General features: G+C 44.8%; 1 protein-coding gene across 1 annotated transcript; it reads left to right on the top strand.

The window, feature by feature from the left end:
- The first annotated feature begins 17,108 nt into the window (after positions 1 to 17,108).
- Positions 17,109 to 82,583, top strand: ST18 (ST18 C2H2C-type zinc finger transcription factor). The gene is made up of 18 exons (XM_022556834.2): positions 17,109 to 18,342; positions 24,726 to 25,523; positions 31,261 to 31,395; positions 32,062 to 32,152; positions 33,159 to 33,263; positions 35,234 to 35,427; positions 37,496 to 37,707; positions 49,519 to 49,764; positions 56,920 to 57,035; positions 62,139 to 62,201; positions 62,944 to 63,012; positions 66,712 to 66,774; positions 66,876 to 66,956; positions 67,856 to 68,077; positions 73,900 to 73,988; positions 77,110 to 77,213; positions 79,597 to 79,740; positions 82,135 to 82,583. The coding sequence occupies exons 1-18, from the start codon at positions 18,075 to 18,077 to the stop codon at positions 82,273 to 82,275; spliced, it is 3,141 nt and encodes a 1,046-aa protein (XP_022412542.2). The 5' UTR covers positions 17,109 to 18,074; the 3' UTR covers positions 82,276 to 82,583.
- The last annotated feature ends 61,596 nt before the right edge of the window (positions 82,584 to 144,179 follow it).

Genomic DNA, 144,179 nt, shown 5'->3' on the forward strand with positions numbered 1-144,179 from the left:
CCTTACCCTTCGGAGACTGATTTTACAGAGTGTGAGGTGTGTGTCCTTTCTGCCATCCACGTGAGGTCAAGGACAGGCATTTAGAACTGGGCCAGCAGTGGGCTCCTGTCGCTTCACAGTTGAGCTTAGAGACTGAATAGCTATGTGTTTTCCAGTTTGCATATATAAAATGATGATTGCATGGGGCAGGGTGCGCCCCATCTTAACTGTATATGTTTTACTTTACATCATAATGCCCGCATTATGATGTGAAACACCATGGGGCTTATATGTAAATATTCAGTGAAGTTTCTCAGAAAAAAATAAGAATAAGGAAATCGCTTTCTTTTCTTTACCTTTTCTTTCCATGTTCCAACGTTATCACAAGGATATCGGTGGCCTGTGTCAGCCAACGGTTCTAGGAATCTAAGGCGCAGACATCTCCAGAAATTAGACCTTTTCTAAAACCGTGACACATGGCACCCCTGTGGGCCACACATGAAGATTCACTTCACCATGGTTTTCAGATTTGCAGAGCTCGCCCACAGAGATAATATTTTTATCCATTTAGCTCTTCTTTTCTTGTAACACAAATGAGGAGGAAGAATATCTCCATCTATCTTTGTTGCTTCAGCACTTCTTCTGCCCCAGTGTAGGACCACGTACTGCAGTGGAGACAAAATTAGCGCATGGATGTAATAAACCAGGGAAGTATGTGATAACAACGCTGTGGGTGACACTGCAGCGGGACAGGTCCCCTCCCACTCGGAGATCACATGTCACTGGGAGCCACCCCGGCTGCTCCGAGCATCCCCTGGGCGCTTATTAGAAACGCAGGCTCCCAGGCCCACCCCAGACGGAGTGAACCTGCGTTCTAGCAAGATCTCTGAGCTGTTATCCTGCATATTAAAGTTCCAGAGGCACCCACAAGCTTAGACTTCACTCAGTACTTGGAAAAGCTCTTCTCTCCATTGTTAATTTTCATGGCGTGGGTTGGCAGGGAAAGGCAAGTGCCTGGGTTTCTTTGGAATTTTCTTGGTCTGTGAATTCTTGGGTTAATGTTAATGACTGTTTGCATTTTACTTGATGGAGAGAAGCAGAACACTGAACAAACAAAACGTTGACAGTAGTGTAGCAAAAAGCACAAGGCTTGGTCTTTTGAGAATCTTTGTTTTAACCTCTTGGACGTGTTTGAAATCAACCAAATCTTCCTTAAATATTTTCCACAGATCATTAGAAAGAGAATTCGTGTAAGGATGCGTTGAAACACCACTTTATATGCCTCTACAGTCATCTAGAGTGTGTTCTCAGGCGATGTCATTATTATGTTTCAAACAAAGTCCAGACTCTCCATCGGCTTCCATAGGTCACGTGACTGCCTTGTCACCTTGATGTGTTGATAACCAACGTGCTGAGGTTCCTTTCAACCCACCCAGGCACGTCACAGGTTAGGATGTGGTCATGATCTTCTCGCCCTAACGTGCTCTGGAGCATCTCTAGTGCAACGTGAAAGTATTGAATTCCATCTCTTGTTTCTCCTTCATCTTCCATGAAGGAACGATTAAGTTGAATCGCCAGGCAGAGCTCTTCATTTCTGCTCTTATCTCTTAGGTAAGCTATACCCACTTGAAGTCCCGTTTCAGTTGCCGTGTATGTTTGCAAACATAAGATTTCTGACAGCTGTCGTGTTTTTCCTGCTTGAAGTGTGAACTGAGATAAATGTGTCCCACAATGTTGATACATCAACTTCCTACAACCAAAGCGTGTGTGTGCGCTTTAGTTTTCAGTGTTTCCTCTCCATGGGTGACTTCTCGTAACTCTAACACAAACTTGGACTTTGACGGGTGCGTGTGGTGGCGAGAACATGGGTGAACAGCAGCCCTGGGTTCTGGGGGTCCGGTCAGACCAGCTGTGGGACCTTGGAGACATGTTCAGATGTCACGTCTTTGCCGCCTTCTTGACTAAGGAAACTGTTCCGTAGGGCGCTTTCAGTCTTGGCCTCTGGGTTCACCTAACTGCTCCCCCCATCTCCAAGCAGAGCTAAATTGACCTCTGGCTTTATTCAGACGTATCTTCTGATTCGTCTTTGCCACTGAAGCTCTCCTTTGCTACATTTTCACTTATTTCTTTTCCCCTTGTGTGATCCTTCTCCTTATTTATTTTATCCTCCTTGAAGGAGAAAGTCCTTTTTTCGAATCACCTCCACTTCCAAATGTTCTTCCAGTCTCACCACCAGACTGTTTTCTGCAGGAATTCCCAAGCCTAAAGCTACTTCTTATTTTATTTTATTATTTTACTATTTTATTTTATTTTATTTTATTTTATATGATGCTTTTTCCATCTCAACTCTGTTACAGTCTATTCCTGGCAAAATTCTTCCCTTCATCTAATCCCCTGTGGGATTTGTACTCATTTTTTAAGGCTAATGACTAATGTCATCTCTGCAATGAGCTGTCCCCATGACCTCCCAGGCTGACTAATACTTTTTTCCATTGTGTCTCCAAAGCATTTCTTTTCTTGTCTGTTTTAAAGCACTTATTACTTTGAATTGTAGCTATTTTATTACTCATCCATTCATCTGTCCACCCATCCAGAAGAAAGCAGATTCCCTGCCTTCAAGTTTAGAATTTGGTTGGGGAGACATCAAAAAAAAGAATAAACTATTTAAAAAACTTTAATTAATCATATAGAATTCTTTCTGATACACCATAAACTTTTTAAAGACAAGAAATCTATTTTATTCCCCATTGTATCCCTATCCCTAGTACTTATTTTACACTGTCTACCAATATTTGTTTTGAGAATAATATAGTTAGTAACTCACTGCCAAGGAATTTCTATTTAACATATTGATTCTCTTTATCTTTTTATAATGCCTGTAACCTCTTTCCTTCCAGTTCTTAGATTCTTCCCCTACGTCTGTCCCTTTAAAGTCTAGACTGTTTAGTCAACAAAGCTTCTACCGGCCCCTTGACTACAAACCATGCTACTCTTGCTATAATAATCATTTCTAATTTATTTTTCTACCATCAATACGTGTCTTCCTCTACAACATAAAAATGAGGTACTCTTAATTCTGTTAACTTCTCCCTTAGTTTCACTTGGTCATTTTCAGTCCAGAAAAGAAATCACAACTAGAACAGAAGGGCCTACTGCCCATTTCTGAGTTGCTTGTAGGAAGGAATCAGCCAGTGAGTCTGTGGACAGGAGACCGTGAGGCCACAGGTCAGCAGGTGAAGCCGCTGCTGCTGGACGTGTGAACATTTGGGAGAAACTGGGGGCCAGGACATCTGATCCTTAAAAGTCCTCACCGTGGTCCCTACCTGAGGTCGGGGGCGCATCCCCACCTGTGGGATCTTCTCGTGAGGTGAGGATGTTGTCCAGGGCTGGGGCACTAAAACTTGTAGGGAAATGACGGCACACGTGCGGGGGTGCCGCGGAGTAGACTCTGCTCTTCCCGGAGCCCCGTGAGAGCTGAGGGAGTTCAGACCCCTCTGCCCTCGAAGGGTCTGTGGAGATTGCTCCAGAGCCTCTGAGGGCCCATGTCCTTGGAGGTGGAGGCCGACACAGAGCCTGCCGTCTGTCCTGGGATCACGGGGCTCCGCGTTTATTGTACGGGAGGCTTATTGTACCGGAGCACAATGACATGAGCAGTGAATTCCGGCCAGGTTTTGACCTGCGTTGGGAGGGTGAGAACGTGCCCACCCAGGGAACTCCTACGGGCAGGAAACAGGCACTCGGTTAAACCAGATTTAACCAAGGCAGACTCTTCCAGCGGCCTGGTTCTGGGCCAGCCGGGGGTTTGGGTGGCAGGGAGACAAGGGGGAGGGACAGATGAGAACAGAGGGGGTCCCTTGAGTGTAGATGAAGGCCAGTTCCCTCCAGGACTTCAAACCCACTTCCTCAACAAGATGGCCCCATGTTTTTTTAAAAGCAATGAAAAATCATGTACCAATAGAAAGCCTGGACTCTGAGATCCCAGTGTCTTCCATTTTGTGCCTCAGTGAATTAAGCTTTGATGTCCAGTTTATTTCTACACCTAAAACAGATGCAGGACAATTTCTTGACAACACTGTAGACCAAGCCTGCACACAGGTTTCTAACTTCGTGATTCCTACTAACCATGGAAACATTTCGAAAACAATGACTTACAGGATAGCTCCCAGCCAGCATGCGTGTGGAGCGGTAAAACGGGGTCCCGAGCACTTCTGGGCCCAGAAGCACTGCTGGGCCACTGTCCACGTCGTCTCGAGGAGTGAACTCTGGCTCGGAAGCAGGTTCCTATCGCTTAGGTGTTCTCAGGGAAGCAGTCGTACAGTATTCTGAATGAGAATATGAATTTTTAAAAAAGGTTACATGATGGAATAGTAAACTACGAGGCAGGCACGGGCAAAGTAGTCACTCCGCCCTGCGCCCACCAGTGAATGGGAGTAAGGGCATCCCGTGAGTGGTCCAGGAGGACGGCCGCCTGCCGGGTCCGGAGGTGGCGGAACCATGTTGGGGCCGAGCCTGCCTGACTTGCTGAGGCCTGGGGATAGAGGTGGGCCAGGAGGGGGCGTCCTCAGGAGCTCTGATGGGAAGGATGGCACGGATACGCTTAAGGGGTGACTTACGGGAAGTGACGTGTGGATTTGCAGGCTTAATGTAGAAGGCTGAGAGCGTCTAGATCAGGAATAGCCCTTAAAAGCGAGTTCTTTCTGATTCAGTTGGATACTTGGCTGCCACAACACTGCACAGATTTGTGTGTGTACATACATATATATATACTTACACATACACATGTATAGCCAGATGACATTTGTATACACGTAATTTTAATAATATAGCAAAGGAGGTGATCCCTACTATTTCAGCACTCACTTGACTATTTTAACAGTTGATCCCCCTTTTAAATATTTCTCCGGCACGACAGCAAGTTCTGTGAAATGATTCATAATGTGTCTTGGTGAAGTCGAGAAGGATAAATGGAAGCCGTCCAAATATCAGACGACCAAAGACCTTGTGCATATCTGTAGGTTTCTAGTTTCTTTTAGTTCAGGGAACTGAGATTTATGGACCAAGTATCTGCATTCATGTAAATGTCAAGAGATAAAATCGGCATTTACGATAGTAGTCATAAAAGAGCCACATGGTCTTAAAGAGTCTTTTGTCATCGTCATGTTAAAAGCCAAAACATCGCCGTATTAGTTGATGAAGTTGTGTCTCTGTGTCTGTGTGTGTGCCTGGGCTGTTTTGTTTTCCCTCGGTGGGTGTACCTCTCCCTCATGTTGGCTGCTCTCAGTGTCTGTTTCTGCTGGTCTTTCTTTGACACTGTGCCCACGGCACACGAGGACATGCACACACACGCGCGCGCACACACACACACACACACACACTTAGTTTCCGCCCCTCCTCCCAGCCTCCCTGCCTCCGTTCACTGACTCTTCCGCCTAACACTCTCTCCCTCTCTCTCACTTTCCTTCTTTTCATATTATCTTTCCTTCTTCTGCAAATTTCTACTCTAAATATTTCTACTAGACCCCATGCACACACACTCAAAACTGAGAAAACCATTCTTTTGAACACTGAGAAATATCTATAGTAGAAACCACAACAGGAATGGCCAGAGAAAGAAATTAATGAATAATGAAAAAGGTCAACATTGATGAACTCTGTTCTAGGTGACAGAAATAATGTGGCTCTCCTTCTTACTACAAAAATAATCAAATGTAAAGACTACCTGACAAAAGTATTTGTACATAAATTTCATCTAAAGAAGTGGATTTGTTATATTTTAAAGAGAATGAAGCCACTATGTTAGTTTCTAATATGCAAAATATGGTTATAATTATCTATTGCATGTAAAACCATGTTATTCTTACATCAAATTTTTAAACATATGAAGCCTTACTCTGTGTCATTCTCAACAACCCTTCAGAGCCTGCTCCTTAGAAAGAGTTCACATCTGCACATCTTGGGAAAAAGAAAAAATAAATACATGTTCACAGTAGAGAGCAGAGGACACCTGTACTTTACTCATTACGGTGCTAAATAGCTGGTACTTTATGCTTCCTGGTCTTCATTTAAAGCTACCCAATGTACTCGGTTTTATTTCTGTGGCCCTGATGCGAGTGTTTCCGGGAGTGAATGACCCACGGTAAAAAAGAAGCTGCAAACCCCGTCACTAGTCCGTGATTTTTACTTTGTGAATAAATGAGATCGTGTTCATTTCCTAAGGATGTGTCTGTGCCACAAACATAAATAGGACCTTGGTATTTGATAGGTTTGGACCTGGTGCATAATAGTATCTTTTATAAGTTGCCCACGATAAACTTTTTTCCGCCTGAGTTGTCTGGCTGATTCACATGATCCTGAGTTTATTCACATGATCGTGAATGAAATATCAATTACCTTTATTACTTTGGTTCAAGAGTAACTCTTGGAGCAGACTTTTTCCGTGTGACTTTTACAGTCACTGTCACGTACTCTGTCTGATGTTGCCAATCAAAGATGAGGGTTGAGGGCTTCCCTGGTGGCGCAGTGGTTGAGAGTCCGCCTGCCGATGCAGGGGACACGGGTTCGTGCCCCGGTCCGGGAGGATCCCACATGCCGCGGAGCGGCTGGGCCCGTGAGCCATGGCCGCTGGGCCTGCGCGTCCGGAGCCTGTGCTCCGCAACGGGAGAGACCACAGCAGTGAGAAGCCCGCGTACCGCAAAACAAACAAACAAAAAAAAGATGAGGGTTGAAATGGCGTTTCTGAACTGAAATGGTTGCCTGTGCCTGGATCCTGGTCCAGCGTTCTAGTCAACAACCTCTGTAAAAGCTTAACCTTCTCGTTCTGATTACCAAATAATCAGATTATTCAAATTCACTTTGAATTCCAAGTTTTATGATGAAGTTAAGTGTGTCTTCTTTCCTTGGAAGTGTGCATGGAAGGTTTCTGGTCCTCGTCCAACTGTAGAAAGTGCTCGCACGGTGCCTACATGATTGTAACCAATGCTCCATGACCTCCAGGAAGGCCCTGAGTTACACACACACACATGCATAAAGTACAAATCAGTGTCATAAGGTATAAAGCCAGGGAGGATACATGTGGAACATCAGTCTCCTGCACATCTCCAAAGAAGATGAGGTGGGATGCTGATGAAATGGCAGGGTGAGTGAAGCATCTCATTCATGGGGGGGACGTGAAAATAACGTGAAGATACTGGCATTTAAGATTTCTCTTTCTTTCACGTTTGGGACTTACAACCCTTTCCCCAGGGACGAGCTGAGCTGGTTCCTCCACAGCAAGCGGGGGCGGGGCAGGGAACCTGGCAGCCGGCAGCCTGTCCATCCAGCCTAGGGAGCAAGAGCACCCCCAGCCCCTGCTGACAGCACCCAAGCCTCTTGCTTTTTTTTTTTAATCGAAGTAGAGTTAGTTTACAATGTCACTTGAGTTTTAGGTGTACAGCAAAGTGATTCCGTTATACATATATGGTTTTTTTCAGATTCTTTTCCCTTATAGGTTATTACAAGATATTGAGTATATTTCCCTGCGCTATACGGTAGGTCCTTGTTGGTTCTTTTTTTAATTTAACCATTTTTGCAAGCATATTGTGGTAATAGAATTTCTGCTGGTAGCTCAATTGCTACCTAAAATTATGTAAAATACTGCCAGGGAAATTAGACGGGATTACTTTAATTTCTTCTAAAACTAGGTATTTGTGAATACGCACAAAAATGAATGTATATGGTCTTATCATATACTAACATGTTACACAAAGATAAAGCACAGTATTTTTGTCCTCATTATCATGGAATTTCACCACTCTCATTATTTTATTTTATCTTAATTTTTGGATAGGAATACAAACTTTAAGTAAAAAAAAAATTTCAGATTATTGCCTAATTCATTAAAGTGAAAAGAGTAACTTGGAACTCAGTTCTACAAATGCATTTAACTTAAATTGTCAAGATGCTATTATTACTCAACCGCATTTAATTTTTTTAGCAGATGCAATCTATAGTAAAATACTTATCAGAGCAACTAAGATGATGCAATAATCATTTAGAGTTTTTTTTTTAAAGTAAGTCCATTTTAGTTATCTTCTCCTCAAATATGATTTTTTGTTAAGGCAAACATTCATGAACTGTGTGAATTTCATTTTTATATTTCTTCATGATCAAAATAAGATCATTGTTTAATTTTTCATAATACGTTTAGTTTTATAGTGCTATTTGACAAAGTTAATATAAAACCATATATATCTTATTGTTTTATATACTTTAGCACATATATTTGAAGTATTACTCAATAAATTAAAAAAAACAAACAGTGTGGCTTTAATGAAGCCAAATTTGCTAGCAAACAACAACACATCTCCTTTTGTGTTTAAATTCTTTGTGAATTCTTTTGGTATCCTGATTCTAAAATCCACATAATAACCACCTCTTACTGTCTTTACTTTCTAATTTTATCTTAATAGATCCAACTTCTCTTCTTTCGGGGAAATCCCTATGACCTACCATGTTATGTTTCTGAAGAGACCAATGAGCTATTTATGTATTGCATGGCTAAGCTGTGGCTATACATTAGTGAATCAATTAGTCAATCTATAGGCAATTACAAGGAACTTGGCAATTCCACATTATTTCACTGAGATGCATCCTTTTCCTTTGGGTATAAATTGGAGGACATTTATATCTTGTTAGACTGTATTCCAAATTTTGGTGTATTCATTTGTGTTTTAGTTGATGATTAAATATTGTTTCTTTTAAAATTTTGGTTCATGTGAGGATTGAACTGTCTTTAAAACTGACTGATCGTTCTGCCTTCTTGGAGAGCAGAGTTTGGGAATGACCAGTTGGTCATTTGGTCAATCCTTGTGTGGGCCAAGTAGGATTTCCTGAGTTATCTGCTCCTGTTAACTTAATTCCCCCTACCCCCCATACAAAAGCTGGTGTGGATCTGTGACCTTTTGTTCCGAGGGGGTGGGCAGCCACGTGGTCTGAACAGTCAATGGGTAGCTTTCTCACGACTCTCCTGGGGAGAGGCAATTGCATCCAAGTCATCTTTATACGCTTGCATCTGGGTGGAGTTCAACTTCCGGGCACAGTTACCAAGCGTGACACCAAGACCCAGGCTTTACAGATGCCCAGGAGATAAGAAATGAACAAGAAGCAGTCTCCGTTCCCTTGTAGATGGTTCCAGTTTCCTGGGAGAGACAACGACCATTCAGAGGGCTGTTTTATAATCATGGAAAATGCCAAACCCACAGTGGCGTAAAAAGGATGTGTTCTGACAGCGTTTCCAGAATGACATCCCAGAGGGAGGTGGCCAGTGGGGGTGTGAAAAGGTGGTGGGGCAGCAGGAGGTTTCAGGGAGTCTTCTTAGCTCCTTCCACTGTTACTCAGGATTCAGAGCAAGTTTTATTATTATTATTATTATTATTATTATTATTGCAATGTGGCTTTTAATGCCTCGACTATTTTATGAAAAAACTGTTGTGGATGTTATGCAATTAATTTATCACTCATAAAACTTAATCCCAATTAAATGAGGAAGAAGCATCTATTAGCTCTGGCCTTATGGGGAAAAAAAATTCTCCCCTCTTATAAACCTGATATTATCAAATAACCTTGCCAATGGAATCAGTGTTCCATGACAGCAAACCAACCATCAATAGATAGCAACGACTTAGTCGCTGAATTGATGACATGAGTCATAGGAGAAGCTTAATTATAGGTTTACTGCGGGGCGCACCGCTCAGCTCTGTAAACACGAGCGCAGGCACAAGTTTCTCCGATGCGGCTGGGAGAGCTGGGCGTGGATTCAGGGACCATCCTCCAAGAAAGAACAGTGTCTCAGAGTCTTGTCTGTGTAAGAGTAAATTTGTCACTTGCGGTGGCCTGTAACTCTTGGGAATCAGGAGGCCCGTATCCAATGAACAAGGGCTTAACTTTCCTGCAGCGGGTCTCATGATTTCGTAAAAGCTGGTCCAGTAGCCGCGAGAGGACAGGGTAGAGTGGGAAGCAGACTGCGGTACAGTTGCTGCGGAAGCCTAGGCCGTTCCTTCTGGGCGCTCTCTTCCATCCTTGGAAGGAGGCCCGCCCTCCTTGCCAAGCATCTCTGCTCCTCTAGGCGGCTTACCTGGCAGTGGAAGTGAGACCCTCGTCCCTAAGGGAGCTGAGCCTTGCTCACCATGACCTTCAGATTCTCTGGCTGCTGTGCATGCTGATTGGCTGTCAAGGCTAGGCCAGGAAGAACCAGGAGACGCCTCAGTGGTCACTCAAGGGCCAGATGTGTTCTCTGTTCCCCTAACGTAACAGCAGCCTTGCTGCTCCCAACGGCCAGGGTCTGTTACTCCCGCCAGGATGGTGACTCTCTCCCTGGCCTGCTGGTCTCCCAGCCCAAGAAACCCAAGTGACCAAGAGGCAGGCAGAGCTGCAAGTTTGATTGGACTCTTATGTGTCCCCTGGTGGAAGCACTCCCTTAGGGGACCGGGATCTTTAGACCCATGGAGGGTAGATTTGGGGTGAGGGATGTACAGATCCTTCAAGCTAGTCGTTGGGAGTCATGGTAAACCAAACCATTGCTAATTCCTGTTAGTTCTTGGGCCCATATATTCAGACTATGGAGGGCGTGGCATTACGTAATGATCATCAAGTGTGCATATTGGCCCCAAAGAAGGCACGCCCTCTTGGCAGGGTATCTCCTTCAAGCCAGCATCTCAGCTATGCCTTCGAGAGATTGTTCTATCGCTCCATCAGGACTGCAGTTCCCAGGATGTGCGATAAGTGATACCAACGGTGTATCCACGTATTCTCTTCCCATGGTCATCTTCCCAACTGGGTCTCTTGGTCCGTGAGATGTGTGAGAATTCTCGTTGATAGAACATTCAGATATCAGTACTGTCTGAGGCTCTGAAGACGGGCCAGGCAAATCCATACCCAGAATATGTGTTAATTCCAGTCAAGTTGAGTTGCTGCCCCTTCCACAGTGAAAAGTCCAGCGGCTGGTTGGCCTTCTCAAGAGATGGTGTCCTGTTGGGAGGTTGGCATTTATCTCTTCTGCTGACAGTTTGGACGATGGGCTGCGAGAGTAGCTAAAGCGGTCTTAGTGGGAGCCCTGCTATGGGGCCTGTACTGTCCCTCCGTCCCTGCCATGATGTCTCCTCCACTATCAACTCCAGCGTAGGAAAGTCGAAGGCAGAGGCTAGCTGACTTCTCCTGACCAGGACACTCTGTCTGGTTGGTGGTTGAATGCTTCTTCCCGGGTATGTGCTCTCTGGTGGGTGTCATCATGCAAGGAAAGACCTTCTCATCTCATACTAACTCTCACAGGTCCACCCTCAGGCGTCTTCCTTAGATCCCCTCGACCCTGATCTTCTAGGTAAACCATTCACGTCCTTGTCCCTGCTTGACGTCATGACTTAGTAGGTCCAATAGAAACCAGTTCCTAACGGTCAGCTCTGGCCTCCCGGTCAGGGATTCTATCTCTAGAATGTAGTAGTGTAGTTCTTTCCCGCAAATGACGTGGCCTTGCTCCAGAAACCTGTGTCTCTGTGTTGTGATCCTTCCATGAGATCTTGCCACAAACTCTGTGAGCGTCTTTTCCTTTGACCACAGATGCCTACAGACATACCATAGGCTCTACCAGGTTTTATGTCCAACCAGCGAGGCTGTCCTCAGTGCAGCCGGAACCTGCTCTGTAGCCCTGTCCAGGCTGGCCACCTTCCTTGTCACCCAAGCGTGGATCAGCGCAGTAGTCCCGAGTGTGGAGTATGTGGTCCCCAGAACCTAATCAGGCAATCTGGCATTGTGCTTCCTTCTCAGTGGCGGGAAGAGTAGATGCAATACTTTGTCCTTTATTATCACTGGGGACACCTGAAATGCCCTGGGCCACTGAGCCCTCAAAGTGTCACTGATATGATGTGGCCCTGAATCTTTGTCGGTTTATCTTCTACCCTCTGGAGCACAGATGTCTTCCCAGAGCTTCTAAAATACTTGCCACTTCTTATCTGTTCTCATCAACACGATGTCATCAACCTCATCTACCCACGTGATGATCTGTGGGACGCACGGATCACCCAGGCCCCTTCAGACTGTATTACGGCGGAGGGCAGCCAGGTTTGCACACACCTCAGCAGGACTGTGGATCTGCCCTCTTTTCTGTGTTACTGGAATGCTAACACTCCTGGTTTCGCTCTCTGGTGGAGATGGAAAAGGATGTAATTGCCATGTCGGTGACTGCAAAGCTCGTAGTTGAGTCTCTGTTAATCTGCAAAGCGAAGATCCCGTATTTCGGTCTAGCAACTGCCGTTAGAAGTATTATTTGCCTGGGTTTGTGGTTGCCCGCTGTTAACCCCCAGGATCAGTCTTACTAGAGTCTGCACTGGTGAATTTCAGGGAGAAATTGTAGGGACCACCGGCCATGCATCCTCTCAGTGTTAAGGGAGGCACTAATCATTGTCATTTCTTCTAGAATACGATGTTTGGGTTTGCGATTTTGATGATGGGAAGGAGAAGTTTTAAAAGATTCCACTTATAATTCTACTTTATTTGTCAACAAGTGAGTTATGTTTTTTTGCATTTACCTGGAGAGGAAAGAGCCTGAGCGCCTCTTCACTTGGGTATCAGTTCTTTTGCGATGTGCCTGCCATGTCTTTGCCCACTTTTTAAATTGATTGTCATTTTCTTATTTATTTGGAAGAATTCTTTCCCTTATTGGCCTTTTAATAACTGTTTTGAAGAGTGTAACACACCTATAGAAGCACGTACTTATCATAAGAGTAGAGCTCAATGAATCTTCACGACCTGAACAAGCTCATGTAAACAGATCAAGAAACAGAATATTGATAGAAAGCTCTCCTTACTGGCTGGTATCTTTTGATGAATAAAGGTTCTTAAGATTAAGGTGTTCTAATTTATCAGTCTTTTCATTTAAATTAGTGCTTTTTGTAAACTGCTTAAGTCTTTGCCAAGGTCATGAAGGTATATCCTCACATTTTTTTCTAGAACTTTTATTGTTTTCTAGTGCATGGTTTAAATCCATAATCCTTTGGGAATTGTTTGTTGTATATACCATCAAGTAGAATCAAGCCTTTTTTTTTTCAGATAAATATCCAATTGACCCAATGCCAGTCACTAAAGAAAGAACCATTTCCCCAATGACACCTTTGCCATAAATTGACCATATATGTGTGAGTCTATTTCTGGACCCAGTAGATGGAACATCTACTCTGTGCCTTTGCTCTATTTGTGTATGTTTGCACCGGAAACACCTATCTCAAGTACTAAGCATGGCTTATGATAAACTTTGACATCCAAGATGCTTTTTGCTATTCTTGGTTCTTTTCATTCCCATTCAAACTTTAGAGTTAACTTGTTAATTTCTAAAAAAAAAATTCTTCATGGGATTTTGTTTGGGATTGCATTAAATCTAGTAGATAAATTTGGGAAGAATTGAAATCTTGCAGTACTGAGTCTTTTATTCCATGAACATTTTTTATTTCTTCATTTATTAAGATCGTCTTTAATTTTCTCAAAACGTTATTTGTTTTGTATAAGTTTTACATGTCTTGTGTTAGATTTATTCCTCAGTATTTCATATTTCTATGCATCATACATGGTTTTATTTAAAATTTTTTTCTGATGTTTTTATCACTGGTTTATAGAAGTTCAAATCATTTTTAATAGTGACTTCAGTGAAGTTGCTTCCTTATTTTAATATTTTATCTGTAGATTCTTTGGGGTTTTCCTCAAATACAGTCATGTCTCTGAAAATAATAATAGTATAATTTTTTTCTTTTTCAGTCATCATACCTTTGTTTTTTCCTGCCAGTATTTTTAATTCAAATTCATACTTCCTGGTCCCTTCCCATGAGTCTGTGGTATTCTGCCTAATTAGAAGAAATCAGTAGGAATACCCACTATGAATTTTCCATGGAAATGTTGGAGCATGTAAATAGTTTCCTTGGACTCAGGGATTTATAACTTCCATTTGTTTTTCTGTTTTATTCTTTTGGGGGGATGTACCCAAAATGTATCTATTGCTGAACCTACATTTTTAAATTAATTTTTATTGGAGTATAGTTGATTTACAATGCTGTGTTAGTTTCTGCTGTACAGCAAAGTGATTCAGTTATACGTATGCATATATCCACTCTTTTTTAGATTCTATTCCCATATATGAACCTACATTTTTAATTGTGTTACATATCTTCTGGTAACTTGCATTGAGGATTTATTACTGTGGAAAGTGGAAAATAAGCTGGAAAATTTTTCTAGGGTCCAGTGTTCATTGTACAGATTTGGGGGGATTCAGAGTTCCCCACTTTATTGTACTCTCTCCCAAAACCTGAAAGGTCAGTGAATTTGACTTCTAAACAGACCTCCAGCAATGAGACTCCCATTAGCGTTATTGACTGTTGTTTTCCTCCATCACTTTTTGAATAAAATTTCAGCCGTATGTTGTCATCAAAGGGAGTACCGTTTCCAATTAGAATTCAAGTTTCTAAATGGAAGCGTTTTTCAAATAGGTAACCAAAAATTTCAGGTAAAACTATAGATCCTTTAAAGATGTTTTAATAAAATCAAAACTGCAGATATGAAATATGGCGCTGAAAGGTATTTGGCTCATTGGTAATGTCCCCTGGAGGACTCTGAATGTTTAAAGCAACAGTTTGATTGAATAGAACAATAAATGCAGGGCTGAGTGTGCTTTTTCCCTTTCTTTCTCATCTACTAGAAAAATATAGATAATAGAGCTCATTTATTTCCTTAACATTTCAGAGCTCCACAGATGGGAAAACACAACCCAGTGGAAATTATTTCTGGCAACCTTGAGAAGATATGTTAGCATTTTGTGGCATTTCTTTCAGTGACATGTAAAGCCTGGCTTTCCCTCATTGCAGTGTCACAGTGAAGTGTCACAATAAAGCCAAAATAGCGTGCCCTCAGGGAAAACGCGGGAAAGGGACCATTTTCCATGCACACACAAAGGGTAATATTTATTATAAAGCCTTCCATTTTAGCTCCAAATGCTGCCTGGGCCATAGCTACTTTGCAGTGGAGAAACGCACAGAAAGGGAGATTTCAAGCAAATGTTATGTATAAATCTAATGTGATTTATGTGAATACAAATACCGTGTTTAAAAGTAGAATGCTTTTATGGACACACAAGCTTGGAGAGTCTGTGCAGGTGACGCTCAGCCTGGTTTTGGTGGAGTCCAAGGTGCAGAGAGTCAGAACCAGGAGTCCGAACAGCCCTGTCTTGACCTATTTTTCTCACTCGCAGCACAGATGTCACCTTCTTTACCTACGACATGTGCTAACATGGGAATTATTATCCCCCTTTGTTGGCTAAGGAATTTAGTGTTCCAAAAGATTCAATTATTCATTACAGATGACACAGCCAATATTATTTAGGGAACTTCATACACAGTGTCAAATACAATAATTTATTTGAAGGTAAATTTGTTTTTTTGTTTCTTTTTTTTCATTTTTTTCCACAGCAGATTCTTATTAATCATCTATTTTATACATATTAGTGTATATATGTACTTTCGATAAAACCTCAACGTCCTTTTCGTCCTTCCTTCCACAAGTTATTATTTGGACCCAAATACTGAATTTGATTTTTATTATCATTAATGTCTTCTCGTCACGTTCGTTCTACTGCTCCCAACTGTGGACATGTTGGGGGGCAGGGCGGTGTCTTCGCCACGTTTTGCAGCATTTTTCTTTGCTGCAGCTCAGCACCATCTCCCGATCTAATGAGTGTCCCGAATCATCGGGAACCGCCCTGTGGTAGGCAGGTTCCTCCAGCTGGAGCGGTGGCTGGTTTATTCGGGTCCGACTCCACCCGGCTGTCAAAGGCAGATGGAAATTACCCAGGTTCCTTGTTCTGATTTGGCAACACGTAGGAGAGCATGAGCTTTGGGGACCAGCAGACCAGACTCAAATATCAGCCCCACCAGTTACGGGTCACGTGATTTGGGGAATTTTCCTTGTCTTTCTATGTAAACTTCGATAATAATATTAACAAGACGATATCTCTAAGGATCTTACCGGAAGTACACAGTCAGCCTCATCCATCACCCCAGCCACCAAAGGAAGGAATGGCGTTTGTCTGACCGACCAAGCCCACCAGCCCAGGTCTCTTTGATCAGTGTTTCCTGGTGCTGACGAAGCTTTGTTCGAATAAACTTTCTCAGCCCTTTTCCCAGTGCCCATGCTATGCTAACATGAGTGTTTAGAATCCACTTTCTTTCCCTGCTTTAATAGCTGAATGTCATTTGCCACGAGCCTCTCCTTTTCTATAAATCTTCTTGGTTCGGGATAATGGTTAGTGGCCTCACTTGTGTATCTTCTGAGCATCCTGGATGGAAACGCACTTGATTTAGAAGACTTTGGTTTAGGGGCCTTGAACTCTCTGCACATTCCTGGGAACTTTGCCCTCCTGCCCCTCCCCCTTCAGAGGTCTTCCCCCGGACAGAGTAGGCTCCTGCACAGGGGGGTCTGCTTCTCTGCACTTTGCTCCCCTGACACGGGACACGCGTGTTGTAGACTGTTCTCTTTGACAGGCCAGGCTCAGGCCGTGCAGGCCTGCACTTTCCAGTGTCCTCACAAAGGCATGTGCTCTCCTGCCCACCTGCTGAGATGCTCTTCCGCTCCATCGTCTGTGCGTGGTCACTTTATTATTTTTTTTTAAAGACTTTTTTGATGTGGACCATTTTTCAAAGTCTTTATTGAATTTGTTACAGTATTGCTTCTGTTTTATGTTTTGGTTTTTTGGCCGCGAGGCATGTGGGATCTTAGCTCCCCGACCAGGGATCGAACCCACACCCCCTGCATTGGAAGGCGAAGTCTTAACCACTCACCAGGGAAGTCTCCGTGGTCACTTTAAATTTGGGCTCATCAGAGAAATTTTGCCAAAGCACATTAGTTTATTTAGGAAACTCACTGTTCTCTTCTTTATTGGGATAATCTTCAGTTCTCAATGTTTAATCTTTTGTGAGAGATTTCTAACCCTCTTGGATTATCTCTCCTTCCAGAATCTCTTTCTTTCCCAGAAGGAAGAGTGCTTTTTTTTTCTTCTGAAGTTTTAAAACCTACTCCTCCAAATTCAAGAATTCATGTGTGATGCTAATTAAATAATTTTCACGAATGGGCCACCACTGGTGTTTCTCTGCATTGATGCTTCAAAACAATTTAAGGCCTTGTCTTAGTAATAATGCTGAATATTCAGTCTTCTTTTAGCGATGGAGTAATATCTCGTTACTCTGAGTCCAGATACTCTGCTCTGGATCTTTTTAAGTTTGCATTTTTCTTCAAAGAGTGTTTAATAAATATATGTCAGAGACTCACTGTTGGCTAAACCCTCTGGTCTTCTGGGTCTTGCCAAGAGAATGTTTGTCTTAACTTCAGCACATAGAGTAAGCTGCGTTAATGCCAAGTGAGCTATGTGTAGGAAATCTGTTTTGAAAGGGCCAGCCTCAGGAGGACTTCCAAATAAAACTGTACGAGAACAGGAGTAAGGATAAACTGTGGTCCATTTTTGTGAAATCCAATCTTATTTCTCCTCCTTTTATTTGTTTGTTCTATGTGCCAAATGGGTAAGAACCAAACGGCAGAGTGCCACGAGCATCTTTCCACTTTTTTCTGGGACTGGAGATGGGCAGATCAGATGTTCACAGCTTGTCCCCCCCTTAATGCCCTGTCTTTCAAGTCAGAGCCCGGGATATGGCATCTCAAGGTTGACATGCAACTGTGGCGGAGATAAGCAGTTTCAGTAGCAAACAACTATCCGAAAAGCCTTGTGATTTATCCATACTGGACACGTTTTCTTGTAGCTGGTGGTATATTTTTCACATTAGCTCTTTCTTGGGATTAACAAACCAGTGCAAATCTTGTTTCATCCCTCCCTGGGTATTTAGTGTAGTGCCAGGCAAAGTACAGATTAACGTATGCTTACTCAGGATTAAGGATGATTTTTTTTTTTTTTAGCTCTTCTGATCGGCAGTAAAGTAGAATCTACACAGTTCAGTGAATTCAACGGATGGGCTGTTTTCGTTAATGGCGACAACTAACCCCAAACCTTGGGTCCCAGGTTTCTCTGGTCGTGCTTGGTGATGGTCGAAGGGCAGACAGCCGTGAACTCTTTCATCATGTTCTTAACCCGTCTCCGTTACTGCAGTGCTGCGCATGACTGCTGCACGGCCAAGAAGAGGAGAGCCGGGGAGCAGGCTCTGGGGGTGCCGGTCAACAAGAGAAAGTCCCTGCTCATGAAGCCCCGACACTACAGCCCCAGCGCGGACCGCGAGGAGGGACAGGCTGAGCGGACGGCAGAGGCGTTGGGGCAGGACGGCGCCCCGGAGACCCACCATCACCCCGGCGCAGGTAGCGAGGTGGAGTGGCCCCAGCTTGAGTTCCTGCCTGCGCACAGACCCAGGCCCACCTCAGGGGGACGTGCCGTTTGTATGGTGGGAAAAGCAAATCCCAACGTGAGGGCAAAACCAGACATTGGTTTCCCTCAGCATCCACTAGTGAGGACCGGTTTTCCTTCCATAACAGTGGGGGGGTCTAAGCACAAGCCACAGAGCACAGAGCATCCTTGGCCCCAGGCACGGGTTTGGACTGTGCCTCTTTCCGAAGAAAATAAAAGCGACTAAGCCCCAAAGTTGAAGAGGACCTTAACTCCCTAATGGGGTGGATATCTAGTCCCTGAAAGATAAAACCCCTGCAAAGTAAGCTTTGAGACATTTCCGATAGGACGTATGAGACGCAGTCTCTATTTTGAAATTTTATTTTGTTAATTTTTTATTGAAGTACGGTTGATTTACAATATTATATTTGTTTCAGGTGTACAGCACAGTGATTCAGTATTTTTACAGATACACCATTAAAAGTTATGACACGATAATGGGTATAATTCCCCGTGCTGTACAGTATATCCTTGTTGCTTATCTGTTTTGCACGTAGTAGTTTGTGTCTCTTAACCCCCTGCCCCTAATTTTTTTTTGAAATTTTAGGATGTGCTTCTCTGCAGTTCGCGGTCACCCCCACTAGACCCTGGTTGTCCCAGTGCCTCCAGGACCTGGACCATCACAGAACACTTTGTGCATGAGGCTAAAATCGAAGGACATGCAAAATGTCTCAAAAGTTTATTTTAGAAAATACATGGAAATCTAAAGCTTGACCTTTTAGAAAATGAAACTAGATGTGTGTATGTTCTATTACATACACATTTTTTTCCGAATGTGAGTTTTTAAGGAATCAAAATATACAAAATAAGTTGTTACTTGAAAAGAAGTATAAATTATACAAACCGAAGGCAGCGAGCTTCTTAGATCATAAATATCTATTGCATATAGAATGGTAGTAATTGCAGTAGGTGTTAATAGAAAAGATATGAAAGCATATTGACTGAGTGAGCACAGATCTCAGATCACAATCGTCAGATCTCCAGTCATCTCGGCTTACAAGTAATTGGAGATTCTGTAGTTAAAACAGTTGTCTTCTGATTTGCTAGTGCTTGACTGAACTTTCTGGCTTTTGTGTATTTAACATATGGCGTAAAACCTCGTGGCTCATCTGTAAATTATAATCATCCTTGACCTTTTTGTTTGTTTCCTTGAGCTGGTCAGTTTTTTGTTGTAGTTGATTCACGAAAATTGTAGGTTGAATCTAGTACTAGGGAAAGTCCTTGAGTCAGTATGGTTATATAATTCATCTCGCTGACATTAATTTACCAAGTATTTAAGAAAATGGGCATCTTTTACACCAACACATTTTGCAGGCACCCTAAGGACCAAGACTGTACCTGCCCACCAGCTTCCCGCCTTCTTTTGTAGCTGAATGATCTTTGTAGATGCTTGATAGTAACCAGGAAAGTATACTGTCAAATATTCTCAGTTAAATATTCACTTAGAAGCACTGATAGACTTCTATCTGCAGCTTCACAAATGTTCACCCTTTAGTATTAGAGCCACTACTAATCATAATGAATATGCTAAAATTACAGCCGTAGCGGCTATTATTTTTGAATTCTTAATATATTCCAAGCACATAAATCATATCACCTAATCCACCCAACAGTGACGTGAGTGTGTATTATTATGGCCACAACTTTACAAATGAGACCATTGAGGACAAAGGGATTTAATGCTAAAGGTAACACAGCTTGTAGGTGTTGGAAAGAAGATAATTAGGAAACAATTGAAGGACAAGCAAAATAACTATTTCCCAGCTAACCGTGCTCCATAATCCAGCCCTTCCCATGCTCTGACCACCTTTGGAAGGCAAGTTGGGCAAAGTCCCTACGAGGTCAAATTACAAAGTCACATTTCCAGAAATGACAGGTCACAGATGCTTCTCTCCCTGGTCGAGAGCGGAAAAGTCTAAGTTGCTTTCAGCCCTCTGAGCAAGTGACCCCCAGCCCCCGGAAGGCAAGAGAGCTGAGTTTGCACCCAAGCCCAGCATAAGGGGTTTCATCTACCATCTCGGTCACTCCAGGCACCCCAAGGTCTTCATCTGACCAGGTGTGTGCCCAATTTTGTCTTAAGCAGGCGGTTCAGTTGATGAGAGAGGGTTAGGCTCACGAAGGCTGAGGTCATGAGCTTGAATCCCTTTAATGGCAAAATTGTGCCCCATGCCCTCCCCTGGCTGTCTTTCAAAGAGCTGCAGGTGGGCGTTAAGGACGATAGAAGAAAATTTGGACAAAACCATGCAGATGCACAGTTTTCACTGGGGCAAACAGAAGGTGACCTTGCAGAGCCCTCTCAGGAGGCAGGACGAACTCGTGTGTTCCCAGTGCAGACGAGGGAAAGAAGCAGGGTGAGCCAGTGTGTGGGATCCTCCCGGGTTGTGAGCACGTGATCGTGATTCCAGGAAACCCGTCACACCTGTGGAGGCTCTGGGAGCTGGGATGATACTTTGACTATGTTATCTCTCAACAGACAGCAAATAAAGGATAAGCCGCTCCCATTCTAAAACTCTGAAAGACAAATTCATCTTTTAGGGCTTTTATTCCCAGCAAAGTTGACATAGGAGGCGTGGAAAACTAATTTCCCCGTAAAAGTCACTTAGATAGTTACAGAAACAGAACTAAAATCTGAAATCCAGTTGTACTAAAGGAATCAGCCTCAAAACGTGATTTTCAGAGGACTTCTTTTGTTTAAGTTGTTTTGATGCAGAACAGTTGATACCTATGGAGAATCCGCTAGCAGGTAACTTCAGGATTACCAGACCCCTCAGAGGAGAGACTTTGGTTTAAAGCAAATCAACAGATGTGAGCTTTTACACATCAGGCCAAAAGGAAGTTTATTTATTTACTTTTTTGCTTTGTGAGGAAAGTATTGTCCTACTCCAGCCCCAGAAGTGCACCTGAGGAATTTCCTACCCCACGTTGTTGTGAGATGCACTTTGTTAGTTTTTGTTTGTTGTTGTGTTTGTCTTTATGTGTTTTTCTTTATACTTTAAGGTTTGTTGCTTTTCATTACAAGTTACCTGACAAGTGTATTCTGGTATTTTCCTATAAATTCACTCTTGAAAGTATGCAAATATGGGAAAATAGTAGGCACCTGGCCATGGGTCCGGATCTCAGCCCCCCCACTGGCTGGTTGTGTGAACTTGAGCAAGCCCTTGGCTCTTTAGAACCCTGGTTTCCCGCCTGTAACAGGGAGTTGAAAGTACTTTTCTTGTAGTTGTTGTGAGGATTAAATGAAAAGAATAACTGAACACCATGCCAGGAACATACCAGTTCATTGTCTTAGCATGTCACAGGGTCATCCAGTCATTGGGACATCAGATCGTCCTTGTTTTAAAGATGAGGACCCAGGACTCGGGAGACATCGGCCTGCCCGAGGCCATACAGGCAGGTGGTGCTGGGCCAACCACACGACCCCAGTCTCTGGACCTCAGACCCGGGAGGTCTCCCTCCACGCCGTGCGCGGACCCTCCCATCCCCAAGGCAGTTGGCGAGCATAGGAAGTGTAACGTGGGTGATGGTGAACTGGGCTGAGTCCTCTTTACACTTGGACTGTGACCTTCCACAGCGGGCGTGGTCACCACTTACTCTGAATGAAAAACGGGCCGCACCTTATCTAGGTGGAAGCTCCCATGTCTCCTCTGCCATTGCTGACTCTACCGTAGTAACAGGGAAGGGAGAAGCAGCCATCCTTCACCGCATACCTGTTGGGTGGCACCTGCTTTCCTGTGAGGGTGAGGCTCAGAAAGGGTGAGGAACCCATCGGAGTTGGCACAGAGACACACGCCAGGCCCAGAATCAAACGAGGTCCCTAACGCAGGGCTCTTTGGGTTATGTCAGTGGCAAAAGCACAAAACAGAGCACCGGACCACCCCGGAAAACAAAAACACACAAGCACAGAAAAAGTAGGCAGCCTGTTACAAAGCTCGGGGGAAGGGGCGCCCCGTCGCAGATATGTCTGCTCAAAAGCGAACTCAACTTCTCTCTTTATGACAATGACAGTGATGGCAGAGGGGGGTGGGCGCGTGGGAAGTTGGTCTGCAGGTTTGCAGAGCACCCCTGGAAACCCCACGGGCGACACACGAAGGCACCTCTACCAGCAGGGCTCCTCTCTTTCTGAAGAATAATTAATAAATATTTTCTTTTAGCATATAACCAACAGTTGAACCAAACAATTATGTAAACTGGAAATGACCCAAAACGCTCGCCTTGGCAGCAGCTCGGTGACACGCATCGTCGGGCACACGTGCATTGCTGTCACCCCCGCCTCTCTGGTGATCTGCACTTAATAGGAATATTTTAAACTATGTAGCTAAGCAACAGAGGTAATTGTTGCTTTCTAGAGCTTTTGTTAGCACTCTCACACAGCCCAAATATGCATAATTAGGTATAATGTCTATAAATCATTATTGTACACATGTGTGTAGTTAAGTGGAGTTGAGAGAATAGTTCAATGAATTGAGCATATTCACTGAAAATGCTTTTTATTTGTTTTCTGTAGTTCATAATATTCTAAAATTATCATAACCCTTTACACTTTCTCTTAACAGCCAACTGTGATATTGAGAAAAACTTCATTTGCATTTTAGACTATGTTTAATATATTATTTAAACCTGGAGTTCCTCTGATATGAATTCAGGAGAGGATACACCACAATTCAAATATTATGTGCTGGTTTCGCCAGCCTCTTTTCTAGGAAGTAAAATGTTAAATTTTTCAGTTTATGTTGAATAGATCCCAACAAAAGACTGCACTCTATAATCAGCATTATTTAAAGGGGCTAGTGTTGTGACTGAATTCTTCCCTTCATCCAAAAATGCTTTTAGTTACTATGGCAATATTTACTTGATCCGGGCAGTCCAGTGTTGATTTAGGGAGATAATTACCAGAAAGGAAGATGATGGAGATGCATTTTTGAGTGTCCTTGTCAGACACAATGTTTATAAAAAATTAAACGAGACCCAAAAAAGGCACATTGTCTTCTGCACAGACACCCTCTCCCGCAGCCCTTACACAGGACGGCTGTGCTTTTCTTTCCTCCCAAGATGTTTATTAAGGCAGAGTGCACTTCACCTGGTGTCTTTAACAGTCTTTAAGGGGGCTTATTATTTTGTGTTCCCATCCGCCACCCTGCCTTTAGAGACACAGAAATAGTCCTGCTTCTTCTTCTTTCTGTTTTGTCTCAGTGACTGCCAGGGACCACTGCCTGGTTATCTGGTGCATTTCACAGCCTGGCGATCTCTGGGCGCCGAGCTCCCTGGACCCCGCCATGTGCGCGGCCAGGGCTGGGGCACTGGCGAACCTGCACCTCAGGTGGTGTGTTTGCACCGGGACAGGCTTGGGGAGGGTGACTGTACATATAAATATATACACACACACAATCTGTCACCCCGACTGGGCCACTGCCAAGAGGGAAGGGGGTGACACGGACAGCTGCTCTAGGACAGTGGACACCCATGGACAGACTGGCGCTTGGGGGGTGGGCGCTCTTCTCAGACCCAGGCCTTCTTTACCATCAGGACTGAGAACAACTGGTTAACATTCAGCATCCTCCAACCGTCCCCACTCCTGACTCATCTCCTTTTTACACAAGTGCGTGCACGTACCAGGACAGAAACTGAGCTACTATTCAAGATATTATTCCATCATGTTCATTCTCCCACTTACTTGTGTTTCCCTCGTCATGGCATTTTCGTGTGACAGTTATGACAGTGATGAGGGAGTCTCGAGAACCTCAGGCTTCTTTTAGTTATCGTCTCGTGTAGATGTGTTGTGTATTTCAGCTAACATTCCATAAAATCTGAAAGTATGTTTGGGACTCTACGGAGGCAGAGAAAATCAACCTAATAAGCTTTGAAAATATATTGCCACGCTAGCAGAGAAATTCGATGAATACTTCCTTTTTATAATGTATAGTAGGACATATGCTTAATTTTCTTCCAGTTGACTGAGATTTGCAAATATAAGAGGTACAGTAACACGAATTTCACATTGAGGACTCTGTGATGGTTGAGTATTTATTTCAGTAACTAGACGAGCTTAGCTCTGACATGCTGAAAATTAGAATAGCTCGTCTCTTTAAAGGCAATTCTCAGAATATTAAGGTCTGAGTTTTGTTTTGTTTTGTCAAGAGGGTATGTATTTTTCTACCCAGTGTTTATATAATTGATGGAGTCCACATAGTCACACATTGCATGTATTATATATGTATATGTCTATCTATTTATCTATCACTGTAATTTCCTTAAAATACTTTTTGTTCTTATTTTTCAAATATTGGCCTTTTTTCCCTAGAAGAAATCATGATAAAACCCATGGAGGAGAAGCTTCATTCAACTGCACAAGAAAATTCCGATGGGAAGGAAGACAGATACGGCCGTTATCAAGAGCTCATGGTCAAATCGCTAATGCATTTGGGGAAATTTGAAAAAAATGCATCTGTTCAGACCATAAGTGAGAACTTAGATGACAGTGGCATCCAGTCTCTAAAAGCAGAGGGGGATGAAGTGGATGAGTGCTTTATGGTTCATTCCGACGATGGAAAAGGCAAAATCGACGATCCCCAGCTGCGGTTCCGCTCCTCCGATGACACCGAAAGCAACTCTCAAAGTGCAGAGAATGGCTGGGACAGCGACTCCAACTTCTCAGAAGAAACCAAACCTCAGAGCGTCCCAAAGTACGTTCTCGCGGATGATAGGAAAGACCTATTGGAAGTTCCTGAAATAAAAACTGAAGGTGACAAGTTTATCTCTTGCGAAAGCACATGTGATTCGGAAACAGAAAGGAGAGACCCACAGCACACTCTCGTGGACCCATCGGATGGCCAAGCCCAGCCCTCGTTCCCTGGGAGTAAGGAGGATGATCACAGGCACGGGTGTCCGGCCGCGGGGGTGGAGGAAGCCGCTGCCCTGGAGAAAGCCAAGGGGAACTTGAGTTTGCTGGAGCAGGCGATCGCCCTGCAGGCTGAGCGAGGCTGTGTTTTCCACAGCACCTACAAGGAGCTGGACAGGTTTCTTCTGGAGCATCTCTCGGGGGAGAGGAAGCAAAACAAAGTCATTGACGTGGGCGGAAGACAAGTCTTTACCAGTAAACGTAAGACACCGATTTGCTTCTATTTTATTTAAAATTGCTTTAGAGGTGAGGGGGGGGGGAATGAGTAAGATTTGATCGCTTCTCCCAGATAGCTTTTTGACAGCACAATTTAAAAACCTAATTTATATTTTAAAATTAACAATTTTTTTTCCTACTCAATAGATTGTTCTCAGATTAAAGCTTGGTCGGTTTGTAGCGTTTGAACTCAGGCAAAATAAAGACCTGTATTTCTTCTAATAGGACTGCTTTTAAAAAATATATCGTACTTGTTAAAAAGTACTATATTGGGTATGTTAGAAGTACATTTGTATTTACTGGATTTTAAATCATTTTATGGATCAAATCATTTCCAGAAATTTAATTTTTCTTTCCCGCCCTCTTTCTGGGATCATCTGACTGCTTTTTTTTTTTTTTTTTTGTGGTACTCGGGCCTCTCACCGCTGTGGCCTCTCCCGTTGCGGAGCACAGGCTCCTTACGCGCAGGCTCAGCAGCCATGGCTCACGGGCCCAGCCGCTCTGCGGCATGTGGGATCTTCCCGGACCGGGGCACGAACCCGTGTCCCCTGCATCGGCAGGCGGACTCCCAACCGCTGCGCCACCAGGGAAGCCCCATCTGACTGCTTTTGAGCTTCAAAATAGTGTCAAGCTACCTGGAAGCCAGGCAGGATGCTCCGATCCTTCTTAGGACAAGACTGGATGCTAATGCCTTTATAAGCCTGTGCTTTTACAAACTCTAACTGAGGGTCCACAAACATCTGGACCAAACTTGAATGAGACAGTCAATGTGCTCGGAGGAGACCTTAAAACTGATCCTCAGACTTTGGGAAAACTGTGTTCTGTTCCGTGTGCCTATAAAGATGCCCCCCGCCCCTGGGCCTTGCACCAGGTGGGCCTGGTGATGAGGCCTCCAGTTACGTGGAGTTTCTCAAGGGGTGGTCTTTGGCTTGTTAAGATGAGTATTTCCAGGATCCCATCAGACTTACTGCTTCAGAACTTGCTTTCTTTTTTAATTTTTTAATTTAATTTTTATTTTATATTAGAGTAGATTGATTTACAATGTAGTGTTAGTTTCAGGCATACAGCAAAGTGGTTCAGTTATACATATACCCATATCCATTCTTTTCCAAATTCTCTTCCCATATAGGTTATTACAGAATATTGAGTAGAGTTCCCTGTGCTGTACAGCAGGACCTTGTTGTTTATCTATTTCATATATGGTAGTGTGTACATGTTAATCCCAAACTCCTAATTTATCCCTCCCCCGCCCTTTCCCCTTTGGTAACTGTAAGTTTGTTTTTGAAGTCTGCAAGCCTGTTTCAGTTTTGTAAATAAGTTCATTTGTATCATTTTTTTAGATCCCACATAGAAGTGATATCATATGGTATTTGTCTTTCTCTGTCTGACTTACTTTACCTAGTATGATAATCTCCAGGTCCATCCATCTTGCTACAAATGGCATTATTTCATCCTTTTTATGGCTGAGTAATATTCCATTGTATATATGTACCACATCTTCTTTATCCATTCCTCTGTCGATGGACATTTAAGTTACTTCCATGTCTTGGCTATTGTGAATAGTGCTGAAATGAACATTGGGGTGCATGTATCTTTTCGAATTATGGTTTTCTCCAGATATATGTCTGGAGTGGGATTGCTGGATCACATGGTAGCCCTATTTTTAGTTTTTTAAGGAACTTGCAATACTGTTCTCCATAGTGACTGCACCTGTTTACATTCCCACCCACAGTGTAGGAGGGTTCCCTTTTCTCCGCACCTTCTCCAGTGTTTATTGTTTGTAGATTTTTTGATGATGGCCACTCTGACTGGTGTGAGGTGATACCTCATTGTAGTTTTGATTTGCATTTCTCAAATAATTAGCAATGTTGAGCATCTTTTCATGTGCATAACTTGCTTTTTTTTAAAAGCAAGCTCCTGAGGTGATTCTTGGGCACCCTAAAATCTGAGAACCACAGAATTCGGAGAGGAGTATCTTAGAGATAATCAAGGTCATGAACCTAAAGCGCTGACAAGAATAATGCACTAGTGTGGTTAGATGTCCTGACTGCTGAAATTTATCCAGAAACCCATTTTATATTTTAAGTCCATTTTAGTACTCACCTGCAAGTAGTCTTGTCAAATACTGTCTTGCAGCTCAGAGTTGAGAAAAAAAGAATAAAATAATGTCATTTAGTGAGGAGTAAGATAATAGTTCTGTGCAAACATACTGTAAGGGCTGGGATGGAGACAGAATATTAAGGATAGTACGTGGTCTGGGGCAGGAGGGTGTGGTAGCAGCTCTGAGCGCTCCACTCACACCCAACTTGTGGAACTTACCTGTGTGGGTTTTTTTTTTTTTTAATAAACTACAAAATCAGAAAAATAAAAGATGAAATTTACTTCAAATTCCAAAACCCCATCATTTCCAATATACTATATTTCATCCATTCTAAGATGCACAGCTTTCCCATCTTAGCATCTCTGTGAAATTAGAAACACATGCCATTATTGAGTTTTCAATGGTTTTTCCTTCCTCACTGGCACACAAAATGATGTTTCATCTTGCAACTGACAGTACCTTCAGCCAATGAAATCCAGTCTTTGGAGACACTAATTATTTGTGCCATGGCTTAAAACACTTGACGATACTTTGGTCATTTTTATAGAACTTTTTAAAGGTTTTTTTGTTTACAAAAATTAACAAGGCAATAGAATGTGCACGGTGGAGACTTAGAGAATCGCTAATGGGACTGGATGAGTCCACAGTGTAGCCTGTGTGTAGGGTGAGGTCCTGCATTGGGATGTAAAGTCCACGCAGGGAGCTCCAGACTAGACCAGGAAGAAACAGGCAAAACAGTGACCGACTGCAGGGGCCTCCAGGCTTCATCCAGAGGCTGCCCAGGTTCACGGTCCTGCTCCCGTCCCTGGTGTGGGAGCGTAAGAGGAGCTTTTTTCTCCTGTGAGTATTCCATGCTCCTAAGTAAGCACTAATCCCTGTGCACCTTGGGCATGTGACTTTGCTCTCAGGGACAGAACACTAGGATTTCAAAATACCGTTTCACCCAAGCCTTCCGATGAGTCGGCAGTTCTAACAATACCAAGTTTTGCTATCCTGTTGCCACCCAGCAATAGGGAGACTTTGGGTCCCCCTAGTCTAACTAGAGTCGCCATATAATTTATCCTACAGCCTACGACACTTTCGGGGTGAAGGGGAGCCATGGGAACAATCCCACGAGTCCACCAGGTATGAACAGGACAGTCCCAGGCAAACCGGGACGTCAGGTCACCAGAGTATAAGGTCATTTTCATGAAGCAGCATCCAGCAAAGAAAATTAAAGAGGAAGAGCCAGGCCGGGGAGCTCCCCCAGAGCTGCAGTTCCAGCTCGTGTCAGGCACAGGCGCCGGCCCCGGAGAGCACCGTGGGGCATCTTTGCTCCCCGCAGAGGAGGGGCTGGCACACACAGTGCAGGACGGACAGTCAGCAACCCACACCTGGTCAGGTGCCAGCCTGGCCTTATCTCCCACACCCTCCCTGGCTTCCCGCAGACAGTGTGGCCAAAGCTCTGAGTGTGGTTTAGAAATGCGGCCTCACCTGGACCAGATCCAAGGGAGGAAGCCCATCAAAATTCACATCACCTCTCCTTCTTCCCGATTCTTTCCAAGTCGCTCTCACAGGGTGTCAGCACCCAGCCCCTACCAATTCCATGTTAATCAAACATCGGGGATTTTTTTTCCCCAATTGAATAGAAATTTATTTTTTCACACATCAAGTTCCCATATATCATAAGAAGTAGTTCTGGTCAAAATTCTATTCAAATGATCTGTATTTCTTGCTCTATTCTTTTTTTAAATTAATTTGTGTTGGAGTATGGCTGCTTTACAACGTTGTTAGTTTCTGCCGTGCCGCAAAGGGAAACACTGGGGACTTTTACTAGCATTCTACACACATTAGTGCCCAAACGGACTGGAAATTTGGCAGCCTTTTCGGACTAAGTAAAAATTACCCCCGCAAAATCATACAGCATGTCAAAACCCTTCGTATGCACCTTTGTCTCGTACAGCAAAGAGTGTAGTCTTCACCTCGTGGCGTTAAATCCCGTCTCAGGAAACACACACGCCCGCTACTCGGGTCCTTCCCTTCCCGCCCAAGACACGCGTCCTCTCCCTGCTGACCCCGCCCTCCCTGGCTGCGCGCTAACGGGGAGGGTCCTTGGCCCTTCCCCCTTGGCTGGAACCACGTCCCCAGATAATTGCCCCGCGTACCACCTGCGGTACCCACCTGCCCAGTCCGACGGCCGGGGTGGCGTGGCAACACGGGGGCACGTCTGCCCCCCGCAGAATTCCGCCCTGGGGACGTCCGTCGCCTCCGGCAGCGCTGCCCTGCTCTCCGTGCCACGTTTGGAGCCAGAGCACACGGGCCCTCGGCGTCCTCGCAGCCAGGACCCTGCCCCGTACCCATCGCCGGCAGCTTTCTTGCGGCAGGATGGTACAGACTATTTATTTTCCCTCTCAGCGTCGTGTGTTCGCGATTCCTGATACTTCGCGTTGGGAGAAGCCTGCAGCCTGCCAGCCTCCATCCCACGCTGGTCCTCTCTCTGAGGCCGCCTTGCCCGCTCTGGTCCCGGTTCCTCTAGATGCCCTGAATGTGAGGGGCAGGCTGGCCCCGATGCCTGACGTTGTCACTCCACGCACGAGTTAGGGGGGCAGTTTCGGCTCTGAGAATGCATTTCTGTTTTAAGCTTATCTACCCTCTCAGTCACGAATATGAGAATATTCACGTTAGTCCTCATTTATTTTATGTATTTATATAACCCTCTATCTAAGCCAGCAGTGTGTGTGCCAGAAAACTAAGACCCTGAGCTGTGCTCAGCCGCCCCCCTGGGCAGCCCGGCAGCATGGGTTGCAAGGTGTCCCTTTCCCCTGCCGCGGCACCTGGTCCTCCGCCCGCAGCCCGTGTTCCTGGCAGCGCCCGGCAGACCCCTCAAGGCGGTCCCCACCCTGTGTGCTGCCAAGCCTCTTCCTGCTGCCTCTGTCTTCCACTTCCGCACCAGGAGTGAAACCAATAGCTTCTCCTCTGCAGCTACTGCGCGTTGATCCAGAGCTTCAAACCGCGGGGCTCTGGGCGTCTTGGGCCCTCACAGCACTGCCCCCTGGCCGGGCGTGGCGCGAGATGTCACTCTTATTGGAGCAGCCTCCCCACGTGTCTAGGAACAGCTGCTCAAGCCCAGAACTCCGGGGCCACTGGACCTGCCGCCAGGACCCACTGGACCGCCCAGACGGGCCCTCCTCAGATACGGCGGCTCCTTCATCGTGTGACTTTTGAATCTGGCCTTTTACAGATCCCTTCAATAGGAGATAGTTTGGGTTTAAATAAATGCTTTCCTTTTTCCTTCTCTTTTTTTTTTCCTTTTCCTTTTCCAGAGCCTATTCCTCCTCTGGTGTAGGGTTGACATTTCATAATGAGGCTCTAACTATGATCTGTGACATGACAACTTAAAACCGTCACTGTGTTTCAACACTCGCTTGCCCTGTGTCAGCCTCTGCTTAAGGAACCAAGAAAATTGAAAACATTCTTTCTGCTTCCGCAGGTCTTAGTTGAGGGTCTTATTCAAGGCGATGTGAGAAGAATGTTTATCATCAGAAGGGTGAACAGAGTGAGGAGGTCGTGTGCAAGGCCACTTTGCTGAAGGGGAGGGAAGAGGAATAACCAGATGTCTCTCTCGATTTAATTCCTCCGTAGATTCACCGAGGCCTGAAAAGAGGGAGACCAAGTGCCCCATCCCCGGGTGCGACGGCACAGGGCACGTGACAGGGCTGTACCCTCACCACCGCAGCCTTTCAGGGTGCCCTCACAAAGTGCGGGTTCCCCTGGAGAGTGAGTACCGCCGGCCCTGAAAGAAGTCCACCAAGTTACCCACTTCCTCCTCCAGTTTGGAGTCAGAAACGGAAATACCAAGTTTTCTCTCTCTGTGTCAAGACAATTTCCATCTAGCTGGGTGTTTAAAACAGAGCATATTAATGGAAAACTTGGGGTACAGTGAGGCCAGTAGATCAGGAGATACTGACATTGAAAACCTAATTTGCTACTCAGAGCTCCCAAGAGGAGGGGGCACCTCAGGCCAGGCAGGGCCCCCCGGGGGAAGCACCAGGACCCGCGGCGGGGAGGGGTGAGTTGTTGTAAGCAAGAGCCTTTTTGAGCTTTCATGGGAGGGAGCGGAGTGAACTGGCCTCAGATTGGCCAGCTGGAATTTCTGGTGGGCTCTGGGCCTCTGGCGCTGTTTGTGGTTGTCTGGGACCTGGCCCTGGGGGTTAGGGCGGGTGGAGAGTGTCCTGAAGTGTGAGAGTCAGAGAGAGGAGAAGGTCGGGTGTGGGCTCCAATTGGTTGGTTTGCATCTGAAAAGTGTTTATTCTCTCAAAGGATTAGGGAGCGTGGTGGATGATGTAACTGAATTCCTTTGAATGCAAAGTTGAGACAGTTTGTCGGTGTGTGATGTATTGATGATAAATTGCTCTATTCTTTTATGTGCTATTTCGTGCTTAGTTCTTGCCATGCATGAAAATGTGCTCAAGTGCCCCACCCCGGGATGCACAGGACGAGGGCATGTGAACAGCAACCGCAACACGCACAGGAGGTAATTGGGATGAGACTCGAGAGAAACTTTCCACCAAGGAAACAAGGAACTTGCCATGTGTTATCAAAATTGCTGGATCAGCATCAAATATGTTAGCACTTGACATAGGTGACAAATATTCTCAATGCGCGCAGAGTAAAAAATAAAAAATACCTCATTATTTACTCCCCTATAAATTTTCACTGAGCAGCCAAGTATGCCAACAAAAAAATGTCATATTTGAAGACCAGGGGTAGATACTTATATAGCGATACACAGAGAGCCTGGTCTCTGCTCTGAACCTCCCCCACCCCAGAGCTGTTTGACCTTGGAAAGAGTGGCTTAGGGGTTATCTTGAATCCCATCCAATGCACATTAAAACGGTACCCAAGAGCTTCAGATTACTGAAGGTAAACGTCATTTCATTTCATTGAGATTTATTTCACTGAGATCGCAACTAACTTAAAACCACATATGTGCATTTATATACAAATATATTGCATATATATAAATACTTTTGGTGAAAATGCTTATCGTTTATGTGTTTCATGTATAGATTATGTGGTCATGAGATACTAGTTGACTTATAAGCATGTTGCCAGGAAACTTACATTCTGTGCTCTCCATTTAAACTGAGATATAAAATTAAGTCCCTAACATTTTGCAAAAGACCCTAAGCTATCATAGAATTATCGTGCTAACATCCATAGTTGGACAATTGCAGTTGGATGAGCGCATTCTACTTAAAATACCATGAGGTTTCAATAATTTAGTTATTCCTCCCTTACATAATATTTTGATCTTAAAAATGACTCTTTTTTTTATCACCTCTGAGATGAGGTTTGGGGACAAACGTTGACACAGTAGTTTGCAAAACCCTTTGGGATCTTTTAGGCTGAGAATGGTGCTAAGTGAACTATTAATACAACTTAACATTTGGTGCTTGCCAAGGATGCTGTGAGGTAGGTGCCAGAGCAAATTACATTATCTTTTTAACTCAGATCCGCCTACTTTTTTTTTTAAACAGTCTTTCTGGTTGTCCAATTGCTGCAGCTGAAAAATTGGCAATGTCCCAGGACAAAAGTCAGCTTGATTCTGCCAAAACCGGGCAGTGTCCTGAGCAGGGTCACAGGTATGATGCTCCCCTGGGGTTCCCGTTACTCCCTGCATGCCGAGCGCCTACACAGAGGGTCCCTCTCCTCCCAGGTGCCAGCTCACCATCGGCCACCTTCGTTCCAACGCACAGCCACCAGGGTCCACTTGAGAGGCTGGGCCAGCTAATCGTGCTGTCACTGAAATGAACTGCTAGACCCTCCAGAAGTTTAACTTGAAATTAATCTGCACGCAGAGGTCACATAGTATGGATGAATCTAAAAAATGTGAAGTCTACGATAACATAGATTAATCAAATTCTGTGTCGCTAAGCACAAGCCCGCCCACTACTGAGGTAGGGGCCCCCTTATGGTTGACGTAACTTTTCCACCTCATAATCCCTCATCACTCAAAATATGTGATGCTATATGGTCGTCCCACTCTTCCAGATATGCGCACAGTCTCTTGGAAACAAAAATTCATTACAAATTGATAACTATGGATAAAATACCTCCTGTCGGTCCTAGGTCCTTCACAGTCTCTAGTAGTTTGGAGGACCTTACCTACACCTAAATAATAAACTATGGATGAGGACACAGTATGAGGTGACGCACTTATTAATACAAAAGTCATATACATAAGAAAAGTGATTTGGGGATTACAACAGATGACCAGGTCCTCATTGTTGTTACCGAGACACTGGAATGAAAAACAGTTATTAGGAACATTTTCAAGATATGGTGTCCCTTAATATTTGCTTCTGTAGGTTTAATTAAAAGACTCAAATTGTCATGACTTTGCCGCGAGTCAAAATCACGTGAGTGAGGAATATAAATCAAGCAAATATCATGAATTACTGAATAACGGGTTAAAAATCTTATAACAAGATTCTTGGTTAGGATTACAGTACTGTATTCTCTAGTTTCTCCCTAAGTAGGTTAGTTATCAAACATAGAAATAGCATTAAGTTTCATTGTGCTCATTTCTTAGAGGTATTAGTTTAGACTAGAACACTGTTGCAATATTAGGGGTATAAACCAAGTTATATACCATAACAAATTCAACTAATCACTCAAGTATTTTGATGTAGCAGCTAAAAAGTTTTTTTACCTAATCCAAGAAACATCATCAAAACGTTGACATTCTGATGAGTAAGGTATGTTCTGGTGAAAAACAAAAGAAAAATATGTATTTTTGATATTGCTAAATTCTGAAAGTATATTTATTGGTGTCCTTTTAGCAATAGACCACAGCACGACAGCATTTGTGTTTTCCTTGGCGGGCATTGGTGCTATACAAATATGATACCCTTGTTTAATCCACACAGTAATTCTAAAGGAATGTTTAAGTCACATTTAGCTTGGATTAAGATAATTCTATTGAAAAATGTGATAGCTGTTATACTACAGTAATTTTTATTCATATTGAAACAATGGCAATTTAATAGATAAAATTTTGAAATACTATTTAAAATATTACTTAAAGCAGCAAAAGCATTCAGTCCAAAGGTGGGGAAAAAGCTGAGAAGCCTAAGAAGAAACTCACAGCTCAGGAATCCAGTTTCCGGTGCCGACACTGCCCCTGTTAGGCGTCAGGGCCCTGCCAGCTGTGCTGAACAGAATATAATGACATTATATTGTCATCAGAATATAATGACATTTCCTCACTAGTTCCAGTCGTGACTTTTCACTGCTACTCTGATGAGCAGTCCTGAGCAGCAGGAAGTACACACCTTATCAGTGCCCTGATGACAGTTCCATGGCACTTTCTCTCTTACTGATGGGAGACTCGGACACACAACGTGCAGCCCCCCTGAGGCCACCCAGCGCCCGAAGTGCCCCCTTCTCCCTCACTCCACCCCATCCTGTGTGACCACAGCTCTATTCCCTAGTGCGGGGCTCAGTAGGAAACTCCAGGTGTGACACACCTGAGCTGCTTTAACTTCTGATGCTGGGATGCTCACCAACGGTGTCGTCCTATTTCTTTTGAGCTCTGCCCCTCTCTCTTCAGGACAAGCTTGGTGAAGCAAATCGAATTCAATTTCCGATCACAAGCCATCATCTCTCCCAGAGCTACGGTGTCAAAAGAGCAAGAGAAATTTGGAAAAGTACCTTTCGATTATGCCAGTTTCGATGCCCAGGTTTTTGGTAAACATCCCCTCGTACAAACAGGTCAAGGCCGAAAAACACCACCATTTCCTGAATGTAAGCTTCAAATTCTAATACTTATTCCAAAAAAAATGCATCTTGTGTATGTGCATGTTGGGTGAGGGACATGTATTTAAATATGTAATATACTATTTACTGCTGGGAGGAGAGAAAATGTATTGTACGGTGAAATAAAATAAGGATAACAATAATAAGCTAATCAGTACTACTGGTCTTGCATGAAGTGACACTGAGTATGGTAAATAGTGGATTAATTATTCTACAAATATGGTGCCATTTTTAAATCTAAATACAGTAATTCTGAAGAAATATAGGTAAAAATATGGAAATACTACTTACATCAGCAAAAGTGTTCAAACTGAAGGTGAGAGAAAAAGTGAAAAGTCCAAGAAGGAACTCAATTCAGAAATCAAGGTTTTACTAGGAAAGGAAAAAAAAAACACGTGTGGCTTTGGAGATGTTCATCCACAGATTTAAGAATTAGTGCAGAAACATTTAAAATGTGTCAGTTCTCTAATGCTAACACAAAGACACTGTAACACGTAAAACTTGGTGTTTTTACTAACAGTTTCTTCAAGTTGTTTAGAGTCCTTGAATATTTTAATGAAAAGTTTAGAAAGTAAATATTGGGAATAAACCCAGGAATGATTTCTGCCAAGCAAAATAATCCCCCAGTTGGAGTCCTCCATAGACCGTGAATTTTTTACAACGTTGTGCAAATCCCTGGAATCCCTTTGATCTCACGCGTAGTTAACCCAGACGTAGTACTCTTAGGAGCACGGGATGCTTCTCCCTTCTGTGCCGTGGTCACCTTCCGTAAAGAACGTGAATGTCGTATAAAACCTAACAGTGTATAAACAGACTTGAAAGGAGTTTGTCCACCAACAAGAAGTACATTAAACTCCAGAAGATAGTTTACCTGCTCGTACTAAAAATAGGGTACAGCCAACAAAAGTAACCACTGACAGCCTGTTAGATTCAGGAAAGAAAGGTATACACACAAATATACACACACAATGTTTTGTATCTGTCTGTATAAACTTAGATGTAGATATAGTTCTAGGATATATACACAAAATATACACACATACATATATGTTGAATTCAGGTGAAACTAATTAATGAGTGTTCTATATGCTCATGTACTATGGATTTTAGTTTAAAAATGTAGCACATTCAGTGACATTTTCATATTTTTATAACTACAGGAATAACATTTGGTAATGTTTTAAATTATTTCGTGAAAAATAATGATCAAATATTTAAAGTAAACACTACTTATGGTGAAACAGCTATAACTGCCTTTATATTAGCCCACATTAAATGCTGGCTGTGTTTCCTGGTCCCTGAGTAATGTTTACAAATACCCAGAGTGGAGAGAAACCCGTTGATTCTCTCAGTAACACCTTGGCATCCACAGCAGAACATAAAGCAGCGCTCATTCTCGGTAGCACTGAGAATGCTACCTTTCCGCCGCAGTGCCTTTCCGTTCCCCTGGAAGCTCTGTGCATCTGTCACTCACTGCCCCGAACCGAGCATGAAGATGCCAGCTCAGGAAAGCCTCCGCCACCAACTCCGTCCCCCTGAGTTGGAGGAAGAAAAACTCATGCTGTTTTAAGCACGAACCAAACCTCCACATCCAATAGCAAAACAATGCAATTCCATGGCTAAGTAAAAACTGTTATGATGAAAACAAATGCGAAAAGTCCGTTTTTCTCACCTGGGATTACTGGGCCGCACACGTACGCCGTTTGTGGTTGTACCGGCCTTATGCCTGTCTAGTCCCTGATGGGTTTTGCAGCTACCCACGCTGCCACGGCACCTGCCCGCTAACATGAGTTCTGGAGTTTTTGTCATAAGACGTGGAAATGCAAAAAAATATTAAGAGAATAGGCATTCTTCCCCCGCAATCACATCATTTGATCTGTGAACTTCTGTGAAAACCGCTCTGAATAACCTTCATTTAACGTACGCAGGGAGAATGGAGCATGTTTTAATTTATTCTTCACGTATTTTCATGCAAGGAAGTTCTATCTTTAAAACAAATCTATCTAATGACTAAATCCACGTCCGAGCAATTGCTAATCAGATCTCTCTTCAACAGCGAAGCATTTTTCCAATCCAGGGAAATTTCCTAACCGGTTGCTGAGTGCGGGCACTCACACACCGAGCCCCGGCCGTGCCAGCTCTCACAGCCACGGTCAGCGCGGCGGAGACACCCACGTAGCGACAGCTGCTGCCATCCTGAACCTCTCCACCCGCTGCAGGGAAGCTGCAGACATCCTCTCCAGCAAACCGCAGAGTCTGCCTGCCAAGGTAGGCCGGCCAAGAGCCCGGAGGGGGGCAGCGACTCGCAGCGAGAATCCACTGCCTGCGTGAACCCGGCCACACTCGCCCCCGCCCCTGCAGCACGGCCCCCCTTGTCTCGGGGAGAGAACCTGGGCAGGGATGAGTGTGGTGGGAGGAAGGACCTTGGAGGGAGACAGTGGCGCTTTTGCAGGTTGTGCACCAGAGCTGGGGCAGGGGTGCGGTATGAAGCCGGTTGGGGGCAGCTCGATAGATTCCAAACCTCTTTTTGTGTTGGGGACTCTGGCACACGAGGAAAGAGATTGCCCCCTAGAATCACGCTGAACAACGGAAGCTTTTCACTGCCTTCGAATCAAAGATGGTAGGACGTGTTCCATTACACAGCCCCCTGTAAAACACTGGCAAAATTCATGAAATTTCACTGTTGTACATGTGACTGTCGTATAGCGTAAGGTGGTCTGAGTTGCTGTAGTTTTCACGAAGGACACATCCTAAAACCTGGATCCGTTAAATCGACAAGACAGGGCCCCGGGGGCGTCTTGAGAACTCAGGGCCCAAATTCAAATCCAAAATCAAATTCTGTGAAGTTTATGGAGACCCCAGCTTTCTGGAGCTCACGAAATTAATCACATTTCTCTAATAACCTCTCCTCGCCGACTAACGCAGAGAAGTAGACATCTGTGTTTATGATGCCTTGAGGAAAACAAAAAGCAAAAAGATCCTTCATGTCTTGCCTTTTGAGGAGGGGGTTGTGATGCTCCAAAGTAACAGGGACCCTCAGAGGGAGCGTGAGCTTCCTGCAGTCAGCAGGGACCTGTAACTCCTGTCCACGCTAAGGGCTGCTAAAAGAAGTTATTTTCCTACCTAGACAGCTGAAGCCAGCTGGAGGAGAGTGCCCAGGCTTCTTTGGAGAAGCGACGTTACCCTTGCTTTCAGTGGAAGATCGCCCAGGTTAAACTCTAACCCGAAACTCGGCGAGCACAGGCTCTAGCTCTCTTTTCCCTTTAAGCTCAGCCCGTCCCCGGCGTGGTCAGCTGCCACCTGTGCTGTGTGCCAGGCCTTCAGGAGAGCAGGGCGCACAGTGCATCGAGCCTTTGACAGAAGAATCAGAATTAGCTTCTGGACAAATCTCAGCCAAGTAAACCCCAGGAAGAGTTGGTGGCCAAAAACCACTCAAAAACAATTTTTAAACAAATGAGGTTCTCAAACAAAGAAAAACACGTTGCCTCAAAAATATAAGGAAAATGCCAAGCTCTCCAAAATCACAGGCAGAAATTATGTACATAAATGAATGATGTAGGGTCCTTTAAAAGGTAACTTTGGTTATTTTTAAATTCATTTTTAAAAACCTGAATACATTTCTTCTTTTTAAAGGGATATTCTAATATACAGCTTGTTGGAGAAATACTAAACGATCTTCCTTCTTGGTGCTTTATTCTTTGTCTAGGCTGTCCTACAAGAATAAAAGTGCCGATATTATAATGGTTAGAGCTGCTTAAATTACTTGAGTAAATGGTTGTAGAGTGAAGGCTTTCCATCTGCAAGGTAGATACTTTTTGTTCCTCAGAATTCTGCCTTTAACCTTTATATTCTCCACGTTCTATTAATTGCTGGAGCCAAACAATGAATCAAACAAGGATGACTAAAATTTGAAGGTATTTTCCCTTATCGATATATGTTCTTCTCTTCTTAAAACACATTTCTGGTCAGAAAAGTGACTGTTAAATCGTCACATTTCGAAAATTCAAACAGCGGACTCGCCGTGTGTATTTGATGCTCCTGCTGGGAGCATTCTGTGAGCCGGGGTTGCTCTGTGGAGCTGATACGCCTGTCCCGGGCGACAGGAGCCCCCTGCACGTCTCAGCTTCCAAACTGCCAACCAAGCCCTAACTGCAAAGCCAAACCACTGATGATAAGGGTGGAAGAGACAGACAGTGCACCAGTCGGCTTTTAGGAAGAGTTTGTGATGCTGGCGGTTTTAGGAACCTTTTTCCCACGAAAATTGTCTTGTTTGACATCGTGGTTGTTAAAATAGGATCACTGTGGCACCCTACACTGTCACCTGGTGCAGAATCCTTCTTCCAGGCCTGCATTTGCACACAACTGTAACAGTTTGCAGAATTCTATCCTGGTTGGATCCTATTTTCTGAATATAAAAGAGAACCTTATAAATTCCTGAAACCACAAAAGGTAATTATTGTAACAAAAAAAAAAAAAAAGAGAGAGAGAGAAAAAGCCAAAGTAATTAACCCTGAAAAATAGGCTCTGATCAAACAGTGCCCAGTGACAGCCATTTCTTTTTTTTTTTTTAATAGATCTTTACTGGAGTATAATTGCTTCACAATACCGTGTTAGTTTCTGTTGCACAACAAAGGGAATCAGTCATATGCATACATATATCCCCGTATCCCTTCCCTCTCGAGCTTCCCTCCCACCCTCCCTATCCCACCCCTCTAGGTCATTGCAGAGCTCCGAGCCGATCTCCCTGTGCTTTGCTGCTGCTTCCCACCAGCCAACTGTTTTACATTCGGTAGTGTGTATATGTCAGTGCTACTCTCACTTCGCCCCAGCTTCGCCCTCCCACCCCATGTCCTCAAGGCCATTCTCTATGTCTACCTCTGTATTCCTGCCCTGCAACTAAGTTCATCAGAACCTTTTTTTTTTTAGATTCCCTATATAGGTGTTAGCATACGGTATTTGCTTTTCTCTTTCTGACTTACTTCACTCTGTATGACAGACTCTAGGTCCATCCACCTCACTACAAATAACTCAATTTCGTTTCTTTTTATGGCTGAGTAATATTCCATTTTATATATGTGCCACATCTTCTTTATCCATTCATCTGTCGATGGACGTTTAGGTTGGTTCCATGTCCTGGCTATTGTAAATAGTGCTGCAGTAAACATTGGGGTGCATGTCTCTTTTTGAATTATGGTTTTCTCAGGGTATATGCCCAGTAGTGGGATTGCTGGGTCATATGGTAGTTCTATTTTTAGTTTTTTAAGGAACCTCCATGCTGTTTTCCAGAGTGGTTGTATCAATTTACATTCCCACCAATGGTGCAGGAGGGTTCCCTTTTCACCACACCCTTTCCAGCATATATTGTTTCTAGCTTTTTTGATAATGGCCATTCAGACCGGCGTGAGGTGATACCTCATTGTAGTTTTGATTTGCATTTCTCTAATAATTAGTGATGTTGAGCATCTTTTCATGTGCCTCTTGGCCATCTGTATGTCTTCCTTGGTGAAATGTCTATTTAGATCTTCCGCCCATTTTTTAACTGGATTGTTTGTTTTTTTGATATTGAGCTCCATGAGCAGTTTGTATATTTTGGAGATTAATCCTTTGTCTGTTGTTTCATTTGCAAATATTTTCTCCCATTCTGAGGATTGTCTTTTTGTCTTGTTTATGGTTTCCTTTGCTATGCAAAAGCTTTTAAGTTTAATTAAGTCCCATTTGTTTATTTTTGTTTTTATTTCTGTTACTCTAGGAGGTGGGTCCGAAAAGATCTTGCTGTGGTTTATGTCAAAGAGTGTTTTTCCTATGTTTTCCTCTAAAAGTTTTATCAGTGTCTGGTCTTACATTTGAGTCTTTAATCCATTTTGAGTTTATTTTTGTGTATGGTGTTAGGGAGTGTTCTAATTTCATTCTTTTACATGTAGCTGTCCAGTTTCCCCAGAACCACTTATTAAAGAGGCTGTCTTTTCTCCATTGTATATTCTTGCCTCCTTTATCAAAAATAAGTTGACCATATGTGCGTGGGTTTATCTCTGGGCTTTCTATCTTGTTCTGTTGATCTATATTTCTGTTTTTGTGCCAGTACCATACTGTCTTGATTACTGTAGCTTTGTGGTATAGTTTGGAGTTGGGGAGCCTGATTCCTCCAATTCCATTTTTCTTTCTCAAGATTGCTTTGGCTATTCTGGGTCTTTTGTGTTTCCGTACGAATTGTAAGATCTTTTGTTCTAATTCTGTGAAGAATGCCATTGGTAGTTTGATAGGGATTGCATTGAATCTGTAGATTGCTTTGGGTAGAATAGTCATTTTCACAATATTGATTCTTCCAATCCAAGAACATGGTATATTTCTCCATTTGTTTATGTCATCTTTGATCTCTTTCATCAGTGTTTTATGGTTTTCTGAGTACAAGTCTTTCGCCTCCTTAGGCAGGTTTATTCCTAGGTATATTATTCTCTTTGTTGCAGTGGTAAATGGGAGTGTTTCCTTAATTCCTCTTTCTGATTTTTCATTGTTGGTGTATAGGAATGCCAGAGATTTCTGTGCATTAATTTTGTATCCTGCAATCTTACCAAATTCATTGATTAGTTCTAGTAGTTTTCAGGTGACATCTTTAGGATTTTCTGTGTATAGTATCATGTCATCAGCAAACAGTGACAGTTTTACTTCTTTTCCAATTTGTATTCCTTTTATTTCTTTTTCTTCTCTGACTGCCGTGGCTAGGACTTCCAAAACTATGTTGAATAAGAGTGGTGAGAGTGTACCTCCTTGTCTTGTTCCTGACCCTAGTGGAAATGCTTTCAGTTTTCCACCATTGAGTATGATGCTTGCTGTGGGTGTGTCATACACGGCCTTTATTATGTTGAGGTAGGTTCCCTCTATGCCCATTTTCTGGAGAGTTTTTATCATATGAATCAAAATCATATGAATTTTGTCAGAAGCTTTTTCTGCATCTGTTGAGATGATCATATGGTTTTTATTCCTTAATTTGTTAATGTGGTGTATCACATTGAATGATTTGCATATATTGAAGAATCTTTGCATCCCTGGGATAAATCCCACTTGATCATGGTGTACGATCCTTTTAATGTTCTGTAGGTTTCTGTTTGCTAGTATTTTATTCAGGATTTTTGCATCTCTGTTCATCAGTGCTATTGGTCTATAATTTTCTTTTTTGTGGTATCTTTTTCTGGTTTTGGTATCAGGGTGATGGTGGCTTCGTAGAATGAATTTGGGAGTGTTTCTCCCTCTGCAATCTTTTGCAAGAGTTTGGGAAGGATCGGTGTTAGCTCTTCTCTAAATGTTTGATAGAATTCGCCTGTGAAGCCATGTGACAGCCATTTCTGTTGTCTGTGTGGCCCTCTGCTCTGTGCCCTTTGCTTAATGTAGGATTAAGTGTAAACAATCTTCCCCTCCACATTGAATACTAGCCTGATTCTCTCTCCACCAGGATTTGGTGTTGCCTCCATGGCAGGCTGTTAGTACGTTTGTTTTTTCTAGCCAAAATCCATAGATGTCTTGAGTTCCTAGCTTAGAAAGAAGGATACACAGCTTTTCCCTACTCTTGACTTCTATAGCAGAGCATAGAAGCATTTTTTATGTACCAGAGATATTCTGGCAGATGGACTCAGCTGTCCCACCTGAAAGGTCTGTAGGTGCTGGACTGCCCAAGTCACAGGTTAGAGTCCCTCAGAGACCCCACCTTCAAGGAGCTTACAGGAAGAGAAGGACAAAAGAAGTGGTCGTTCCAGGTGGAGAACTGGGTCTTCAGAGGTGATGTTCCTGAGGCTCAGGGGAGGCATGGGTGGCTTGTAGGGAATTTGATCAGAATTTGGACAACGGATTTATTTTCCTTCTGCCTCCATGTCCTTCCCTTTACCCGATGAGCTTCTCTGAAGTTGCTTAAAGAGCCCAAGAGGAAAACAAATTACAGGGCATGAGTAGGAGCATGCCCTTGTCAAAATCAAGCCAAAGGTCACTAACCGTGAGATTGCGTTCATCCACTGGTCGGAGCTAATACAGATTGGTTTTCATGCTGTGTGCAGACTCACAGCTGACTCCAGGTTTACTGGGAGACCTGCATCCGTGATTTTCAAAATCCCTACTCTTCTGGAAGATAAGGGGGTGAAGGAAGACTTCAGAGATGCAAGAGAACATCTTCTAAAGACAGTGAAGGACGATAGGCACGTTCCAAAGTGTTCTCCTCCTTCCAGAATTTCTCAGCCTGAGCACCTGCCCACCCAACACTAAAACACCTCCTCCCTGGCACTGCACTGAGATGCCAGGGCTAACACTGCCCTCGCTGCCCAAGCTTGAGTCCACCACATCCTGAAAGTAGATCTTAGAAGGAATTGTTTATTTGTTAAAATCCAGGCCAGCACGTACCCAGCAGGTCTACGCCACCTAAATCACTTGTGCGTGTTTTAAGTATCTCTTTGAGGAATCAAGTCAGGAGGAAAAGTTAGTAATAGCAAACCCCTAATGGAGATTGTCATGGTTACGGGTACTTTTGTCTGAAGGATGAACCCCATCTCAATGCTAGCACGGTCCTTGGTGCTGAGATTTGTATCATGTCCTTTACTTCCATTTGGAATTAATGTGAGTTTGCAGAACTCACATGGACCACAGCTTCAATCAGTCCCGCTTTAGTCTGGAGACGGGTGCTCCCGAGATGAGGGCAGGGCTGAGTAGAAGCAGGCGGCAGGAGAAGCGAGTGGCAGGGGTTTGCCACGTTCCCTAAGACCCGAGCTCCGTCCTCCTTCTTCCCCATCTTTCTCCTCCTCTTCCTCCCCTCAGCAGAGGTAGGAATAGGCACACAGTCTATCTTTATCCTGATCGCTGCCGCTTGCCAAGCGCTCTGTTGTTTGTTTTGGTGTTTTCCCCACCTGTTTAGACAAAGTGGCATATGCACAGTGTGCCTTGAAAGAAAACAAAAAATTGACACTTGCTTGAAATGTTTAAAGTTCAGAGTCTGTTTGGTGCTTGAACAAGGCCTAGACACAGCAGGATATCACATCGCCATTCCTGCTGCCTGCTCTCAGAAATAGCCTGGCGGCTCTGGGTGTGGTTAGAATCCAAAAGCAGCCTTTTGCAGTAACTTTAACATGAAGTCGGAGGATGCTATAGAATGTGAGTGAAATGTCCTGAGGGACCTGAGTTGGGATCTCAAGGAACTAGCTGACATGTATGGGGAAACTGCCTCTTTTCCTCAGTGTAGAACAGCATAGGGAGGTCTCTTCGGGTCCAAAAACCTAATGAAATTATTCTTATTATCAGTTGTTGTTTATTGAACACCTACTATGTGCCAGGCACTGTAAATAAGCACTCTGCCCATAATAATCCTTTTTAATCCTTCTAGAAACTCTGTAAAGCAGATACGATTATCCCATTTTGCAGGTGAAGAAAAGTAGTGTGGAGATACTAAATGACTGCTTCCGAGTGGCACAGCTATAGCCATTGGAGCAAAAATTTGAATCCACACGCATCTAACTTCTGACTTGCCTGAAGAGTTTATCATTCCCTGGTGTACAGACTGCTGGCCCACCAAGGGTTTTCACTGTGATTCCAAGTGCCAGACAAAGACTTGGGGGAAATGGTTACAAATTTAACTTTAATTTTATACCTTATCTCAGCCACTTGATTCTCCTCTGAATTCCATCACTGGATTTATATTGAGTACATTTCACAAGTCTATACTCTTAATAGTTTTAATATTCGATTGCTGTTTGGTAAGAATAAGATGTTTTCAGTTAATTGATTTATTTTACTTTATTTTATTTATTTATTTTATATTTTTGTGGCATGCGGGATCTTAGTTCCTGGACCAGGGATCGAACCCCTGAAGTGGAAGCGCAGAGTCTTAACCACTGGACCGCCAGGGAAGTCTCTCATTTGTTTACTGTTAATACCCTGCCTACTTATTTTTTTTTTTTTGAGGACAGGCAAGAGGATTTTTTTAATATTAATTGAATTTTTAATTTAATTTTTATTTTATATTAGAGTATAGTTGATTTACAATGTTGTGTTAGTTTACAGTGTACAGCAAAGTGATTCAGTTGTACATACACATATATCCATTCTTTTTCAGATTCTTTTCCCATATAGGTTATTACAGATTATTGAGTAGAGTGCCCTGTGCTATAAATAGCACGGGATAAATTAGGAGTTTGGGATTAACATGTCCACACTACTATATATAAAAGATAATCAACAAGGACCTTCTGTGTAGCACAGAGAACTCTACTCAATACCCTGCCTGCTTTGAAAACATTTCAGAGGACTTTCGGTACCAAAAAGATACTCCCCCAAACAAACCCCTTAAGGCACGAGCAGAAGAGCAGAAGTGGCAAGTTGGACGCAGAAACCAGGCCCAGTCACAAATGCAAGGTGGTGGTGACCTCTCTCGTATTAACAGAAAACCTGCCAAATAAGGAAAACAAGGCTATCTTATCCTATCAATGTCTTGAAAGTTAATGCTTTTCATAATCAGAACATTTAAGGTAAAATTACAATTTTGCTTTTTTTTACTTCATCACCATCTTTGAATGTAAGATCGTTTTTAATTGTTGAAACAACATAATATCATCATTTGCCCAGAAAATATCGGAGGAAAACAGCCATCGGCCTATCCTCCAACTACAAATGCAAGAATTTCTGTGTTTTCCCGTTTGCTCTTCTTCAGAAAATGAATTTCTCCCCGTTTTCCCTAGCTGTACACATAGCCAGCATGCCAGGCTGTCTCCTGCTTTCAGTGACATAAGTCTTTTCCCTGTTGCAACAAACTTCTCATAATTATCATTTGACTGAGCACATAACATGCCATTGTTTTAAATTTACTTATTTTTACTTTTATTTATTTTTGGCTGCGTTGGGCCTTTGTTGCTGCGCACGGACTTTCTCTAGTTGCGGCGAGCGGGGGCTACTCTTCGTTGCAGTGCGTGGGCTTCTCATTGCGGTGGCTTCCCTTGTTGCGGAGCATGGGCTCTAGGCGCGTGGGCTTCAGTAGTTGTGGCGCATGGGCTCAGTAGTTGTGGCTCACAGGCTCAGTAGTTGTGGCACATGGGCTCAGTAGTTGTGGCTCGCAGGCTCTAGAGCACAGGCTCAGTAGTTGTGGCGCACGGGCTTAGTTGCTCCGCGGCATGTGGGATCTTCCCGGACAGGGCTCGAACCCGTGTCCCCTGCATTGGCAGGCAGATTCCTAACCCCTGCGCTGCCAGGGAAGCCCTTTTTTTAAATTTTTTTATTTTTATTTTGTTTTATTTTTGTAACGTGCCATTTAATAGATGCAGCGCAGTATCATTTCTCTGTTGGCAGACATCTGAGTCACTTCTTATTTTATAGCACAGATAAGACTTATAATGAAAAATTATCTCAACTTTCAGTTGAATAATAATTTATAATTGTATAATTTATATATAAATTATATGACAATAATTTATAGTCTATTTCACTAAAGATGTCCTATATGCACAAAATAAGCTCCTTGAAGTCAGGGACACTGTACGTTTCAGTTTTCTTTTACCCGTAAATATAGTGGCTTGAAAATATTATGTGCTTTCTCAGTCATTTCATGAATAAATACATCTGTCTTATTACAGGTAGCATCTGTAACTCAAAAGTAGCTGAAGTAGATGGTCACTGATGTCGCTCCTAAGTTGGAAAGTGTATGAGTAGTGTTAGACCAGCCTCAAAAAGCTTAAAATTCAAATACTGAAAACAAGGGTCTAAAACAGCCCTTTAAGAAATGAGCATATTCGGCGTCGGGCTGGGGGTCCATGTCAGGGTGCAGCCGTTCCCTCCCCCTCCTGCCGCCCCCCCCCCACCCTGTCCTCGTTGTCCTGCCATTTGGAGTTTCAAGCACAGAGAGATGTGATGTCTGTTGATAATCTGAATAAAATCCATGCAGTAAACGTGTGAGCCGCCCATCCATGGGCAGAAAGGGGCCCTTCCCTGGTGCTGTGTGTAATTTTGAATGCATCTGTGAGCTCACTTAAAGCTCATCTGTACCCACACGGCCGCCTCCAGCCCAGTCAGGTGCTCAGAGCAGCCGGGTGGGGCACGGGGTGCAGAAAAGCACCTCTTTTAAACATTAGGAATGATTTTTTTTTTCCATCAGCCCATGATTACTCAAGATGTAGGACCATCACAACTCTGAGAATCTCCGATTTTTTAATTTACTCATGGGAAGTTTCTTTTTCCTGTAAAAGCTAAAGTATATATTAGTGTTGTCTTGGAATAGTTGGTATTTTTTCAGCAAGCTCGAATCTGCACTATTTATGGGTTTTGCACTATGAAACACTGCAGCCCAGTCACGTGACTCCTTTTTCCTAAGCCATCTGTCACAGAGGTCTGGAATTTTATGTGAATGTTGGTTGTGCAGTCTTAACCCAAGTTTTTTTATTTTTTTACGAAAAATGTCAGCAGCTACAATATTTAGCATTTTACTTTACATTGGCCATTAAACTTGATAGCTGTAGCTCTGTTTCTTTTCTATAGTCACGTATCAGTTTTGAAGCCAAAAATTGCTTTGATGTACTCCTGGCAGAATGCATTGTATCATGGAGAGAGCACGTAGCACTGATATGGTTAATATCTTGGATTTTTGTAACTAAGGTTTATTAATGCTGGTATAAAAACGTATTTGATATTATACAGATGGCATAAGATGTGGTGGTTACTAAGTTATTATCCCGGATAAGCTGTACTGTGAAATTCAGGGCTTAAAACTATCACAGGAGATTAAACTATTTACTGAAAAGGACAGAAAGATATGACCAAACATCTTAGTACAAATATATTAGAAGCGTATTTACCTCCCACAAATATAATAGGGCATTTCTACCTCATAGGCTGAGAGATTGAGAATAGGAACTTTGCAGGTCAAACAAGCGAACAGAAGAGATGCTTTTATTTTTTAACTCAGGCGGCCGCTACGGTGGATCACATATCAGGGGGAACTGCTGGGGAGGGGGTATGGGTGCAGTGTAAATGGGGAGTTAAAATAAACCCCTGGGAAGTAACCGTTAGGGATCTTAGGAGCATATTCAGAGAAGACTTCTGCTTTGCCGGCCAAAAGGAAAAGAGAAGAGACATTGTCCAGAAGCTAATTGTGAATTGATGGATGACAGTGACAATGCCGCTCGGGTATTCATTTGACCCACTTGCGAGGGTGGCGAGCTCGTTCACCCCGCCTTCTGGGAGTTACTGCCCGGTGGTGTTCATGGTTCAGGGCCACGTACGCCATCCTCGGGCACATGAGTTGTGGAAGGTCCAGGGCACGTGGGGACTTTGTTGGCACTTGAACCTTAGAAAGAAAATGAAGCTTAGCCAAAGGTCTCCCGAAGAGAAACACCGTGAGGTAGAATTAAAGTCTCATACTGAGTATCTGGAAGAGAATCACCTTTATTCTGGAGTTTTCACTGTAGAATTTACCCCCTGCTGCCCGCCCCGTCCTGTCATGTGACACCTGGTACCTCCACTCCAGGCCCCCAGGGGAACTTTGGTTTACACTGCCCGCCTCCCCCAACACGCCCGCCATGAGTTAACCAAGCTTTTCTGGCGCAAGGCGCCCAGGGTAAAATGTCACTTTCATACTAATCTAATATAGTTCTCATATTTCCCAGTAAAACGTCTCTTCCAGCTGGTTATTTGTGCGTGTTTTTCACGTTAGATTAATATTGTGATGGGGGAAGAATATTGTGCCTCTTTATAAACTCAAGTGTTAATGCTTCAGAGGATGAATTGGGAGTGATAATTCTGCAAACTAGAAAGGAAGGTTTAAAGCTAAACTTGGGGGGGAAAAAAAGGATAAAACAGGTTTAGCCAGTACATTTAGTATTTGGACCATCTTATTTATATTAGGCTTACTTTGTTTAAACCCAGAAACACGAAGCTCACTAATGGGGCTGCTCTGAAAAGTCTGCCTAAGAATTGAACATTAACCAAAGCAAATCGGAAAGCTAGATTTAAAATCAGATATACTTACATAAAAGCTTGCATTTAAAATGATCCCTTAAAAGCCCACATGGCTAGGCTACCACTGCAAACTGCTTAAATGTTTTTCTGTTTCCTATTGTATACCAGGGAGCCGAGATAGAAGTGGATGAAAATGGCACATTGGACTTAAGCATGAAAAAAAACCGCATCCTGGACAAAGCTGCACCCCTAACTTCCACTAACCCTTCTGTTCCAACTGCTTCCTCTTCCCCATTCAAAACCAGCAGCCTGTTGGTCAATGCCGCCTTCTACCAGGCCCTCTGTGATCACGAGGGCTGGAACACGCCTATCAACTATAGCAAAGCTCACGGGAAGACAGAGGAGGAGAAAGAGGTATTGTTTCAATGTGGCCGATAAGCTTGAGACGGAGCGTGCTCGAAGGGTGTGGTCAGCGTTTTCCTCCTGGATTAAATCTCACAATCCCGTGTAGATAATACGTAATTCTGTACCTTGTTTTTGATTTTGGTAAAACGTTGGTTTTAAATTTCAGGAGGAATTTATAAATGAATCCAACGTTTCCCATCCCTTGCCTAAAACAATATGTCATTAGAGTGCCTTGTACCCCCATGACGGCTGAATAGCATGCGCTGCGTGAGAGGTGGCGTCATCTCTCCCTCGGACACGGCAGCCTGTGAGGGGCAGGGTGTCACTCAACACCAAGCCGCCAGCCTCCGTGTGCTCCGCACCGGATGCCGGAACACGAGAACGAATCGGGGGCAAGGACGCATCTCGTCAAATTCCCTTCCGTGGTTTCGTGGAGGGATGGTGTTGGCATCCCCGTGTGCAGAGCCGTGGTCTGGGGACTGATCGTGGACGCGGGATGTCTCAGCCACGGCAACTCCAGAGTTGTGGGCTGGGTTATCCTTGGAGGTGGCTTCACCCCTGGAAGCCAGATATTGTGGCCGTGCAGGAATTCATCAGCCCACATCTCACAGCTGGAGCGCCCTGGCTGGGTCTGATTAGCCTTGACTCAGTGTCATTCAGAAGAGTTCATGGCCACACCCTCCACTGGTTAGACGCAGTGACATTGCAGATGTGACCCCAGCTTTACTGTAGGTGATTCTGTTTGTCAGGGAAGTGGTTTGTCCTTGCCGGTTGACGTGTTTAAAGAACTGAAATAGACGTTGGAAAGTGTGCATCATCACCTTTTACAGTTGTGTGAAGCTCAGAGACTTTGGTGGAAGACTAATTTGATTTAGCATATGCTTTTTATTGAAGTATAGTGGATTTACAATATCACGTAAGTCTCAGGTAGAGCACAGCGATTCAGTTATACGTGTGTGTGTGTGTGTGTGTATGTGTTCTTTTTCAGATTCTTTTCCCTTATAGGTTATTACGTAATATTGAGTATAGTTCCTTGTGTGATTTTTAGCATCTACTTTAACGTCTCAGGGCATGAGTCAATGTCAATGGCAGTGATGACAAGACTGGGCTGTTTCCTGTTTCCCTTCTTTCCTTCCCTCCCTCCCATCCTCCCTCCGCACACTTTCACCGTGATCCCCACGTCCAGGCAGTAAGATCGGTCCTGAGGATGCAGCACCACCTGGCACACGCTTCCTGCCCACGCTTCCTGCACGTGCTTCCCACCCACGCTTCCTGCACGTGCTTCCTGCACACGCTTCCTCCACACGCGTGCTCAGTCTGGTAGAAGGACCAACCTGTAACCAAGCTCACGGACCAGTGAGTAGCTAAGCAGGCACGCAGAGTAGACGGGAGGGCCGGAGGAGCCCCCAGGACCCAAGGCAGGCTCTGTGTCACCACTGGCCACACCATCACGGGGAGGGTGGGGGGACTGACACAGCAGCAGCTTCAGGTTGGAGTCTGCCATACAGGGTATAGTCATTGTCATTCTGCTTGGCTTTTAAAAATTCACCCAAAGACTTCCCTGGTGATGCAGCGGTTAAGAATCCACCGGCCAATGCAGGGGATGTGGGTTGGAGCCCTGGTCCAAGAAGATCCCACATGCTGCAGAGCAACTAAGCCTGTGCGCCACAACTACTGAGCCTGTGCTCTAGAGCCCACGAGCCACAACTACTGAGCCCGTGTGCCACAACTACTGAAGCCTGTGCGCCTAGAGCTCGTGCTCCGCAACAAGAGAAGCCACTGCAATGAGAAGCCCGCACACTTCAACAAAGAGTAGCCCCCGCTCACCGCAACTAGAGAGAGCCCACACACAGCAACGAAGACCCAATGCAGCCAAAAATAAAATAAATAAATAAATTTATTAAAAAATATTCACCCAAGTATTTAGGGATGGTCTTAGTTAATCTATCATAACGCTCTTTTAGAAGAACTGTTTCTTAAATCATATACATTTGACTCTAATAAATATAAAACTGACCCTGCAACGTGTAAGAAACTGCTTCGCCTCAGGTGGTGACCGTGAACCGGTGAGTGTGCATCTCTGCCCTCTTCCATGTCCCCGGCTGCTTCAGCTGTGCAAAGTCACAGAAGTTACACCTAACTTACGTCATCATACAATCCAGAAATCTGCCGGTATTCGCATTAGCGATCTCTCAGCACGCGGGTCTGAGATGGAAGTCAGGAGGCAGGGGGAGTGGGCTGAGAGCAAGTTTGTTGATTCGGTCCAGTCCGTGCACATCAGCTCCCGAGACGGGGGATGCCCCTGGTCCACGAGACTCCCGATTGCCAACCGGGCCTATTCCACTCTCCACAGGGGGACCTAATGGCAGTTACGAGGCCTGGAGGTAGAGGTCCAGTCAAAGGCACGTGGCATGGAGGACGGTCCCTTCCGGATAAGCATCACGGCGTCCCTGTTCCTGGGCGATCCAGCTGGAAGGGAACCCCCCCGTGTTGGGGAGTCTTGGTGCTGCATGCAGGAGCTTAGACTTTCTGTCCTCACCCCTGCGAGCCCGCTGTACACAGGCCAAGGTCACCGTTGACAAGCAGTCTCCTTTCTGTTCACCAGTCAGGGGTCCAGTCCAGTCCCGACCAGTAACGAAGCATAGTGGGTTCTTGTTCCCTTCAGGGTGTTTGTGTCATTTGACATCGGTTTTAAGTTTGTGCAGCGATGTCTACAGGGTAACCCTCGTATTCTGGGACACTCCTGCTGCTTGGGGGTCTAGTGAGCACCTCAGGGACCTCCTTGTATGTACTTCTTATCCCTCAGATCACCAGAAAATTCAGTCTCATGACAAATATTCTCTCTTTATCAAAACATGTGGATTCATCCAGGCGGCTTTATGGATTCAGCTGGAGTACGTTCCTATCTAAGGCTGATGGACCTGTGACAGTGTTCAACGTGCCAGCAAAATCGTGGGGGAGATGATTTGTTTAGATTAGATTTCTGCTCCTTCCAGAATGGCTTGCCTCCTTCAGGTCTGATAGTGTAGACTCACTGCTGCAAATGGCAACCTAAGTATTCTGACGTCTGGAATTGACAAGCTAAGTGGAAATTCAGTGTTACTGAGAGCAGCAAAGAGGACTTTGGAGACATCAACTGAGTTCTTGGAGTCCAAGTGCTTGCACTAGGGTTTTTGTTTTTTGTTTTTTGTTTCTTTTGCGGTACGCAGGCTTCTCACTGTTGCGGCCTCTCCCGTTGCGGAGCACAGGCTCCGGACGCGCAGGCTCAGCGGCCATGGCTCACGAGCCCAGCCGCTCCGCGGCACGTGGGATCATCCCGGACCGGGGCACGAACCCGTGTCCCCTGCATCGGCAGGCGGACCCTCAACCACTGCGCCACCAGGGAAGCCCTGCACTAGGTTCGAGTTGACAAATATGGTTTCAGCCTAACGCCTATTGTCACGGTCTGAACGTGGGTGGTTCATTGCTGGGGCGCTGTCCCCGCGGGGGCACACACAAAGGTGCTTCTGAACCCCTGTAACTCCTGGGGCAGCTTCTCACCCTTGTTCTTTGTGCTTTCATCCGTGCCAAGGTAATTTACCAATAGAGAGTATTTTTCACATTTTGTTCTGAATCCCTAAATGAAAAATGTGATACTCGATAGTTATTATTTTGAAAAAGTAGATTGTATTCAATGTCGTCGTTGGGAAGGTAGCAGAGGGAGGCCATGTTGAGTAAGAATAAAGATTAAAGATCTTTTTAAACAGCATCTCATTATCCTAACAGTTTTGAAAAGCAGGATTATTATCAAAGTTTCTAGAGGAGAAAATTGAGGCTTGCCGGGGTAAAGTTGTTCTTTGGTCATATAGAAAATAAGTAATGGGCCTGGGCTTCCCTAAAATGAAGAAAAGGGAGAGGGAGAAAATGGAGAAAAGGAAAAGAAAAAAGTACACAGGGAAATGGAGACAGCTAGGAAATATTGAGAAAAAGCAGGAAGGAAAGGAGCAAGAGAATAATGAAGCAGTGTTACTTGGCCAGGTGTGTGCTGGAGACCACAGTGGTTTTGGTGCTTCTTAGGATGGCAGGACCGGACCAGAGCCCCTGAGCCCGGTTACAGGAAGTGACTCCACGTGACCACACAAACCAGGGACGGATGGTCCTGACTGTCCTTCCCGTGAGCTCTGCAGAGACGCAGCTCGGGGCCCCAGCGGTGCTCTGTGAACGTGGACTGTTCCCACCTCCCCAGCCCCGCACATCCCACATGAGACTCACACCCGTTGCCACGACCAGAAACTGGGCGATTATTTCCAATTCATTGTTATCTAGTTCATATGCACAACAGTTGCCTCATTTTGGTGGTAATTTTCAGAAAATATTGTCTGTCTCTCTCAGTGAAATAGCCTGTCCAGATGCCCTCTAAAAACAAAATCCTGAATCTGGAAAAACCTCAAATTATCTCAAAAGGAAAGCGCTGAGAAATAACTAGGCCTGTCAGTTTCATTCAACTGTCAGTTCTCCAAAGATTTCAGGGCTTCAAATGTTAAAAGTGCCAGATGCTATTATCTGTTATTCATGTTCCCATTATGTTCTGGTCTTTACTGAAATCTATATAAACTTCTGTCTGTACATTAAAGGAATTTCATTGCACCCATATACTCTCTAAACACACACATATATATGTATGCCACATTTTCTCTTTATGTCTCCCCAATATAAATTTATTATTTTCAAAATGATACTTTAAATGTTGAAAAAATTCTGACAAATGATGTTGGCATATTTTTATGGTGTGCCATTTAGGAGTTTATCCAATATACAATATGCTTCTGTAACAAAATTCAGCATTCTTATAGTGACGGTCACCTGTATTTTAATACCTGTGCTCTCTGCAAGCTTCTAGAGGTAGAATGCTGAGCAAAAACAAAAGGGAAAAAGACCACTATTTCATAATGCAATCACATACCCAAGAGTCCATAGTTTTTAAAAGAAGTTACAAAATATTTAAAAGGTCATATCCAATAAAATTATCCTACCGAAACATCAGCACATACCACTGTGATAAGTTAAATACCATATATTCTGCAAGCATTAATTTTGAATGCATTTGAGTCAAATAAGTTAAACTTTCATAGTTGATCATTTCTTTCAAAATCCCTTATTCCCTTGTCTTCCATAATGTGCAGATTCAACAAACAACAGCTAATGACCTTTATGTGTTCATCTGTACATGCCTCCTTAGAGATACTTTGCTCTCGTTCATCGCAAAGAAAATAATAAAATAGCTCCTTTTCACTTTATGCCATTTTTGTGAAAAATTCAGCATCTGAACAGAAAAACAAAAGCTGTTCCACACTGAGACAAAATTGGATTTGTCATTTGTATCGACTTTCAAAAGGCCAAGTCGTTTGTAAATTATAGTGGAAAACACCACCCGGGCTGAATCCAGGTAGCTCCAAATGAAACGGAAGGTGGTGCTAATGCTTCGCTTTAGGCATTTACACTGTGAAACGTGAAAAGGATAAGCATAATTCAGTTCTTTTCTATAGATTCCACGGAAGCCCTTCTCTTCTACCTTAGTAGACAACTCTCAGCAAACACCTATTTCTCTTTAGTTTTCAGGAGTGTATTATTATCTGCTACTATTTTCAAACACTGATCAATAATGTAAAATGGAATACTCAGTATTAAAAATAATATGAAAGAAGAAATTAGACCAAACCGTGTTTTATTAATTTGGTCTGAAGATAATGTTACTTGAGGTATTTACCACTGTGTGGTCCTATGGAAAATAATTGATTGAACTGTTATCCAAGTAATTAATGAAAGAGATTGCATTTGCCTTTATGACTGAGATGAAGACTTAAGAGTTTTTCTTTGTTTGGGAAAATCCAGGGATTTTGTTTTTCCACTGATTTTGGGTGTAGACTCAGGATTATTAAAATTGTATTTGCCCTTGCAATTTCATATTCATTTGATTTAAATGAGATTTACCTTGAATAACTCAAAATTGTTTTCTCACCTTAAATGGATCAGTACTTTTGAGATTTAGGAGACAGTTTTTTTATATTAGTTAATCTGATTTTAATATTAAATCCAGAACGTATTATATTTACTGGATATAAACTTAATGATAAAAGTAAGCTAATTATGTGACTGAATAAAACCGTCATTAGTTTTCTGTAAGATAATATATCAGATGGTAAATAAATGATTTGAAAGGATCAATGAGATTTCCTTATGAAATCAGGATCAGTACCAAGCTTAAAATAAGGCCATGAAAATAATTAGTGATAACCCAACAAGAGATTCCATCCAATGAGTAAAACCATTACAAAATGCCAACTTAGCAAAAGAGGTAGTTTAAGGAAAACAGGAAGTGATGTGAGACTAAAAGCAATTATCCAGAAAAATCAAACTAAATGTTGCCTAGATATTGTGGACTCGGTGATTACATATTTAAACAAACAATTTAAATCTTAATTATCTGCTTATCAGAAAGGACATTCTGGGCTTCCCTGGTGGCGCAGTGGTTGAGAGTCCGTCTGCCGATGCAGGGGACGCGGGTTCGTGTCCCGGTCCGGGAAGATCCCACATGCTGCGGAGCAGCTGGGCCCGTGAGCCATGGCCGCTGAGCCTGCGCGTCCGGAGCCTGTGCCCGCAACGGGAGAGGCCACAACAGTGACAGGCCCGCGTATCGCCACAAAAAAAAAAAAAAAAAAAGGACATTCTCCTAGCCTAAATTTACTTCTTCCTTCTCTGTTTGAAAATATGTGTGATTCATTTTTTGCAGTGTTTCTTTTACCAATGACTGCTGTGTGCATAAAGAACTCTTCCTATGTTCTCTACAAAATGTTTGCTATGCTGTAAAACTTAAAATATATTAAAATATTAACTTATTTACATAGCTCAAGAAATACCTCTGTAGTTATATTTGCCAAAATGCAAACTTTCTAAAGGTGTGCCCGTGAGTTATAATTCCTCATTCTTCACCGAGCATAAATGTCCATAGCAGTCCAGATCTACCCTTATACTCATTATCTTATTTATTTTGTGTACAAATCCGATGAGGGATGTCATCTAAGTCTTGAAGCCAAAACTCAAATTTGACCCCAATGACTTCAAATACAGTTGTCTTTCCAGGGTTTCCTAATGCCTTGTGTGCTTCTGTATTATTTTTGTTTTCAGAAAGACCCAGTGAGCTCTCTAGAAAATTTAGAGGAAAAGAAGTTCCCTGGAGAGGCCTCCATACCAAGCCCTAAACCCAAGCTCCACGCAAGAGATCTCAAGAAAGAACTAATCACGTAAGTCATCTGGAGTGGCTTACTCTGTGGTTCTAGAACGGAGACTCCAATTCAAAACCTTGAGTAATAAATAACGCCTTGGCTTATGGAGCTGACTTTGCAGATGTTTTAGGGCAATTTCAACCAGTTGGTAGTTAAATGTTCTGTATATACCTAGACCTATGCTCAGAACTAAGAGGATTATGAAAAAAATGTACCTGACATGATCTCATGCTAAGAGAATTAAAAGTCTAATCGACTGAAAAACAAAACATGTAAAACAATTAGAAATGTTTATGTTCTGATCAGCAGATCTTAATCTAACACCCACTGGCCTCAGAGGATCCAAGTCAGGGCTTCAGGGAGTCTACAGACTCACAAAACTTAATTGCAGAGTGTTACTTGGGAAGGGGGTTCATGGTTTTCGTCACATTCTCAAGGGCTTCCGTGCCTCAGAAGTTGAAAGGACAGGGCAGGAAGTACTAACCGAGCTGCAGCGGGTTCTGAGACAGGCCGGGCCGTCCGGAGCAGAAGGGCCCAAGCTGAGCCCCAGGACCAGGTGACCTGGAGAGAGCGAGAGAACAGGGCGAGGGCCCTGAGAAGATGGCCAGGTTTCCCGTGAACAAGCCACAGGGTGTTTGGGCAGAAAAGTGCACTAGGGCTGGGGTATCTTAGGAAGAGCAGTGTGCAGAGTTCTTCAGGGGCCGGGTGCACGTGGGGACCGTCTGGTGGCAGGAAGATCACCTGAACTGTTGGCTAGAGATGCAGACGTGAGATCGTGAGCTGCGGCCTGGGAGATGGGGCCTCCAGGGAAGATGTATAAGAGGAAGCGGACAGAGTGCCCGGCCCAGAATTCGAGGGCACTCATCCTGCTGGGACCTGACAGGGAAGAAGAAGCGCACAAAGAACAAAGACCTGGGGCCAAGGGGGAGGCAAGTGACGGTCATGGGAGCTGAGAGCTCAGGAAACTCCACCTGGGCCTTGGATGGTCTCAGATGCCACAGCAAGTTCAAAGAGGTTAAAGCAGAGAAGGCAGGGCAAACCCCAGGAGAGCGGGCCTTGGGAATAAGCGAGGCCAGACAGCGGGGGGACGCGCGGCGGGAGCGGGGGGCGGGGGCAGAGCTGGGGTGCGAGGGACGTGCCACCAAATGACGCAGGGACGTTAACTAGGACTGTGGCCTGAGCCCAGCTCGCACACCCTTATTCCTTTTTCACCCCGAAGATCTCTGACCGGGGGCTGTTGGAGGTCAGAGTGTGGCGCACACAGCTCGCTTACGGGTGTGAGTTCGCCCGGGCCATCGCCAGGACACAGGCCGTCCTGACCGCCTTCTCCTCGTCTTCCGGTCACCACTGTGCGGGGGCATGGAGACATCAGGGTCGACGTTGAGGGAGGGGGAGAGGGCACAGGGAGGGGAGGGGCTTTCAGGCAAAGGCAAGGCGGGAACCGTGGCTTTGGGGCGTTTATATCCTCAGACGATAGTGTAGCCCCGGGGGGTTGGTTGCCGGGAGTGAGTGAGTGACATGCAAGAAAATCTTTTCCACGGGAAAGTGATTAAACCTTCATGCATATTCTCACCCAGTACAGTTAAAGCTGCCAGCTAATGAGAGTTTCTAGCAGAGAGGGACCCTTGCACTTAGGCGCTGGCATCTGTACCCTCTTCTGAGTCCCCCAGCAGAAAAGTACGTTTACGTTTTTCTAATACAATAGATTAAGCACCCTGTCCTGAGTAGAATGCTCTGCCCACCGATCTCTGCGGGCCCGTCCTCCCCTCCCTCAGCTGTTCCCCCACGTGTCACCCACCCGAGAGGCCTTCCCGGCTGTTGTGGTCCCCCCTTCCCAGCCCCGCTGCTCCCGCCCCCTTTCCCAGGAGGGCAGGCTCTTCCAGCCACTGAGGTTGCTTCTTCCACGTCCCCGCGTGGGCCCCTGGTACCACTGCACTGCCGCTCGTTTCCCCAGTGACAGGGACACACCTCAGACGCTGCACAGGCCCTGCACACACAAGCTGTCGATCAGAAGACCCCAGTCCAGCATCAGTCTGTCCTGTCCACACTCAAGTGATTTTTTTTTTAATATCTTTATTGGAGTGTAATTGCTTTACAATGGTGCGTTAGTTTCTGCTGTGTAACAAAGTGAATCAGCTATATGTATACATATATCCCCATATCCCCTCCCTCTTGCGTCTCCCTCCCGCCCCTCTAGGTGGTCACAAAGCACCGAGCTGATCTCCCTGTGCTATGCGGCTGCTTCCCACTAGCTATCTATCTTACGTTTGGAAGTGTATATATGTCCATGCCACTCTCTCACTTCGTCTCAGCTTACCCATTCCCCTCCCCGTGTCCTCAAGTCCATTCTCTACGTCTGCGTCTTTATTCCTGTCCTGCCCCTAGGTTCTTATGACCATTTTTTTTTTTAGATTCCATATATGTGTGTTAGCATATGGTATTTGTTTTTCTCTTTCTGACTTACTTCACTCTGTCTGACAGCCGCTAGGTCCATCCACCTCACTACAGATAACTCAATTTCGTTTCTTTTTATGGTCGAGTGATTTTTAAATAATCGATTATGCTGCATTCCTTAAGGATTTCGTGGGCGGACATTGCTGCCTCGAGCATGATGTTCTCTTAGGAGGTTAACATTTCCTGATGATGTAGGGCCCGCATACCAGAGCTGCACGTCACCAAGCACAGCACCCTCCGGGAGGTGCCCTGGCACAGCCATGTCAAGGCTGCCATGGGCCTGCGAGTCAAGTTTCTAAAATCTTTGTATGCATTTTGTGTCTGCATATTATCTCAGATATCTTCCAAAAGGGCCAATGTTTATCCTTTGAGGGTAGATTTTGGAAATTTCCAGAGTCGTTCCAAGCTAAATGAAATGTAAAGAACTGATAATTAACCTGCATCACCATTTTAGACAGAAAAATTAAGTGTGATTATTTTGTAATGGGCACTTCTCATTGGTGCAAAGAGAAAGGGCTCCAAAAAGATGGTGAACAATTTTTGGAATATAATCATGAATTCCTAGGAAATTGACTCTCTAGAGGCCTCGTGGTTTTCCGCTCATTTCGGAACAGGGGAGCGCTTGGGTGGGTACCACGTACTTCTACACACCTGTGTCACACACTGGTTCTGTAAACGTCTCACTGCTTTACAGTTTCACCCTGTCCTTATTATGCTTTGTTTTATGTTTCTAAGAGATAAATGCACCTTAACTGCTTCCCAGAAACTGTTCCGCTAAAATAGGACTTTTTGATGTCATTGATCAACATGGATTTGCTTAGAGTTCGAGTGCCACTTACCGAGGGAACTAGCTAGTTTCCTTTCTCTAAGTTGTGATACCCTCATCTGCAAATCTTCCCAGAATACATCACCCACCTGGGATCTGCACATGTTATTGTACAAGATTTCTCATTGAAGATCGGATCCAAAACAGGACCTTTTCCCACTACCTCGCCCCCTGCAATCTTGGCTTTATTCCTTGACCTCTTTATACCACAGAGCTGAAACAAAATAGCCACTATTTAAATGCACAGTTTATCATTATACTTCCTAAGTAATTTATAACTGTCTGGTTTAAAAAATCACTGGCACTTTGCCTCTTCTGGCAGTATTAATAGGCATAATTTAAAAATAGAAATAAAATTTAAAGTAAAATAAAATAAATGCAAAGCTATTTTGGCACACCAGGTGGCGATGTATTTCCAAAGTAGGAATTCCCAGGGCACTGTAACCCATCTCTCACGCTCTGAATATTCCAGCTGTGTAATTATCAGAAAAGATTTTTTCTCTGTTTAGCGGGTGAATGGCACTTGCAAGATAACTCAGCTCAGACGTTAGTCGTTGTTCTTTTTTTTCTTTACTTGTTTACATATATTTGTAGCTTCCGCATTTTCCTTTCTGATGTTCCAGCTAGGAAAGTGGTGGGCAAAGAGCTGGCTGGTTCAGCTCGGATCAAGCTCCGGAAATCAAACATCTCTCTGAGAGATGAAGATGTTCTAACTCTTACAGTTTCTTTAGAGTACCTGAGAATGATTGGAAAGTAGCTCACAGGGGGAAAAAAAATACTGAGAAGGTGACATTTCAGAAATCTTGGATGTCATCAATCTATTCCCAAATGCCCCTTTAAAGAGGCAGAGTCTGCGTTCCACACGTGGGTGAGCCTTCACGTTAGGCAGGGTGCCGAAAACATCAGAAAGCACTAGTGACGTAGCTGATGTCCCTGATTATTGACACAAAGACCACCGAGTGGGCCGGGGTCAATCTGCTTACCTCACACCAGCAACTTTCAAGCAGCGTCAGAGGGAAATAAAGGGCTCAGAAACCAAGGAATCTGTTAACTCTGGCAGCAGAACTGCTCAGGATAACTATCCACTTGCATTATTTTTAAAACACACATAAGATGTGCAGAACATGACCAGCTTCTGAGATAAATGAAGTGCCCGGGACAGACTCCGGTCTTGGGCAGACAGCCTGGAGAGCCTACCGCTTAGGTGGTTAATTCCTCATTGTCTTTGCTGGGTTCAAAACTTTGAATGAAACTGATCACAAGCTTTATTAACTAAACTTCGTAACTATTTCTGTACTATCAGAACTGTCCCATCTAAAATGTCAGTTTACATTTTAGCCATATGTAGTATTTTCAAAGATCTTCTTTTTCAGGTGTTTTCTAACATGCTTATGAAGTTACTACGTTATCTTTTTCTTTAAAAAAAGTCACAAAAATTTCTTTCTGAAATCTGTGATATAATTGGTACCTAAGAGCCGCTATCATGGTGAAGCATGGGTTTTTAATATTTATGTTTTATAACTCATATTTTCAAAGAAATAGAACACCACTGACTGTTGATTCACTCACATCCATTACCAGGACACGTATTTTAGCATCACTGTCCTCCATCGTCTGAATCAGAGAGCTGATGTGATCCTGGAAACTAATAACTCAGGATCATGGCAGTTCCCTCTTGTCTCGTCTGCTGGTCCTTATATAATCTACATCTTTAGTTCATTAGCTTCTTCACGTCCCATATGTGTTAACTGGTCTTGAAAAGAGAAGCTACCTCATACCCAGTCAGAGCAAGTGCATCCGTGAATGCACCTGACCCTGATTCTATGTTTTTATTGACCCAGCTGTCCAACGCCAGGATGCGACGGGAGCGGGCACGTCACAGGCAACTATGCATCTCATCGCAGGTAGCTCCCCACCCTCTCACTTAGGCGTTCTGCATCTGTCCTCCGTAAGGACTCACCCTCACCCTCTCTAGAAAGATATCTCGATCGGGAGTTGGAGACTGAGTTAGTTGGGGTTTTGGTTTGTTTCGTTTTTCAGAAATAAAGCTAAGTCTTCAGTCTTTTTACTGATATTGTAAAGAAAGTGTACTTCTCTGGTCAATAACGGTTTTCTGATCCTATGATCCAGGCTACAACCCAGAAGTTAGAGTTCATGTCAGGCTCGGGTCCTGTCTAGCTTTAGGACTCAAGTGAAACCCAGGTAGGACAGCAGTGACCTGAACTGACCTTTTACGCTGTGGGAGGCTTCAGTAAAGGGTTGGAGGGACAGTAGTGCAGAGGCTGTGCTCGGCCCTTCCTCCCACCTGTGTCACCCATGTGATTCGCTGTCCCTCTGGGCAGGGCCTTAACTTCTGAGCACCATCCCTCGGGATGCAGAGGGAGGGTTCTCTGGGTCAGTCATCACTGGAGCCGGGGGTCTCTCTGGGCTAAAGCCCCTGGTTTGGTAAATAGCAAACCAGAGTCTGTGACAAGTAGTCAAGGTACCCAAAGCCCGGTCTGGCTAGAGCAGCAAAGACAGGTTCAGACTTTTTCCCAAAGCCCGTCGGTGGATTGAACATGTGTTCACCAGCTCAGGCTGCCCCCAAGTCGGGCCTGCGTGTGTCAGTGCGTGTGTCTCTGTTTTTGCTTTCTCCTCCCTCTTCAGTGTCTCTGGATGTCCTTTGGCAGATAAGACTCTGAAATCCCTCATGGCGGCCAACTCTCAGGAACTCAAGTAAGTGTCCGGCCAGGGTGGCCCTAACCAGGGGCAGACGGCACCTAAGTAAATTATGACCACGCGCTCTCCCACCAAAAACTCAAACAGCTAAAACCAAATCACTGTAATTTAGTTTAGTTAATTAGCTGGACTTGGAGGGTTTGTATTTTACAATGTTTTTAAAAGCAATGACGTTGGGCTTCCCTGGTGGCGCAGTGGTTGAGAGTCCGCCTGCCGATGCAGGGGACGCGGGTTCGTGCCCCGGTCCGGGAAGATCCCACATGCCGCGGAGCGGCCGGGCCCATGAGCCATGGCTGCTGAGCCTGCGCGTCCGGAGCCTGTGCTCCGCAACGGGAGAGCCCACGACAGTGAGAGGCCCGCGTACCGCAAAAAAAAAAAAAATGTTAAAAGCAATGATGTTGAACACCTACGACACCTTTTCTCTGTTACCTTCAGAACGTGTATACTAATCAGACTTGGAGGGTACGGCCAGCATTTTCATCATCTGAGTTTAGGAAAACTGCGCAGTACTTTACCTTGTGGGCATTTTGAATCATATGACAGCCTTTCACTTTTGGGGGCGACATACAATTCTGGCTCATTTTCACCTTGTCTACAGGATCTCAAAGTCACACGTATATTAACTTACGTTGATTGATTTGATTTTTCCTACTATTATCTTCTTTTATCCCAAACTTCTCACTTGTTATTTTCATGTGTGGTTATAATACTTGTAGACTAATAAAAAGTTATAATCCACTATTTACCCTTTAAAAATATAAGGCATACATTCAGAAAAGATGAAGAATAACATTAAACAAAATTAGCAAAATGCATTTGCACATAATATTTTAGGAAAAATCAGTGTTACTAAGTCTAGTGATAAAATAATATTTGTGTAAATAGTAGAATTAACACTTGGTGTCTAAATTACAGGTAAAATTTCAGAGAATATATCTTCTTAATATTTTGCTAGTATTTCCATTTTTTAACTTGTTTAAAATTTATCTAAAAATTATCCAAAAAAAGTTTATGAAACAAGATGTGATATTAAACAGGTATAAAAATTCAGAATTTTAGTACCATGAACAGTAAAGACAACTCTAAAATATACAAAGCGAGTGTACAATTGATTGTGTCAGTGTAGATTCTAGAAGTCATTTTATTGGCTACCATCTTTCTAGACTGAAATGTAAGGATGTGAAGTGGAGACTTATTAGCAGATTGAAAGGAGAGAAGGGCTAGGCATACTCAGTCTTACTCAGTTGCTCTGAACTTCTATATTGCCGTATCTTAAAAATAGCTATCAGTTCTCCTAAGTATTTTCTCTAAACATTATTTCTAGAAGAAAATGTTGATAATACATTGAAAACATGTAGATTGAGTGGTTCTATAGCAATGTTCAGTACTTACCTGCTTTATACAGCCACCTAATAAGTAACATCTTTGTGGTTTTTTTCTGTACAGAAAGAAAAGGGGACATTTCATTGACCTCTTGTTTGGATATTCAGGGAGAATTTCAAAACAAGGTTTTTTTGGCATAGACTTTTCCAGAATTGCAATGTGCTAGTAAACCACTATTTTAATAAAAATATTAATAGCATCTGAGCCTTTCTTACAGTATAGAATATGTATTAAATCTCTAAATGTTTGGTTAGAGAATCATTGCAGGGTTCTCTGGTTAGCTTGAAGAGATGTATGCAGATTTCATATTTCCTTCGAGAAAAGCATTCACTCCCTATGTTCCGCCTCAAGATTGAATATAGAAGAATTTCTGTGAAAGTTCAGTGGGTTGGAGTTTAAGAAAAGGAATAGTGTTCACATTCTTCTTTGGATTATTATCTTTCTCAAACTCTTGTTTGAGTAGAAATCTGAACCCGGGTGGGCATACAAGTGAAATAATCACAATGACCTTGTCTACAAGAAGTTTCAGGAAAGCAAATATTTTATGACAGCCTCTGCGTTTTATTTTTTTATAAATTTATTTATTTATTTATTTTATTTATACTTTTTTACTTTTGGCTGTGTTGGGTCTTTGTTGCTGCGTGTGAGCTTTCTCTAGTTGTGGCGAGCGGGGGCTACTCTTCGTTGCAGTGCGTGGGCTTCTCATTGCGGTGGCCTCTCGTTGCAGAGCACGGGCTCTAGGCGTGCAGCCTTCAGTAGTTGTGGCGTGCAGGCTCAGTAGTTGTGGCTTATGGGCTCTAGAGTGCAGACTCAGCAGTTGTGGCTCGCCGCCTCAGTAGTTGTGGCTCGTGGGCTCAGTAGTTGTGGCTCACGGGCTCTAGAGCACAGGCTCAGTAGTTGTGGCACACGGGCTTAGTTGCCCCACGGCATGTGGGATTTTCCAGACCAGGGATCAAACCCGTGTCCCCTGCATTGGCAGGCAGACTCTTAACCACTGTGCCATCAGGGAAGCCCACCTCTGCGTTTGTATTAGTATCTGGCATTTTTTAAGGCAACAAAAGAGTGAGAATCTCTGTATATTTTTGCATTCAAGTGTATTTTAAACCCTGTTCCTAATTAGCATTCTAAGTAAAATTGGAATCTTCTTCCGCCTTCACTCCCCTGACTCTAAATTTAACGGTTGACTGTCAGTCAGAGCTATTGGTAGAGTTTCCACAAGACCTCTTAAGGTGGACCCTGAGGCAGAACAGATCAGGTGCAAATGTCCTAGGTTCTTTGGCAGGTGCATTAATCCACCAGGTCTCTGGTTGTCCCATCCACCACTGTTGTCCATCTGAATGTAAGGGATTATCATGGTGTTGGAGCAAATCAAAGGAAATAAATTACACACAGAAACAATTTGGAAACTCTTTTTTCTTAAGCAAAAGATAAGAACTTTGCATGATGTAGACAGAAGCCCAGCGGTAAATTGTGGGTCGAATTTCAGATTCCTTCCAAAATAAGGTTTAACAACAGGGACCTATTGTGTAGCACAAGGAACTATACTCGAGACTTGTAATAACCCATAAGGGAAAAGAATCTGAAAAATTTTACGTATATATATATGTATATACATATATATATATATAACTGAATCACTCTGCTATACACCTGAAACTAACACAACATTGGAAATCAACTACACTTCAATTAAAAATATAAGGCTTAAAAAGAAGGAAAAAAGAATGCAGGATGACAATGAATATGGTGTCTTCCAAGCATTGGACAGTAGTTAACACATCTTAATATTTCCTTTAAAAATGGATTCTTAGGGCTTCTCTGGTGGCGCAGTGGTTAAGAATCACCTGCCAATGCAGGGGACACGGGTTCGAGCCCTGGTCCAGGAAGATCCCACATGCCGCGGAGCAACTAAGCCCGTGCGCCACAACTACTGAACCTGCCCACTAGAGCCCGCGAGCCACAACTACTGAGCCCATGTGCCGCAACTACTGAAGCCCGTGCGCCTAGAGCCCGTGCTCCGCAACAAGAGCAGCCACTGCAATGAGAAGCCCGCGCACCGCAACGAAGAGTAGACCCCGCTCGCCACAACTAGAGAAAGCCCACACACAGCAACAAAGACCCAACACAGCCAAAAATAAATAAATTAAAAAGAAATTAATTTTTTTAAAAAAGGATTCTTAGCCAAAAACCAGTTCTGTACAAGCAAAGAGTCCCACAAATCAGCTCATTCTGTTTGACTGCTCGTCTCTGTGTGATTTGTCATGACCCCCTACCACTCCTATGCGGCCCCAGCTCCGCTCTCGTGTCTTCCAGGTGTCCCACTCCAGGCTGTGACGGTTCGGGGCACGTGACCGGAAACTATGCCTCCCACCGAAGGTAAGACTGACCCCATGCCCGAGATGGAAATCAGAGCGGTGGCAGCCGCGCCCGTGAGATCACATGCTTCTGTTTTGTTCTTTGTTGGGTCCGTATTTCAGCCTGTCCGGCTGCCCTCGTGCCAGGAAAGGTGGTGTCAAGGTGACCCCTACGAAGGAAGATAAAGAAGACCCTGAACTCAAGTAAGTGTGACGGCTGAGGCGGCAGCATCAGGGCAGAGGCCACTTGTGGGACAAACAGGGGGACTTCGGTTGGGAGGCAACTGCGTGTCTTGTTCATCACGAGGCCCTGGGAGCAGCATGGCAGCTCGGAGGCTGCAGAACACCTCGCCCTCCCCAGTGGTGCTCACACGGGTCTCCGATGGTGCAAAGGAAAGTCCTTGCCCAGCGGTTTTAAAGGAAAGCAGCCTCGTGGACATGCCCTAGTGTGACACACATGGCTGTGGGCTCCCCTGAAACTCAAGGCGCAATTTTATCTAAAGCGAGCTCCCTCCTCTGAGAAACATGCTTCAGGTCTTGGGTGACAGATGCAGACACAGGTGCAGAAATGTACAGAGGCTTGCTCGACAACGTGCAATATTTAGGCATTTGGAAATCAGAACTCCCGTTCTCTGAGCCAGGGACTCTGTGATGAGGGAGAGCCAGTTGACACGTTAGACCCTTGGTCTTTGTTTGGAGGCAACGTAACCCGTAACCAAGGGCTTCCCTGGCTGTTTCTGGAGCTGAGAAGTGTGGCCACACACTTGACTCCACTCCTTCTAAACTGGTGGCAAGTCCCCTGAGCTCTAGAAGTCATTCTCTGCCCCTCTAAAGTGGGGTAACAGCGTCTCTGCCCACCAGGTGAGCAGTGAGGTTCACGTGAGATAATGCATGACGGTTGCTTAGCTGGGAGCCTGAGGGCCATCACTGCTGCCAGCACTGCTGTCTCCCTGGTTGGAAGGCATCTGGTAGACGCCGTCGTTTCCCCACTTGCCCCCTGTGTGGTCTGCTCTCACCACCACTTCCTCGTTCGCTCGCCTCAGTGCTTCACCTGGCTTATCTCGTCTCTCCCAGCTGCTAACGACTGTGCTGTGTCTCTCCAGATGCCCTGTGATCGGGTGTGATGGCCAAGGTCACATATCAGGTAAATACACATCCCACCGCACGGCTTCTGGCTGTCCCCTGGCCGCCAAGAGACAGAAGGAGAACCCTCTCAATGGGGCCCCCCTCTCCTGGAAGCTGAACAAACAGGAACTTCCCCACTGCCCGCTGCCTGGCTGCAATGGGCTGGGCCACGTGAACAACGTGTTTGTCACCCACAGGAGGTAAGCTTTGCTGCTTTTTTTTTTTTTTTTTTTTTTTTTGCGGTACGCGGGCCTCTCACTGCTGTGGCCTCTCCCGTTGCGGAGCACAGGCTCCGGACGCGCAGGCTCAGCGGCCATGGCTCACGGGCCCAGCCGCTCCGCGGCATGTGGGATCTTCCCGGACTGGGGCACGAACCCGTGGCCCCTGCATCGGCAGGCGGACTCCCAGCCCCTGCGCCACCAGGGAAGCCCCGCTTTGCTTCTTAATGTGTGGTTGCTGTGATTGTTTGTCACCTGGATTGTCCGGGGGAGGGGAGAGACCCCCTCAAGGTCATTAATCATAGCACCTTAGATGTCCAAGTAATGAGTCTTGCCAGATAGATATTTGACCAGTTTGAAGGATGGAAAATGTTATTTTCTCTATTTCTGAAATTCACTGCACGATTTTCAACCACTTGCGAAACTGTGCTTGTGGTTTTTTTGTTCTAAAATATTGCTTGTGCTGCTTTTTTTAATGGTTCTGTCAGTGGTTCACTTCAGTTCTAAGTGGTGATAGCTCCTCACTTCTGTTATGTGATCGTAAACTTTCACTTTACGTGTTTATGTCATGCCCTTCTGCTCGTCAGCTGGCTCCATTTCAGACCAAATGGTAGTTATTTTGCAGCTGGGAAGCTGTGAGTCATCCCCAGCGGCCAGAAAGAAAAGGACACAGCGATTACTAAGTACACGGAGGACAAGAGAGACTTAGAAAACTCTTTCTAGCTTCACAAGGACTCAGTTCCTTCAGACAAGAGAGATTTAGAAAACTCTTTCTAGCTTCACAAGGACTCAGTTCCTTCATCATTGAGTGGCATGTATGTCAACCAGGCTCTTTGTCAGGAGCACTGATCTTAAACCAGGCTTTTGTCCACATTCTCCATCAAGGAGAGGAGCTAGCGGAATTCCCTGGCGGTCCAGTGCTTAGGACTCCACGCTTTCACTGCCAAGGGTGCAGTTTCGATCCCTGGTCAGGGAACTAAGATCCCACAAGCCAAGCGGCACGGCCAAAAAACAAAATAAGGAGCGGGGCTAGAAGGTTCACTGCACACATCTCTGGTCGTGGGGCTGTGGCACACGATGCAGATTTAGGATCTAACAAAGCTTCGCGAGTCCTGAAGCTCTGCTTATGGGCAGGATGCCAGCAGTGCAAAGCTGGTTCCGTTTTTGAGGTGCACACCAACGGTGTCAGGAGATGAAGTTTTCCAAGAGCTACACCTGCTTATGGAGGAAACCTGATCTCTTTAGGTGGTTTATTTTTTGATGGTTCTCAGATGCCTGATCACGTTCACAATAGTGCACGTTGTTTTCTTCTGGGTCTGTACCGTCGTTTCCCATCCAGGAAGGACAGTCACACATCAAGTGAGCCTCGTAGCTGCACAGCAGCTGTGCTTTCTCACCACGGACCCTGTCATATCCATGTTGACATCGATAATGAAATACTAATGCTGGATTGTGGCGAGTGCATCCCTCAGTTAGAACACAGATTTCTCTTGAAAAATCCTGGAGTGGTTTTACATGATGACGCCAGGCCTGGTGAGGGTGTAGAGCTGCAGGGACCCTCAGAGCTGTAAGTGGAAGAGGAATTGGTAGAACCATGTCAGGAAGCTGATGCCTCAGATGTAAGGGAGCTGGTGAGGGTGCCCTGCTGTCCAGCCGCCAGGCGTCCAGGCTCAGTCCCAGAGGTTCTCCTGCACCCGGAGATGGAGACGGACGTGTCGTCTTCCCGGCTTCCCGGCTCCAGGCTGGGGACCGCCTGCCCGCCACCTTGGCCCCGCAGCGCAGGGCACAGGAGTGGCTCCACCTGCAGGGCCTCGGATCCGTGTGGATGCAAAGGCACCGCGGGCGGACTTGGAGCAGGTGTTGAGTGAGACAGAGTGCTGAGGGATACGTGTGGTGGGATTCTGTCCCACAAAGTGAAAAAACGTGTAGCAAAATCACGTTTTAAAAAACTAGGTAATTTTTCATCTGCAGTTGGAGTTAATGGCTGTCTCTGCGGGACAGGACACAGCTATTGCTATGGGGCAGGTGAAGCTTCAAAGCGCGTTCTGTGTTTGAAGGTAAATTCAAGGTATGCCCCTCAAGGGCATTCTTTCAACTGCAAATACACGTTGTATGTATCTGTGTACATTACTACTTATTTCATAATAAGAAAAGGAAATTATGAGTTCAAAAATATGGGCTGCAGTATTAATGCAGAGATACTATTTTCTAGGAGAAGAAAAACAGTTAAGAATTCAGACAAATAAATAATTCAGATTTCACTGTTTTTCACTCTTGCTACTCAAAGGATTTAAGAGCCCAAATTTAACCTGGGGTATTCTCTTTGGGGTGGAATGCTTTTCTTTACTATGTGTAGCATTTAAACAAATAAGATAATAAAATACCTGGCTTATTGCCTGGTACATAGTAGGTGTTCAGCACAGACTATTTCCTTTCCCTTTTGTACAATTATATTAATATATATGTAGCTATGCAATAATTCATTAAAGTAGGAATGACATGCTGGAATCACACGTACTGACCTACGATACACCTTTATCTGTCCTCTTCTCAACCCTGACGTCCTGACTTGTTCTGTTCTCTTTCCCGTCACTGCCAAAGGCCAACTGCTATTCCAGGCTGCTCTGTCCCAGCAGACAGCCTGTTCTGAGTTCCTCACATGGCTTATCCCTTTAAACCCTTACAAACCCTGTAAGCTACAGGGACTGCGGTGACCCTCAGTTGACAGAAGAATCAGAGCACAGGGAAGTTCAGGGATTGCCCCTCTCCTGCACAGCTCACAGCATCGGGGCCCCAGAGCCCCTCTCCCGAGCTGGGTACCAGCCCATCCCTGGTGTTTCCTGGATCCTCCCGACCACGAGGCACTCGTGCAGACTTTCCTCAGCCGTCCTCTAAAGCAAGTTCTGTAACTTTTCCCATTTAAGATTCAGCAAAATGGGAATAATTACAAAAGTTACCTTAGAGGATGGCTGAGAACAATTACCTGTGCATTACATCAGCATTTTGTTTACATACTAATTACTTTAAAACCTTTCTTTAAGACTTCATGTTACAGACTTCCACTTTGAAAGAATAGCAACTGAGAAGACAAATGATATTATATTAAATACACATCATTATGGATGTCTGCAGCTTTAAAACCAGAAGTCCTGTGACTAATAGAACTCATTTAGTGCCACACCATAACTATAATTTTATTGAGGTTTACTAGCATATTATAAACAATGATGTCCACCACACAGATTTGTCACCTGCTGTTTTACTGTAACAGGGCAGATGAAGATATAGTTTTAAATTGCCTTCCCCTGGGGCTTCCCTGGCGGCGCAGTGGTTAAGACTCCACCTGCCAATACAGGAGACACGGGTTCGAGCCCTGGTCCGGGAAGATCCCACATGCCACGGAGCAACAAAGCCCGTGCGCCACAACTACTGAGCCTGCACTCTAGAGCCCACGAGCCACAACTACTGAGCCCGTGAGCCACAACTACTGAAGCCCGCGTGCCTAGAGCCCGTGCTCCGCAACAAGAGAAGCCACCGCAATGAGAAGCCCGCGCAGCGCAACAAAGAGTAGCCCCCACTCACTGCAACTAGAGAAAGCCTGCACGCAGCAACAAAGACCCAATGCAATCAAAAATATATATATAAATGAATAAATTTTAAAAATAAATAAATTTAAAAAAATTTTTTTTTAATCTTTAAAAAAAAATTGTCTTTCCCTGCCTTCATAGAATTGTGAATTTGGTCCAAGCCGTATAAAGCATGTTTCTCCTGCCTTACAATACGGAGCCCGAACCCCAAAGGGGATGCCCAGCCAACCTCCCTGTTTTCCTGAGCGGCAAGGCTGAGCCTTGTGGAGGATGTGGCATCCTCAAAAGGAAAGAGGACATTAAAAATATTTTCTTGCCCCAGTTTTCTTAAATTTAGGATTTGTTTTATATCCTGGAAGATACAACCACATTGGGAGGTACAGAACATCCAGTGGCATTTTTTACTTTTTTTTTTTTTTTTTGTGGCACGCGGGCCTCTTACTGCTGTGGCCTCTCCCACCGCGGAGCACAGGCCCCAGACGCGCAGGCTTAGCGACCACGGCTCACGGGCCCAGCCGCTCCGCGGCACGGGGCATCCTCCCGGACCGGGGCACGGACCCGTGGCCCCTGCATCGGCAGGCGGACTCTCAACCACTGTGCCACCAGGGAAGCCCATCCAGTGGCATTTTTTAGACCAAAGCCTCCCTCCCGTCACTTAACTGTACTCGGTTCTAACGCACATGGTTGTGGAGTTTCACTAGCATTCCACACGGCTGTCCCCCCTGGACGCTCACCCTGTGTTGTCTAAACAGTGCAGACCCTTGACGGGAGAGACAGAAGTTCTTGGGAGGTATTAACATCCATCTTGTTACAAATCTCCCACAGGTGACTTTTAAAATCCAGTTTACCAGCCAACCATTACTCCCGTTTGTAACCATTTGTCAGAACACAATATGTGACAGAAGACAAGACAGACTTGTACAAACTTTCCAGGAAAAAAAAAAGAAGATAATGTAGCTTATAAAGGCCACTCTTTTTAGTGAGCAGCTTCCAAAATAGAAAAGTCAGGTTCAAAGTTCAGTTTGTGCTTTTCCATTATTTTCTTTTCCTGTGTAAAATATTTCATAATTTATCAAATCTTGGCAACCCACAGAGCCTTCCTTTTATATGTAGTATTACATATCTATTATTGTTTTATTTCATATAATCTTAATATAGAACAATTTTAAATTATTAAGAAAAATATTCATTCTGCAAACATTTATTAAGGGCTTTGTTTCAGAAATATTCTCCTTTCACTCTGCCAAGTGTTCCAATCTTTGGATGGAAAATGATTCTTTCATGCATGAATTGTAACCAAATTTCTCTGGGAAAAAATATTTTCAATGGCTAATTATCATTTTTAATTTTATTTAAAAATGGTATCTCCAAAAATATAACCAAATGACAAAAGAATTAATGGCTGCATAGAGCAACAAAATCATCTCATCATGTGCTACAGGAAACAAGTATCATTCACTGTTGTCATTATCATTTTGGTGTAATTTAAACAAAACAGATGACATTATAGGAAGGACGCAGGTGTGAAGGGTGTGGCTCTTCAGGAAAAGCGTATAAAGAGCCTGCCGGGCAGCGCACTGCCTGGGCAGTGAGGCTGCTTAAATACACCTACAGCCCTGCCTTTTCTGTTCCTTTCAGGTAGAGATTCTTTAATGAAAAATGATGTTTACAAGTTAAAGAATAAATTCGAAACTTTCCCCTACCCAAACTGGATTTGCCATGAAGTGGGGGGGGGGGGGGAGGGGAGGGATATTATTTTGGGCTTGTATCAATTTGAGTCATTCTGTAAAGATCAAATGACAGTGTGTATACAGACAGGAAGAACTAGATTTATTATTCATGGCATTTTTGACTAATCTGGAACAAATCTTATACAAAATGTATACATACCGTTTTACATTTACAGTGAATAAAGTAACCACTACTAAAAAAGGCCCTTACATGAGTGCAAAGTGGTAACATTTTAACAAAATTAATTCAGTGATAGTTATCAACAGTAGCTATTTGTATTTTGATCTGAGAAAAAAACACAAAACACTTTATTTGAGGGCTTTTGCTTTTGTTTCAATAGATATTGCTGCGTTCTGCACAGACTACAGGTTGTAATGTAATGAGTAGGCAGGCAAAGACTTAAAGAGTAAGTACTGAGTACAAAATTTTAATTTTTGTAAGAAGTAATATGTGTTTCACACATCGGTATAATTTCTCTTTTCACAGCTTATCTGGATGTCCTCTCAATGCACAAGCCATCAAGAAGGGCAAGGTCTCTGAAGAACTAATGACCATCAAGGTCAAAGCATCCGGAGGTAAGAGGGCAGGGCGGGGCGGCCACCCCCGAGGTCTGGACCCTGGTCTCCGGCGGGTCCTGTGTCTAAACCATCCTCCGTGCGGGAAGTGCTATTTGACTAGGCAAGAAGGAAGCTTTCCTCAAATTTGAACTAAACTATAACTTTCTCTAAAGAACAATCTCTTGGGTTTCTTTCCTTACTTTTTTTTTTTTTTCCCCTTGATTGCAAGTGACATGGGGGTGACTAGTTGGTTTGGAAATGGCTCTGATATATCAGAGTTCCATCACTTTCATCATAGGGACCAAGAGCTATTTCGAAGGACAGGCCAGAGTCCTGGTGTGAACTCGTTGGTCACCTGTAGGTGGGGAAGGGGGCTTGTTTGCTGTAATGTATTAGGTCATGGGGGCTAGAGTTCCTGATGACAATGTTAAAATGCTGAAATATGTATATTTGTATACTGTGTGATGTTTTCAGAGAATAGCCTAGTGACCTTGTTGTGACCTCTAGTGGCCTCTAGTGACATACAGCACAGAGAGTGGAGCTCGGTGAGCTATTTCAAAATGTGTTGAGATTTAAGTGAAACCCAAAACTTAAATAAAAGATACAAATAAGGAATACTTTAGCCATCTTTGAGAAAAAAGAAGGGGCAAAACTTCTTTTTCAGGTATCAATTTAAAATGTTTGGCAGTATCATGTTATAAGGGTAAAATTTCCATATTTGATTTTTCATAGGGATGATGAGAGAGTGGAACATGCTGCATCTGTCACCCTTGGGGGTCAGATTCACAGGTGATGTGATTAGGGCAGTTAGCAGAGCATGGCGACATGTGACAAAGGGTGCTTGAAGAATAAAGTTTCCTGGGAATACTCAGGCTTGTGAACACAAGTGGTATCATGAGAAGATGACTTAGGTCACAAGAAAAGAGAGTCAAATTCGGAATTAGCCGCCTTCAGATGTGCGTGTTGACTGGTGTGTTATTTTTCCAGAAACTTGTAGGTTGAAAGATCAGTCTAGAGCAGGACAATTTTTTTTTAATACATAAAAAGGAATATAAACACAGCATGACAAACAGGTATGTAATGTTCTTTTGCTACTGGACAAAATGCCTTTCTGCTCTCATTTATGCTCAGGTCTTCAGAGAACAGAGTTCAGGGAAAATTCTGTCTTCTAGTTCTCAGAAAAATATCTAAGATTTTGGAGTTGTGCAGAACCCACCCCAACTCTACTGATTTTTCAGTTGGAGTTTTAATTGCTGTGAGAAAATAAAAGTGTAAATGTGGTGTTGCAGAATGCTAATTGTTTTAAAAATCAGGCTGATTTAATTAATTTAGTGGTGTCCATGTCTTAGGTTTACCTTACTTTTTAATAAGGATCTCCAGCAGAGAAAGCCAAGCGATGAGACTTTTGATCAATTAGGGTGCACTGGCTGAACTTTTGCGCTTCAGTCCTGAAAATGATAGTTTTTTGTATGAGCCTACACGCGCGCATGTGTGTGTGTGTGTGTGTGTGTGCTCCTGGTATAAGCCCTCTATCAAATTTCAAGTTTTGGGCACCTATGTTTGAATCCTTAAATTCTGCTGTACCCTCAGAATGGTATTTTTGTGGAGAATCCACATGGTTTAATTTAGCATCTCTATCTCTGTTTCTCTACATGCCTTCCTAGTGTCAACCCCCGACCACAGTTAATATACACAGTGGCTGAGCTGAGGTCTATTTTGGATCTTCCTGTGTCCCTCTGATTCTTGAGTACTTTTCTTGAGTTCTCACCAGCATTATCTCAGGCGTGTGTTGTTTCCTTCGAAGACCATCCTGACGCATCTGGGAAACAAAGGCAAAACAATTACTTTGCTTTGGGGATTTTATCTGATGGCATCTTAAGCACATGGGTAGAACCAAGCGGGGGACTGTGACCTGTTGTTACTTTATTTCTCTGAAAGCATCACTCCATCTTTTAAATCCGTGTGTGACTCTTAAAAAGAGTAGCTTGTTTCCAGGTTGTGCTTCCGTGAAGAATATACCAAGTGCACCTTACACATCCTGCTGCTGTAGGTTTGTCTCAGGTGTGTGCCTAGGAACGGCGTTGCTGGGCCGTGGAGCATGTGAGGTCCACCTTCAGTAGGTGATGAACTGTGCTCCAGAGCAGCGACCCAGGAAAGTACCAGAGCCTAGAGCTGTTTCGCACAGATTGTCGGCTCTGCTCACGCATTGGTCTCCCTAAATCTAAATGCTGGCATTCGCATTTATCCCACTGAATTGTCATCTCTTGGCTTAGAGTCATCATTCTGGACTGTTGAAATGACCTTAAATCCTGCTTCTGGCATCCTGATCATGAGCTCCTCTTCCCAGCTTTTTAAATCCTTAAATGTATTCATATTCCTTCTCTAAAAGAATGATGGGAAAATAACTCCCGCGCATTGAGAACCCGTTGTATGTTCAGCACTTTATGTTTTATTGCGTTGATTCTCACAACGTTTTACTGAAGCACAAGGACGTGAAGTAAGTGACGCAAGTTCAGGAACAGGAGCCAGGCAGCGTTCAAACTCCAAAGCCACACTCTCCCCGGACGCCATTTGCTTCTGATCCTGGCCCGGGGAGAAGCCGAGCTGTGTGTCCCTGGGCTCGAACCCACCTGCCAGGACCCCCCTCTGCCTCTAATAATGGCTCATAAGACCCCATACGTTTGGTCGTTAGTCAGCACCATCCGGGTCTTCCTGTCCTGGCAGCATCGCACAAGAGAGAATGCCCGGGCTTTGGAGCTCAGGCAGGCTCTGCCCCTTCCTTTGGCCCCGGGGCAGGTGATGCGGCCCCGTCAGGGGTCACCGTGGCCTCCTTTAACCTCTGTGAAGCTCTGGCCTTTGTGGGGGGAAGGAAGGGTGATGACACCTGCCCCACAGGGTCCAGCAGCAGACCTGGAACACAGCAGACCTACATTAAACGCTGGGGCATTTCTTACTAAGGAAGAAAATCCTGCAACTCTTTGAACCCGCTTTTTAAGAATCTTGAATATGGGTAAAAATTCAACGTTATAGATTAAAATCTCATTTTCACTTAGCAAACCACAAACTCAGTGTAAAAGGGCTCAGATTTGTCTCAGTCTCTTATTTTCTGTTTGAACTAAAAGAGTCTGACTTTTTACAGGTATAGAGAGTGATGAAGAAATTAGGCATTTGGATGAAGAAATAAAGGAACTCAATGAGTCCAACCTTAAAATTGAAGCAGATATGATGAAACTCCAGACGCAGGTAAAAAAAAAAAAAAAAAAAGGAAGAAGGAAGGGAGGAAGCAGTGAGGGAAGGGATGGACGAAAGGAGAAGGCAGGAGAGCAATGAGTTATCTTTAGGTAATCATAGTCCTAAATGGAGGGAACACATTGAACTATTAAACCCTATGATAAAAAACAAACTTACCAGACATCCCTGGTGGCGCAGTGGTTAAGAGTCCGCCTGCCAATGCAGGGGACACGGGTTCGAGCCCTGGTCCGGGAAGATCCCACATGCTGTGGAGCAACTAAGCCTGTGCACCACAACTACTGAGCCCGTGTGCCTAGAGCCCGAGCTCCACAACAAGAGAAGCCCGCGCACCGCAACAAAGAGTAACCCCCGCTCGCTGCAGCTAGAGAAAGCCCGCACGCAGCAACGAAGACCCAACACAGCCAAAAATAAATAAATAAAATAAATTTTAAGAAAAACATACGGATCTTTTGCAATGAACACACGATCCTTGTGAAGGCTTGAATACATGGATCACGCTGGACGATCACTGGTTTGGCAGCTGTAGGCCAAATTGCTCACGTTTTTGCCCTGGGTTCACCAAAGGCTTTATCAGCAAGTAAGACGATCTTCCTATAATTGCAGAGCCTCTGGAGTATGTGGTGCTTTAGAAAAACCGTCATGAGAAGATATGGGAGGCCTTAGTTTTATTGGAAATTCAAGTAAAACAATGCAACTTTTTAAATTTAATTTTTCTAGAACACCTCTGAATGAGTCAGTCTTTGATAGAAATGGATCTTTTCCCAGATTTTCCTGACATTCTTTATTGAAAATTCAAGCAATTTCTCAATTCTGCATTCTCCTGGGTCTGCCCCAGCCCCTGATTAAATTTACCCACGAGGAAATTAAAAGGTCAGTCCAGGATTCGTTTTTTGTCTTTTTTTGTTTGTCTGTTTTTTTTTGGCCGTGCCCCAAGGCTTGTGGGATCTTAGCTCCCCGACCAGAGATCGGACTCGGGCCCCAGCAATGAGAGCACCGAGTCCTAACCACTGGACCACCAGGGAACTCTCCAGTCCAGGATTTTTAAAAACACTCACAATAACTCTATTGCAATAAATCAGAAGGAAAAGAATGAGACAAAGTTAAGTTGAAGTGTCTTTCTCCCTTTTCTCCTTTCCTGAAACGTGGGGTTTGGGCCACTGAGGTTACTGACTCTCAGAAGTCTTCACTCACAAGGGCCTAAAACAGAAGCTTTCAGTCCATCTGAAAAGCAGGTTTCTGCGTGACCACTGTCATAATCTTCCATTAATAGCAATCCAAGCTACAAAGAGAGCATCACGCGTGGTTTTCGCAATCATGAGAACTTGTCTTGAGAACATTAGTGAAGAAAGCAAAGGCCTTGCCCTCATGGAGCTTACAGTCTAGAAGGGGAGGTAAACAATAACAAAAAATCAGAAGCGATAAACTACATCACACGAGGGCAGGGCATGGGGAGAAGCAGCCAGGGTTCGATACAGAGAGGAGAGCGGGGCTCAGCCACAGGAAGAAGGAAACATGTGGCCAGACTCGAGGAGCTGAGGCCATTAGCCAAACAGGAAGGGGGAGGAGTGTTTGCAACAGGAGAAACAGCCAGTGCCAAGCCCCTAACCCTTGAGAAGGCCCAGCGTTTGGAGAAATAGCAGAGTGAGCGTGGCTACAGGTCAGTGACCTGGGGGTTATAGGAGGTGGGTCCCCGGGGACACACAGGGCTTCCCAGGCCCTTTTTAAGATGTTGGTTTTTATTCTGAATGAACGCAGAACCATTACGGGGTTTAGAGCCAAGGGTTAACACGATCATATTTGACCTACGATCTGCCTGACGTTTGAAGAGACCCGCGTGGGTAGGTGGGGTGAAGACAGGTCAGCAAGAGATTGGGTGGTGCCCAGCCGGGTGCAGGGCCGCCCCTGAGAAGTGGTCACAGTCACCACGGCGGCTGCACCTGGGGAGCAGCAGTGCAGGTGGGCACCGTCTCCATCCTGGGCCCTCTGACGGGGGAGCCCAGTGGACATGAAGTGCGAGAGAAAGCGCTGTTAGGGACGCCTCCCAGGCCTGGGCAGCGAGCAAGTTGCCATCAGCTGGGAAGGAGGGGGCTGTGTAGGGAGCGGGTTTGGGTAATAGCGAAGGTTTGCCCTTGAAGTCCGCCTTACAGCCACGTGGAGGCGTGGATCTGCAGCCGTGGGAAAACCTGGACTGAAGAGCCGCACTTGGGGCTGTGGTTCCGGCCCTCAGAGCTAAGGTTGGGGGGGGGGGCGGGGGGCGGGCAGGGCTGCCGCTTTCTGAGGACAGGTGGCCATAGGCCTGATCAGCGCCGGACCCTGCTGAAGCCCCGCCCTTCCAAACCCTGCTTCCCACATTCCCAAGTTCTTTCCATTTCAGATCACGTCTATGGAGAGCAACTTAAAGACGATAGAGGAGGAAAACAAACTGATAGAACAGAGCAACGAGAGTCTGCTGAAGGACCTGGCGGGCCTGAGTCAAGCCCTCATCTCCAGCCTCGCTGACATCCAGCTCCCACAGATGGTGAGTCTGAGGCCACTCGGCTCCGACCCAGGGCTCCCCTTGCTGGCGAGCCGTCACGCAGGGCTGGGGCGGAAAGTCGGCTCCGAGGGGACGGGCCACCCACACTTCATCCCTGGGAACGTGATGGATATTTACGTTAACCCTATGTCACGACCAAGGGCTTCTGATACCGCAGGAGCCATTCAGAGATGATGAGGGTTTATCTGAAACTAGGTTTATAACGTAAAATGAAAATTGGAGGCCAAAGTTCCCGCTCTCAAAATTTGTTTCCAAATGGAAAGCTTGCTAACGTGGCTTACACAATCTGAGACCCATGCTTTCTTTTTTTTTTTTTTTTTAACATCTTTATTGGAGTATAATTGCTTTACAATGGTGTGTTAGTTTCTGCTGTATAACAAAGTGGATCAGCTATACATATACATATATCCCCATATCTCCTCCCTCTTGCGTCTCCCTCCCACCCTCCCTATCCCACCCCTCTAGGTCGTCACAAAGCACCGAGCTGATCTCCCTGTGCTGTGTGGCTGCTTCCCACTAGCTATCTATTTTACATTTGGTAGTGTATGTATGTCCACGCCACTCTCTCACTTCGTCCTAGCTTACCCCTCCCCCTTCCCGTGTCCTCAAGTCCGTTCTCTACGTCTGCGTCTTTACCTAAGTATGCTCTTCATATAGATAGGTGCTCCTCATATAGAATAAAAAGCACAAGAGTGAGCGAGGAATCCTACTTCCAAAACCTAAACGTATGCTTGAGGCATTGCAACTATTTAAAATTCATAGAAAATTGGTTTCCTTTACATTTTCATAAATATAATAAACATTTGGAAGAGGGCTGCATTGTTGAATGCTTTCCGTTTCCTCAGTACAGGCATGTTTAGAACAAGTTTTCTAAAGCTGCAAGTTTTATATACAGAAGGGTTTGAAAAAGCAGCAATTTAATAAAGAAATAGGATTGGTTTTCCTGAAAGCAAGAAATCTCGCAATTTGTCCAACTTCCCAGCATGGAGCCCTCATCTTCACCAATTCCAAATATGTCTCCTGACAATAAGAAAAAGAAAACAATATTTTTTTTAAAAAATCAATAATGTAATAAAAAAGAACCCAAAGGAAAATAAATGATTACTTTATGGCCAGTATTAAGGTAATTATTGAATATTATTGTTATATTATTTCTTAACATTTCTCTCATACTTCAAATTCGTATTCTGTAATATTTTTTTCTTCAGTGGTGCCATAAAAATCACTGTTACCGTGCAAGATAAGTTGTACTTTGTATAGTTACATACAAGGCACTCTCGCGGTGATTTGGGGGCAGGTCCCACTAAATGTTCACAATTTATTTAGAGCACTGGTCTCCCATCTTATGGGGGAGGGATTGGAGGCTCTGAGCCTTACGTAATTTGATGGAGGTTCCAAAGCCTGCACAAGCGAGGTGGCCTTTATCACTCTGCCATCCGGGTCCTCGTCCAGCTAGAAACTCGTGACACGGCGAAGGCAGAAATGACAAGGGAACGGAGAGCAGCGTCAGGCAGCTGGTGGAGTCAGTGCTTGGCTGGGCACAATGAAATCAGCTCCACGTTGAGAAAGCCGAGCTCTTCAGCAGCAGCAATCACAGTAATACCCTTTATTCCTTTGCACTGAGACCTTTTACAAGTCCCTTCTTCCACGCTTCTTGTGCAGTAAGTAAGGCACGTTTCCAAAAAGCTGGGAAATGCAGGCCCAAGAAGTGGCGGAGCGGCAGTTCCCCCGGCCGCTTGTTCCTTCCACTCGTGCAGTTTCCACGCTGCGAGGAGCCGCTCTATTTGAGCCACCACGTTAGGGACAGGAGGTGCCCACACACAAGCAAAGAGCAGGGGGTGAACAGACCGGACTCTGTGAATCCCGTATTCCACCTGGAAAGACAGAGAGAGGGGGAAAGCCTAGCTAGGACCCTCAAGGCGGAGATGGACAAAGGAGTCTGACGATGAAAGAGGACAATTCCCACCAGACAGCTGGTGACACCTTGTCTAGCCTCACAGCCCTGAAACCCCGGCCCAGGGCTGTCAGAGGAAGCTTCTGGACGAGCAAAGCCCTCCTCCTGCCTGGCCTACACCCGCCTTCTGCAGACGAGGTCTCCATGCTGAGCACGTGCATGTGAGGGAGGCCGAGAGCCCCTCTCGGGAGGAAGGTGCAGCTGGGAAGGGCCCAGCCCAGCAGCGAGACCTCCACCTGGTGTGGCTCCAAACTGACCCCAAAATACGGGCAGTCGCGCTCACCCCATTAACTGAGTGAAGAGCACGCAGCCGCCTGCGTCCCTCCCTGATGCCAGAGTTACGGTAACCCCCGTGGACTTGCTCCCCTTTTCCCAGCAGCCTGGGTCACGTGACTGATGCCATGTGTTTTGTCCTCCTTCAGGGGCCCATCAGTGAGCAGAATTTTGAAGCGTATGTCAACACGCTCACAGACATGTACAGCAATCTGGAGCGGGACTATTCCCCGGAATGCAAGGCTCTGCTGGAGAGCATCAAGCAGGCGGTGAAGGGCATCCACGTGTAGGAGCACAGCGCCACGGGCTGCAGACTCTCCACCGGCAGCCGCGTGTATGGATCTGGAGGGCCCCCGGCCGCTAAGGCAGGCAGGCGCCGTACTGCATCTACAATTGCAACATTGCACTAATTTCCCCCCCACCCCAGCTAACGTGAAAAGGAAAGAAAAACTATGATAGACTCTTTGGATGAAAAGCAATGCAGTCAAATATTAGATCTTATTTATTTTCATATGCTTTCCTTTTATTTCTTCATTGCACTCTTTTGGGTTCTTTTTGTACAGTATATGTAAAATAAACATGACATTTTTATATTTTATTTATTTCTAATCAAAGAGTTTTTTTATCTTTTAATTGCATTTTGAAGTCTGCCATATTTTTACAAGTGTGTTTATTAATTTATTTTCCAGTAGAATTTAAATAGAAATGCTCTTCTCAAATCACATACCTTGCTGGGTTTAAAGGAGAAGACAGACAAGAATGAAGGAAATCCTTGTCTACGGACTGCACTGTGGTCCGGTTTGACTTTTATTGCACACTTCTACCCCAACCCCTGTCCCACCTTCGCTGGCTTTGTGTTTATAAACAGGCTTAGGTAAGGTGCGCAGGAGGGACAGCAAGATAAAAGGCGCCCACTCGTGGGATGTGCGCCCTCACAGAAGCACAGTAGACTGGAAAACAGCCTGTTCCAAATCTGTTAGCAATAATTAAACATAGCAATCAGCAAAGTGTTCGACTTGGCTGTACGGTTTCAATTCATATTAATTATTTATTTGAAATGGTTTAAAGAAACAAGCTTTTTTAGTGATGCAGGTTTGTCCATTTGTTTTTCAAGTCACACCAGACAGTGGGCAGCTCTGACCCTGAGATGAGAAGTAAGGCTTGATGTGACCAGCCAGGCTTTCCTGCCACACGTTGTCACAATATACAAGGGACGATATTGATGTAGATTTGTACTTAGCAAATGTAAACGCATCCAAATGGAAAACTGTGTAGATACCATATCCCCTGAAATAGCATTTATCTTACTGGGTTGACTGGGAAGAAATGGAAAATATAATCACACATGCAAAAATGGTACCCAGATCTGAGTCGTTGCTTGAAACACTGGCGACATTGTCTCAGCCTCCTTAGGCAGCCAGACAGCTTTCAGTTTGACAGAAGTCTTTCTGCGGAACAACAAGTGCTACAAAGCACACACACTCACAACCCCCAGACAGACACACTCACAGACACGAAATTGAGCCCACAATCTCGCATTTCTGGGTGGATCAGAGTTTAGTAGTTGCTATAGGAAAGGCAATGTCTATTTCAGGGATTGTAAAGTAGTTAAGCATTGTTTCAAAAGTTTTTTTATATTTATTTTTTTTAAGAAAAAGGTATAGACAACCAGCTAAACTGCCTTTTTGCTGTGCACACACCCCGGGTGTGCAACGTGCCTCTGTGTAAATGGGCTTGATTTCTGTGCTGTAACGAAGTGTTTATTTTTCTTAGCCTCCTGGGTGTGTAGACTGAATGCGATGGCGCTCGCAGGCTTGATGTTTTCCACTGTTATTACTGTTACTGCACAAACTACAGCACCGTCCACGGTGATTTCACCCCATGATACTGGTCATTGTTCTGTATTAAGTGGGGCTTATCTTTGGCTTGGGGTTCATTTGAACCCTGACTCTTAGTCTAGTGAAAATGAGATGTCTGTTCTTAGGTAGGAACGGTGGGTATTTAAAAATCAACTTTAAAAAGAAAAGAGCTACCATGTGTGCTGTCTATTATAAACGGGACACCAAACAAAATTTTCTATTAAAGTTATGTACTTGCAAACATTTTGCTATACAGTCCCTGATAGATGCACACAGATGAGTTCACTTATTACAAAGACAAAAGTTTAATTTGCTAAATATTTTAACAAGTTTGTTATATATTTTATTTAATTTAAAAGAAACCTCTTACCGACCTATGTATTTATTATTATAATTTACTGTGACTTCGTTGATTTGTGTCTGCGTAGTTTGAACGGGACGTTTCTGTGAAGGATGTTTGTATTTATTTGCCTCCTTTGTACTTGATCTGTTTTGTAATGTGCACTGAATTTTTTTTCCTTTCCACTATGTTAATGATCGATACTGTAAATTGGGTCTTTTGTAAACAACAAAAAGGCAATGATGTGCGCATTTTTTTTAATTTGAAGTAGTTTATACACTGTTTCTTCAAACAATTAATATTTCTTACATCAAAGCAACCGACTGTGTTCAGTGCTGTACATTTGGTGTATGGTAGGAAATAAAAATTGATAAGAGTTTTGCTGTGGTCTTTCTTGAGCTACTAGAGGCACTTGTGGCCATCCCATGGTAAGCACTGTGCCCTCCCCTCAAGGAGCTCAGCGTGGGGAGTGCACAGCTGAGCCTGTGAGTCGCTCTGATGCTCTGGGGTCTGCCAGTCTGCTTGGCTTATTTTTTCACCCCAAGTGGACAGGACTTTTGCCAGTTGGTAGCTGCCCCAGCCTGGGGTTCAGTAAATACACGTGCAAAGCAGCAGATGCCTCTGAGATCAGGAAACCTTTGCTTGTGCCAGCAGGAAATTCACCTGCATCTAGTGAGCAGTAAAATAGAGGCCCCACCCTCCTGATGCTGACATCACTTTGGGTGCTGAGTATATCCGTGCATTCCTGTAAGCCAGTTGAACACAGGTTCAAGGAAAATAATCAGTTGTGGGGTTTTTAATATTTATTTGTTTATTTGGTTGTGCTGGGTCTTAGTTGCGGAAGGCGGGCTCCTTAGTTGTGGCTCACCAGCTCCTTAGTTGCAGCATGTGAACTCTTAGTTGCGGCTTGCATGTGAGATCTAGTTCCCTGACCAGGGATGGAACCTGGGCCCCCTGTATCAGGCGTGTGGAGTCTTACCCCCTGCGCCACCAGGGAAGCCCCAGAAAATAATCAATTCTTGACAGCACCTGTTTGGCTTGCATGTTTTTCCCGTCTCATTTCAAACAGATTAATTTAATTTTCCCGTTTCTGCTCAGTTTTACACATCTCTAGGCCTGGTTGCCGTTTATACTCAATGTGGTTAAAAAAGAGGGAAAAAAAATCCATGTCATCATTGTGATAAAGTAAACTTGAGTGAAGGGGAGTCTGGGTCCCCAGAGGAAAGCCAGGGTACTTGGGTAGACCTCTGAGTCACAGGGGTTGGTGCACAGGGGTTAATGCACAGTATATATAGCTTGCTTTTAATCACCAAGTTTATGTGTGTAAGATGTGCCTATGATCCATCCTGTAAATGGGTCACAGGTCGCAAGTCTGCTCAGTGGTTCTTAGCGCCCCTCCTTGCAGAGAATGCGCATCTCGCCCTGCCTGGGATTTTACATCAGTGAGCAGTGTCTGCATCCCTGTCCCTCGACGTGGCAGAAGAGGAGAACTGGTCCTACGGAATTAAGACGAGAACAGTAAGAGTCCTATGTTCATACGACAGATGTTTTATCAGAAGGCGTGAGTGCCAGGCCCTCCCCCATGGGGGTTCAGCCTGGTGGGGGAGGAGAAATGAGTGATGGGTGCGCAGGCTCCCGCGGAGACACTGTGCAGGGTACCACCTGCCTCTGACTTCCTGGGAAAAGGGCTGGTTACAGATGAGCTGGCAAGTCGGGAGAAAGGCATTGCACAGCGCGAACAGCACCTACAGAAGGTGACGGTGAGACAGTCATCCACGGAGCAGGTAATTAAAATATCCAAAAGTTAGTGAGAAGTGAGGCGAAAAGCCCAGGTAGGTAGGAAAGGGAGTCATATTATAAACATCCAAGGTAAAGAACTGTAATTTCCACACGCAGACCCCAGAATACCAAAGAAAGATCTAAAACCAAAGAATGCCAAGATCGGGTTTCCATTAGAGACAATTTATTCCATCAATTCAAACAATTACTATTTCCTACCTGAAGGCAACAAAATTGTGCTCAGTGCTGTACCTCTGATACTTGATAGGAAATAAAAATTGATAATGGGTTTTGCTGTGATCAGTTTCAGGCTGCTGTATGGAAACCCCTGTCACCAGCCCATGAAAGGCCCTAGAACCTTAGACACAGAAGTAGAGCCTTAGACACTTCTACTGGAAGCACGTTTTGAGTGAAAAGAAGAGGGTAAGTGATTCCTTGATTTGCCTCCCTAGAAAAAGTTTTAAAAATTAACTTGCCGTGGTGCATAAATATTTTACTAATCTTCTTAAAACTCATGTTTTCTACATCTCTTTCCACACATTACATCCATTGTATTGTGGTCTGGGAATAGTACCCTGCTATTTCCTCTCTTTATTTAGCAGCTAATTACAAAGCAAGCAGATTTAATTGGCTAATCGCTGCACTGTCACACCCCATCAACGATGCCTGGATGCTTCAGCTCCTGAAATCCTCAAACACGTTTATGCGGTAAATATCATATCAGTGATACTGATGGAGAAACTGCTGCTCAGAAAAGTTAGTAAGCTGCCCAACACCAGAAAACTGGGAAAAGGCACAGCCAGATTGAACACTTGCCACTGGTTTTAAGATCTAACCCATGGGGATCTGTCTACTCACCTGTTAGATGCTGTCTCACCTGGAAGAAAGAAAACAAGAATTAGTCAAGATTAAGATATCTGTTATGGGAAGAAAATCCAAAAAAGAGGGGATATATGTATACATACAGCTAATTCACTTGCTGTGCAGTAGAAACTAACACAACATTGTAAAGCAAATATACTCCAATAAAAATTAAAAACAAAAAAGATATCTGTTGATCTTCACTCATTTCTATTAGGTCTAAAACTAAGAATGGAATTTTAGGGCCAGCTATAGTAAATACTGCTATGCAGTTTTCCAAAGTTGAATGTAAAAAAAAAAAAAAAAAAAAAGATATTTGTTGGGCCCAGACATGTGGAATATCCCTAAATCTTGATGTGACAACAGTACATCCTGGTGTCCTGAGCTCCTGAATCTCTTAGCTTCCCAGATACAACACGACGGAGTGTTTCCACCAGCATCGTGAGACTTGGAGAGTGAAGAATTTGCCTGACGCCCCAGAGATAAGTCCAAGGTCAGGATTCAACCCGGTTCTGACCCCCCGAGAAGCTCCTGTCCCTTCTGCAGGCCACCAGCACCGTCTAGCCAACCCCCAACTCCCCGGCCAACATCCCAACCTGCCTCAGGTTACAGCCCGCGGGCAGGAGGGGCCAGTTCAATCACCAATCTGGATAAAGTTGTTCAAAGAAGCATCACTTTCACATTTTAGCCACACTGTTATGATGTGTTTTTCTTGTACCGGCACGTCATGCAAATGTGACACCCTAATCATCGAGTTGACACGCGGATTGAAAATCTTGATACGGGTCATTACTGCCCCCAAAATAAGGAAAATATAAAGAACTCATTTTTTGTTGTTGTTTTCAAGGCAAAACAACATAATTATCGTGTTCGGTCATAAGCTGCTTTGTGTATGCTTGACAGCTTTGCATTGGTCTCCGACAAGTAAAAGGACACTTTGTACCGACCTTTACCAGTTATTAAATATGCAAAAACATAAAGAGAATGTAAATTTCCTGCTCTTAAGGAACAGCTGCTGTTTCAGAGTTTTCCCCTCAAATACATATTATCACATATAAATGCAGACTGATTACCTAATTCAGTTTGGAATGAAACCTGGGATTGGGGGAAAGGGCTAGATATTGTAGCTGTTTTGAAGTGAGAATGGCACTTTGGGGACAGGACACTAACAATGCTTTTAAAGGATCAAACTTCTAGCCACTGGAAATCATTATGAACATTCCTCCCCAAGACTAGAGTCCTTGAATTCCAAAAATAAGGCCCAAGGCCCAGAGGACCAGCGGCTTCCACGCCCACCACTGGCTGTGCTGGGCTCTGACACACCTGGACCACCGGTGTCTCCCTGACATGCCTTTGCCACTCCGGGAAATCCTTGCCCAGGACGGAAAAGTTTAAACATCTTCAGTGCTTGTTCGGCAGCTTCTCAACAATACACGTATCCGATCGGGAAGGACTCAGCGTGCTCTCGCTGGAGACACCCTTCCAGGACAACAGACACCCCGAAATGACCGTTAACTCTTGGAGATGCGCTCTGCCGGGAGCATCTCTTCCAAACCTGCACGTGGGGAAACCCCCCAGGGGCCAATCCCACCCTCACAGGCAGAGCCCTCCTCAAACCCCGCAGCACCTTCCTCAGGGGACTGTCAGGGTTACATTAACCAAGCTTTGTGCTGTCTGTGGGTGCAGCATTCGACAGACCCAAGGAGTTCCTGCGTAGCCACGAGTTACACCCACGGCTCCCGTCTTTCGGTGAGTGGATAAATCGGTGGCTTAATTAGACTCACCAGAAATGTAAGAGCTTAACTCCGAACCTTGCCAACAACGCTCTTGGGCACTTCTGTGAACACAGAGGAAAACCAAATGCTTCTGCTCTCCCCACATGCCCTTTGTCCCCAGAGAATCACCTGCATCCGTGGCAAAAACGTAAATAATGAGCAGAAGCAGGGGAGGGAGAAGGAAAGGATGGAGGGAGAGGAAGTGAGAAGAAAAAGGATAGAAAATGATCCATCCCTCGTATCATATGGTTTTTTAAAAGTAAATGAAAAGGGCTTCCCTGGTGGCGCAGTGGTTGAGAGTCCGCCTGCCGATGCAGGGGACACGGGTTCGTGCCCCGGTCCGGGAAGATCCCACATGCCGCGGAGTGGCTGGGCCCATGAGCCATGGCCGCTGAGCCTGCGCGTCTGGAGCCTGTGCTCCGCAACGGGAGAGGCCACAACAGTGAGAGGCCCGCGCACCGAAAAAAAAAAAAAAAAAGTAAATGAAAAGTGCACGCAAATTTCTCATGGGCAACGACGGAAGCTAATTCCTGGGCCTGGACGAGCCCAGAGCTTGACTGGTTCCCACGGGTCCCGCCAAGCGTCCATGAGGATTTAAAAAGAGGTGTGTGTGCGTGTGTGTGTGCGCACGCACGCACACGTGTCTGTTTTAACGTGTATTCAGTGCTCGATGTTCACCAGGAGTTTCCCAAGTGCCATGAACACTCGATTTAATTCTCACCACAGTTCCGAGAGCTATGGATTTTTATACTCATCACGCACTTTGAAAAGGAGCCACCCAGTGGCTGAGTCGCGTGAGCTCAGCTGAGGCCGGTCGGCCGCGGCGCCCCTTTCTAGTCCCCAGAGAACGCGCTTGTCCACACCCGTCATTCCTGCCGCCTTCGCCCACCTGCCCCTCCTCCCGTGTCCTGAACAGGAGCGGCCCGCATGAGTGCTGGCTGGTGCCACAGGGGGACCTAAAACCAGGCTAGATGTGGTAGCTTGAATAAAATACAGTTTTAAAATTAATTTCCTTTCGTTGTACTTATTTTCAATGTAACTGCTAGAAAATGTAAAGTCCATGTGTGGCTCTATTCATTCCTCTTGGATGCTGTTATCTGACCATTCCTTCTATAAGACGCCTGAGCGTTTTCAAGAAGAAAAACCAAGAGTGAATTTCTGCAGCTTAGAAATCACAATGCCTTTTTTCTCCCTTTTTTGTTTTTTTGAGGGAGAAATTGCCAAATTATGAAACCATCTGAGAACATAAGTTTTACGTGTTCAGGTAAAAAACCGAAGTGGCTAATCGCACCATTAAATCTGTAACTATGTCAAATACGGTCACATAACCTGGAAATCTACACATTTTCGCTTTTTTAAAACCAATTACCAATCTACAGAAGCAAATTGTTTTAAAAGATCACAGTAATAGTTGGAATGATTTTTTTAGTACATACCTGTGTATGATGCTGAATTAGAAGCTTAGGGAACCGATCCGGAGTTAGGGGACCAAAAAATATCGTGTGTATCTCTTTTCTCTTAAGCAAGGGTGATCATCTGTGGGAAAGGAATCTGAGTTTATTGTTCCCACAGCAGGAGATCATCTGCTCCTGAAAGGGAAGGGGAAGGTGGCTGTTACTCATTTAGGGCAGATCTTTCCGTGGACGAGCCTAACTGGGTAAGGTTTGGGGTGTCATTGCTTACCGTGGACCCTGGTTAGGAGGGGAGGGTAAACGGATACTGAGGTTGATTGGCCAATATTCATGTAAGTGGATATGCGGGGGGAGGTTTCCTGAAACGAACAAGGTGGTGATCTGCAGCTTTACCGTCCTGGGCAGCACTTCCTGGACTGGTAGAGCCATGTGCCTAAAGACCCTGCAACAGGAAGGCCGTGTTGATTTATATGGTAAACTATGGGGGTAGTTTCTGCTCACCAAGGTAAAGTTGCAGCGAGTCTACTGCGGACTTAAGGAATCCCAGGGCCCTAGAGATGACAGGGACGGCCTCAGGAAACGTGTGGAGACCAGGTGGCCAGTGTCAGCACACGCTCCTTGGTGTGGCGAAGCTGGCAGGCACAAGCCGGTTACCTACCAGTGGCAACGACATCAGCCTGGACACCGTGAAAAGGGCTAATGAGAACGCACCCGCCACCCCCACCCCCGCCCCCGCCCTTAGCAGATCCACAGGTAAGCCTTGAGTGCGGTGAAAGTGACGAGCAGAGGCCTGGGGCAGAACACACGGGAGAGATGTCTAAGGAAAACCAGAGCTGCCAGCTGCTGAGCTGTGTGACCTTAGGACATCTTCCACCACGAGGCAGAGGCCGCTGTATTTTTATTTTATTGAAGGCTGCAAAAAGTTAAATAACTTGTCCCCGATGACCCAACTGGCGAGTGGAACCGCTAGAATTTACACCCAGGTCTGTCTGATTCCAAACACCACGGTTCTCCCACCTCGCTACCCTGAACCGGATCCTTGATGGAGAAAAATCTCAGATCTGGGGGCAGGGGAGGGGTCGGGGTGGGAAGTAGATGGTGGGGCAGATGTGGGAAGATGCCAAGACTCTTGCAAAGCTGAGCAGACGGTGAGGGCCTGAGCAAAGGTGACAGAGAAGGAAATTGGGAGGAGACCAAGTTCAAGGAAACATTTCAAAGAGTAGAATCAAATATGCTAAGATCAAGTACATTCCAGAATGCTTTCAGAGACACATACAAGCAAGGAATGGGTTAGGAAGCCATTCCCAGCTATCGTCCAAGTTAACATTCAATCGCTCAGTGTTCGAGTGTGAGGTATTTGTCGCAGGGATACCTTTGAAGCATTGAAACTAGTAAGAAATGAGAAATCTCAGGATTGTTTCTGCGTCCATGTTCAATCCAAATATACAGAACTTCCTGCCAGAGCCACCAAGCAGTTGCCATCATCGTAATGACCTATAATTATGTTAGGGCTTTCTAATTTAATAGAAATAAAGAGTAGTTATATTAGATAGATTTGGTTCATCTGAGCATAACAGTAAAACCCTAATACAAGTGCTAGAAAGGTTTCTCTCTCTCTCTCTCTTGCTTTCTCTCTTTATTCAGGAAGGTGAATGGCAGGCAGTCCAACGTGGCTCTAGTTTCATCTGTCTTTCTGAGCTCTCATCCTATCACTAGGTTGCATCCTCAGGGTCATCACATGAGCCAGGATGGCTGCTAGAGCTCCAGCCATCTCACCTGCATCCTAGACTAAAAGAAGGTTGGAAAGAATGACAAAAGAGCAAAAAAGGGACCCACAAAGCTTAGCAGATCCCTTTAACCATCCATCCCATGCACCACATATAACACTTGTACTTTCTTTTTTATTCCTGTTAACAAATATTTTTATTTACTTTTTTATTGGAGTAAAATTGCTTTACAATGTTGTGTTAGTTTCTGCTGTACAATGAAGTGAATCAGCTATATGTATACCTATATCCCCTCCCTCTTGTGAACCCGCTCCCCCCGCCCCGATCTAGGTCATCACAGAGCACTGCGCAGAGCTCCCTGTGCTATACATCAGGTTCCCACTAGCTATCTATTTTACACATGGTAGTGTATTTATGTCAAACCTAATCTCCCAATTCGTCCCACCCTCCCCTTTCCCCTCTGTGTCCACTGTCCATTCTCTATGTCTACTTCTCTATTCCTGTCCTACAAATAGGTTCATCGGTACCATTTTTCTAGATTCCACATATACGCGTTAATATATGATATTTGTTTTTCTCTTTCTGGTTTACTTCACTCTGTATGACAGACTCTAGGTCCATCCACATCTCTACAAATGACCCAATTTCGTTCCTTTTTACAGCTGAGTAATATTCCATTGTATATATGTACCACATCTTCTTTATCCATTCATCTATCGTTGGACATTTAGGTTGTTTCCATGTCCTGGCTATTGTAAATAGTGCTGCAATGAACTTTGGGGGTACTTACTTTCATTGGCCAGAATTAGTCACGTGGACTTAGCTAACTCTAGACAAAATCTTTTATTTTGGATAACAATGTACGTAGCCAAAAATTGGAGTTCAGTTACTCAGTGGGAACAGAATGGATGTTGAGGTACTCATCTCTCATTCTCTACCTCTGAGCCCACTTGATGTAGAGCATCACCTGTGACTCATTTATCCAGGGTAGAATTGGGTGAGAGTTCTTCAAATAATAGCCTTCCTCTCAATGCAATTTTAAAAATCATTATTTTAAAAATACTTTCTATTTATTATTTTTATAACTCTGGTAAGTCTTTCTTCTTCCTGAAAAATAGAAGTTTGCAATTCTTGGACTCTTCCTTAAAAGGATTGCATATGCCCAAAGTTTATATGCATTTATGTATATGACTGAATTTGAGGGGCTTAAAAAGTGGTTCCTAAAAGACCCCAATCCTCAAATTCCCGCAGGTAACCCAGAGCCAGGACTGTCACCCTCTACACTCCACCTTGAAAAATCCTACTTAACAGGCAAATCACTGGGTTTTTTTTTCACCCAAAGCATGTAAAACTATGATTCATAATAACGAAAACTGTAGGTGAGGTATTTGGTATGGAGCTAACATCTGCATCTGTATGAATGCAGTTTTTCTACTTTGCATCTAGGGGTTTGGGCACTACGTAGGCAGAGCCAGAAAAATGTTATCGCCTGACTCAAGTTCTATAATGTTATACAGATTTAGAGAAACAAATTGGCCAAGACACAGTTTTTCAAAACCGCTACGCCATAATGGAATGCTAATTTCTCCACTGCAATTACACTTGGATCTGGCCCTACACAATGAGTGAATCAAGTTTTCAATAGCCTTTTTTAGCCTGTTCCTATGACTGAATTATGCACATTTCCCACGATGCTCTTGATTCCAAATTCATTTCCTATCATGTGCATCCTTCTCCTGAATGTTCCCTCGGGATCGTGAGGCTGTTTCTGCACTCGATTCCTCCGACACCTGATTCGGCTAGCGCTCAACATGCGTCTGTCACAGAGAGACACCTCACTCTTTAGGAGAAGGTCTGGTTTACAGGATCTGTAGGGAGGAACTCACTAACAGGGGGGCCAGTTTACATGGATTTCACAGACCATGACAGCTTTCAACAACTCACTTTAATTTGTTTTTCCTCCATCTCTTCTGCAGTCATGACTCCTTTCCAGTCAAACCTACACAATATTCTATTTGAAGATTAGTCCAACTTATTCTCTGATTGAATTTGGTCAAAAGCTCTGGTCCGTCTATTTATACTCAATTCATCTCCAGCCTCTTTTATAGACCCAGAAAATTTTCTCTTAATAATTTCCTTTAATAGCCCCTAAAATATTTGAAGGCTTTTTCTGAAAGTACTGGTAATAGGGACTTCCCTGGCAGTCCAGCGGTTAAGACTCCGCACTTCCACGGCAAGGGGGCACGGGTTCATTCCCTGGTAGGGGAACTAAATCCCACTTGCCGCACTGTGTGGCCAAAAAATTAAAACAAACAAAAAAACTGGTAATAAAGTCTACATTTTTTTAACTTTAGGGAATCCAAAGAAGTGACCAGAAAAAAAGCATAACGGGCAGTCCTAGTGGGGCACGTCCTGTCTCTCCCAAAGATCACCCGACAGACATCACCTCCCGTGCATCTTCCTCAGGGGGTGATCCCCTGCAGGGCATCCTCTCAAGCAGGAAGGAAGGGCCCTCTGCCCTCTACACTGTGCCCCCTGGAACTGTGGGAGAATCCACCAAGGACGGTTGATCCACGAAGCTGTCGAGTCGACGTAACCTCGTCTCTGAGAGGCTGCGGGATAGAGAGGGGAGGAGGTGGTGAGCTCCAGGAAGCTGACTCAGTGGCTGTCCGGAGCGGAGTCCAGCCGGGATGTGCTCCAGCCACACGACCCCGCCGGCTTCGGCAGGTCCGTGCAGAGCTCTAATCGGGGTTTGGTGTCGTAACGCGGGGGACAGAAACCTGGACTCTATTACACCGACTCTCCATTTCTCCCGCGTCACAGTCCTCATCCCAGCTCCGCCCTGCAGCCCAGGGATGCCCGACACTCCCAGTGACGCCTGGGACAGCCACACCCCAGCTTCAAAGAAAATTCCCAGAGCTGCAGGTTGAGACCACCCCAAAAGGGCCCGGGTTCCGGAGAGAAGTCGATGAAACTGTGAAAGGGAAAGTGGGGACCACGAGAAGACCACCGGCCGCTTCAACAAAGAAGGTGGGACTTCAGCTCAGGGGCAAAGTAGGGCTTCAAACGTGAAGTCCAAGGTGGAGCTAGACTTGATTTGCTCTCATTTTTAGGAAATTGTTTTCTATAATGATTCTGCCGGAATCAAGATTTCAGAGACTTGGAGTCACAGGCTCGTGATTCGGGGGCAGTTGTCCCTAACGAGAGCGGGACGGCCTGCAGCTCCAGCTCTGTTACCCCCGAGCCGTGTGATCTCGGGGAACTTTGTAACCTTCCTTGGCCTCTGTTTCGTCCACTCTCTCAGGCCGGGCTTTCATCTGATTCAGTATGTGTTGCCTTCCCACCTAGGAATAAAAGGGCCAGTCTCCTGCATAAATCCTCTCAAGAGCTCAGAGTCACTGTCATGAGCCTGAGGCCCACACTGGACCCCTTTGGCTGCTGGGCTTTGACAGAGGGCGGGGCTAAGAGCCTCTACTCTGTCCATCAGCCAGCGCGATCTCAGCACCTTCACTGCGGACACAGTCCAGGGGCATCCAAGGAGGAAGAGGCGAGGTCCCAGGAAGGAGGCATTGAGGTGGAAATTGCATGGGAGAAATTTAGTGGGAGGTGCCCTTAGGATCAGGCCCTGTGGAAACAGGACAGGGCAGAGGGAGGGGCTGAGCAGTGATGCAGTCACTGCAGAGACCTCAGCCAAGCCTAAGGGGGGCTCTGAGGCTGGGATGCCCCTGCAGAGGTGGTCCACTTTGAAGCAAGGGGTCCGGGCCTTCAAGACCCGCCTCGAACCCACAGATGAGTCCTGAGACCTAGCAGCCTGCCGGGGGTGGCCTGGCCCAGGGGTGTCCCTCCAGGAAGGGGACCCCGCTCCCAGAAACTGGGGAAGGGGTGTTGGTGCTTCGGCCCGGGTGCACCCACCAGGCCCTCCCTTCCAGGCAGTAATATCTGAGCTGGGACTTGAAGGATGGACAGAATCATGGGAAAGAGATGGGAGATGGACACCTGCGCAAAGGAGACGGCAGGAAAAGAGGAAGGAAGCACACGAAGGGCAGGATGAGGCCGGGGGCCGGACAGCGAATGGTCAGATTTGACTAGTGCTGAAGGCAATACAGGGGCAGCACCTGGAGGAAGGGTTCGGTAACAAGAGTGAGGCAATGAGAGCGGGCGGAGGAAGACTGAGAGCGGGGAGAGGCTGGGGTCTGCAGGAAGTGGTCACAGCACACCCGTGACCCTCGGGAGATGGAATCCCAGGAGCTCATGGTGTTCAACCTGTAAGGTCTGTTTAACGCAACCGCCTTTCACAAGGCAAAATATTAGCTCTGGGCAGCAGTACTTATAAGTATTATAATGTCTTCAAGTTCTAGCTTCTGAGTCATTTGGGTATTAGACAAAATTGCAAACCAAGCCTCTACCCCATAAGCTACAAGCATTCCAGCACCTTCTCCAGTATGTATGAGGATCCCCAGAGGGACCGTGTTCTGCTGGCCTCTCTCTCTATGAATTCCTGCTTGCACGGATCCGGGTGACCCCACAGAGCCCTCGCAGCTGTGGCCCTGGTCCACGTGGCTGCGTCCCACTGGGAACCTCAGCCATGACTCCAGAGACATTACTGAGCTCACCTGAGATCACACAGTTCCCGAATCAAAGCCGGGTCCTCTTGCCCCCAGGCCTGTCCCCTCCTGCTTCATAGCAAAGATTCAAGGGTAGGAGGTGGCTGGGGAAGTGGACTGGGCTGGGGGGAGATCCTCCTGGTACATGTGAGGATCTTACTGAGCTTTAATGTTGAACAAAGCTCTTTTAAAAAAAATTATATTGGGCTTCCCTGGTGGCGCAGTGGTTGAGAGTCCGCCTGCCGATTCAGGGGACACGGGTTCGTGCCCCGGTCCGGGAAGATCCCACATGCCGCAGAGCGGCTGGGCCCGTGAGCCATGGCCGCTGAGCCTGCGCGTCCGGAGCCTGTGCTCCGCAACAGGAGAGGCCACAGCAGTGAGAGGCCCGCGTACCGCAAAAAAAAAAATTATATTGAAGTACGGTTGATTCACAATGTTGTGTTAGTTTCTGCTGGACAGCAAAGTGATCAGCTACACACACACACACACACACACACACACACACACACATATATATTCTTTTTAACATTCTTTTCCATTACGGTTTATCACAAGATACTGAATAGAGCCCTGTGCTACACGGTAGGACCTTGCTGTTATTTGCATCTGCACACCCCAAACTCCCACTCCCTCCCTCCCCCACCCTCCTCCCCCTTGGTGACCACAAGTCTGTTCTCTATGTCTGTGAGTCTGTTTCTAACATATCTTGTAAAGAAGATACTATAATGTATAAAATATTCTCATTACTAAGGTGTAAGGCAGGCTAGTTATTATAAAAGAATCTCGAGCAAAATCCCTTTCACTGATTCACATTGTATGTCTTTTTAAAATATATATGAAACTTCATCTATCTTTATGAGTCGCTTTAGCAACAATTGGGTAAGGAATATAGCATTATAAATGCTTACAATTTCATTACTAATTCATAAACTTTTCGTTTAAAAAGTCAGAGTAATAAACAGATACGATTTCAACTATATAATTTACAGTAATAGACATATTCTCTTTTGGCTCCATTGCAAAGCTAGGAGAAATACAAAGCATGTGTTTAATATGCATTGGAAATAGCTCGGCTTTATTATATTTCATGAAGGACACAGGAGCAAAGTCTCTGCCACGTTTATTTGGTCTGACCTCTGGTGGAAATAGCAGTGATGATGTTGGTTATTATTTAATATTGGGTTGTATTTCTTCTTGCAAATTATTCTTCACTGGCACACAAATACATTAGCAAGCAAGCACAGACAAAAGTGCACTGGAAATTAGGAAATACAAAGAAATGTTACAAAGAGATTTTATGAAATGTTGATCTTTAAATGGACACATTCATCAGCGTGGTAGCAAATTCCTTCTCACCTTCTCCCAAATATTTCTCCAAGAAGTTTCCTAACATAAATGAACACATATATTTGTATCAAAATTTTATAGCTGGAGAGATGAGCGGGAAGATCACATCAGTTAAAGCCTTTCTGATAAACGACTCTGAAGAAAAAAAACCGTGTAATTTTATCCAGAAAACATTACTGTAAGTAATTTTGTGCTTCCTGCTGCTCTCAGAAAGCATGCCAGTTGGAGGTGAATCTTGTTTGTAATTACAGACGCTGGTCTCATCTACCAGAGCAGAATGAAGGGGTGGTGAGTTAAAGGAGGAGACGTGCAGAGATACGTGTTAAGCTGCATTTCCCGAAACAGTGGGAACCCTCAAGAAGCAAAGAATCACCCTGAGCCGGAAACGGGTGCCCACAGGGCAGCACCTGAGGGTGTGGATTCTGGGGAGCCATGCACCCTAGGCTCGACGGTGCCTCTGGATGGGAAGGCTGCCTTCTCCTAATTCATCCCCTTCAAGGGGCTCCTGTGTCTGTAATTCACTCAAGGGAAGCTGAAGTCCTCGCCGTGGCCGCAAAGCAAGTGTGTACAGAGAGCAAAGAGCAGCGAGGACAGTGTCGTTGATGGGATGGAGGGGAGGGGTCCACCCAAAAGGTGAGGATGCAGGGGAGGGGCTGGGCCGGGAGCAGTGGCCCAGAATTCAGGGGAGCAGGCATCTAAGCAGGGAGCACAAGATGTGTAAACAGGTCTTATGAGGCGATGATGGAAACCCATCCTCCCCAAGAGGCCACCCGCAGGCACATGGGACCTTCCCAGAGAACTGGCTCTGCAGTGTCGGGTGCAAGACAGAAGGAAAGGGGACAGGCCACCACGGGAAGGGCAGGTGCGAGGTGTCCTTTTGTTTCCTTTCTCAGGGAAAAGACTTGAACGTGATTATAGGCCGATGGGAAGGAACTGGTTAGAGGCACAGGTATTATCTATAAAGAAATGTGCTTAAATGACAGTTCAGGCATTCTTTTTAACCTCTTTCATCTTCTTTCAACTATCTGTATTTTACATCCCCTTCCGTCACCTTCATAATATTACTTTCCTGTATCAATTAAACTTCTGATCTATTAATTTGTGTTTATTACAATCACTAGTATAAATTCTGGTTAATAGCATCTCGTTATGATAATTTTATGCTATTGAAAATATTATTTGAAAATTATAGATGTTACAGGCAACATTAATTCTCTCTTTTTAAATAAAATCCACAGAAGCCACACAGACTTTTTTTAATTCATTGTTCTTGTCAAAAGTATTGCTAAGGTCATCCTGTGAGCCTAGGAAAACCTCTGTAGAAACTTTCTGCCTAAAATCATCCGACTGGCCATACAGAGAAGGGTTCAGTTTCCAGACATTCTAATAGGAGAGGATTAGTACAGAGCTAAACAGTTAAATCTGTTAGTAGCAGCCTTCTCACTCCTAGGTATTGACCCAGGAGAAGTGAAAGCGTTATGTCCATGAGAGCTTTCGTACGTGAACGTTCATAATTGTTTTATCTGTGGTGGTCCCAGTGCTACTTTACTGTTTCTTGTATCTCTCTCTAAACCATTTCTTTTTCACACCAGCACTAGTAATAGAAGATAATCCTCTTAACAGAAGTCACCTGGTCCAGGTGCAGTTCATAATGAATAAGTCAGATCAAAATGAAGTTAAGGTTAGAGTTTGCCTTAAATAACATATTGGAACAAACAAAAGAAATTCTATGTCCATCAAGAAAATTGCTCTGGAACCAGTAAGCTCACTTAATCTAATAATTCCACATTAATATCATTTTCTTTCTGGGGCTGAGCCACAAGAAAACTTATTTATGCAAGAACAGATCAAAACATCTTCATTCTAGATTTTCAGAAACTTGTCTAAGATGACCTGAGGGAAGTCATTCTAGTGATGACGGATTATATTAGAATATTGAATTCACAGTAGAAAAAAATTGGCAACATGTGTTGAAATTCCTAAAAGGTGGGTATTTTCTAATGTTAGAATGGATAAACTTTAACAAACGGTAAATTTCTTCTGATTTATACCATGAGTAAGAAATTTGGTTTTGTGACATTATTTGTGGAGAGAAAAGTAATATTTGTATTTTAACTCAACTACCATAAGTTTGATTTTTAAAAGCGCTGTGGCTAGATGCCTTTGGTGTTGGTCCAAATTAATTGTCTCAACTCTTTAAGCTAAATATTGATTCTGTGAAAACAAACAAGAAGATGGACATTTTGTGACAACAAGAGACTGAGGGAAGTCCAGGCTTTTGTATTATTCATTTATCTTGTACCCAAAATACGATTCAACATTTAGATATTGTCTACATTAGTTACAACCTTCTGCTGGATTCATTTACGCCATCTGCCAGGAATATTTCTTCTTATTTTTTTCTTTCGAAAGTCCAAACTGGTTCTGAGCCTCACCCTCTTTTGGAGGGCAAATACAGAGGGTGTAACATGTAACCATATGACACCCCCATAATTCCCTCCCCTGGGACAGAGATGATGAGCCATTGTCACTAATCACCCGTATCTGAGTGATGTTCCAAGGGCAAGTCCCTCCCTCTGATCTGATAACATTTGAAAGGAAACACCAAGAAAACAAATTTCACTTTTGCAATAGGCACATGAACACTTCAGAGAACGTTGTTAACAGACCTTGATGTGATTAAGGACAACAGGTAACAGTCTCAGTCCCCCCACCCCGCGGACTGTTTCCCTGAGAAAGGAGAAGAGTCGTGCCTGTAAAGCGCCTTTGTGATACTTCGTGATGTACAGTCAACCAGCTGATCTTATCGCTGGATTAAAGGATGAAGGGGGGTTTCCCTGGTGGCACAGTGGTTGAGAGTCCGCCTGCCGATGCAGGGGACGCGGGTTCGTGCCCCGGTCCGGGAAGATCCCCCATGCCGCGGAGCAGCTGGGCCCGTGAGCCATGGCCGCTGAGCCTGCGCGTCCGGAGCCTGTGCTCCGCAACGGGAGAGGCCACAACAGTGAGAGGCCCGTGTACCGCAAAAAAAAAAAAAAAAAAAAAAAAGATAGCGTAGGAGACAAAGATGAACACTCAACAGTTTCTATGTTATATCCTACACATCTTCATAAAGGATGAAGGGGCTTGTGGAGGGACGTCTTTACTCTTGGCCGTGCTTTTCTAGAGTTTTCCAACCTGCGAATCTGTGAACAACCATAATGGCCTCTCTGTGGATGTTGCTTTGTTAGTTGGGTTGGTGGTAAGAAGTCTCCCCAGAAGAAAGCTGTTTTTCCCTCTAGGATGGAGGCTGACTTGAGACCAGTGGGAGGAGCCACATGGACCAAACTCCTCCCCCTGGACTCTCTCAATGCCCGGTATGGATATAGCAGGTGTTCATTTAACTCCAACGCGTGTCCTTGGGTGAAAACGCACCCTTCTTCACCCTCACTGGTCAGCTTTCTTGCTTTTCTATGTCAGAAGGGACAGGCACTTTATCTTAGGTGCCTTGTATGTAGACTGAAATCTGCATTAATGGCTACTGAAAGATGCTTAAATAATAGCGTTTTTGAAATAAGAAAAAAGAGCAAGTTGTGAGTGAGTCCTTCCTTCCCAGATCTCTGTGGTTAAAAGAGGGAGGGCAGTGGTGAGAGCTATGAAACGACCAAAGCTACAAGCTCCATGTCACTCTGCTCTTCACTTCTGAGCGGTATCATAACATCCTCATTCGTCTCCTGTAATAATCCCCCATTGGGCTCTGTCCCAGTGTTTCTGCCGCGCCCCCCCCTCCCCAGCTTTCATTCTCCTTCCCCAGGCATCTCCGGACAGCTCATCTTAGGATCTGCCAAAGACTCGTTCACCCTCCAGAATTCCTTGCTCACAGGCCCAGAGCCAATGGCCAGGGCTGGAGATCTTTTGCCTGCCTCACTCCGCCTTCAGGACTCTGACCCTTAACGAGTCTCACCTCCTATCTGGTCTGAAGTCAAAGAAAGCTTTCCTTCCTGCCATGAATTAAACCCATGCAGCCTCAGTACTTACAGCGCATGTTTAACTTCCCCTGCTTTGTGCTGTCTGCCTAAAACTTAAAAAAAAAATAAAACACTATACCTTAACATAAAACACCCTAGTATTTAAAATATTTTAAATTAAAAACAATGAGCTGCACTTATTTCAAATTGGTAAAGATAAAAAAAGAGATAAAACTAGTCTTGACAAGGGTTTTTGAAAATAAGCCTTTGTTACACTGCTGTCAGGAGCATAAATTGCTACGTTTCTGGAAGAAAATTTGGCAAGATGTATCAAAAACTTTACGAGTGTTACTATCGTGGACCCAGCAATTTTATTTCTAAAAATTAGGCCTAATAAAGATGTGTGCAAAGATGTTAATTGTAGCATTGTTTATGATGGAAATATAGAAATATCTTCATTGTCAAATAAGAGCATGGTTTAGTCACTTATGGCATATTCATATAGTAGAATCCAATAACCATTAAAAGATAATTTGAATTACACACATTAATCTAGAAAAAACTTTTCCTGATATATGCCTAAGAAGAAAATTGTAAGCTTTAAAACAATGTAAAAATATAACAAAATATTACCAATGGTTATCTTTGGTTAATGAAATTTCTGTTGAAATATATTTATATTTCTTTTCTTCAATATGGACTTTTAAATTTTACTACCATAAACTTATATTTTTATATCTTTCAAGATTAATTTTTTATACAATTTTAAATGTTACTTTCCATTTACAGGTATTACAAAATATTGGCTCTATTCTATGTGTTGTACAATACATCCTTGAGCCTGTCTTACACCCAATATTTCGTACCTCCCACTGCCCCACCCCGTATTGCCCCTCCCTGCTTCCCTCTCCCCTCTGGTAACGACTAGTTTGTTCTCTATGTCTGTGAGTCTGCTTCTTTCATGCTATGTTCACTAGCTTGTTGTATTTTTTAGGTTTCACGTGTAAGTGAGATCATGCAGTATTTGTCTTTCTCTGATGGCTTATGTCACTTAGCATAATACCCTCCAAGTCCATCCACGTTGCTGCAAATGGTAAGTTTAATTTTTAAAACTCTCAAGTTGATTCCATTTTTTAAAAGACATCAGGACGGTTAATGTACCTACTCCATAATGAGTCAAATTATGGGAACGGCAGATAAACCTCTTCAGAAACAAAAAGAGAGGCCCACCAAGACATGAATCACTGAAATCTCCAGATAGTTTAAAACTTACTTTCTTACCTTCTCTTTCTAAGCCAACATGCAAATGAGAAAATTGGTTACAAAGTTGAGTTTCAGCAATTCCTCGAGTTCCCAGACAAAACTGGGGAGTTATGATGAGCAACCTAGAACCAGAGGAATCATATGTACCCCCCAAAATAACCCACCAGTTATGCACTAATTGACCTATTGGTTCGGTCAAGTTGGCTATAAGCTCTTGATAACCAACATTCATATTAATCAAAAGGGATTGAGAGGGTCCAGGAGTTCTGCTGGGGCTCAGTTACTGGCGTGGGTTGTTAAGGAGAGAAGTGTAGACACCCTGGTGCTTCTAGTCACAGTATTTTCCACACTGCCTGTCACCTCCATAATGATCACCTCCTGTTGGGCCGTCAACTCTTGTGAGAAAGGACACATCACAGTTCCACACCCCATAAGCCCCCTGGAAGCACACTCTACGTGTTCAATGAATGGACCAGTGGATCCCAAATGCCCTACGGATGCTCGCCCACCCAGCAAAGCACATCTCCAACCTCCAGTCTCTCTGCTCTGAACCAGGCTGGGCAGCAGCCCCGCCAGCACACATTAGGGGAGCCGGTGGGCATCCTCCCTTCATCCTCTCCATCCTCTCACTCGGCCTGTGTGTCCTCATCCAGAAAGAGCGATTCTGTCTGTTCTGTTGTCTATCCAGGAGCTGCTGGGAGACGTGGCGGCCATCGTCACCGACTGCCGGGGGCCCAGCACCCTTGGTCTCGGTGGATGTCACCTCGTTCTCCCCTCCCCTCTTCCAGCTACGAGAGTCCACCAGCAGGCTCCATGAGCTTATTTGTAACCGAGAAGAGAAAACAAATTGCTTTACCAGTGTTTTAATTCAATTCCACACATTTCTCCGTCCCTGAATGTCTCAACTGGAAGAATTGGTCTGAAAGTCTTCTTTCACTAATTCTCCAAACTGCCATTTGGTGCCTGGATAATTATTGACACCAACCTAATAACAGGAGAGCAGAGTCTGTTTGTCGGATTTTTCCCGGCAGTGGTTGTGATGGTTTTTATCCATTTTGCATCATTAAAAAAAAAAAAAAAAGGTTTCATCCTTTTATGTTATTATCAAGCTGCTTTTTTTTTTTTTTTTTTGCGGTACGTGGGTCTCTCACTGTTGTGGCCTCTCCCGTTGCAGAGCACAGGCTCTGGACGCGCAGGCTCAGCGGCCATGGCTCACGGGCCCAGCTGCTCTGGGGCACGTGGGATCTTCCCGGACCGGGGCACGAACCTGCGTCCCCTGCATCGGCAGGCGGACTCTCAACCACTGCACCACCAGGGAAGCCCCAAGCTGCTAATTTTTTACAGTGAAAAAAATTCAATTTCATATGGCAAAGACTTTGGGAGGGTCTCTTTTATTCATTCTCATAAGTGAATCCAAATTTTTGTTTAATGATTAAAAAATTACATAATTTTCCATAACATTTTACATATCCTTTGTTTCCCTTGGATTTTAGGACTTTTTTTCCTCAATACATTTTGAACCTGTCTTTTTAGGTAAGCAGCATCAAAATGAATTTTTTTTCCTGGTTTGAGTGTTGATATATGCATTTTTCCTGTTTTCTGAAATTTTGTTTTATGAATAACATTCAAAAAATTATACACTAGCAATAAATCATAAAAGAGTGAAATAAGTCATTTTAAAATCAGAGACTATGGTTCATGCTCTTGGTGAAACACAACCTTCCTGACAGTGTTTTTCTGGCTTCATGCCTTTTTACCGTCCCATCACCTCAGCTGTGGGGAGAGTGTGTATTTCATAAAGCGACTGTTTCTGTCGTTGGTAATTGTGATCCCTGCCCTCCAACTCATCCCCCCCAAGCCCGAATTGTTATGGCATCACACTCACCCACTACATAATTACAGTTGTCAAACACCTGTTATGTTTTATTCAGAATCTAAAGACATTAAATACCACCTTTTGCTGACAACTTCCACATTTGTGCTTCCAGAGTCCTGATGTAACCCAAACCTTCAGCATCAAATTCAGTTGCATACCTGATATCGATACTTGACTAGCTACTGGAACTTCAAACTAAAAATCGCAAACACAGTTCTTACAGATAAGCCCTTAAACAGAATTTCCCACCTCAGTACCTGTGAGCACCTTCCACACGATTAAACCTAAAAACCAAGGGATACCATGCACTCCTCCCTACCATTCATTCCCTTCCCCACGTCCAGTCCAGACACATCCCAAGTTAACCTACCTTCCTCCTGTGGCTGGATTACTAACGAGCTCCTATTTTTGACCTCCTCATTTCATTCTGCTCTCAGGAGTCAAAACGATCTTTACAGAACATAAATCAGATCATTTCACTCCCAACCGCAACTTGAAACGCTTCAAAATCTTCCCATTGCAGCTGGAAAAAAAAAATTAAGTTATTAATGCTTGTTTTTCATGGGTTACCTACATAATATCTTTGTGTCCTGCCGGACACAGGACACGGACATACAGCAGGCAAAGCACCATCTCTGCTTCTGATAGCACTGCTGGGGAATGCAGCTCTGGGTGGGAGCCAGTGGGGCTGCTGACTCTGCTGCCCTGGATTGCACAGTGGCACCGCTGGACGATCCTGGGCTCCAGGACAGGGCAGGCCTCATCACACGGCCAAGCACAGACGTGACACACGCCTTCTGCGGGCAAGTTGATTCCCCGACAAAGACAGAGCCCAGAAGGGCTGTGTCTCCCAGTCCCACCATTCAGGGAACTCACGGGTCCCCTTGGGGTGGAATGAAGCCAGTAGCCTTCCCTGCGGGACAGCGCCCTGCACAGGGACAGAGGAGGGTCCCAGCAAGGCTACGAGACCCTGTGCCCCCTGGTTCCTGCCCTACTGCTCCCCAGAGGACTCTCCACCACACTGCAGCCTCGGGGACCTCCCTTCTCGTCAACTTACCTCCTGCCCCCATGTCTCTGCATTTGCGCCTCTAGTCTCAGCACCACGGACAAAAGGAAAATTTATGCTGGAACAACAGACAGCACCCCTAGGACCTCTGACCAGCAAGAAGGTAGTCTAGGTGGTGAGGAGGCAAAACCAAGAGACTACTGACATTACCTGCCATTAGGATCTTACCAAAGTGGGTTGTGAGCGCGACTAACTTGGGGACGGTGGGCTTGGCTCTGCGTGTGCGTGGAGAAATGCGTTTGGGGCAGAGGGTGCGGGAGGGAGGGCCATGCACACCTGCACAGTCCTCCCTCGTGACCGCAACTGTTCCAGGACCAGAGCTCCAGCTGCGGGGCTGACCCCTCAGCAGGACCTTCACCTTTAAACCCTGACGCTAGAATTGCCACGGACCTCGAGAGGTGGATCACACCTCCACCCCGTCTGGCAAAATGAGCGTTGGCAGTGAAGGCGGCTGTGTCACCTGGTGGCGGAGACAGCCCTCGGGTCACATCCGCGTGTAGACCTGCCCTGTATCCATGGGAGTGGCCCACAGCGACGCACTTGCTAGACAAACACTGCTACCGGCAAAGGGGTCCAGCACAGTGGTGCAACCGAGTATTTCTTCCAAGCTGGAAAAGTCTGGGTGAAATCAGTGACAAATGGAGAAAAAGAGAAATAGGAGCTGAGGGTAAAGGAACGCACGCGTGAGCTACGGAACAAGGGAAACTCAATATTATGTTTCCTGCCTCCAGGGAGGCTCAAAACAAGGAATTACTTAGAGGACAGACGTGTGGTTGCCAAGGGGTGGGGGGAGGAATGGGCCGGGAGTCTGGGGTGAGCAGATGCAAACTCTTACATACAGGGTGGATAAACGGCAAGGTCCTACTGTAGAGCACAGGGGACTCTAGTCAATACCCTGTGACGAGCCGTCATGGGGAAGAATTTAAAAATGAACGTGTGTATGAATAACCGATCTGTACTGCTGCACAGCCGTAATTAACACAGCCTTGTAAATCCACTGTACTTCAATTAAGAAAAGAATGCGGGGCTTCGCTGGTGGCGCAGTGGTTGAGAGTCCGCCTGCCGATGCGGGGGACGCGGGTTCGTGCCCCCGTCCGGGAAGATCCCACATGCCGCGGAGCGGCTGGGCCCGTGAGCCGTGGCCGCTGAGCCTGCGCGTCCGGAGCCTGTGCTCCGCAGCGGGAGAGGCCACAACAGTAAGAGGCCCGCGAACCGCAAAAAAAACCACAGCAGCTGCATGCCGACACGCAGCCGTGTGTGTGCACAAATATACACCAGCCCTTTTGTGCGGATGAAAAGCTATGAAACAATAGAAAAGGATGATGGGAACTAAGCAGTGGTTGTCACATGGTCCAAAATTCCCTGGGAAGTGGCCGCACCTGAGACAAGGAAGGCTGTGGGTGGCATATTCAGATGAAATCACATCTAGGTGTGACTACAGCTCACCTGACCTGCAGGTGGGGGACCTGGGATTTCGGGGTACAGATCAAGTCTCTAACTGCACCCAGGCCATCAGTTCACAAGGGCAATGACGTTCTTGGTGGATTAAACAACGCTGGCACGCAAGACAGAGAACGGCTTGAGGGGAGATGGTTGCTGGCTTAGGGGTCCCAGGTCAAGGTGAAGCTGCCTTTAAGGAGGAGCAGAATTCACGGGGAGATTTATTAACGAGAAGAAAAAGATTAGAGGGAATTCTCTTCCAGGAAGAGGCACGACAGAAGAGCCACCTGGAAAGAGAATGAGGCTTTAGTGAGTAGGTCAGGCAGACTCAACACACACCCTGGCCGCGTAGAGCCAGGGCCCAGCATTGTGGAGGCTGTGCCCTGACCCCCAGGGCCTCCTGACTATTTTAATACAATGGAGGCTGCAGCACCAGTGGGACAGCGGCCTCGTTCGAGCTGATGAGGTCCAAGAGGCACTCCTGTGGGAAATCTGTGGACCTCCAAAGCCATGGAAATTCTCAGAGGCCACTTGTAATTAACCTCTGTGCACTGTGACTGCCTTCACTCCAAGAGTAAGTCAGAATCAGACATATTCTATAGTACAGTTGGCAGGGATGGGAAATATTCTGTAGAAGGCAGGGGGGCGCATCATGGAAACCAGCCTCAGTAGAAGCCTCTCAGCTAAGACAGGATGGCGAGCTGTGCCCCCAACTAACCTGGAGCCCAGCACTAACCCCATCGTGGCCAGCTGTGATCATGCCCGTCCTTCCTAATATCTGGACAAGGAAAGAATCTGTTGGGAGAACAGAGTGAATAGCTCTGTAATTCTTACTGATTGGTTCTGCAGTGAAATGGAATCGTGCCATGACGCTACCGCATGTGGGGTAACCCTGGCCTCACTGATGAAATCCAGCTCCCTTATGTAAATAGGAAATAGGATCGTACTGATTCCGTTCTGGAAGCTTTCAGTTGTGCACTTTTGGGAACCCTGAGCTTCCATGTAGAAGCCTGCTGGAGAGACCAGGTGGACAGGCCCCAGGGTACAAGAGTGAGTGAGAGAGAGAGAGACAGAGAGACAGAGACAGAGAGAGAGGAGAGACCCTGTGACTCCACAGAGGGGAGCAGAGGGCCACAGCCCACGAAGAGACCCCAAGACCTAGACATCCCCACACCGTCCAGGGTGCCCACCATCGCCCCCTGTTGGAACCACCTGAGCCGAGGAACCAGAAACAAGTGAAGAGGACACCCTGGGTGGTGCAGCCCCAGAAGACGCCGCATGGAGTAGGATGAACGTCTGAATCCCTAACCAGAGTCAGGGAACTTCAGAGGGTCGTGGTTTTGGAGGTAAAGTTTCGAGGTCGTTTGTTTTGCAGCAATAAGACACTCTTTACCAAACGCTCTCCAAGGCCTCCACGCACTTTGGTTCTGCAGACTGGTTCCTCCTGGTCCAGAATCAAGGTCCAATGTTACTCATTCATTGGATTGATGGAGCTCAGGCTTTCAGTCTAAGGACCCGAGTAAGAGTCCAGGTGCCCCCAGGCCAGCTTCAAGCTCCCTGTGCCCACGTAGGAATGGGACAAGTTCCGCCTCACTGCCTCGGGATGAGGAATGCCAGAAAACGATAACAGTGAGGTATCTTTGAAACAACAAAGCTGATGCTTCAGTTCTTCTGCCCATGATGGAGACTATGGATTTCTAGATGGAGGGGCTCCCTCGCCCCCTGTGCCCTCGGCAGGACAGCAGACACGGTGACAGCATGGTGTGTCCAGGGGGCGTCTGTCAGTGACTGTACGGTGTCGCTATCCCGGCCGTGGAATGAGAGGCCTCGGCCCCAAAGGACACCTCTTAGACTTAGATGTATGTTAAAGTGACTATTTTGAACACCACTGAGAGTACAGGACTTTTAAGCACCACTTTCCCATTTGGCCTGAGCATGAACTTTGCAATTAGACAAACACGGAGTGAATTCCCGGCTTTGCTGATTACTCTCTGTGTGATTTTGGACCTTGCTTAACTTCCCTGCAATCTACTTCCTTTTTCTGGAAAGCAGTAATAAAAAATCCCTGTATCACTACTGATATTACATTTTTTGTTGATTAGATATAATATTGTGATATTTATCAAGATCCTATTCAATTTTTCTTTAGTTCTGTCTATAACCTCCATGAAGATAAAATATTTCTAATAAAAATAATTGCACTCAATTACTGGCGCTAAAATTTATGTTCATCTATTCGTTGCAGGGACAGTTTTTGAAAATTTACATAAGTCTACAAAGAATGCACCTATTTTCCATTCCCTGAATAGAAAGACTTTTTGTGATGGTTGCTTTTTAATTAACGTTAGAATAAATTCTTATTGCATGAATTAGCCATTAGATGGCAGGACTTCAGAGAAAACTGACGTTCTGCTGTCCCTGTGCACATACAATCTGCGTAACCCAAAAGGTAATTAGCAAAGAGGCCATAGCTCCAGGTCAGAGTTTTAAATTCAAGCTTGGCTTATTTATATTTTAAACGTCATGCCATCTTCTTTCAGGCTAATAATAATTTGCATTTTTTTGTATAATCAATACAAATACATCCCATTTTATATGAAAGGAAGGTGACATGATAGAGATAAGGAAAAGTGCTATTTCAAACATGAGGGAAGATACATAATCCATCTCACAGTAGGTGGCCCTTAGTTTAGGGAAAATGTTTTTGAGGGAAAAGGTAAGGTCCCCAGGGTAAAATCTGGAAGGGCATGGAGAACAGAGAAAGCTGGGTTTTCAGCTTAATAAAATGATGGAGAAACTAGAAGAGAGAAGTCGAGTACCACAGAGACCAGAACAGACAAGGGTGTGAGGACTCGTGAGCAGGGCAATCTGGCCTCCACACCTCCCTTTACTTCACAGACACCTGTGACCTCGGCTGTAGAATCGCAGGCCCTGACGCATCCCGTCCTTTTGAATATTATATAATATCTCCCCCTGGACTTGTGATCTCACGTGCATTAACGTGCTCTCAGCCCCGGGCTACATTCTGTTGCCTACTTGCCAACTTTTGCAAACGTTCCTCCCCTTTTGCAGAATCTGCCCTCAAGTGCAAATCTACCAACAGCAGCTTGGGTTTCAGGCACACTGGGACATGCATATCCTATATTATCCTGGCACTCTTGGCAAGAGCTCAAAAGTAATTGTGCACTACATTAATATTCAACAAGCCCTTTCGAAATGTTTCTGAAGGTGGTGATAAAGTTTCAGGGGCTCTTTCGCCCCTAGGCATTTATAAATGCTGAACTGGTTTAGTAAAGAGGCACTAACGGAAGGCTTCACCAGAAACTGCACCTCTTAAAATAATCTTTCAGTACATCACATAGAAATTCCCCAAACTACGGTGTTGGAACAGATGGCACCATCGTACTGTTTAGCATTGAGGCCACCCTCGCACTGATAATTCCAATTATGATTTAAGTCATGGAGGAGCAGATTTTGTTGCCGGCGCCGCTCAGAAGCGTGTTTTCCTAGGTCACACATTTCTCCATGTTCTGTCACACGGTAGGAAGGAGGTATCTGATGACACACAAGACCACTGCCAGAAATGCAAAACCTAGTCTGAGGACCCTCTAGGTTTGCCTCAGACAGAATCCAAGCCTCCTAGGATGGACTTGGGAAGCCCACCTTCGCACCATCTTTCTTCCACTTGAGAGGCCCCTCTGAATCCAGAGGGAAGAATGAAATAACGAAATCGTGGCAGAATGAAGCCAGAAAGCAACCCCTTGTTTTCTAAAACTGAACAGAATAAACCGTAACGAGCTTAGAAGCAGTTTAAACTCTGCAGGAGCCATCCCACCAGGGAAGGGACACACTTCACACTGCTTAGGATCTTTGAAAAGAGAGTGATTCAAAAAGAAAGACAAGGGCTTCCCTGGTGGTGCAGTGGTTGAGAGTCCGCCTGCCGATGCAGGGGACGTGGGTTCGTGCCCCGGTCCGGGAGGATCCCACATGCCGCGGAGCGGCTGGGCCCGTGAGCCATGGCCGCTGAGCCTGTGCGTCCGGAGCCTGTGCTCCGCAACGGGAGAGGCCACAGCAGTGAGAGGCCCGCGTAACGCAAAAAAAAAAAGAAAGAAAGACAAAGGGGACTGAGCCTTTTGAGTAGCTCACACTCCTGCTTCTCAACCCACAGGGATTGTGTGTGTGTTGGGGAGAAAGGGTGATTTATAAACCCTCCAAAATCCTGTAATACCATCCAATTTTCAGAAAAGTGATCTAACGGGGATTGGTTCTTTTGGAGGTTTGCCCGAAAAGACAGAGAAAACCATCTGAAAGTGGAAATGTCTCTCACCACTTCCACCTGGGAAAAAAATGCCAGGATTTGTCTTATTTTGTTTTGGATTTTTTAATGGTAAGAGGAGGGGATGGGATAGCGTTGGCTCAGATTTCTGGAGAAAAATATTGATGAAAAAGGTAATTATCACAGTTATTGTATTAGTCAGCTGCCATAACAAAATACCATAGACTGGGGAACTTAACAACAAAAATGTATTTTCTCACAGTTCTGGGGGCTGGAAGTCCAAGATCAAATGTGGGCAGGTTTGGTTCTGCTGAGGCCTCTCTCCTTGGATGAGATATATATATATATATAGATAGATAGATATAGATAGATTGATATATATATATATATATACGAGAGAGAGAGATCTCCAAGGTAATATACTTTAAAGCTATTAGAATAGGCTCAGCAAGACTGCAGAATACAAGACCAATATACAAAAGTCAGTAGCATTTCTTTACACCAGCAATGAACAATAAAATTCAGGAAACAATTTTATTTACAGTAACATCAAAAGAAGAAAATGCTTAGCAATAAATTTAACAAAAAAGTGCAAAATTCTAAAACTACAACTCATCATTAAAAGAAATTAAAGAATAACTAAATAAAAAGGAAGACTTCCATACTCATGGGAAGTGTTCCCTCGTCTTCTTTTGGGGGTAGGTAGTCTATGAAGAATTCGTATTAATTTTTTGAACATTCGGTAGAATTCACTAGGAATCTTCACCACCCTGCTCATCCACTTCTCAGGCCCCAGGTGGGCTGGAATCAGAGCCTCCACTTCCAATCCCCACGAGCTCCCCAAGTGCTGGCTAACTTGGGAGTTTTCTGGTCTTTAGAGAGAGGAGAGGAGCTGAAGACAGAAAGAATGGGCAACTCAAATGGAGACACCAGGTTTTCATTTAAGTTGAAGTTCTGCAGTAGAGGTTGAAGTGTCTGGTATACAACAGATTCTTAGTAAGTGTGGAATAACACACTTTAAATATTTTTGCATAAATTGAGCAGGGCGGTATATTTAGGGCTCCTCTACCCAAATGTTTCTCACTCTCTGTATTTATTAAGCAGCTACTTTGTTTCCCATCTTAACACTCTTTTGTTTCCAACATTCTAAACAAAAGAATCTGCCTTAACCAGTGACTAGTGATGGGCACCTCCTGACAGTGGCTCTTCTGCTTTTCCCACCCCGGTATCAAAGGATTCCCTTTTTCGAAATCTCTAAAATCTCACAAGAGCTTCCTGAAGCATTATGAGATTCCCAGTCATCAAAAAAACATTTTGATTCCCTACCTTGAAGGTGTCCAAGTGCATTTTTATATGGCGACACAAACAGAAGTCATGGGTACCACAGGGCCAGGCTGGTCCTAAGGCATGGAAGGCCCTCTCAGACCTTCTAAGGGCCCTGAGGACAGGCCATCAGGTTTCCTTCTGCTCATCCAGCCACAGGGACCCACTGCACACAGAGGGATGGGGCCGGGGTCATATCCACAAAAGAAGGAAATTTTAAAATGCTGAGAATACATTTCTTTTCATTTTATTTTTCTTATTATGCGATATTTCAGACATAGCAAAACGTTTTGAAGGTAATTTTATAAACACTCATGGACCCTGAATCCGGCTTAAGAAATTGGACTGTATAGACACATTTTGTTCTTAGGTGTTTGAACATTCATTTCATTTGCTCCCTGGCAAGAAGTCTGTTAAAAAAAAAAGCCTGGACAAAAATTAGAATCCAAAGTTCAGGCCACATCCTCAGCTGAAATGTCCTTCCGATTTCTCCTGTGCCTCAGACCAGCGGAAGCCTTCGTGTCCTAATTCCTATCAGCTACTCCGTGTTTTGATTTTTACTTGTTCAAAAGCAAGCAACAAAAACTTGCCCCCTCCCAAATCCCTTTAAAATCGACCTGTACAAAACCTTGATCTTGACATTCACAGGTGATGTACATTAAGAAAAGCTTTTAGGGTATTGTTACTAATTACCTTTAAAATTGTTTTAGGCTTCTTTTGTCATTCATTAGCTATTTAGACAATGAATGACTACAACATCTGGTTCTTTTTATGAATTCACATAACATTATAAGACGAATACGGAAAATAGCCACTTCATTTTGGCCATTTTTAGGCTTTCTGTATCAAGAGGTACCCTGGGTCCGGCCACTGTCAGTTGGTGGAGAAACAGCGTTATTGCAGGATCAGGGCACTCCCCAACATTCCGACTGGAAGCTTGAGTTTGTAGCGACCCAGTTCTGACTGTAATCTAGTCTGAAGCTGAAATAATCATTCGAGTGCCTGTTAAAACCTCTTGAAAATCATCCTTGTCAGGAACAATTGCAGAAGTTTGAGCAAAGCGAATTTACACGCCAATTTATGAATACTGGTTGGCTTTATCTTGGAAAATATTTTACTGATTCTGAAAACGCTTTCTGTTTCGTTGTCTAATTTAGTGGATGTATACATCGTGTCTATTTGTTAAAGAACTGTGGATGAGTCATTTGTTTTCTTTTAAACCTTGGAATTGATCCAGAATTATGACTGATCCATTACTTTTCTCAGAAAATATGACACTTGGTAGGAGAAAAGGATTCAGAGACAGACCTAACACATTTTCTCCTTAGTTTTCTAGAAAAAGAGATTGTGAGTTTGGATCAGATTCACTACTTGTTCACGCAGAACAAAAGTGAAAAATCAAATGTGTGTGTTACTCCATTAGTTTCCTGGCGGGGCGAGGGGGTGGTAAAACAAAACATCATAGCCTGGGTGACTTAAAAACACAAATTGATTTCTTACAGTTCTGGAGGCTGGAGGTCTGAGGTCAAGGTGTCGGCAGGGCTGGTTTCTCTAGAAGCCTCTCCTGGGCGTGTGGACGGCTGTCTTCTCCCCATGTCCTCACGTGGTCTCTGCTCTGTGTGTACCTGTCTGACGTCTCTGTGTCCTGATCTCCTCTTCCTATAAGGACATCAGTCAGGTTAGATTAGGACCCACCCTAATGACCTCATTTCACCTTAATCACCTCTTGAAAGACCCTGCCTCCAAATACAGTCCCTTTCTCAGGGATGGGGTTAGGGCTTCAGCACATGTAATGTGGGGACATGATTCAGCCCCTGGCGGCCACACAGCACACCTGCAAAGCTGCTTGGTCACCGGTGGGTGGAGGACGGGTCTCCAGGGTCCACTTTCTGGAAGAAGCCCTCGTGTTTGAATTCGAGGGGATGATTTTTATCCTCACTTTCCATTCTGATTAAATGTTAACTACCACAGCTGAATCCAAGGATCTGCTACAATTGACAGGAAAAGGAATAAATTATTGGACATTCAGCCGAGAAGAAAATATTCACCTTCATTCCCTAAGGCTCCAAGCCTGGGCTAGGTGTGTCTCTGGCGTCTCTGAAGCGGCCGTGACCTCTGCCAGGAATGGACTTGCCTCTGTGCGCTGGGAGTGTTCCTGTGGCCCCGAGGGAAGGCAGGGAATGTAGTAGCCCAGCCGTGCGCTCGGAGCCGTGGGTAAGAGCCATCCCTGCGTCTGGGGCTGGTCCCCTTCGGCCACCTCCGGGCACAGGCTGTGTCCCTTCGGGGAGGTGACCAGGGGCAGTGCCTGCCTTCACCTTGACGTTGTTTTCTCCAGGAGCCCTCAAATCTGAGTGGAATGATTCCAACCCTTCTTATACATATAAAATATATATTCTGTCATTTTTATTTTCATGAATGGAGACAGTGGAATTTTATACATAATGTATTTAAGAAAATCATGTTAGGGACTTCCCTGGTGGTCCAGTGCATAAGACTCCACACTCCCAGTGCAGGGGGCCCGGGTTCAATCCCGGGTTGGGGAAATAGTTCCCGTGTGCCATAACTGAGACCCAGCACAGCCTAAATAAATAAATATTTTTTAAAAAGAAAGAAAGAAAGGAAGGAAGAAAGAAAGAAAAAAAGGAAGAAAGGAAGGGAGAAAAAGAAAAAGAAAGAAAGGAAGGAAGGAAGGAAGGAAAGAAAGAAAGAAAGAAAGAAAGAAAGAAAGAAAGAAAGAAAGAAAGAAAGAAAGAAGGAAAATCGTGTTATATCCTGGGCACTTAATCCTCAGCCTGTGGAGTTACTGCCACAGAACCTCCATGGCCTAAGGATTTCCTGGGATTTCTTAATGATTCTTTAGAAAGAGAAGCAATGAGAGACGTGCGTCATCTTGAAGTGGTTGGACTTCTAAGGTCCGGAAGAAAGCGTGGGATGCAGAGGCAGCCTGAGCCTCAGCTGCTACCCGGGGTCACAGGGGAGACGTCCTGGCTGAGGCTGAGAGGAATGAAAACTGGTCAGGACTATTTTGGGTTTCGCCTTTCTCCCTGGAGATCTGTTTGCGTACAGGAATTTACAGTGGTCAAATCTGGAGCATTTTTACTTTGCTGGGAGTATTATTAGCTGGCCTGTCCCTTGCATTATGATGTCTGGAGATCTACACTCGACTACCCAACTGGGCAGGACGAGGGCTGCAGGTAGAGCAGGAAGGGACTTGTCGGCTCAGAACAACACGGTCCTGGAGAAAACAGGGTGCGTGAATACCTGTGCTGGTACAGCTGACATATATCTCGGGGGATACGGGCCAGCGGCACCCAGCTCATGAAGCCGGAGCAAGGCTGGGGGAGAAAACATCAGACTTCTGATCTCCTCCACCCAGGGCCCCACCACGAGCCTGTGGTAGAAGATGCAGCCCCCAGGAACACTCTCCAGTCCCTGGATACTTCCCTGGGCACTTTTCCTAGAAGGACACCCCTGGCCTTTGCCCTTCGTCACTCTCCCCAGGGGAGGCGTGTCTTCTCTCACCGGTGAATCCCCAGGGCATGAGCTGTCTGGGTGGCCCCCCCTTCCTCTTCCACAAGAGCGGCTGACCTGGCCTCAGCCTGCCCTCCCTCGTTCAGTCAACACTGCAGCCTGCAGGTGGGGGCCCTGTAGCTCGGTGGGGTTGGGGGAGTCCGTTCAAGTGGGTGGAGAAGAGGTGCGGGGCAGGGTGTTGCTGGCCAGACCCCATCCTCATTCTCCACCTCAGCAGCGCGCTAGGACAGAGGATGGAATTCGGATCCCTGTGATTTCTGCACCTCCTTCACTGGTTGCACACTTGGAGAAGGGTCCAAGTGTGCATGATTATCACCACTCACACCTCAACTGCGGTAACAGAAAGCTCTGCTGGAGATGCCTGGACAACCTGGGACTTAGAGCGTGGTGGCTACAACTTTCTGGTCCCTGTTTGAAACTCTGCCACCCCGGCCCTCCCGCCACTAAGATGCCAGGACATATGCTCCAGGGGAGCCGCGCTTTTCACGGGGTGTATCACTGGATCTCAGCTAACAGTCATGCCTGTCTGGGGAGGCGAGGAAAAGCGAAGTCTACACCCGTGTGTAATGCTAACCTCGAGTCCCGACTGCCTACTCCTAACCCTTTTAACCGCCACAAACAAAGAACAAAGAACACGCAAAGTCCACTTTCTTCGGGACGGTTTCCCTCCTCGCCCTGGTCCCCAATGTCGTCTCCCCTCCATGAGCTCCTGGGGTTTTTGGAACTTCGAGAGTGACGTTTGCCATATTCTAACACAGGGTAGTGCTGCTGGCTTAGCCGCTGCTGGACTCAAAGCCACACGAGGGCAGGAACATCGCCATGGTCACCACGTGTCCTCAGGACAGTGACCCCAAAGAGCACTTGCTGCAAGTTTGTCTGGTGAAAGGAGCTTTCCCTCCCGCTGAAAGTGTTTAAAGAGCTCAGCACCACAGCCTTGTACGTCCACCCTGCAGGGAGCTATTCTTTGCCCCCCAGAAGTTGTGAACTGCCTTTCAGACGAAAGCATTGGATTAAAACAGGCCTTGCTGGCCAAAGCCGCCCACCTCACCCGTCAGTCACCACAAGTGGTGCCAGGCTGGGAGTGAGCCAGGCCCCAGGCGCTTTCGGAGTTCTATAAACATCCGTACTCATGTTTAAAGCGGAAGCAAAATCCTTCAAAAGAACTGAAACCGTGCTGAAGTGGGGATGAAATACACTGATCTGAGAGCTGGCGCCGTGAGCAGTTTCCCAGCTCTTTGATCGTCACTGAGATGCGCTGAGGGTCTCACAATGGAAAAGAACGACGCAGGTTACGCAGTCAAGATCCCCCCTTGTGGACGTGCGGAAACGGCCACGCGGGGAGGGTCAGCGACGTGATGGACGAGCCCACGGCTGGTCAGTGGTTGAGACGGGTCAGAACATCCGTCCTGAGGCTGGGCTGCGAGGGGCCCTGAGTATCAGTGCATGGACTCGGCTAATCCAAACCCGACTGCTGGCAGAGCCGTTAGCGATCTTTGCACACAAGGTGCCGTGACCCGGGTCATAGGAGGAATGGTCTGCGGTCAGGCTCAAGGCCAGGCAGGAGCAGAAAAGCAGGGGGCAGGGAAGCCCCTGGGGGGGGGGAGGCAATGGAGTGTGTGTTTTAGGGGACATACGGGGTGGACCAGCTTGAGAGCATTTTACAGAAATAATCTGTTGGGTACATGGCTTCCTAAATACATTAAAGACCGTCAATCCTAGTTATGCTTTGCTATACTTATTTTCCCACGTGTCCTGCCAGATCTTCCCTCTGGGCAAGACGTAAGAAAATGGTGAAGTTAGAGTTTTTTCCCGCAACGAGGAAGATGTGTCCTATGTCGTTCTCTCAGAGGAGGAAAGAAAAGGCCTGGATACACAAACTCGATGCAGTTACACCCCAGAATATTATGCAGTGGTTCAGGCTGTGTGATGCCGCACGGTTCCGAGAACTCACACGTCGTTCTGTGAATCATGCGTGGCAGCAGACGCATCACAGGACCCGCCTACTCATTTAGAGAACAAATAGGGCAGCCTCAGCCCACTCAGACCTCCGTGGGCCTAGTACAAAAATGCCACGCGGAAGCAGCTCTGGAGGGGCCGGGAACACGCCGTTGTTAGCCTATATCCATCCACACCACTCACATTTGTGCCGACAAGAATGTGTAGGGACTTCTCTGGTGGTCCAGTGGTAAATAATCCGCCTCCCAGTGCAGGGGACGCAGTTGGATCCCTGGTCGGGGAATTAATCAGATAGAAGCCCCCGTGCCACAAGGTGCCACACCTAAAACCCAATGCAGCCAAAAGAAAAAAGAAAAAAAAGAATGTATATATGTGATAATTTTGTTAAAAGATAAATTTAAAAGCATGGTTCCCAAACTGATTATTTTTGTCTTGTGGACAAAAAGGAAACCTCTACCAAATTTTCTTGGCTTGTGGAGGTAAGCAAAAGCTAAAGCGAGAAAATTTGGGGAAGATGTGGCTTTTTTTTTGTGGTATGCGGGCCTCTCACTGTTGTGGCCTCTCCTGTTGCGGAGCACAGGCTCCGGACGCGCAGGCTCAGCGGCCATGGCTCACGGGCCCAGCCGCTCCGCGGCATGTGGGATCATCCAGGACCGGGGCACAAACCCGTATCCTCCACATCGGCAGGCGGACTCTCAACCACTGCGCCACCAAGGAAGCCCAGATGTGGCTTTTTAAAAGTCGAGATGAGCAGGTCCAGGAGTCTGCAGCGGGGTGGGCGGGGCCTGGAGCACCTGCCCAAGGAGCCTCCAGCTGCTGCCAGCATAAGACCACCTTCAGAGACGCTTTGGATGGACACCGACACGGTCTTTCAGGGCCAGCCAGGGATTCTGAGGTCTGGGTTAGAAGAATTTAGTGCACAGTCTACGGTTTAATCAATAATGTCTGTGTTTCTGTTTCTCTTCTTGATTTTCTAGAGTCAAAGCCCTTCCTTTTCATTACTTTGGCTTTAGCAGGTCAAATAAGACAACCTTTCTATTACAAGCAGAACTTGCAAACTCAAGGAGCAGCTAAAATGACATTAACATTTTCACCTCATCCTTCTTTCCTTTCATTCCTTCTTTCTTTATTTTTTTTTTACTTATCAAAATAATTTGAAGTTTTACTGAATCTATTTTCTTAATTACTTGGGTTCCTGAAAAAATGGGACCCGGCAATTAAATAATTGATTATTTTTAAGATTAACTAAGGATTGCTGAGGGGACCAAAATTTTATTACCAACAAATTATCTGGAAACTACAGAAAAATCACCAACTACCTTGAAGCTGTGGGAATATTGTTCATATAGATCCTAACAAATGCTGAATGTGCCCCTTTTAAAATGAGAAAATAACCTTCAGCTCCTTTAAAACATAGAGTTTGGCATTTTACTGAATTTCATAGGGAGAAAATGTAATGAGTCAATAAACCCAATTTGGAGGCTGGTTATTGTCACATAAATTAATTTGCCTGCTAAATGATCAGATTCACATCCACCTTTTCCCCACCATCTGCCTTACAACAAAGTTGGCATTGGACTCCTTTGAGGACGGACTGCAAAAATGTCATTACTTAAAGGCTTATTATCCACTGAGTGATGTTAAACTCAATTTCCCTGTGCTTGCTGGCTGATCAGGTAAAGAACAGAGTTTGGAATTTTTTTTCAAACAACGGTATCCACCCACGTCACACCACAGGCGTTTCTTTCTCTGGGCTTATCATCCAAAGGAGCGGTGCTGTCGTGTGACCTTGGCCTCCTGCTTGGCCGATCCCCCCCGTTTAGCGGGAAGATGGCAGGCCACGTTTCCATGGCGCGGTTGTGACTAGCCCCTGCAAACACTCGCGATCTGTGAAACCTTCCCTGACTGTCACACTGAGTGATCCCATCCCATCTCTCTGTGCAGTCGGGCACCTGGCGGCCTCTGCCCAAACAGAATGCTGGCCTGGGAGGGTGTGCAGGCTCCAGGTCTTTGCAGGAGCCAAGCTCTAAATATGGCCCTGATGGACTCCCGAGGCCAAGACACTCCTCACCAGGATATTCATACCATCCTTGTTTGATAGGAGAAGAGGAGATACAGTCAGTAGAAAAAGCACGGTAGCTACAAAAGAACTCTTCTATATATAAAGGTTTTTAAGCTAAGCTAGAGCCCTCAATGGTAGGTAATTTTTTGTGTGTTTTTATTTTTTGCCTTTTCATCTGCGCTTTTCCCCAACAGTCAAGGTAGAATCATAGCCTCCAGCCCATCCTGTGCTGTGTAATTCCTGCTGTTTGAGCTTCACTGTGATGCTACGATGTAGATCTCTTGATAGATAACTCTGTTTTCTTGAAAGATGTGACAGGTAAATGATGCAGTGACTCAAATGATGACTGATAATTATATTACTCGAGGAAAGGATATTGGGAATATATTTTGACCTCAGATTTTCACAAATGTATTATTAATCCACTAAAAGTTTTGAGAATTTACTATGTGTTAAACAGGCAAAAACAAATCCAATATAAAGAGAGATGGTCCATTCCCACAGGGCTCCGAGTCTAGACTCTAACAGGAAATTCAGGCAAGTAAACAATAATCCACTACACTACATGAGGCAAAAAAATCTCATGTTAGGTTCTCTAAAGGGACAGAGTAGGAGTGTCATGGGAGGCCTCCAAGGCCTTCCTTCCCCAAGCAGGAAGACCCCACAGGCCCTGCAGGAAGGTCCCCAGGGGCCGCCAGCTCTAGTGTGGAACCGAGACATGGGCAGAAATTCAGTTCTCAAAGGTTTCAGATGTCGTGAGAAGGATTTTAGAATTTGCCCGGTTGCAAAGCCATTGAAGGATTTTAGGCAGAAGAATCACACGTTCAGGATGAGTTTTCAAAAGCTCGTTTATCCCGCGAGCATAGCAACAAATGTCCTGGAGTGGGTGGAGTCTGAGTGTGGGGACCAGCCTGGAGGCTATGGGGATTCATATCCAGACAGGAGACAGCAGGAAGAAAAGGTTGGGTGGGTTTAGGATAACGGGTGGGGATGAGCCACAGCCACGATGCCAGCCATGGGGGAGGGGACTGTGGTCACTACACCGAGTGGCTGTATTTCCATCCCCATCTCAAGCTGTGAGCGTCCAAAGCCACAAAGACACTGATGGTACCGTTTCCCTGAAGGACGGACAGTGAACTCCATGGGTGAGAGGTGAGGAGATCGAGCTCGTCCAGAGGAATGAAGATGAAGCTGCGGAAAACAGCGGAAACCCAATCATCGAATAGGATTGATGGATCCGCCACCTGGAGAAGCATTTTAGGAAAATAGAACCCAAAAGCGCTAAGGGACAGGGGCAGGCTTCAATTCTTAAATTTGGGTTAGAAAGCAGCGAAGGCAGACAGAACGTTGAAACCTGCTAAATATGCCTCCTGCTGGTGGGAGTGGCGGTGGGAGGGGACGGGACAGACCACCAAGGTCAAGGGCACCCCAGTAAGGAGACAGGCCCACAGGAGGGGGTGCTTGCCCCTCCCGGGGACTGTCCTGGGCTCCCCAAGTGCAGGGTCAGCCCTGAACCAACAGGATTCCCGCCTCTGGAAGATCTGTTTCTCACTGGGCTTTCTCTACAAGATTCTGAAACATCTGGCTGCTCCGAGGGCTGGGACAGCTTAAGGGGAACTGAACACATGTTAAACGCTGAGAGACAGCCAAGTCCACTTCCAAGCGCAGAGGGTTCTGGGCTGACATGAAATCTGTTGGGTTGACTTCAACTGTGGAAACTGTCAGACTCCAAACATTCACCTGGAGACTTCCATTATCCAGACATGATCTCTTTCTTCACTCCAAACTGGACAACTTCCAGATAATCCCTTCACTTAATACTGCGTAGACTCAGCTTGAGAGATTCATTTCTAGAAGAAAGTAACAATTCAACCACAGTTTTGCTGTAGTAGAATTCAAGAGAATCCTCCCCAAAGTTAACAGCAAACTCCACATTGTGGCGTGAGGGAAAGTCCCGACCTTCCAAGCAGCTTGAGCAGAGGGGAGTGTTATTAGGAATCCAACGTATTTTAGAAAATGGAATTACATTTGCAAATTGTCACTTGTATTCAGAAAATAGAACATCTATCTCAAAGATGCTCTGTGAATTATATGCATGATTTGAGCCCACTTTTTTATATGTGAAGGTTGCTAGTACTGACATCGGCACCACAGAGCAGTTTACAAACTTTTGATCCTGTGCTTGGCAAAAACATTTTTGGTCATCTTCATGCCGTGAATGTTAGTGATAATGGTAAAACTCCATCTGAATTAGTTGCCATCTGATTTTTATATTATTCATATACACTCTAATTTTTAATTTAAAAGTAAAAAATATTTCATTTGATGCTGCTAATTCAACATGATCAAACTTTTCCAAAACCTGGTGCTAAGTCGTATGCTGATTCATTTAAAATTCGATTCTATTTTAAGTACATTGAAAATTAGACATATTTATTTCCTCTAGAAAAGAGCTCTCAATGTCAGAACACCTTTTAGTACTGTGGACTCATTTATAATTTTGGAACAAGGTTAATTATGACTATCTCATGATAACGTAGAATATAGATTTTGTTCAGATTTTTTCTAGATCAAATATTTTGTTTCTCTGTAAGTTACATTTCTGATTGTGATTTCTGAATTCCTGTAAAATTTACTGATCTTCCTTTTTTATATTCTAGCTGTTATTATTCCACCTCATTCTGACCTATTAGTTTTCATTCTCTCCCGTTTTTTCTATAGAGTCAAACACTGCATGTCTAACATGTCTTTACATATTATACTATTTTTCAATAACAATAAAGTGTTTACTAAAAAGATGTTGGCATAGAATCAATACTGATCGATGGACGTCTACGTTTCAATTTTCTTCCTGAAAATTCTAAGTTTAAATACTAGTCAACTAAGAGAAGGTGGCTATTGGAAAAGGACTTGCATTCTTTCAACAGAGATGAAAAAGCACAAGCCAGTCAAATGTCAGGGATATATTTAATGCTGAACGAACGCACACATCACACATGTGCACGCATACACCTGCACACACACTCCCACGCACACACACATGCATGCACAAGCACACACACGTGTGCAAACGCGCAGACGTGGGTCCTCAGTTTCTGAAAAGCACGGTGTTAGGCACTTTGAAACCCACAGTATTCGTCTTATATCCAGAGACACCAGAAGATCTGCACATTCATTATTCAGATCTGCACTAGCAATTCCGAACTGAGGCAATTTACATTGAATTTTGTTAACTCACTTTGATAATAGGATTAAGTAGTTGAATACTGTTTGCTCACCTCAGAGGCAAGGACGATTCACCATCCACGGCTGTTCCAACCTGAAAAACACACAGTGTTTCCAGGACCCAGTGGCCCTGACCATGTATTTCTTAAAGACTGTGGAGATATCTATTCTCCTGTTCAAAATAGAAGAGGCACATTTCAATATATAAATAATATAAAAAGAATATCTAATGAAAAACAACTATTTGATTTTAAGAGACTCTGGAGCTCATTCTGAAAATCCCGGAAGGTCAGACGTGGTGACCATTCCAATGCAGTACTTTTCTCTCCATCTTCTCATCACCACTTGTGATAAACATAAATGCGTCGCTTTTCAGGGAAAATTTTCTTAGCTGTTTCTCACAAAATTAATATAGATTACTGTGTAACAATCCCAATGGAGGTTTCTTTTCCCTCTGGTTGCACTACCTGGCACGTGGGATCTTAGCTCCCTGACCAGGGATCGAACCTGCAACCCCTGCAGTGGAAGCACGATTCTTAACCACTGGACTGCCAGGGAAGTCCCCTCAATGGCGCTTTAAAGGAGACAAAATAAACAAGGCTGGGAAAGCACTGACTCTCTGGGTCTGAGGTCAGAAAACTTTCCAGATAATTTATGAGTGTCTCGGTAGTTGAAACACTTCTCTTCGCTCCAGGGTGGTCATACCTGCAGAATCCCAAAGCTACTTTTGTACGCGTGACAGCAAGCCCCAGGGGGTTGGGACATCTCTGACTTTGCAGCCTCTGCCCTGCCTTGCAGTAGCTGGCATACAGTTCACACTCAAATATTTGCTGAATGACTCGATGAACCGTTTCCATCACTAATGTAAGCGCGAGAGCTCAAAGACAAGAAAAGCCCAGGACAATTAAAAAGGCCGTGAATATTTTCTATGCATCTCACCTTCTCTTTAGGTTGAGTCTCGCTTGCAGTTACGGGTAAGGCTGAATATACAAGACCATAATTCACCAACATGATCACAGACAACTCCTCACCCCGCCAGGGGTACACAGTGTTCAAAGGACCAAAGAGATCAGTGGGCCACAGATGCCAGCCCGTCATGCCAGAAGTCTGGGAACTTGGAGGTAACGGCCCCAGGTGTGATTCTGGTGGGTTAAAGGCTAGCAACGCCCGGCTCCAGCAGCTGAAGACACGGCACTGAGCTGTCTCCCTGCCCTGAGGCCCAACACACAGGACCAGGTACAGGAGGACTCGGGAAACGCACAGGCAGGCGGGTGCCAGGGGGAGTCTGCAGCTGGACAGTGGGTATTTCTGAGTCAGAAAATGATACCTGCGCCTCCTGCCAGGTGGGCCCCTAAAGCCGGTTTTGGCCGGACCTTCAAGATTTGAGCTTTCTCCCTCCTCTCTGCACATGGCCTTTCTCAAGGACATCCCACTGCCTTCCCCTAGAGATTGGCCACCAGACTGTCCTGATTTCTCCGGGTCCCTTTCTCTCTGCTGCCTCAGGAAAGAGAAAGGCACTGGTATTTCAGCTTTTACTACTGTTTTACCAAAAGGCAATTCAATGTGGAAAGTGGTGAGCGTGGGGGAAGTTTCAGAGGCTCGGGGACCCCTTGCGAACGTCTGGCGTGAGCTCTGTGTGCCCAGTGGGCTCTGGATCCGGCCCTGTGTCAGCACATCCTCACGACCACCCGGAGGAAGGTGCTGTCATGACTAGTCCCATTTTCAAAACCAGGAAACCACAGTTTGAAGAGTAGTTATTTTCCCTTTACCTGTATCATGACGTATAATAGCCCAGGCCCTACTTCTCACTGCATTTTCTTTGACTCCTGTCTGAAAGGTCTGGAAGTTTCTCTACAATGAAACGACTTCTTCTTTGGTTCCTGGATCAAGTCTAGTCGCATCAGCTGTTAAAATGGGTAACTAGTAAGAACCTGCTGTATAAAAAAGATTAAAAATAACAATAAATTAAAAGAAAAAGACCCAGAGCCCCTCAGAGCCCCCCGAGGTGCATTTCTGTGGTTTCATTTTCTCTGCCATCACTGGGTAGGACTATTTTCCTTTGACATTTTGTAGCTACATCTCCACTGTAGAGAGCGATCTTCAAAAGTATCAGAGCATTCTGATCTTCTGCACTTGCTTTATTGCTCTTTGTTGTGGGGAATCAGGTTAGTGGAGGAGAGGCATTTAAACCGGAAGCTAATGTTCTTCAGTTTTGAAAAAAAAAAACACCAAATCTGCATTTAAAAAAAAAAATCTTTCTCTCTCTCCCACTCTTTGTCTCTTAATGAAATTCTTTTAAATACGTTGGAACACAAACACTATATTTTTTATTTTCTAACTTTTCCTTTTTCATTTTTTACCATTTTATTTTCATTTCTCCTGGTAGGTCTTCTCTACTCTATCTTTCAAATCTTCAGCCGAGGTTTGTAATTTCAATTCTCATATATTCTATTGTACAGGGCTCTTTCTTTTTCCCTCTCTGTGCCTTGCGATATTTTTTTCTTGAATAAAATGTCATCTCTTATTTCTCCAAGGGTTTTAAGCATAGTGGGTTTTTTTTGTTTCATTCTAATATCTTTATTATCATTTTCCAACTGAGTTCATTTTTTTCCTATTTTGTTTTTCCTCCTTTAATCATTGAGTTTATGACTTACTGTTGGTGATTGTTGGTTGTTAATTCATAATTAAGAATACGACACTAACAAATCTCTCGGAACCTCCTCTCAGTGGGCAGGACTTGAAGACGAATCAGCCAGGGAGCTGGGGACCTCTGGGTCCCTCGTCTCGGCATTTTCCCTGAGGCTGTTGGGTTTCTCCAGAGGAGAGTCCCCACATCCCAGCTGGAGGGGATGCCAGGCGCCAGTCGGGGGGAGAACTGCGGCATCTTGCCACCCACCTGTGGAATTTCTCTCCGTTCTCCTGATTTTCTTCACCCTTTGCCAAGCCTGGTGAGCGTGGGTCCAGGGTGTTTTTCGTCCACTATCTTGAAGAATGGCTCAATGCAAAACGTTCTAGAAAACAAAAAAGGAAACATAATGACCTAACTCCTGAGAATAATTTAAAAGAGACCATGCAACAAACATCTCCACGTGAATCACATTAAACTCTAATATCTCACTTGAATTGAAGACCAGATTCATAAGTTCATTCTCTTCACCTAGAAATAAGGACGCAGCTCACCTGTGACACAGGTGCCATGCGGCCTTGACTGTGTGGACTTGCAATCCGGTTTTGTCCACACCAAAGTGAAGGAAAAGACTTAGAAAAGCCTAAGACCACAATCTTAGCCCATAGTCAATGTTCAGATACACAGATACACACTTTAAGGAACAGCTGACTACTTCTTTGGAACATGTACTATGAACACTAAAATATCCCCAGGGTAGATTTTTCTGTAGGAACAGTTTGTTTTTTTAAAGAAATGTCTGTTAAAAGAAAAAGTGAGAGGTATATAAAAATGCCTTACTTTATAGAATGCTTTGTGATTTGAAAAAGTTTTATTTCCGTTTAAAAAAAAAAAAACTTGCGGTCACAGCAAGTCTGTATAAAAGGGTATCTTGTCATCTTCGTATCATCGTTTTACAGATGAGAAAGTCAGGTCAGGTTGGGGGAGCTGGCAGACTGCGCCCAGCGACGGGGGTCCATCATCAGATGGTGGGTGGAGGACGGCCACTGGACATTGATTAAGATGATGCTGGGGGCTTCCCTGGGGGCGCAGTGGTTGAGAGCCCGCCTGCCAATGCAGTGGACGCAGGTTCGCGTCCCGGTCCGGGAAGATCCCACATGCCGCGGAGCGGCTGGGCCCGTGAGCCATGGCCGCTGAGCCTGCGCGTCCGGAGCCTGTGCTCCGCAACGGGAGAGGTCACAGCAGTGAGAGGCCCGCGTATCCCAAAAAAAAAAAAAAAAAAGATGCTGAGATTAAAATATTTTCCCTTTAATACAAATTTTCTTAAATGTGTTAGCTAGAATTCTCTGGTTATAAGCAACAGGAACCCACTCTGTTTAACAGGGAAAAAGGGACTTCCTTCCAGGCCCTCAGGTGGTTTCCGGGATGGAAGAGAAGATGCAGAACTGGGCTTTGGGCTGATGGGAACCACGGGCAGCTCTGGAGACCTGGGGGCAGGGATGCTTGGGCACCTGGACACCTGGGAGGAGCGGAGTCTGGGATGGACGGATGGAGGGCATCTCGTTGTCCCATCAGGTCACCACTGATGGCACAGGCTGGGGGAAGTGCTGGCGTAGAGTCCTAGTGAGACGTAGGCGGTGTGGATGGGGTGGATGGGCCGTCATGACTGAGGAGGAACAGACGCTGGGCAGGTAGAACGACATCGGTCCTGTCCTCCTGCTTCACAGCTCTGCCTACTTGTGCCGCTGCTGAACGCGAGGCAACCCAAGCGGATCTGTGCAAATTCCCAACGCACCTCGCTCCCAGCACGTGGGAAAATAAGGTTTAATAAATTTAGAGTTGGGTAGAATCCCAAAGAACTTGGAATCTCCAAGCCAACAGGAATAACTCTTTTATAATTGTTGCCGTTTTCTTCAAAAGAATACAGCTATCAGAGCTGAATAGAGCATCAGGGGCTCTGTAATTAATGGCCTGAATTAGGTTTGATTTTGTATTTAACCAAATCTCCAGTGACTGAGGACCTGTGAGGTATAAGTTCCGAATTTCAAGGATGGAAGCCAGTTGGTTCATCCTGGAAATTATTCTGTACAAGTTAATCAAGGAAATAGAATTTGTGTTTTTGGTTTGTCTTCCTAATCAGAAGTCAAACTGACAATAGGTTATTACAAAAAATGACAAGATGAGGTTTTCCCACTGCTCTAGCTGTACTTCACAGCCCGCTAGAAGATGCATTTTGGAAATATGTCTTTAGGCATCTGCCCTTTCAGAACTATTTTTACAAAATATGGTTTTCACTTTGTAAGCCGTGTTTTATAAAATTCTTCATGTGCTGGATACCCCAAATCCGACTCCTGGACACCACATTGCCATGTGCAGTTGATACCGGAAACTTAAGATCACGCCGATGGGGCAAAAATATGATGGAAATGTTTAAACATCGCTGATGGTGCTTACATTGGACTAACACACTCCGTTCACTTGGCATCCAACAGAATCCTTCTCTGCCCACTTCCTGTCCACAAAATCTCAACCCTAAACCCATTAATCTCTAAGAAAAGGTCTGAGGGTATCTTCTTAGGAAAGTATGTTGACCTCTGTTAAATATGGGCTATAGTTTCCTGTTATGTTTTTTACTGTGTTTTTGAATATCTTAAATATTTAATCATTACTTTTTTAAATGATAAATAGTATAAAGGAATACTTGTAGGAGCAGAATGACATGAACATTCTAGGGAAGTTGTCAAAAGAGGATTCTCATGTTGGTTTGTAACGTCCTACCTCTGCATAGGCAGGATGGGCAAAGAGACAGTCTGTGACAGCACAGCTGGTACAAACCAAATTTCCCTAAATGCCCCTTCATTTCCAGAAAGGAGGATGAGACTTACTAAGTCTGGAGACTTCTAACTGCTGAGATGATTTTCTATTTGTTTACTTGAATGTGTAGCACTGGGTATCCTGAGCGAGGAGCTTAAAGTTTTACTAAAATAAAGTAATGATTAGGCAAAATACACATTTCTGTCCTATCTCTACAGTGTAAAATCAAGTGCCTTACTAATTTCTTTTTTTCTCATGTTCAAGCTAATACAATCAAGTGCATTAAAGATGTCAGAGACCCAAGTAAAATTATTAAAAGAGGATATGTTTTATTTTCAAAACTTTGGTTGAATTTTTTATAGGCATAAATTGTATGCGAAAATCAGGGTTACTGTTTCAGGCTCTATCTGTCGTATTCATTAAGATACAACGCAAGATGCCTTGACAAATTGACCAGCAGAAAGAAGCAGTATTTGAAGCACTTTTATGAAAGATTAGTTCATAGCTTTGAGACTGTTTATTAAGTATATAAAAGCACTCTGTTGTAAAATAAATTGTCCGCCCCGCCCAGCATCCCATGATGGTGCCCCTGAGCTCAAGCCCTGGAGCAGCTTCCCATCTCCTAGGAGCACTTGCTGAAGTTCTCAGAAGCACAGCCCTGACGTCGGAGTCGTGTGGCACTCATGGACAGGCTGGGTGTCCTCCTGTGGAACCATTCACAGGACACCGACATCAGACAAACCATTCTGAGACCATGACCCATGGGGACAGAAGCAAGACCACTCTGTCCAGATAGAACACCAGCGGTTCAGGCACAAATGACCAAACATCCCCCTCTGCCGGCCAGGACAGGTAATGCGGCTTCTGCGAAGACCCCGGCTTCAGCCCCGCTTCTGTGCTAGAAATAGGGCAAGATGTAGTACGATGCCCAGTCGTAGAATCGCCCCTGCTCCCTGACAGCATCAAGCCTTAGCAGAACCCTCTCGTTTGAACCTTCCTCCCAAATTACCTAACAGAAGCCCAAATCCCACAGTCGTTTCCTTCCAGCACCCTCTACTGAGACGGCCACCGTTCCCCATGGTGTGTGCCCTCCCTGGCTGCAACCAGCAATAACCCAGCTTCCTCAACTGGTGTGTTCCTGGTGTGTTCCGGTGGGCTTTGGTGGTTCCCCAATATCATGTAGCTTTTGCCGTTTGCTATTAAAAACAAAAACTCACAGAACGGCTTCTAATCACTTTTTCATTTAACTCAATAAATTTTTTTTAAAGTTTTGAAGTGAGTATTGTTGAAGATGAAGAACTCAGACATCACATTTAAAATCTCCACGGTCATCCGTTCAGAACTGCTTTGCCAGGAGAAAGGGGTTATTCCCAGAAGGCAGTTAGGTGGTCATAACACTGATTTTTTAACGAACCCAAAGTATAGGGGTTCTCACAAACTAGACCAGCTCACAGAACTGCAAGGGGTGGTCTTGTCATTACAACGGGCAAACTGCAGGAAGGCTGCTCAGAAAGAATGTCAGGGTTTGTCTAGAAAGCCCAATATTGCAGATTATCGTTTATTTTGCTGGGATTTACTTTCTTTTTCTAACAACCAACAAGAGATACTGGTGATTATGAGGGAGCTTCTGTCTTTATTATCACGTGTACAAAGATGTAGTGATGTGTCTCTGTGCTCTGGTAAACATTCTGCTCTCTGGGGTGCTCTGCACTATTGTTAGGGCTCCTCAAGGTATGGGGCTGAGGCTCATGGTTACATTTACAAACCTATTTTTCAAAGTTTCCTTATTGATAATCTCAATTTTGTGTGGTTTATTGTGAGATCTGAGTTTTGTTGCTTTTTGGGGTTTTGCCTTGTCGTGTGACTGATAAAGGGCTTGTCTCAGGGGTCAGAGTGACAGCTCCGCAGTTTTGTTATTTTAGCTTGTGTTTATTTCCGTGCTATTATCTTCAAGTCATGATGTCTTCGCAGGAATCTTTTCGGTCTCTTCGTTTTGTGGTGTCGGTTTAGTTAATACCAGATACCGTAATCTGCACGTATGTTGAGAGCGGCCACCCCTGCTGTACCACGTGGCAGATGTTGAAAGCGGCAGAGAGACCCTGGGGCTTGTGGGCCGCCCCCTTGCCCCCGCCCCGTCCTCTCAGGAGGCCTCACCCGCACCCGAACAGTGACCGGACACGTGGACCCCATGAGGACCGTGTCCACGGGGACAACCAGGGACGGCCACATCTCGACCAAGCCTAGAACCCTGGGTGGGGACAATCTGAAGGGGAGGGACTGCACCCCACAGAGGGACCAGCAGGGGTACTGCCCGGCGGGGAGGAAATCGAGTTACTGCCCGGGAAGCAGGTGGGTCAGGCCTGGAGCTGCCCAAGTGCAGGGTTGATGCTAGGAGAGAAGAGGGCAGCTGTGGACACATCGGTAGAATTGAACCGATCTCAGGTCATTCCCAGAACTGTTTGCAGAAACTGAGTTTCTAAATGAGGCTAAGTACTTACTTAGCAAGTTATTTATGAAGGAGATGAATGAAACGCAGTCCACCCTTAGACCCAGGACCCCCCGGGCCCCGCTCCCAGGCCCTCCTGCCGTGTCCCCGCCCCTCCTCCAGGTACGAGGGGCTCAGAATTCCGTCCCCAGATGCCTGCGTCCACGTCTAGCCTTTCTCGTCTCTCCCTTGGTCTCTCCTCCAGGCGTGAACCTGGACGCCAGTCTGCAGCCTTAGGCCTGGGGGTGGCTGAGTGGTGGCTTGTTGCCAGGGCCAGGGACCCGAGGGTGACAGGAAAAGGGGAAATGCCCCCCATCCTGGGGCAGTACCTGGGCGCAGGGATCTCATAGGGGGCCCCCCGCAGCCCTGAGGCCGAGCGACGGAGCTGCCTCTGCAGAGAAGAGTGAGGGGCCCTGGGCGCCAGAGCCACCAGACCCAGGTGGGAGCCTCTCTGCCACCTACGAGTGGCTTGTCATCTACAGCTGCGTTGTCCAGCACAGGGACCACTGGGCACAGGCGGCCGCTGAGCACGTGGAGTGTGATGGTCCCAGGAGAAAGAGCCTCGAACTGCAAATGCACAGCAGAAGCCAGAGGCCCGGACAAGCACACAGAGAAGCTCATCAACAATTCCATGACAGTTACCTTGACAGCTAGAATATTTTGAAGCTACTGGTTAAAAGTATATCATTTAAAATGTCACCTGTAAAAAAAAAAAAGGTCACCTGTTTCCTTTTTTATTATTTAAATGACCTCTCTGACGGGTGTGAGATTTCTGCTGGACACATCACTGACGCAGAGCCTAAGGGTGGTGGCCACCTGTCCTGGGGCCCCCAGGACGGCCTTAAATCACACCTAGTGTCCTGACAGAATCATCCAGTTTGGCACTTCTCCTGGATTTGTTTTTGATCTTTAAACAAAGTAGCGCTAATAGCTGCACTGAAATAAGCTGGAAGGGTTTGTAGCCCTGTATTCGGTGGCTCTCGGTGGACGGGAGGCCCCTGCCCGGTGAGCAGAGGCCGACCATGTGCGGGCGATTCGGCCACAGCCCATGTCCTTTCCCGGCCTTTCCAGAAGCGTTTTACTAACACCTCCCTCTCAAGGACTCAGGCCGGCACTTAAGGATTACACAATATGCACTCAGCAATGGACACGTGTACGAACACTCGTGCATTTTGACAGCTGCGGCCTCTCTTTAGACCCGAGCGACACTGCAGCGGGTGCAGGCGCGCTGGGGATGGTGTCTACACCTCGGCCAAATCCAGGGCTTTCCTGCTCCTGGTTTTCTCCACTTAGTCAGGCCACCACTTTCACTTTCCTGCTGCGCTGCCCCCAGAACGTTCTGGATTATCGTCTCAAATGTCTTCCCCGAAGCAGAATTTACTCTGCGGTTACCGAGTGCTCAACACCTGTAGAGAATTTTCTCAGTTAAGAGTATTACGGTCCAAGAATCTTGATGGCAAATTCTTTTTTCTTTTCCCCAAACTCCGAATTTATCCCTCCCTCTGCCCCCGCTTTCCTCTTCGGTAACCGTAAGTTGGTTTCCTACGTCTGTGAGTCTGTTTCTGTGTTGTTGTAAATAAGTTCATTTGTATCGTTTTTTTAGATTCCACATGTAAGCGGTATCATATGCTATTTGCCTTTCTCCGCCTGGCTTACATCTCCAGGTCCATCCATGTTCCTGCCAATGGCATTATTTTGTTCTTTTTTATGGCTGAGTAATATTCCATTGTATATACGTACCACCTCTTCTTTATCCATTCATCTGTCAATGGACACTTAGGTTGCTTCCATGTCTTGGCTATTGTAAATAGTGCTGCGATGGACATTGCGGTGCATGTATCTTTTCAAATTCGAGTTTTCTCCAGATACATGCCCGGGAGTGGGATTGCTGGATCGTGTGGCAACTCTATCTTTCCAGCTTCTTGAGAGGCTGAACCAGATTTGCCCAGCTGAGCTGTTTCTGAATATCTGACACACAGAAACTGTGAGAATATAAATGTTGTTTTGAGCCAAAAAAACCCAATTATGGTCCATACAGAAAATTCAGTGGGAAGTACCAATAATTTCAACTTTAACGCTAAAGGCAATTTGGAAAAAAACTGCAGGCAATTTTATTTTTTAAAACTTATAACAAAATTGTGAAACATTTTCCAGAAAAAATACCAGTGCCACGGTATTTAAAAAAGAAAAAAGAAAAAAAAAAAGAGATGTCTAAAAACATTGATTAAAGTGTTTGAATATATACCAAGAATAATGATCTTGTTTATGTTATTTTAATGATCAGATAATCAATATAAAGTAGCTTACATGTTTTCTTTAATGTAGGCAAACATATGCTACTTTTTTTTTTAGAAAATTTATATTTGAACATTATTTGTAATGTAATTATTTTACAGGTCTACCGCGAGAATAAAACCAACGGGTGTTCAATTTTATTAAACTTAGAGACTCCTTTTATCCTCAGAAGTACTGCAGGCTGGACGGTCTACCCTTTGGTCACCAAGCCCAGAGGCAGCTGATACCCCTCCCCGGGGCTGTGTGGCGGTTTGATGCTGACAAAAGTCCCAGGGCTGCTGGGACTGGTGCCCGTACATCCTTCCAGCCACATCCGTCCTCCTGTGGCTTCCCATGATGCTCCTCTCCCTTCATTTCCACTTGCACCAGCTTCAAATGTCTCCACAATCAGCCACAGTGTTACTGCACCTCCTCACTGGGTTAAAGTAGCCCGAAACTAAGAACTGAATCATTAGCATTTAAAATTTCTCACCCAATTTGCCTTTTCTGAACAGCTCTCCTTTTAGAGACTTTATAATATCCTATGGGACTAAAGAAAGGGTCCTTTTCTTTGAAATGACTAAATGATCTCAATTCAGCATTCTTATAACCTAGCAACTGTATCTTTCAAGTCCAAGAACACTAATTAAATCGAGGCCCTAGTGGTATAATTTTTAATCATTACCTAACTCACCAAGGTGTAAGTGTCAAACAAAATACAAAGTTTCATTTATTATGTCATAATTATGTTAAGTATACTAACTCACTATATCAATTTATTAAGACATCATCAAATCTCTAAGATGGCTTAAAACTGAGTATGTATGGGGCTTCCCTGGTGGCGCAGTTGAGAATCCGCCTGCCGATGCAGGGTACACGGGTTCGTGCCCCGGTCCGGGAAGATCCCACATGCCGCGGAGTGGCTGGGTCCGTGAGCCATGGCCGCTGAGCCTGTGCGTCCGGAGCCTGTGCTCCGCAACGGGAGAGGCCACAATAGTGAGAGGCCCGTGTAACGTTAAAAAAAAACAAAACTGAGTATGTAAATGCAAAAGATGAGAATGTACGTAGGAAGGTTGAAATCAAATCTTTTTAATGTCATTTGGGCTTTTAGATTTATATTTTCTAACATGCAGTCTTTTCAGATTATTGGTTAAGACTCTATTATTTAAAATGTAAAGTAAAGGCTAATCAGTAAAAATCTATCCTGCCAAGAACTCTAAAGGACATGGGGCTCAGGTGAATTCAGAGAAAGGGACTGAGCAAGCTTTCTGCCTCTAGTTGGGTTTTCCTTTCTAAGCCTGTGCCCTGAAGCCCTAGCAACACATACACAGCAGCCTCTCCTGCAGGAGGGCAGCATCCCGGTCCCAGCCGGCATCGCCCTGACCCAGCGGTCACAGAGCTCCCCCATCAGCTCCAGACTGGACTATAGCGGCAGTACCTGTACAGCTCAGAATTTCTGCACCTTTTCCTACAGTGGCATTCTGCCACGAACCCAGTCACTGAAAGCTTCTTACCGCTGAAGCTCATTGCTGAGATGAAAGCAGATGTCCTAGTTTAAAAACGTTAAACCATCAGTGATCTGGATAATAGATTGTTTAAACTTTAAAGAAAAAAAAACTGTCTTACCCTGCTTTGATCCTAATATTTGATCTTTTTTTGCTACTTCATTTAAGTACCATTTAAGTATGCCAGTGGAGCTTTGAAAGTGAACTGCACTAATGAACTGTTATGAATTGATATAAATATATTATGTGTTATTATTCAGTACTGCATAGTACTTTATGAGATGCAAAGGAAGATCAGATCTTAGATTTGAGTCCTAGCTCTGCTCCTAATACACTGCATGATCTGAGGCAATTTATTAAATATTCCTGGAATCCTGTATCCATAAGTAGCTAGGATTGTGCTTGGTTACATGTAAAGGAAACCCCAAATGACCATGACTTAAACAAGATAAACATCTATTTCTTTTTCTTATTTATTTATTTATTTATTTATTTATTTATTTATTTATTGGGTCTTTGTTGCTGTGCGTGGCCTTTCTCTAGTTGAGGCGAGCAGGGGCTGCTCTTCGTTGCAAAGCACGGGCTCTAGGCGCGCGGGTCCAGTAGTTGTGGCACGTGGGCTTAGTAGTTGTGGCTTGCAAGCTCTAGAGCACAGGCTCAGTAGTTGTAGCTCGTGAGCTCTAGAGCGCAGGCTCAGTAGTTGTGGCGCACGGGTTTAGCTGCTCCGTGGCATGTGGGATCTTCCCAGACCAGCGCTCAAACCCGTGTCCCCTGCATTGGGAGGTGGATTCTTAACCACTGTGCCACCAGGGAAGTCCAAGATAAACATCTATTTCTATCACACATAAACTCCACTGTCATTTGAGATCCTCAAAATTTCTTTCTGCTTTTTTATCCTCAAGTTCTGAGTCCTGTGGTTCTTATCTTTAAGATAACCTTAAGGTCCAATATGGTGCCGAGGGCTCCAACCATCACCTTCATAGTCCAGGAGACACAGGAAGAAGTGTCCACCTTTCTGAGTTTTCTGTTTTTTTGATACTAGTGAACTACGTAAATTTTCTCCATTGAAATAACTGGTGTGGTTTCCACTTTCTGACTGTCCCCTGACTGATCCAGTGCAAAATAACTTTGGACTTGAGGGTCTTGGGCACAAAACTTGGTGCACCACTTCTGGGCTGCATAACTTCGGGTAGATTCATCGATCCAATCTCAATTTCCTCATCTGTAAAAATGAGATGATATTGCCTGAAGCTGTAAGGAGTAAGGGATACAATTCAAGTAGAACAGGCCTATTCATGAAAATCACATCTCAAATGTAAAGAAGTAAAACAATGTTCTTCTATTAGAGAAAACTCTTTTGGCAGGGCTTCATGGCACTGTGGCCTTTCTAGAAAGAGAATGAGGTGGGAATGAGTGGAAAGTAATTATTTTCACTACAAACCCCTCTACATGGTTTGAATGTTCTACCGCAGGTGTAGTGCTTTCATTTCATTTTTAAAATGGCACAGAGATTTCCTGGGCAGTGGTTGATGAGTCATTTTTGCTTTCTTATAATATTTTCTACTAAAAATGAGTAGATGTTGGACTCATGTGGGGAGAGGCACGTTACAAGCTTCACAGTGTTTGCAGATCTGAGCGGGTCTGATGACGTGCCTGGGTCCCCTCCTGCAACAGCTGGTCCAGCCACTGGTCCTCTGAAGCCAGGCCGCCTCAGCACCAAGTAGACAGGTGTCCCGTGTGTGAAGAGCAGAGCAATTGCCGGCCTCGGTAACTGTGGCTTTTACTCACACAGGGAATATTGCAGGTTTATGCTAGATGAGGCATGCTCCCAATTTATTATACATTATTCTATAAAGCATTATTCATTTTTCCACATTTGTGTGAAAGATAATGTCTTTGGTAGGCTAGAAGCCGGCTATGGCTAGGGAGTTCACCAAAAAGAATTGATTCCAAACCAGGTTTACTGATTATGATCCTTATTGGAGCAGGGACAGAAAAAGAACTGGTTATGTATTAGCAAAAATCAAATTGTGATTTAAAGGCATTAATTTTGTTAACCAAATGTATGCATGTGATTAAAATGCAATATTGCTGTGATTATAATGCAATCAACAAATTATTAAACTGCAATCAAAACATAAACAAGTCCTATGTGTCTGCCAGAAGTCTCCTCAGCACATTATTTTAACTCGATCTGTAAACTAGTTTTTAGTAAATACACTCTTTCCTATTTCTCAGCTGTCACATTTCTTTTTTTCCCTTTTAATTTGTTAACTAAAAGAAAATATCAGAGAGACATTTTAAGGGATGTAGTGTATCTTTCCAAATATAATTTTTTAAAGTATACAAATCAGGGTTTATCAGTATTATTGTACAGAATTTGATCTCCTAAAAGGAAAAAATATATATGTATAAACATCCTTCTCGCTTGTTTACAACACAAAAATGAAGCAAAATGTTAAGGAATGATAAGCTTAACCCTACTTTCATGATTGAAAAATTAGTTTTCAAATTAATTTTTAAAAGATTAAAGGTGAGGGGCTTCCCTGGTAGCACAGTGGTTGAGGGTCCGCCTGCCGATGCAGGGGACACGGGTTCGTGCCCCGGTCCGGGAGGATCCCACATGCCGCGGAGCGGCTGGGCGCGTGAGCCATGGCCGCTGAGCATGCGCGTCCAGAGCCTGTGCTCCGCAACGGGAGAGGCCACAGCAGGGAGAGGCCCGCGTACCGCAAAAAAAATAAAAATAAATAAATAAAGATTAAAGGTGCTCAACACCAGCTTGGATATGATTACCCTTTTAAAATATTTTAATGCAGGTGATTATTAGATAATAAAATTATAAAATCTCCAAAATGTAGCCATCAAAACATGCATTAAAAAAAAAATCATACATGTTAACCACACCCCTAGCTTTCTTTGCTTGTCCACAATTTAAAAATACCTTGCTGATTGTCTAATCCTAAATCAGACGAGAAAGAAAGAAACACTCTAAATATCTGGCTCATCTTGTCCCAGGACCTGCCCCTAAAAGGAAACCTAAAATATTTTTCACCAACTATATCCTCATTTTTATTTACGTTAACACTGTCGGGCGTATTTAATATGAACCGTCTTCTCTAGGCTCCTTTGGAGTTCTCTAATCTCAGCTTCCAGAAGCTTTGTTCTTCGCTAGAAAATTCTTCCTAGAAGCTCTGACTGTAGCTATGATGTAATATACATGGCAGGGAGTGCCGCCTTCGAAAGTTGAAACACAAAGAGCTCTTTCATTTCAGCAAACTAGAGTCTCAGAATTGTTTTCTTAGACTAGGGTGGGTCCCAGTGGCAATTACGGCATCTGAGGCTTCATTTCTAGCCTGCTTGAACACGAGCATCGTCGATCTCCAGGCCTGAAGAGCTGGGAGGCATCTTGAAACTGACCTGGGGACTTCTCTGGTGGCGCAGTGGTTAAGAATCTGCCTCCCAATGCAGGGGACCCGGGTTCGAGCCCTGGTCCGGGAAGACCCCACATGCCACAGAGCAACTAAGCCCGTGCACCACAACTACTGAGCCTGTGCTCTAGAGCCCACGAGCCACAGCTACCGACCCCGCGCACCTAGAGCCCGTGCTGCGCAACAAGAGAAACCACCGCAGTGAGAAGCCCACGCACCGCAACAAAGAGTAGCCCCCGCTCGCCACAACTAGAGAAAGCCTGCGTGCAGCAAAGAAGAGACAACCGCAGCCAAAAAAATAAAAAATAAACTTAAAAACTGAGCTGGTTTTTACAGGAATTCCAGTGTCTCCTTTCTCTGTCCTTTCCTTGCAAATAACAATCTACCAAGTTAAAACAAAAAAAGGTAGAATGTAATCTTTTTTGATTCTAATCAGAAACACTCAGAAGTTATATATAAAATCATGTATAAGTATTATTAGGATGTATATAAAACTCAAACACTCAAAAGTTATATATAAACACTCAAACGTTATACATGAAAACAATGTATAAATATTACTAGTTATGCCACACAAATTTTTGTGAATCTGCTTTTCCTACACATCTGCCTTTTAATGCACAATAGAATATTCTGTGGTTCACTTATCCATTCTCTAACTGTTAGACATGTGAATCATTTCTAGTTGTGAATAATACATTGTACAACTATCTTTATACAAATTATGTTTTTCTCACCTTTGGACTCAGTAAATTAAATGAATGGTTTAATCCATAAAACCAAAAGTTTTTTTAATCATAATATTAAAAAAAGAACCCACTGAATTTTAAGAACATAATATATAAAACAATAAAAATATTTTGCCAGGCAATGTTCTAATTGACTTACACATATTAACTTTTAATCCTTAAAACAATCAAATAAAGGTGGAAACTGAGCACGGAAAAGTAAAGCAACTTGCCCAAGGTCACACAGAGAATGTATGAAAGAGCTGAATCTCCAACTCTGGCTGCCTGGCCTCAGGGTACACGCTCTCAGCCACCATCCTGCACGGTCTCTCCAGCAAGACAAATGGGGCTCCAGTAAGTAAGTAAGAAGGATTGGATTCAGATACTGGACTGAAAACAAAATGACAGGAAACAAGAAAAAGAAGGAAGACAGAGAAGGACAAATATCCTACAATATTGCTTATATGCGGAATCTAAAAATGGTACAAATGAACTTATTTACAAAACAGAAGTAGAATCACAGATGTAGAAAACAATCTTATGGTTACCAGGGGGTAAGGGGGGAGGGGGGAGCTGGGAGACTGGAATTGACATATACACACTACTATACATAAAGTATAGAGAACTAATAAGGACCTGCTCTAGAGCACAGGGAACTCTGCTCAATACTCTAATAACCATTATGGGAAAAGACTCTTAAAAGGAGTGGATACATATATGTAGAACTGATTCACTTTGCTGCACACCTGAACCTAACACAGCACTGTAAATCAACTATACTCCAATACAAATTAAAAAAAAAAAAAGCAAGGAAAGAAGGGAGGCAGGGAAGGAGGAAAAGGAAAAGAAAGGAAGGACAGAAACAGGAAGTACACAGCAGCCTTGGGAACCAGGAAGTGGGCATCAGTGGACGAGAGCCGGTGGGGAATCCTGGCCGCTGAGGCCATGGCGAGTCTCATCCTGGTAGCAGGTGGGCGGGCAGAGAGCTCCCCCTGCCACACACACACGTGCACACATGCACACACGTGTATGTGTACACACATCCACACGTGTACACCTGTGTGCACACGCACAGGGTGCAGCATCCGTCAGCGGTTGGCCTGGACCAGAGCTTTAAACCTGAAGCCTGCCCTGTGCAGAGACTGAACTCAGGCCTCAGGAAGCCTTCTGGTGGGGAGAAAACACCTAAGACAGTGGGTGTGTCTCAGGAACCTCTGGACCAGCAACACAAACATAAACGAGAAAGAAAGGAAGAGGGAGCTTTCGCCCAGGGCGGGAGTACCACGCAGCCAGGGAAGGCTGGCTTTGCTTGGTGCTTCGGGCCCTCGGCGCGCCTGCCTGTGTCCTGCCCGCGACCCTAAAGTGAAACCTGCCGTCCACACACCTGCCCGCCTTGCTGACCTTCTGAAGCCAGCCCTCGCTCAAGGGAGTGGCCCCTGCAGAGAAACCCACACCAGCGACCTGCAGGGGGAGGGGAGACCCACCGGATGGCTCACCTGATCCTAAAAAGTCTAAAGGGGGGTCTTCCCTGGTGGCGCAGTGGTTGAGAGTCCGCCTGCCGATGCAGGGGACACGTGTTCGTGCCCCGGTCCGGGAGGATCCCACGTGCAGCGGATCGGCTGGGCCCGTGAGCCATGGCCGCCGAGCCTGCGCGTCCGGAGCCTGTGCTCCGCAACGGGAGAGGCCACGACAGCGAGAGGCCCAAGTACCGCCAAAAAAAAAAAATTAGAATGCTTTCAAACCACACATGAGATGTGAAGAGTATCAGCCATCCTCTGCTGAATATAACATTTTAGCGTCTTAAACCTGATTCCTAACCAACTAAAAATAATTAACCCTTATTCCTTTCAGTTTCTGTATTTTGACTCTTTAAAATATCAACCTGAATATTGTATTGTTCCATGGTGCAGAAAATAAGCTACTTTACATATATACTTACATACTTAAGTCTTAGCACATAGTATGTAATATCTGATTCTGAATTAAGAGGTTTCTCTCTAAATTCAGTGGTGGAGAAAGTCAGCTTCATAAAAATGATTTAGGAAGAGATAGAAATGTTTTGATTCCGTGTTTCAAGAAAGAAAAGTAATGAGTCTCTGGGATCATTAAACTCAGTAAAACGTTCTTCCTCTGAAACTGTATTGTTATCATTTGAAATAGTGAAAACATCTTTAAAGCCAATAACACATTACATAGTTTTGGAAAAAATGACTCATTTGGAGAGCGCAAACGTGATTCAGGTATTTAGAGCTTCACTCACTACCTAACATGGCTCGGTTCATGAAGAGTGGGTATGTTTGCTGAAGTGGAAAGCCATGGGGACCCTAATTTGTAGCATTTTAGGAATCTCCCACATTACCGTGTGGCTGCTCTGGGGTAGCCTTCATTCAGTCATACATTTACTCACTTCACAAAAATCTGCTGCTCGTTAGATCAATGAGATCAGGCCTCTGAGACAGTCACGTGGAGGACCTCACCTGCCGGTCCTGGAGTGAGTGGGGACAGCCAGGACACGGTCCATCCAGAGTGAGTTTAAAGTCAACCTGGGTTTTCCCAGGCCCCGAAACGGGGGAGTTGATCCCGGGAAACGTGGCCAGTAGACGGGGAGGGAGCGAAGCCAGTAACAGGTGTGTTGTAACATTGCATCTCCCCAGGGGCTTCTGGAGGTGAGCGGTGCTGCAGCGGGGGGCAGGCCGGGGGCCCCGGCTGGACAGGGTCACAGGGGTGCGCTCCCTGGACTTTCCGTGGTTTCAAACACTCTAAGGGAACATGAGACCCTCCTAAAATTTCTTACATGCCCTGCGGTGTCCCTAGAGATAAACTTCTTTCCTCTCCTGGCCTCCAGCTTTTCCTCCTATCCCTTCCATCTCTGGTTTGGAAGAAGATGAAAGGCTGGAAACAATCTTAAATCATCTGTTTTTTTCTCGAATTTTACTTATCCAATAACTGCTATGCAAGACATCCTTGATGTCATGGGACCACAGAGAGGGGAGTGGCCGCCCCTGCTTGGACAGTGGGATGAGGCTTCTTACAGGTGACACGGTTTCTTACAGGTGACAGGGCTTCTGACAGGTAAGGCCTACGGGAGGAGGAGTTTGCAGGGTGGGGAACAATGTCACACTGTACAAATTTACTTCATAAGGGTTCAGTTTGTCAACTCCGTTTAGGATTGTTCCTTGGGCCATACTTTGAAACCCACCCCAAAAATATTGTGTACTGGACTTTTATGATAGGTACGAGTTCCTCTTCACTTAGTTTTTCAGTGTCATTCACTCCCCCCGCTCCAAAATAGACAACTCTTTTGACTCACTGTGATTTAATAATATGGCATCCATCCTAGTTTATAAATTAACACTCCAACTGATTTACTCCTCTGGGCACCATCCCTGAAATTCTCAATCTTGCCACAAGGGGGCAGTGTCTCCTGCTTTGAGTAATCTAATCCCATCCTTTCTTGAGATCTAAACTTCAATCAAGGATTTTGTACAAATTCTGTGTGTGAATCCAGTGTCTAAGCCCATTAACACAACTAAACACAATGTATGTGAAGGGTACATAAGGAGTCTACTTACAAACTAACTCTCCATGCAAATTTATGTTTGTGTTTTATGTTTTAAATTTTAATTTGTTATGAATTCATGCTTATGGAAAATTGAAATATACAGAAAAGTAAAACTAAATTAGCAATTTATTTCTTTTCTACAGATCAAAGATCGCTACCATAGAAATTTTAGTACGCCTTCTAAAATATAATTTTACTCATGTAACATGTATAATTTTACATACTTTTTCAGATAACACTATATATATAGAAACATTTCTCAATTTGGTGGATTCAAAGAGCTTCATTAAATTCCTCCAAACATGAACACTTCCCAGTTTAGGTTATTTTCAATTCCCGACATTAATTGTTTAATATATTTGCTATTTTACTCTTTGAATGAGTCACAGTATGAGATCGCTGGATGCAATGCATGCTTTTTTTTTAAGACTTTTTGATACATTTTGACAAACCATTTTTCTAAATAAGAAAATAAGGTTTCTTTACTTTTTTAAAATTTATTTCTGGCTGCATTGGCTCTTCGTTGCTGCACGCAGGCCTTCTCTAGTTGCGGCGAGAGGGGGCTACTCTTCGTTGCGGTGTACAGGCTTCTCATTGCGGTGGCTTCTCTTGTTGTGGAGCACGGGCTCTAGGCCCACAGGCTTCAGTAGTTGTGGCACGTGGGCTCAGTAGTTGTGGTTTGCGGGCGCTAGAGCGCAGGCTCAGTAGTTGTGGCCCACAGGCTTAATTGCTCCGCGGCATGTGGGATCTTCCTGGACCAGGGCTCGAACCCGTGTCCCCTGCACTGGTAGGTGGATTCTTAACCACTGTGCCACCAGGGAAGTCCGGTTTTTTTACCTTTTATAAGCAATTCATATGTGCGAGATATATAGTTTTAGCTTTGCATGCTTCCAATATGCATGAATTTCTGTTTTCATGATTTAGTTAAACAATAGTAATTCAACTCTGTTACAAAGGTTGTGTGGTAAAGAATTGACCTTACCCCGTAAGAGGTCTGGCCTTTGTCCCCAGCTCCTGGGAGGGAACCCCTAAACCGCTTGAATTTCTGAAGCAATAATAGTATCTTCATTGAGCCCCTCAAATGACCCTGATGGTTTATGTTAACA

The sequence above is a fragment of the Delphinapterus leucas genome, chromosome 17, assembly GCF_059928025.1.
Source record: "Delphinapterus leucas isolate spDelLeu-1000000601 "Yukka" chromosome 17, BTC_Dleu_Yukka2, whole genome shotgun sequence".
NCBI classification, from domain to species: domain Eukaryota; kingdom Metazoa; phylum Chordata; class Mammalia; order Artiodactyla; family Monodontidae; genus Delphinapterus; species Delphinapterus leucas.

Coding starts and splice junctions, on each gene's coding strand:
- ST18 (XM_022556834.2), top strand. CDS start 18,075: ATGGTCGAAGGGCAGACAGCCGTGAACTCTTTCATCATGTTCTTAACC. Junction 62,202..62,943: donor AACTATGCATCTCATCGCAG/GTAGCTCCCCAC, acceptor CTCCCTCTTCAG/TGTCTCTGGATGTCCTTTGG. Junction 63,013..66,711: donor GCCAACTCTCAGGAACTCAA/GTAAGTGTCCGG, acceptor CGTGTCTTCCAG/GTGTCCCACTCCAGGCTGTG.